At 48.0% G+C, this 144,179-nt stretch overlaps 1 protein-coding gene and 1 pseudogene across 2 annotated transcripts; both read left to right on the top strand.

Moving 5' to 3' along the window:
* The first annotated feature begins 50,067 nt into the window (after positions 1 to 50,067).
* LOC144150121 (uncharacterized) lies at positions 50,068 to 86,460 on the top strand. 2 transcript variants are annotated; one of them, XM_077681947.1, is made up of 5 exons: positions 50,068 to 50,415; positions 80,135 to 80,335; positions 80,836 to 80,967; positions 82,599 to 82,845; positions 83,847 to 86,460. In XM_077681947.1, the coding sequence occupies exons 2-5, from the start codon at positions 80,138 to 80,140 to the stop codon at positions 84,629 to 84,631; spliced, it is 1,362 nt and encodes a 453-aa protein (XP_077538073.1). In that variant the 5' UTR covers positions 50,068 to 50,415; positions 80,135 to 80,137; the 3' UTR covers positions 84,632 to 86,460. The 2 variants fall into 2 exon arrangements, with proteins under 2 accessions (XP_077538073.1, XP_077538072.1); XM_077681946.1 differs by lacking the exon at positions 50,068 to 50,415 and adding an exon at positions 68,976 to 69,090.
* Positions 86,461 to 115,018: 28,558 nt separating this feature from the next.
* Positions 115,019 to 143,474, top strand: LOC144148469 (uncharacterized; annotated as a pseudogene).
* Positions 143,475 to 144,179: the final 705 nt, after the last annotated feature.

Below are 144,179 nucleotides of genomic sequence, written 5' to 3'. Positions count from 1 at the left end.
GTGCGACGAGGCGAACCGGGCATGCTTCGGTGTTGACGAGGTTTAAGGGCAAGGTGGCTGACCATGACAGAAGGACCTGCATGAAGAATGACAGTTTGAAGGCCATGCTCGCAGCGGTAGCGTGCCCCAACTGGCTACGGAGAGAGGAGGGCTTTTGTAGTCGAGCAGATAAATCCGCCGCGCTGATTGTGGCGTGTGGTTGCCAGACCAGGTAGCGGGGTGAGTCCAGAATAGGCGGGAAGGGCAAGACGTTCTCGCGGGTTTCCGCGTTGACGGATACGAAAACGGGCCTTGTCGGCTGTGCGACGAGGCGAACCGGGCATGCTTCGGTGTTGACGAGGTTTAAGGGCAAGGTGGCTGACCATGACAGAAGGACCTGCATGAAGAATGACAGTTTGAAGGCCATGCTCGCAGCGGTAGCGTGCCCCAACTGGCTACGGAGAGAGGAGGGCTTTTGTAGTCGAGCAGATAAATCCGCCGCGCTGATTGTGGCGTGTGGTTGCCAGACCAGGTAACGGGGTGAGTCCAGAATAGGCGGGAAGGGCAAGACGTTCTCGCGGGTTTCCGCGTTGACGGATACGAAAACGGGCCTTGTCGGCTGTGCGACGAGGCGAACCGGGCATGCTTCGGTGTTGACGAGGTTTAAGGGCAAGGTGGCTGACCATGACAGAAGGACCTGCATGAAGAATGACAGTTTGAAGGCCATGCTCGCAGCGGTAGCGTGCCCCAACTGGCTACGGAGAGAGGAGGGCTTTTGTAGTCGAGCAGATAAATCCGCCGCGCTGATTGTGGCGTGTGGTTGCCAGACCAGGTAGCGGGGTGAGTCCAGAATAGGCGGGAAGGGCAAGACGTTCTCGCGGGTTTCCGCGTTGACGGATACGAAAACGGGCCTTGTCGGCTGTGCGACGAGGCGAACCGGGCATGCTTCGGTGTTGACGAGGTTTAAGGGCAAGGTGGCTGACCATGACAGAAGGACCTGCATGAAGAATGACAGTTTGAAGGCCATGCTCGCAGCGGTAGCGTGCCCCAACTGGCTACGGAGAGAGGAGGGCTTTTGTAGTCGAGCAGATAAATCCGCCGCGCTGATTGTGGCGTGTGGTTGCCAGACCAGGTAGCGGGGTGAGTCCAGAATAGGCGGGAAGGGCAAGACGTTCTCGCGGGTTTCCGCGTTGACGGATACGAAAACGGGCCTTGTCGGCTGTGCGACGAGGCGAACCGGGCATGCTTCGGTGTTGACGAGGTTTAAGGGCAAGGTGGCTGACCATGACAGAAGGACCTGCATGAAGAATGACAGTTTGAAGGCCATGCTCGCAGCGGTAGCGTGCCCCAACTGGCTACGGAGAGAGGAGGGCTTTTGTAGTCGAGCAGATAAATCCGCCGCGCTGATTGTGGCGTGTGGTTTCCAGACCAGGTAGCGGGGTGAGTCCAGAATAGGCGGGAAGGGCAAGACGTTCTCGCGGGTTTCCGCGTTGACGGATACGAAAACGGGCCTTGTCGGCTGTGCGACGAGGCGAACCGGGCATGCTTCGGTGTTGACGAGGTTTAAGGGCAAGGTGGCTGACCATGACAGAAGGACCTGCATGAAGAATGACAGTTTGAAGGCCATGCTCGCAGCGGTAGCGTGCCCCAACTGGCTACGGAGAGAGGAGGGCTTTTGTAGTCGAGCAGATAAATCCGCCGCGCTGATTGTGGCGTGTGGTTGCCAGACCAGGTAGCGGGGTGAGTCCAGAATAGGCGGGAAGGGCAAGACGTTCTCGCGGGTTTCCGCGTTGACGGATACGAAAACGGGCCTTGTCGGCTGTGCGACGAGGCGAACCGGGCATGCTTCGGTGTGGACGAGGTTTAAGGGCAAGGTGGCTGACCATGACAGAAGGACCTGCATGAAGAATGACAGTTTGAAGGCCATGCTCGCAGCGGTAGCGTGCCCCCCATATATATATATATATATATATATATATATATATATATATATATATATATATATATATATATATATATATATATATAAAACTGCGCTAATTTAACAGCGTGTGCTTATGATTCTAACGTAATTTTTCCTTCTGAAAACCACGGCCACACCCGGGCGAAGTCCACAGTGTTGAAATAATCTCAACATTGCTGTCTTATGGTACGTGAGTGAGCACCCACAGTGGGATCAATCTGGCAGATACGAAGATAGCAAGCTTAGCAGCGAGATAATTTTGTATATATACTTCTCCCAGTTCCCCTAGAGTCCTCCCTCTTACCGAAATAAAACCTTTCTCTCTCTCTCTCTCTCTCTCTCTCTCTCTCTCTCTCGGACATAGCCGCACAGCCTCATGTGATTAACAGCGCTAAAGCTTATCAATGACTGTAACAGCGGAAATCGTTGAGCCCGTTGCTGCATCTGAGCGTGCAGCAAACAACAAGACAGCGCTGTGTTTGTTTGTTACTTTGTTTGTTTGAGTACATAAAACGAAGTTTTCGCACACCATATGCATCAGGCGGCATACCACGTGCGACTGCAGCAAGCCGCCGCAAGCGTGTACTCAACCACGGTCGCATAATTAAAGCAGCGCGACAGCAGACACAGTGGCGACGCCCCCCTATGCAAACTCCGATAGCATCGCAGGGACGATTCAGACAGAAGCGCTTACATATTTTCGACCCGTCGAGAGTCGGACCTTCCGTCCAGCGGTCGAGCACCCGGTGGTCTGCAAACCACTCGTAATCCGCTTATCCTTGCAAGCGTTCGACATCAGTCAACAGCGGAGAAGCACGACAGTGCAGGTACAGACAAACGAACACCTTAGACCCATTGCAAGAGGAAACCTCCGCTCCACCCGTCGCAACTTCTTTTTTTCTGGTCAGGCGATCGGCAGAGTTCGCCTTCGATTGGTTAATTTGATTAGTTTAGAGATAGAGACGTTTATCGAATTTTGCAGAAATGAGCAGGTAAATCCACCACTGACGCCGTCATATTTGATGACAGCATTCAGAGTCTGCCTTTTTATCTGGAGAGTGTTTGGATAGCCAGGAAGAAAGGCTGAAAGGAATGATGTATACGAGACCACGTCGCGACAACTGTCATGAGACAGCGACGACTTTTCTTCGACAGCAGCGGAGGGTCAAACAGGGGCTGGGACGCGGGATGAATGCGCCGAAAAAGTAACCCTGTTTACAGCGAGACTCCCAGCAAGGATGTTGATTCGTTTCAAAGAAAAAGTATATCGAAAAGGCATACATTGGAGCAAGCCTGAGAACGACTGTGTTGCGTCGTCATCGAGCATGCTTTATGCTCTCCCCCCCCCCCCCCCGCCCATCCCCCCCCCCCCCACAAAAAAAGAAAACTTCTTCTTTTTTTGTTGTTGTTGTTTAAGCTAGTTTTGAGAGCTTCATGAATATGCCCCTCAGCGCAACACGACTCTCATGCACCTACGGATCGTAGATGTGCGGAGACAGTATATATGTCAGGGGTTCAGGAGCGCGTAGCTCGGTGCGGTGCCATTTATAATGCGCACACCGGAATCATGGCGAGTCCATTAGGCTGTTTTTTTTTAAATTAAGGAATACAGTTAGGGCTATGAAGGGGGATACATTTTAACCCAATCTTATTAGAGCGTAAATAATATTGATTGACTGTAGTGTTTAACGCGCCGACGCTACACAGGCGATGAGGCGCGCCGTAGTGAAGGGCTCCGGATTAATTTTGACCACCTGGGGTTCTTTAAAGTGCGCCCAAATGTCAGAAACACGGGCGTTTTTGCTTTTCGCTTCCATCCGAAAAGCGGCCACCGCGGCCGAGAATCGAACCCGCGTCTTTGTGCTCAGCAGCGCAACGCCATAGCCACTGAGCCACCTCGGCGGGTAGTGCAGAGGCGAATTAAACAGCGTCCACACTCCGCTACTTACGTTAGTGAAGGGGGTCTTTAAATGTCCAGTACAAGTACCACGATTCCGTTCCCCCATTTTACATCTCCCGTTATTGTGGATCGCAATAAAACTCATGTACAATTCACAGCATCGTGTGGGCAGATGAATGCAACGGCTTAACCCTTTTTCTTGTCATTGTTGCATGTGTTTCTGTTGCATACGATTCTACCTTCTCTGCTGAACACAGGAGTGTGTGAGAACATAAAATGGCGCTTACAAACGTTGGTTTCAGGGTTTTATTGTAGCACTTTTGAAATGTGACGACGCTTTTTGAACGTAAGCGCTTTTTGCGTATTTTAGGGGCTGGGGCTGTTGGCGTCTCCTGCTGTCATCGTCGTAATCGTCATTCGGCTCATGTAGTCATCGTACTAAAACACCAGAAAACTGCGGTTAAATAGCGAAGGAAACGCGAACAGCGAATGATCCAAGTCACGGTAAAAAGACAGATGTGACGGCGCAGCGACTCGACGCCCGAGCAGACGGAGACGATGAGGCAAATCTCGAAGGGAAAATCCAACCGGTAGTTTTCATCGATATCTCACGAGCATCGGCCACTCGTCAGTGCGATATTTCAACACTTAAAATTTGTTTATTTGCTCGTGCAGTACATAGGCGGGAACGGGGGAAAGAAGCTGCATTAGAGCAGCTTGACTGGCTCATCGGCCCCGTTGATCAGTAGCAGCAAGTGGCAACCTAAAAAAATTAGTACAGACAGTCGCAAGAAAATAACAAACTACATGAAAGATAGCCCCAGAATCCATTCTAGAGAACATTGTAGAGCCTTCTAACTATTCAGTCAAAGCATCAATCAATCAATCAATCAATCAATCAATCAATCAATCAATCAATCAATCAATCAATCAATCAATCAATCAATCAATCAATCAATCAATCAATCAATCAATCAATCAATCTTACGGCAAGGGAGAGCGAAACGGACTGGAATGAGCCTAAGTCCAGAAGCCGACCCCCCTACAACCGCTTTCTGCGCAGCGCTCTTTACGAACCTTTTCAAATTACTCATCGGTATAAGCGCTACCTGTAGTGATAATTCGCTGGACCATCGCTCGCGCGATAACGTTATAAAACTGCTCCATTCTCCTCTCTCCCCTCCTACGACTAAGACAGCAACAGCAAGAAATTATTTGCCGACTATGTGTGCAGCAACGACGTATTTGCAGCGATCACGAAATCAGTATCAGATCGAAAAGAAGTATAACAAGAACCTAACAAATCCCATGGGTACTCGAACGAGAATGCTAACATTACTTATGGTATTCCCCTGTGGATGGGTGAAATGATCGGCCTATTAGGCTCTAGAACATGTCTATACGGCAGTAAATGGTCTGTACGGTTGTGTTATTCTTTTTTTATTTTTGTTTGTTTTTTACATTCGTGTGTGTTAGTTAGACGACCTTTCAGTGATTCCGGCGAAGTGTTTTACGGCTCCGCTGACGCATGAGCCGTGGCAAATGCGAAGCGGCGGGAACGGGCATGGACTTTCTCAATGTCTCTGCAGCTGGTCACGATTGAACACTTGGGCGCATGTTTTGCCTTCCTTTCAGCGCGCTCGTCCGAAATTCCGGCGGTCAGACACACTGGTCCCCGAAAAGTGAGGCCTCGCTGCCCTTGAAGGAGAAACTGGCACTGTAGTTGCCGGTGCTCGATCACCTTTAATTAACGGCTGCCATCCGGCCGAGAGGGGCGAGTGGTCGCGCAGGTAGCCTCGTTAGAGGCCGCTCTCCCCACGCGAAGTGTGAAGTCACGGGTTATTGCGAGAGCACCGTCACTTTCTCGCACTCAGCCGCACTCTGCGCGCGGTCAATGCTGGGCGTTCTCTCCGCCCAACTATCCTCGCACTGTTCAGAGGGAGGGGCATTTATGTCTCGCGGCAGATACGTTTGTCGATTCGGCATGAAGAATCAGCGCGAAGAATCGTAGAATCCAAGACGGTGGCGAACTTATCGCGCGTGCATCGAAGCAATTGGCGCACCGAAAATAATGGCCGCAGTTACGTTCTTTCGGGAACGCCGAACGGCCGAACGTTCGCTTGCCGCATAGCCTGCCTTTCCGTTCACTGTCATGGCTTCGGTCGGTGCGATGATGTGGGCCGTTCTGGTGGTTTCTTTGTCCATACTCTTCTCCTGCGTTAAAATATATGCAAAGTCTTCTCGTATCCCTCAGTGCCCCGTAACTTGCAGTACCCTGTGGGTGATGCGAAGTGGCCCCTGACTTGTTCACGATATTACAAAATCACCCATAACATCAACACACGCATAAAAAATTGCCAACCTTTCATAAGAACAGTTGAAAGAAGCGTGAAAGCTAAAAGTCCGCCCAACCTTCGCTGAAAGTTTGTCCAATCGATCGCCAAACCCTCAAAGACTCAAATCGCAAACGAAGAACGAACGCATGCGACGATTTTTTGCGCACTAAGTAAACGCATCTACGAACGACCTACATGTGTATCGATACGTGATTTATGCGATAAAGCAATACTACTATTGTACTCCTTCTTCATAATCGATGCGTGCATTGCATTATCGTGAACCGTCCCTTTTTCGCCATTTTCAAGTAACCTTTTTCACACGATGGAAGCCCAGTTTCATGCACGCGCTGTGTGTCCAGAAATCTTACCACAGCTTTTCGGTCGACCAAGCGGTCTGTGGGAAAATGCGTTAGTTTTTTGAAAAGCACGCCATCGGTCCCACCAAGAAAGATTTCGCTTTAAAAATACGCTGCGTACCATGCTGCTGTTTAGTACATTACAGCGCTTTCAATAGTACCCCCCCACCCCCCTTTTCGTACCTTGTCGAGAGGCCGAATTGTCACTTGGAAAAATTCTTCCGTAAAAATAAGTGGATCAACAGTACCCGTTTTGTGGTGAAAGAAATCTAATAATGCGCACGAAAATTTGGTATTGATTCAGGTTGTCTATATTAACCTCGTGCGCTTCGCCAAGGCGTAAAGATTTCTGCTTTTTTTTGAAGTGAAGCTTTCTATCCCTTACTAATTCGTCCGTGATCGCCGAAACGCACTGCAGGAAAGCCAACGCGATGATGATGATGAAACTTCAACCCTAATGGATAACATGATTCGTGTCTACTGAGCATTCCTAAGGCCTCAAGAAAGAAAGTCAAACTCTCTTTCTAAAAAAAAAACATGGTTTAAAGCAAAGCTTTCTTCTATGCAAATTGAATGAAAGTCCAAAGCCAACGACCACGCAAAGAACCTAAGAAATGCTGAGTAACCTGAATCAATTCACTTAATAGAACCAAAGCATCGCATCGGATCGGGTCGCTCAGCATTTCTTGAGTTCGTTGCGAGGTCGTTGGCTTTGAATTTTGACTTCGATCCAATTAGCATGGAAGAAAGCTTCGCGTTCAACCATCTGTAACATTTTTTTTTTCGGGCTTAACTCCTCCTCTGAATTTTCAATAACTGCACGAATTTGAGCATACGGATCATTCGCCTTAAATCATTCCATCTGCGGAGCTTTAGGAATCAGATGCGACGATAATAAAATACACGACGTTCAAACAAGACGCCGCTGCTACGCTTGGTTCGTCACGGAGCCCGCAGTGACGTCACCCGTAAGCTGTTTTTATGCGACCCGCGTAAGAAGTTGGACGGTGTTGTGGACACGTAAAGATCGCGATGACATGGTTCATTCTACGCACGTACACAAGCCGTCGGAGTCGAACACGAACAAGCTAGCTGATCGACATAAACGTAAATAGTTCCGTGCCTTTTTCAAGCGCCATTTACATTGCCGCTATAAACATAGCAGGTAGCGTAAAATAAATCGGAATAAAATATCAATTTAAACGTGGGTTGGTACCTGGTAGCGGGCTTTTGTGTCCCTTTTGCTGATGGTGAGGCCCTTAGTCCAGGGCGCTTGTGCCGCCTGCTTGAAATTCTGTACAAGAGCACATTGTTCCTGCTCGATCTCGCTGGTCAACACCTGCTCCCACCGCGCTGTACAGGGATTGGATGTCAATTCCTAAACAAGAAGGGAACCGCCACGGCGAAGCGATGCTGTGATATATATCGAAGCGCAATTGTGCTAGAAGTATACCATATAATTGTACCATCTTCAAAGTGCCATCGATGCTAGAAGGTGTTGTCGCACTCGGCACCCACGTAACTATGTACGAATCGCGAATACTTGCCAGATATTATTAACGAATGAAGGAATGTTTTCGCAGGAATTGCAGGAACGTATTCGTTTTAGCGTGTTTTGTGGCGCTCGATTTTCAAACTGAGTCATGAACACTGTCGGTTGGTCTAATCTTTTCCGTCTTCTATAGCTTACCGTGCTTTTTCTTGCTAAAGCTATGGAGCCGCCATCAATTTGTAGTCCCTGTTTTAAAAATGCCGTAAAGACAAAACACTGCTTTCCACAGTTTTATGGTAACTCCCTCAGTTCCATTCCAGCACTGGAAGATGTTTTTTTAACGAAAAAAAAAACGGAAGAATTATAAAACATTTCAAAATGTCCCGCTGCAGTGACGTAACAAGGGCCAGCACTAAAAGCATTGTCATCAGCGTTTCAACTGCCCGTTAGCATTCGAGTGATACGATCAGACGGAACGGAGGCCGCGTTACGATCCCCCAGGGACATTTCTTGGCGCTGGCTAAGTAGGCCGGCCAATCGAACGAACAATATTCTGATATGTTGTAGAAAAACCACCGGGAAGTGGGTGTGGGGTCGCCAGTGCTTCGGTTGTTTTCTTTTAAGGGAACCTGCACCACTTTCGAATAGAACGCTTCCACTCGTTCCCTAGCGTCTGGAAGCACTGCGAAATCTATAGTTATGGCCACCACGTAGCGGCACTGCGCGATTTGCTCGTCGCAGCAGATACTCCTTCTGTTTTTGCTTCGTTTTTGTGGCTTTATTTTTAAAGTTGCTATCGAATGCGTTCATTGCTCCAACCGAAGAAAAACGGGCCAACAGCCGTTACAGGGCCTTAGTGACGTAATTCGAGCCGTCGAAGAACGTCAACACCGGAAAAGATAGAAAAATCTTTTGAGGGAGTTTTCAAGTTATCCTATGGGCATAGAGGAGTAATTTTAGGCTGAGGTATTTTGCGGCCCCCTAATTTGAGTACTGGTGTGTTGGGTGACTACGTTCTGCAAGTATTTACGATTTCAAAAATGGTTGAAGAAAGTGTTGCAGGGTCCCTTTAACATCTCGAATATTTACTCCAAGTTTAGGATACAATTGACATCACTGTTATTGGCGCAAAGCAGCCTTTATAACGAACGAAACGTATTTTTTTCTTCTTCACGGTGCATTTAAGCCCATAGAACGTGGCCAGTATCGATACGCTTCCTCTATGGAAAAACAACTGGTGATTTTTAGGTGAACTTTTCCCACTCTCGGAACCAAGGTGGCTCGGTAAACATCTTTCTCTCGTTCAACTCCAACGAAGTCTTAGCTTGTAATCGCCTCGAGGGATTTTTTGGGCAGCAATGCAGCCTTAGGAGCGGTGCCCGCATTTCACGGTCGGCTGGCAACGAGCAACAAAGCACGGAATAAGTCCACCCGCGTTATCATTTTTCTGATCAAGGTTTACGGGGCATCCGGCCGTGCCACGAATCGAAAATCAGTAAAGTCGAGCATCCTGTACGTTTAGGTGGAAAGGCCACTAGAGCGTGGTTTGTTGAACCCGACGGTACTCACACATCTCATTCATGCCCACGTTCTGCCCGGAAAAGAAGACGGAGAAATTCCCAGCCGTCGTATACACACGCGTCAACGGAAGACACGGCAGGAAAGACGCCCCACGTGTCGCCGGTGTCCGTAGTGCCCAGCCCCCGTCAAGATTCGAGTCACGAGGGGAAGGTCCCAGCTACTGGCGCCGAGCCCATCCTGCGCCAACAAATGAAAAGAAGCAAGGAACGCGTAAACATTGTTAGTTATCTAGTGCAGTGACTCGTGCATATAAACGAATTTACGAACCCACCACACACAAAAATAAAAAATCTGCATGAATTCAGATAATTGTCTACTGATCTGTAGCATTCTTACGCTGCTTGCCCTCCTTGCGAGTTCTTTAATGCCAGATTTGGCTATAAGTAGCCAGATACGTTGAGGTATATAGACCCTGAGCTCAGGATGAGGCTGCCAGAGGTACTTCCGCGCCCATTAAAGATGTTATACCCCCGACTTTGTTTCCGCGCCGCGCTAATGAAGTCATACCTTTTTCGGTTTGGTGCCACCAGAAACCCTTACTGCGACGACTGCGGATCGCCGGTAACCGTGGAGCACCTGCTGTTGGAATGCTCCGCATATATCCACGCAATGTGCAGTCTCGTGCGAGAACTAGAGCGCCTTAGCCCAGGACCAATTACCTTGGAAGTACTATACTTCTTGGTCCATGGCCATCTCCACCAGCTCAATGCAAAGTATTGCTGGCGTTGTCTGACTATCTGGACTATATTGACGTCATTGCCGTGATTTAGAGTTTCAGACTTTTTAAGCACACTGGTTACACAAACTGAACGTCATTTTTGTTATTTTTCTCTCTTATTTCATTTCTTCTCTTTCTTGCTCTTTTTTCTGCCCTGTAATCTGTCAGACATTTTCTGTCCTCATTTCCCCCTTCCTCCACCGAGTAGCATGTCGGGGTCGAAATTCCGGCAAACATCTCGGCTTTCTCTTTAAATAAAACGCCTTCTCTAGCTCTGTATGATTTTTAAAAGATTTCTTTTGTTACTTTTGGTTCCATTCCCAGCCGCGGCGGCCGCTTTTCTGATAGAGGCAAAAAGCGAAAACGTCCGTGTGTTCGAGATTTCGGTGCACGTTCAAGATCCCCAGGTGGCCAAAGTTAATCCAGAGCCCTCCACTATACGGCGCGCTTCATAGGCCAGGTGTTGCATGGGCGCGTTAAACCCCCCAAAATTAAAAATTGATATTATAACTTCCCAAATTACATCTTTTTCGCAAATGCAGGGCTTTACAGGGCTGGGGCTGTGAGGTACTCGCGAATAATTCTGCAGAACGAATTAAAAAGGGGCTCAAACTCTTGTTTAGTTGTAAATTTTTTAAGGCTTTTATTTCTTAGGCACAGCAAACAAACCCTGGGCGGCGCGGACGGATGCTTTCAGCGAGAAGTTTTGAACATCGAGTTCGGGCACAGCTGCCGCGTCAGCGACCGGAATTTGGTTAGGCGTGAATCTGGCTACCATGAGCTCCGTGCACAACGCTAAGCAGAAAGAGGTGGCCTTGCAAATTTTACGCGAAGCTTTCCCGTCCGTTGAGAATCACGAAGAGATGAAGGTGTGCAAGACGTGCCGAGGCTTGCTACTGAAAGGCAGTTTACCCCAGTTCAGTACCGAAAACGGCTTCGTGTACCCTTCTAAGTCCGCTTCTCTCCATGCCGAAACGAGGTCAAAGAGTGGATCGTCTCTCTGCTCACCCGTTCATGAGCATCCGCCGTCTGACCCCCGAACTGGTACAATACAGTATGACGTAGTGGCTGTAGCCCGGAGTGCAGTGATTGGCTGATGTGCCCGGACTGACAGCTCTCTTTATACTTCTCTCTCTCTCTCTCTCTCTCTCTCTCTCTCTCTCTCTCTCTCTCTCTACTTTATCCTATCACTCCCCCTCTACTTCCCTTCTCCTGCACTGGATTGTATGCAGGTGAGCTACCTGCCGAGCTCAAAATATCCCCAGTGCGTTTTCTTTCTTTTCATGTCCCGAAAAACAAAACCATATGCGGCCAAAGTAATCAACGTGCCCAGAGGATGGCAAACCGAAGAAGGCCGACTTCTCATGACTTTGCGGGCCTCCAGTATGACTAGCACGGATCTATGAAACCTGCCTTCCAAGCTGGTGCTGTCTGTGGGAAGACCCTAGGTGCTTACGACCGACATCGATGTGCTGGGTTGCTTGATCAATGGCTCGGTCGATTGCTCGAACTGCGAGTGGGGAGCCAGACGTCGACTTCCCGAAGCTGTCTGGATAAAGCCTGATAGGAGGAGTGTTCGAAGGGGATCAGTAGATGGTGCTGGGTGCGTACAGGAAGTAGGAAGTGGTGGGCTTGCACCCACAAGAGAACGGAGCCCGGGTTAAGCGAGAGCGTAACGCGGGTGGTCCTCACAACAAAATACTGTTTGTTCTAATTTTTGTGTTTAGATTAGTGAGGGAACAGAAGTTGGCAGTTCCGCACACGTACAGTGGGCCGCCTTCTCTGTTCCCTCGATTCTTCTTTTTGCTTCCCAACAGTACACGCGTATGTGTCTCGTGTTCCTCACGGACGACGACTTCGATGGTGAGCACGCGGAATAAAACACCAAGACGTTTGCTTCCACCCCACAGCGCGCTTACGCGTGCCGAACTCGTGCAATCGCCCCCCTCCCCTCCTCGATGAGGGCTCCACGCCGGGCAAGTGCTGGCCTCTCGCCGTCACCTTCGCTTCTTTCTTTGTGGCCCCGAATTCATGGGGGCAAATAAGTCTGGTGTTATTTGCAAGAAAGGAAAAAAATGGCTAACGCTTAGCTCAGGTAATATTGGATAAGCAAAGCATAAGCTTGGCTTAGTGTGGTTGAGTCTTACTTCCGCTTGGTTAACCTTTGATTGACGACCACGGCTCAAAGTAGTTCGATACCGTGCAACTATCACACAAGGAGGCCCGGCGAACGCGGCGTTCATTCACGGCGAACGCGCCGTTCCTCTTCGCCGGGCGCAAGGCGAGTCACGTAGCCCGAGACGACCCACCGGTGCATGCGTGGGACGCTGCGGGGGTGGTCGGCTGCCGACCAGCTGATCAGCCGCAACCGCCGCCGCTCATGGTTGAGCAGAACGACTGAAAACGGGGCCTTGTGCGCAGCGCCGAAAGCGGGCCCGCCAAATCACGCGATACGATTCGATGGGCGCGTCGCAGGTGGTGTCTGCGGTCAAAAGGTGAACTTGCGCATCCGCGGCGAAACCGCTGGACGAAAGTAGTAAAGCTTTGCTTTAAAATCAAAGCCAGCTTGCAGAATTGTGCAAGACTGATGTCACAGAAGAGCTATGTTCATCTCACTAATCTAAGCTCGACGAGCGCCATATAAGTCACTCAGAACCATTTACCCTGTCTGTTATATGACGCTCGTCAGCCGAATACCAAATCAAATGCAAAGTAAAGTACATAAACGCTTTATTCGTACAGTGCCCTCTTCAGTCTTCGTATACTTCATCGTCCGCCGCCGCAAAGTGTTCGTCGAGCGCCCCCTCGCTGTTGAAGCCCTGCTCTTCTTTTTCTTCTTCTTGGTATTCTGGGCGATTACATTCTCGCCTGGCAGCGCGGCGCGCTTCCTGATAAGCCACATCTACTTTGGTGTCCAGATCTTCTTTAGTCGCTCCATCCTCCATGTGCGCTACACAGAGTCGAAGAGAGTTCTGCCGCCGCCGCCGCTGCAGTTACGGGTTTTATGAGCGCAGGTGGTTGCCCCTAGTAACGCGGAGTGAGTGACGTCAGGAGCAGATGACAGTCGTTTTGTCGGCTACGCTGTTTGCTCAAACGCTGAGTGGCACGTGCGATCGGTATTTTTTTTTTCATCTTGCGAGCCACGCTCGCCGAAAATATCCTCCGCCCCATCCTTCCCTGTCCGTCGAAGAATCACGAATCTGGCGCAGACTACAAACTGGCACATACTATAACTCCACCATCCTCTCCCACATCTCCCCCTCACGCTTCGAGTACAACTGCCCGGACTGTCAAGTTCCAGCCACCACTGCCCACCTCGTCTTCCTGTGCCCTCAACACCCTGTTCCTCTCCCCTCCCCTACCCCCAAGCAGTGGGAATGCACGTTGACCAGCTCGGACCTGCAGGAGCAGCTCAGCCTGATCCAGCGGGCCACGCGAGCAGCGGCGGCGCGCGGCCTCCTGAACTGAGGACACCACCCACCGTTTTTTTTTTCTCAGTAAACGTTTTGCCTCCTCCTCCTCCTCCTGCGAGCCCCTCACGTGGTGCAAGCCCACGCGCAAGCCTGGAGGACGCCGGGCGCTCCTCACGAGACGCGCGCTCATGTGCGCTGGGCATTTTCTTTGTATTTTTTTCTGTTTATGGACAGTGCAACCAAGAACTTAAACAGCTCTGCTGTTAAAAAATATGGATTACCAGGCTCCCCTGGCCTCCACTAATTCCTGTCTTGCGCTAAGTTCTGACCAACATTGCGTGAGTTTATCGGGTCGCGTCGACCCAGAATCGCATGCGCTCGATCTCGAACTAGTGTAAAATGATATGCAGCTCTCAATCCATAATATAGGTATCTTGGAAAACAAGTATACTGACATTTGCCGCTAACACGTCCATATCGTTACGCCGAGTTTTATTTAGTTGTCACCATTAGTTTGTTTAAAGTGAAATTGTAAACGATACAATAGTCCAGTCCGCTGTCATTACATTGACATGCACGGATGTAGTGCGGTTACATCAAACGGCTGGAACTCTCATTTTATGGGAACTATCCGGAAACAAATTATGTGAGAATTAATTTGTAAGTGCAGTCTTAAGGAACTTATGATTGTGTGTCTTTATTCAATCAATAAAGTAACTCATGATGAAATACCCACAAATACAACTTCGCTGATCATCTATCGTCAGAGTAACGGAAGGGCTCTAAATTTTTGGTGTACTGTTTCAACAAAGAAACTTAAATTCCACTCAAAAATACTCATCGGAGGTTTCTTTACTCCCATGCCCTATGCTCGTCATCCTTTCGCCGGCCACTCGGAACTCCGTACTGAGAAACTGCAATCTGTATTACGGTAGCGTTGCGTAACCAGGTTGACACACAGGTGACACAGCAGTACAATATCGCCAGAGTAAGTCACGATGCTTACGCATTGGAAGCACGTAAACAGGCTTAAATGCCCCGACAATTTTTTTCGTCAGATATTTTGCGAAGGTTTATTATTCTTCTCCTAAAAAAACGCATTCTTTTTCTCGTGCGTTTTTGCCTGCGCAATTTTTTATTTCCTCGGAGTTTTCTGTCCGCCCTTCTTACATATATGAGAGTCATGAGAACGAGAATGATAATGAGAAACGCTACGTTATGTAATTAAAATGAAAGGCAAAAATTGCGTGTCTAACCTGGCAGGTGCTATTGCGGACTTCAAGCAAGAGGAAATACTTGCTAAAGAACATTATTTTATTGCAGCGCTACCCCGCTACATTAAGAGCAACCCTTACCGATTCTGGAAACACTTTCGGCCCGGCACAGGAACAACTTCATCTCTAAGTGATAGCGAAAGAACGAGTCAGGCAAATATGTCCAACAATTATTTTCAATCTGTTTTCACTGATGACAACCGTATCACTCCCACGTCAATACGGCTGTCGCAAAGCCAATTGAACCATTAGTTATAAGTGACGAGGGTATTTTTAACCTTCTTCTGAACTTATACCCCAAAAAAGCATGCGGTCCTGATGATATTGCCAAAAATTTTCTGTTACAATACGCGGAGTAGTGCCGTAAATACCTCGGCATTATATAGCGCAAATCTGTTCAAACTGCTAAACTGCCATCCGAATGGAAAGTAGCGAAGGTAATACCAATACGCAAAACCGAAGATACAGCTGTTCCCCCTAATTTCAGACCGATATCGCTCACCAGTCCGTCATGCAAGATACTCGAGCATATAATCCTAAAGCATTTAACTCTTTTTTTTTTTAGAAAATAACAACCTTCTGTCTCCCCACCAACACGGCTTTCGGAAAGTTTTATCAACTGTAACCCAGCTTACCGAGGTTGTTCACGATCTTGCCCTTTGTGTAAATAACTGTTCTCAAACAGATATAATACTGCTTCATTTATCGAAAGCATTCGATCGTGTCTGTCATAGCAAACTGATTTCAAAATTGGAAAACATAATTGGAGGTGGAGAGATTATGAATTGGGTGAAAGGCTTCGTCAGCGACACCCAAAAGTTGTGGTTTTCGAAAGCGCATTATCAGGGACCGCTTCTGTTAAGTCAGGTGTGCCCCAAGGCTCCGTCCTCGGGCCATTTGTAGTTCTTATTTATATCAACGACATTACAGCCAACATAGAATGCAAAATTAAGCTTTTCGCGGACGACTGCATTATTTACAAGGAGATTAGACATCGATGACCACAAGGCACTAGATTTTTCTTTAGAAAAGATTGCTCACTGGTGTGAAGAATGGCAAATGTCGATAAACTTAACAAGAACAGTCTGCATAATGGTGACAAGAAAAAAGATACCCTCACAGTTTCCTTACACAATAAACAACACACCTTTACAATGAGTTACGGGGATGAAATATCTCGATGTCACATTAACTTCCAATCTGAGATGGGAAGCGCACATAAACAATGTTACAGCAGCGGCTTTGCGTAAGCTGTTTTTCTTAAGAAGGCGTCTACCACTTTCACCGACACAAACGAGGCTCTTAACCTACACTACATTCGTCCGTTCAATTTTAGAGTGCGCCAACACGGTTTGGTTTCCTCAATCTGTCACTCATATCGCAAAGTTAGAACGGGTACAAAGGAAGGCCGTAAGGTTTATCCACAACAAGTACAAACGCACCGACTCGCCCACTAACTTTTTAGAATATTGTGGTCTTCCTACGCTAGCGACAAGAGCAAAACTGGCACGATTAAAATTGATACACAACCTCCTTCATAACTGCAGCCGCATCGATGCATCAAAGTACATCTCCCTAGCAGAATCCAGAGAACTAATACACAAACATGCATACACCATTACCGAATACACTTTTAACAACGATTGCTTCAAGCATTCATTTTCCCCTGTCAATAAGAGAATGGAATAGTTTAGATTCCTCGATTACCAGCATACAATAATTGTCAGAGTTCACCTCAAAAATCGAGGACATGCTCTGTAAATAATTTTCCAGTTTCTTATCTTATTCTCTTTTGATGAGCCCTATTGCCGTTTTCCAGGCGGTGATTTTTTGTGTATAAATGTTCCCGTACACTTGTGCGTACATGAATTTGTTTTTCCGGTTGTAATAACTGATTCTACATTACCGGAATGTATGTTTTTTGTGGTGCATTATTGCCGGTGCTCTTGTTTTTGCGTGCAACTAGCGTTGTATTGTCTGCTTGATAAGTAGAACTGTCTTATATGCCATCTGTAAGTATGTACCAACTGTTCATTTTTTGTATGTAATTAACGCCATTTTTGAAAATGTGCCTATTGAATTTTGGAAGGGCCTCGAGGCCTCTTAAGGCATTTCTGCCTCCAGCCTCTGTGTCCTGTTAGACATTGTCTGAAAAATATGCCGCTGTAAAAATGTGAAACTGTTAACGGTGACTGATGACTTTCTGCTTTGGTCTCGTATGAGACTGGCAGTATCGAACATAAATAAATAAATAAATAAATTTTATATTCCGTACGTTTCATGGCTAAGCTGCACCAATTTTCTTGGATTCGGTAGTAATTAAACCGTTGGAGTAGAATAAAAGATTATTAAGTATTAGCAATCGAACCTTCGCTGCACATGGTGGCAGAGCGTAAATCGTATACCTTTCCATCGTACCACGGAAATGGGAGATTATTGAGTGATGGAGTTCTTGCAAGCTTAGTAATAATGGTAGTAGAAAACGTTATCTCGCAGATAATACAATCTTCTGTGACGCTGGGTATTGGCAACGCGGCACTCTCAGCAGTCCTTTTTACTCGTTTGAGAACGAGTGAAAAGACCCTCGTTCTCAGAGCAATTCGGCGACCTTACAAAGCTTCCTTTCGTTTAACACCCCACACTAGGCGACGTTCGCACTAAAGGAGTCTGCAGCATGGTTCTGTTTTGTCTTTGTCCTTCGCTTTCAAACAAATCAGGGTCAGCCACGCCAAAATGCGCGTGGAAGAAGTAATCGTTTAGGGGGCAGAAAACGGCCCGACCGCGCTTAGCTAGAAACCATTACAACGCCATCGAAACGAATCACTTGGCGGCGTGCGGGCGGGAAAAAGTTGACCCGTTGAAAACACCGGAAAACGGACGTTATGAGGTGAAATTTCCGAAAACAACAGGAAGACGGCCCGAACCTCAACCTCCCTAGATCTTGCGCGAACTGGTTCGCGCTCTCAGTGTGGTGCTGTGTTCGCGTTCCCTCTACAACCCCCTCCCCCACCCCCCTTCTCAGTCTTGCCGACAGCGGGCCTCCCGTCGGTTTACGTACAGCCGTATTCGCCGTCTCTACGGCGCCGGTCGCCGGTTTTTCCTCAAAGCTGCTGGCGGAGCCGGGGTGCACCGGGGTGTAGGGCTAACTCATTTCCGCACAAAATCCGGCGTCAGTTGGCGGTGGGAAAATAAGAAAACGTAGCTTCCCCAGAATGTGACAGAAAGGTTCACACGCGAAAGAATGAAACGAAGAAAACGAAAATAAACGGCGACAAACCGCTGTCGTGAATGGGAGATTTGTCAGGTTTCCGGAGCCTGAGTAGCTTTTGAGTGGGTGCGGGATTGCCCCGGTAGCTTTTCTGCGTTGTTGACACTTTTATGCCGATCAGGCTCGCACCTGATTCACTTAGCGACGCGCATGGGGAGTTATGCATTTATGCGCCCCACTGTCAGCTTGACGGACGCGTTATCGACGTACGACCTGGCAAGGCGCGTCGCTTTTTCGATGTGTGCGTGTGTGTCGAATGAAACATGAAAATATAAATGACACATTACCCAACTATGATGAATCTACCGTACGCGGTAAAGTTGTATGAACCCAACTTGCCGCTTCTAAGTCCAGCGCTGTGAGAGCCGCTTTTAGTACAGCTATACTTTTCTTCCTTAAACGTAACGGTACCGGAAACATTATGTTCCGTTCTTTCTTTACATTTCCTCGACAACCTATAGATGCAGCACCGGCCCCATATTAAGACGTTCGTGTACATGACACACTTGTCAAGGTGACGCCGGAGCCCTGACTTTCACTAGTCTCACGATTTCAAATCACGTTTGTAATAATGCTGGGCGTCGACTAAAAATTTTATTTCGGTTAATCGGCAGACATTAATCGTTTAATTGATCGTTAAACCGCTTATTGGTGTTTACGGAAGTAATAAAAAGAATAAAACCAAATTTCAGGTTTGAAGTCTCTCTGTTGTTATCAAGGCATCAACCCGGAGGATATTCGAAATCTATGCATTCTCACATTTTAAGGTAATATGGTGTAAGAGCGTAGGTGTTCACAGTCTGCGCACGTAGCTCAACGGACACGTTTGTGGTACAGACGTGACGCGAACGCATGCTCAAGTGGCACTGTTTCTCGAAGCAGCGAGCAAAACGGGTTGTTGCTATGTAAGGCGATGCCTTCAAATAAGCTTGCGCAGAATTTTGGGGGGCTTGATATCTGGTCTGCTGGGCTTACGTGATTTGAACCAATTAACTAGTAAAAAATTTAATCGTGAACAATGCGTTATTTGATTAGTGTACCGACTATCAATCACCAACCCCTAGTTTGTAAACAACCGACGTGTACTCAGAGCTAATAAGACTTGCTGTCGCAAGAGAGAGAAGGAACGAAGAAAAAAAGGTACCACAAGTGTCGTTAACGCAAATCGCAGCCTATACCCCATCCATGGCTCAGTGGTCAAGGAAAACCGTGCAGTGGGTGGGACGTACAGGTGAAAGGTGGAAAACTACAAATAAGGGTGTTGACACTTTACCATGATAGGTACAATTGTAGTACCTTGTTTAGAGGATTAAGTTGTAAAAAAGTTAAGCATGCAGTTGACTTTCGTTAGTGTTACGGCATCAGTTACGTCGATTTTCTGATTGATTGGGCCAGATATTCGTGGTAAGAATTAAGAAGAATCAACAACAGCCGATTGCGCTACTTCACTGGCCGATAGTTTTACTGGCAACGCTTTGATTGCACATGCACATGCTTGATAACTCTTTTTTTTTCTGATGCGAACAAATAATAATGGGACTAAATGCCAAATATACGGTATTTTGCAAGTGCTTCTTATTAGGTTTGTTTTGGGGTGAATAACCTCTGCTCTGAACACCGGGTAAACAAACATCACCATCAGGCAACACTGAATTAACGAAGAGTGTACGCGTATCTGCGGGAGTATGAAGACATCCATCGTCATCTGCACTGCTACTCGGCGTTCTTTCTTACGCATTCCTTCGAAATCGAAATTATACTTGAATAAAATTTTGTGAACGCAAAGTAATATGACCGCTTCAGTTCGCGCTGTCAAATACTCTCTTCTGATTTGCGGTGTACGAGTTCATAATCGTGAAAGGCCCAGATGAGCAGAAGTACGAATCATAACCCACAACGAAGACGAACAAGACATATACGCATTCAATAAAATTTTAAAATCCCGCTGTGCCTTTAGAGCTTAAAATGGTTGTGTATTTCCTCACTCTGTATTGCCATAGTGCTGTCTCTGTATCAATGCTTTACCCAGAGTCTCCATTGCCTAGAGTCCTCGTAGGAGCAGAGGATGGAAAAGCTTTACTCGGTTTTAATGATTTGCACAGGTTGTCGCTGTCCTCCAGGGGCGGCCTCCTAAGTCAACCACTAGGTCGACTGTCGCCATCCTGAGCATCCGCTCAATCCACCGAAACTTGTCTTGTGGGCCTGATGTGGACACGGCTGACTGCCGATAAGACAAAGGGGGGTGGGGGATTGGTGGTTAATGCCCCGTACACACTCACACACTGTCCGGGGAAGAGTGAGCATATACAGGCCAAATCGTTGTGTGGGAAGAACAGATGTTTGTAGTGCAGGTTTGGAAGAGACTTCTTCTGAAGCTGGCGCCAGGCAGCGGTATCCGTTTTGTAGAGGGATTTCTGCCAAGGGGGAAGGGTGCTTCTCTCGCGTCCGTGTGAATAATTTGCATGTGTGATAGGATTTTCAGGTGGTAATGTTAACGTTCTTTCTACTGCACCATCTTCCAGATTTCTGACCTGAGTTGCAAGACATACAATCATGCATACGCTGACGACCCTCTAGACGCAACCATGACGTTGACACGATGTGATCGTGACCTCTGCTTACCCAAAGTCAGCGTTCCAAGAAACGACACCACCGAAGTTCAAAGATCTCTTTGGCTCTGGAACAGTACACACAACAAACTCGGCTAGCACGATCATGACCTCGAAAAGACATCAAAGCGGTTAACATAACCCCCTTGTTCTTCTCCCTTGGTTCCTCCGTCGGAAAGTGAAGGAAGAATAAGCCACCATGGAAACGCGGAGCAGCGAAGAGCGGGTGCGGAGCCTCTTTGAATCCTGTAAAGACGAGTGGATGGCAGCTCGAAAAACGATCACCCGCGTCGACCTCCTTGAAGAACATCGCGAGCAGGGCCGACGTGCGAGCTCGCTTTCAATTAGTTCGGCACCCATAGCGGGCCCCCCACCTCGACCGCCCCTCGAAGCACGCGCCTATTTTTTCGGAGGGGCCTCATAAATATGCGGCTTCGGAGGAGAGCCGTGGTAGGCCTCTGCGTCTCGGAAGCGACCGACGCTGACAGACTTCGATGCAAGCGAAGGGGCGGTGGACTGCGATTCCCTTTCTGTGGGTGCCAAAACTTGAAGCGAAGAACAAGCCGTGTCTGTCAAACCATGTCATGTTTGAACATGCGAGTATACCTGCCGTGACCCCTGAGGTGAGAGTGGCAACGATGCGGGTGCCGAACCTCCGGGCGCTGGTTTTTCCAGGAAACGAGTTTATTCGGGATCGTGGATTGGAAGGGCCGGTGCTAGCGAGGTTGGTGTACACTGCACTGCCGGTCCTAAAGCTACTCGGGATCAGTGTGGTCTGACCAACCGTTAGTGAACAGAGTGACGAAATCGCACCTGCGAAACGGATCTGTCTGGACTTCTGTGGGGCAGTAGCGCAGTTTTGAGTGCGAAAACAGTACTTAACCTTAGGGGACTTCAAGTAACACCCAACGTGTCGGCTGCGTTGCCCAAGACCACCTCACACTTCTTCTACCAGTCGGTTTTGACCTGCCCTGTTTTGAGACACGTCACTCTGACGCGCTTTACGTGCCATCTCGATTGGGCTGTGGCACCGCCTCACCACTCTGTGGCGAAATCAAATATGGTTTTCAACTTTGTGTTCGCGACATTGACCATCGCCCAGATGTGGTCGGTTTCGACAGTGGGACCTTTCCGTTCCACTTCACTTGTTCCCCTCAGCGTTCTCGTTTCCTCTGAGTGCATTGTTTGGGCTGTTCGGACTCTTATGAGAAGCGTTTTGGGTTCAGCAGCATCGATGTCAACACATCTGGCCGACCACTTCACCTATCAGCTGATCGGCTTCTTCTCATCAGAGAGCGCACTTGAAAAATCCTTCAACTTGTTCTATTCAGGATTGCCTGGATTCCTGCGCTTCGTAAACCATCTCCACGCAGGGCCGTCACTGACACTGTGATACCGTAACACCATAGGGATCAAACAATACTGTTGCCGCTATTTCTGTGTTTGTGTTCTGTAACCTTTACTTCAAACAAACACCAAACGTTCCCGTCAACAACGATGCGTGTGGATGAGAAGAACTGGCGTCTTAAGTCATGCACCCCAATAAGTCCACCCCGAAAGCAGATATCTTCCCCATCTGGAGTTTTGGATCACGACGCAATAACACCCCACGCGCCGCCCTGTCAACGGCTCTCTAAACTAGGTAACATTCAACGCTGCGCGAGAAAGAAAACCGCGGAAGGACCTCAGAGAAATGCCTTCGAAGGATGACGCTTCTCACACACGGAGGGGCTGTGCGCCTCCGGGTTTAGTTTTGGTCAAAGGCGATTCGACCATATGGAGTACAATGTGATACCAAAACATAATCAATAGATAATCGCAAAATTTTTGATACGTAGGAAACCTTTTATTTGGAGGTTTGGACACTCCCTATTTTATTTGCTTGTTTTATTGACAGGTTGTTTTTTCTAATTCGCTTTTCTCAATCAATCAATCAATCAATCAATCAATCAATCAATCAATCAATCAATCAATCAATCAATCAATCAATCAATCAATCAATCAATCAATCAATCAATCAATCAATCAATCAATCTATCTATCTATCTATCAACCTTCAAGACTATACAAACGGATTAATTAATCAATTAAATTAATGATTAAAGAGTAATTAGTTGTTTAATTAATATTCTATCTATCTGTCTATCTAATCAATCTATACAGGTTTGAAGGACACCTGCTATATCTATCCAGGGCTTCTGGACATACGATTTGCAGCATCCATGCGTCGGTGAGATGGGGCGGTGCTAACGTCAACGCAAACAAACGAAATAACATTAAACGGGCAAATTGTCTGTATCGTTACCGCGGAAACAATTTTCCGAGATCCCGCCACGCACTATATATACAAAGAGCCCAATGCATTCGAGTCTTGACTAACGCTTAGTATTTGTTATGTAAAGTGTGCGCATTGGAGCGCTTAGATACAACTAAGCAATTTAGGTTTTCTGCATTGTTTTCTGCGGTATAATCAAAGGGAAGCTTAGTTTTGGGCTCAAATAGAAAAGCACTTCTCCGAGCCGTGAGGATATTTACCGGGACACAATGTCCGAGGCACGGATATGTTTTCATCCTACCACGGATGTAATATGTCGAATGCACTGCGACAACAAAATCAAAACGAGGCTGAGTGGTACGGACAATGCCTCGTTTGATAGTAGGGATTTCTTGCGTATTTGCACAGACAGAATCATCCGGATGAGTGTAACATTGACTTAACATTGACACACAATCATCCATGTAGCTATGCAAACGGAAGGACGAAATTTGCACGTGGAAGGCCACAAAAGGGTATCCTGCTTGGGAGGTCAGGCAAAAAAGGGCAACCTGGAGAGAAATTCGGCTACCGCACTGATGACGCGGTTCGGAGACTTTTTTTTTGTGTGTGAAAGATTGCCCTATACGGCATAAGAAAATATTTTCAGATGTACGACACTGCACCCGTAGCGCGCAAAAATTCAAGAAGAGACCGGTGCTGGGGCCCCCATATCCAGCGCTTTAGGTGAGGGGGTCTGCCAGGATGGAGCCCTGTGCCTCGGAGGTGTTGCGTTCGGGCGTCTCTAAGGCCTGGGCAAGTCCAGAGCCAATGTTCAACGTCAGCTTCTGACGCAGGAAACACACAAAAGGGGCAAGTGTCCGCAAACGGCGAGTGATAGCGGGCAGGCCAAGCGTGTGTAACTGCTGGGGATAACACCACCCCAACCCGAAGCTTCCGCAGCACGACCTCCTCCCAACGAACGAGCCCACTGGGGAGGTCAGTTCCACGAGGTGGAAGTAAAGCACTCGTGGCGCGACGGAGGGTTTTCTTTTCCACCGGAAGTTCTTCTATGCATACAGAAAGAAGTGGTAGTGGCCGTGGGACGCGGTTCAGAGACGACATGGACAAACGCATGGTGCTGAGCTTACGCCTTCGCGCACGTCCAATGCCACAGTATAGTTTTTAAGTGGAATGTCTCTCACCTCGAAGAGCGAGAGGGAGTGAGAGCGTAGCAAAGTGCTTGGCTCGTACAATCATTAGAGCCACCAAAGAGCCCAATACCTTCGAGTCTTGACTAACGCTTAGTATTTGTTATGTAAAGTGTGCGCATTGGAGCGTTTAGATACAACTAAGCAGTTTAGGTTCTTTTGCATTGCTGTCTGCGGTATAATCGAAGGGACGCTTAGTTTTGGGCTCAAATCGAAAAGCACTTCTCCGAGCCATGAGGATATTTACCGGGACACAATGTCCGATGCACGGCTACCGCACTGATGACGTGGTTCGGAGACTTTTTTTGTGTGTGTGTTTGCGAAAGATTGCCCTACGGCATAAGAAAATATTCTCATATGTACAACACTGCACCCGTAGCGCGCAAAAATTCAAGAAGAGACCGGTGCTGGGGCTCCCATATCCAGCGCTTGAGATCTCAGGGTCTGCCAGGATGGAGCCCTGTGCCTCGGAGGTGTTGCGTTCGGGCGTCTTCAAGGCCTGGGCAAGTCCAGAGCAAATGTTCAACGTCAGCTTCTGACGCTGGAAGCGGTGACACCACCACCACCAGCATTAGAAAACTACATGTATGGAACACAAAACAGTGCTGATAATGGTTATGAGTTAGACATAGTTCACGATAAGCAGACACAGAAAGATAATAGCTGTTATTAAATATACGCCTGGGCCCGCGTAATGCCCACACTTCAGACCTCTAATGACATCTTCAAGCCACTCCATATGCCACCAATTCCCATTGCTGGCATTGTTGCGGTGATAAATCTTTTGTTGGGTGCGTTTGGGTATTGTCATGCAGTTCTATGGGATCCGATCTTGGTCTCGTAGGAATTACATGTAGGTATGCAGAAGTTGAGGTGACGGGGATCCTCATATTTTGTGCAATCTAGCCGGAGTATCAGGTCTTAGCTTGTCCTATTAACGCTAACTTGGTGTCCTGTGCGTGTGTCGGAGGGCTGAGAAATTTCTCTCCTTCTCTTCAATCATCCTTGAGTTTAGGTGCTGTCGGGCCACATGAGAGTGTCTGGTCGGGGTTAACATGCGGCCGGGCTGCAGCCTCTGGGGCAAGTTGATTCACTTTTTCATTGCCTGTTACTCCTTCCTGCCAAGGTATCCTGTAGAATGTTACAATTGAATTGGTGAAGTTATTTAGTTATTCCTTTCCGCTGCTATGCTTGTCGTAAGATGGCAAGTTGGCCTAGTTGGTGCAGGTTCATATTCATGGTGAAAAACAGCGCAAGAAACACAGGGATAAAAAGAAGAGGGGACGACGCACAGCGCTGAATCTGAATGGTTGTCGTATTTCTCTGTTGAAGAGTTGGAGAAAAACATTTTCGGAGTCAGTGTGTATGTAGCAGTGCATGGTGGAGCTGGATGTGTGTGCAATAGCAGTGGCGATAACCATGCATCAAGCCAAGACCGTTGCCAAATGAGGGGAGTATTGTTTCTATTCCAATTTTCTCCTGAGGTTGGCGTGTACTATTTCTGACGCTTTATCTGTTACTGCAGCGTCTGTGTGTACGTAGCTGCTGAATTGGTCCCCAACTGTTCGTTTGGGAAAAATTATCTCGCTCAGATTCTGCGGTGCAGTGATAGAGCACGTGTCCTAGTATAGGCTCAACTCTTAGCAAAATATCGGTGTATGGGTGGAAATGGGTCATGTGTAGCCATTCTCGGAATGGGACCCAAGAAAGCTATTGATAGTGTGCCACATGACGCAATGCTAGGAAAAAATGAGGAATACTGGTTGTGGGAAGCTGAGAAGGGGGGGGGGGGGGGCATGTGGACATTGCATCTGGAGGAGAAAATCAAATCACAGTTACAACACTCAGAACAGGGCATCCCGCAGGGCTTAGTACTTTCACCCACGCTTTTTAAGCTTGCAATGTTTAGGATACATAGAGACACGGACCAATGCAAATATCAGACACGTGATAGGCGCACACACTCTTGGTTAGAAGAGGCTGACTAGGTGACATACAGGTAACTTTACAGCACGCAGTCGATCACGCCAGTAAGGCAGCAAGAGAGACCGGACTAAAATGGTCACCAGAAATGTCGGTGCTTCTCTAGATACATAACTTAACATTGAATCCTCCGGAAATTGTCATCAAGAAGGAAAACATCTCCATACCGCTCAAAAAGGTTCGCCGAGGTATTTCGACTCCTCATTCAAAGTGATTGCGGAGGCCCTGCTACTACCTCTCATTGTATAAGTCGATATGGTGAACTAATCCTGAAGATGACGGACAGAAAAGTGATCAGACAAAAGGGTCCCAAGCAACGAGATTTCTAACGACTACGAGATGCACTTTTAATTTCAAGAATAAAAGACCGTGCACCGCACACCACCCTCACCAACACACAGGAAGGGAGCATCAAAGCTCTGGCAAAAAAGGAACCATCGATTGCGCTCGGAATTCGGGTTAATGCAAGCACCACGGCGGCTCTTGACACAGGGATGCGGAACAATCTGAGGAAATAGTAGATGTCCGTACGTACAGGCAGCACTCAGACTAAAAACTACAATCCGGGCTCTACAAGTGCAGCAAACCCTTGCTAGAACTAAACCGCTTTATTCGATATTTCGCTTTGTTCGTGGTGTTCAGTGGTCCCCATTTAAGTGTACACAAAGTACATCACACTACTTTTTGACGAAATATCGCGTATAACAAAGCTTGTTTCTTGTCCCGAGGACTTCGTTATAAGGAGTGTTTCTGTACGCCCCTGTATACGGTACGCACCACACGCAGTCAGGAATGGGTCCTAAGACAGCCACGACTCATGTACCCAACATAATAACGCCAACGTCCGCCGCAGTAGCTGGAACAGCTCCCTGGCTTCGGCAAAGACGGTGGCATCAAGGCGGCGGCAGGCAGGGGCGATGCGTCACGCTTTGACCGCACAGCAACTAAAGCGAGCATGTCACCAGCGGCCAGGCGATTCATCACTCATAAGGCGCTCCTCCGCCTCGTCGCAACCGCGAGAACAAGATCGACGACGAGCAGTCAGCGCATATACTGACTCACACGCGCTTCCAAGATACCCGAAAAAAAGAAAATGAAACAAACATACTGAAAAAGTCGCAATATCAGCGAAAGTTTGCGTATATCACAACACCTGTTGGGCGGCCACTTGCGTTGAGGGGGGTCGAACGGCTACAACGCTTGCAAGAGTGCTGAAGAGTCGGCCGCCGAGAGGGTGGTAATTATAGCGTACGCTGCGTACGCCGCAACAGAATCCGACAAGGGCTATCCGTAAGACGGTTGCGCCAATGAAAGGCGGACGTTCTCTTCGCTGATGTTGTGCGGTTCGTGGTCTCGGGAGAGAGAGAGAGAGAGAGAGAGAGAGAGAGAGAGAGAGAGAGAGAGAGAGAGAGAGAGAGAGAGAGAGAGAGAGAGAGAGAGAGAGAGAGAGCATGCGTGTTTTTGTGTGTGTGTGTGTGTCTGTGTGGGCACAAACACACACACACACGCAAACACAATATATATATATATATATATATATATATATATATATATATATATATATATATATATATATATATATATATATATATATATATATATATATTAGAAAATCGTAGACGCACGATTAAAAACAAAAACAGTGGTGTACTGACGTTTCGACTGGAGGACCAGTCTTCATCCTCGAGAAGTTTCTTCTACTGCTTATATATATCTGCAGTGCTCGTCCTGCAGGGACCACAACTTTGGTCTGCGAGAGCGGAGAGTCGACGATGATCTGTCTAGCGCGTGCGCCAGTTTTCTTGCCCAACAAGGATCGCGGCGGCGCGTTTCAATCAACCCAGGCGCGCAGGGAGCAGTCGATCCTTCAGGTGCACGCGGCGTCTTCAGTGCGGCGGGGCTTTGAGTGAAGGAGGAACGTCCAGGCGCCTCGGGGGGAGTGACGAAATGCCTACTTCTTTCGAAGAATCCACTCGCCCAGACTGCGAGCCATTCTAACGATGTGCAGTTTCTCTCCCGCAATCCGTTCTCTGTAGGCATTCCCTTCACGCTGCCCCTTGTATAGATGGACGAACAGAAATTAATCGAAGTGCGTTGCAGCAGTCGGGCGAAGACGGGTTTTGGCCCCTTTCTAAACTGCCGAGTATAAAAACAATAACAAAAATTCACTGCCCAGAGAGAGGACACCTGCCAATCAAAATGTGAGAAAACAGAGAGGGAGGGAGGTGACCGGTGTTCAGCCTTTGCTCTGATCTAAAAGGAGTTCCCCCCCTCCAGTCCTAAAGCGTTCTTTGCGAAGTGACGTCACTTTATGTTGTGCGCAATCCCGGGCCATGATGAGGAACGCCCCTCTTTTCCCGCCGACGCAGTTCCATGTTTTGAACCGGATGACGACGGCAGCTTCGAGCGGTAAACAATTGAATCAAAGAGCGCCGCTCTTTCGGTGTCATTATAGGATGCTTCGTAAAAAACCAGGCGCCGCGGAGGTGACTGATTACTTGGCACAGGAGTCGGAAGATGGTCCGAGGAAACGGGGTCAGTACAGTCGAACACGGATATATCGAACTCCAAAGGGATCGCGAAATAGTTCGATATATTAAAAATTTGATACAAAAAATATGGGCTCTGAGGCCTCACCTGTGGCGGACGGCCACTTACCGATCGGCGCATTCAAGAATGACAACTAATTCTGCACTAACGACGCAACAGGATGCTTTATTTGCGTGAAAAGAAATCGCTGATCTTGGCCTGCTTCTTCGTCCTGTACATGGAATTAAAGACGCTGGTCTCGATATTCTCGAGGCTATCCAGGTGTGACAGCCCAGTTCCTCCCATGTCGTCGCAACTACGCAGAATCAAGCTGAACGCAGCCGCCAGTTCACCGGCGGAGTACGATCGTGTAGCCGCATCCTCGTCCGGACGATCTTCGCCACTCGAGCTATCAGCCTGGGTTCCTGCAACCGCAGCTAGGATATCCTCGGCACCGACGCTCGTAACAGCATAAACATTGCTGTAAGCGTTCACGAAGTCGCCGGCACACAGTCCGGCTGGAACAGCAGCCGGGAAAAGGGACGACAGCTCGCGCAACGTGTCGACCATGCCCTATTCGTCGTCGTCGCCGTCTTCGCAAGCTTCCGAATGTTCGGCCGTCACAAAGCCTGCCTTCCGGAAGCAGTTGGCCACGCTCTGCTCTACGCTATTCCAGGCACCCGTCATCATGTGTATGGCCCCCAGCTGGTCAACTTTAAGCTCGGTGCCCACGCGGAGGTTCATCAAAAGCCTTTCGAGGAGTCGCCTCCTGTACCCAACCTTGAACGACGCTCGAGCGGCTGCAGCCTGGCTGTTGTGTTCGGAGGCAGAAACTTGAGCTCGATGTTGTCGAGCTCCAAGATGGTTTGGTTGGCCGAGCAGTTATCCATGAGAAGGCAAGCGTGACGCTCCGACGCCCCCGCTTCTGTCCCTGTTGGGTTTCGGCGAAGGCACTAAGCCACCGCGGAAATCGGGGGTGCAGCGACCGCCGAAGAGCACCTTCCAGCTCGTGCGGTGTTCAATATACCCAATGTCGGGAAAAATACCGTTCGATATAAACGTACGAATTCCTATACTTTTACACAGAATTTTCAAGGGGGTAATTCATGAGTTCGATATAGACAATAATTCGATATACCCGTGTTCGATATATCCGTGTTCGACTGTATACGTCACATTTTACTCGCCAAGTTTTCTTTTTCGAGCAGCAAATAGGCCGGATGGAAAGTATTTGATTTTCGGCACGTTTACCGAGCGGGTACCCTGGAGTCTAGACAGGAAGAAAATAGACGAAGAAAAAAAAACTGGTTGATTCCTCTGTAATAGGAATCGGTAAAACCCGAAAGTGAAATGATGTGCAGCGAAATCTGCAGCTAAGCATTATTTGTTGGTCGGCGGCTGTCTTGTGGGTGTGCTTGGCGAGCGACGTCACGCTGGCGGGTCACTTCGGCAAAGGTGTACTGGCGTCATTTCCGTGACGGATGTGACGTCAGTGAAATCTTCGGGTATCGCGGCATAAAACAGTTTCCTGTTAAAATATAAAACGGACAACCCTAAGTGTAACGTACTGATGATGATGATGATTTCTATTGGTTTCCCCTTTGTATCGGGGTGATGACATGTCATCTTACCAAAAAGGACTAATATACATATGTTTTACACTTTTGGTTTAATACTAGCGCTGCTTAGGGCAGGCACAAAAAGCTTATTAGGCACAAAATACTTTTTTTTTCTGTTACAGGTGGTAACTGTCCTAGGCAATATTCCCCTCTCTGCTTTTCGTCCACCAGCATTCTAATCTTCTTTTCGTCCCCTCGACAGCCTTGAAGGTAACTTCCTCTGTGATACCCTTAAATCCTAGGGCTTCTGAAAGCCAAATATTCCCTTCATGTAGATTTGGATGGATACCCTCACATTCTAACACGATGTGCCGCATAGTTTCTGTTTCTTTTCCGCAGACCACGCATACCCCATCATTTTGTGAATACTTCCCCACAAAACTCTTAGTTCGCAGGCAACCTGCTCTAGCCTCAAAAAGCAAAGCACTGCCCTGGAAATTATCGTAGAAATTTTCCTTTCTGATGTTCATCTTCTCAGCCCTGTACATGTCTAACGACGTTTTAGCTTCCATTTTTTCCCTCCATTTATTCGTTTCAATCTGCCTTGCCTCTTTTTTGGTTACCTTGGCTGTTTTGGATTCCCCACTGTTCTTTCCGTATTTCATCGTTAGCCTTCTAGTCTTTCTTAACCACTGCGTGTCCACGCTTTTCAAGTATAGGTACCTAAAAACCTTAGTTGCCCACCTTCGTTGATCCATTGCCCTCAACCTCATCTCAAAGCATATTTTACTCTGAGCTTCTCTAACTTCAAACGACGCCCAGCCCATATCTCCCTGAACTGCTTCGTTAGTTGTTTTTCCATGCGCGCCTAAGGCCAAACGTCCTACCGTTCTCTGGTTTACTTCAAGGCCTGATAGAACGTCTGATTTTAAGCAGAGTACAGCATTCGCAAACGTGAGACCCGGAACCATTACTCCTTTCCACATTCCTCTTACTACTTCATATTTGTTATACCCCCCCAGAGCTCTATGCTTCATTATAGCTGCGTTTCGCTTTCCCTTAACCTTAAGTTGCTCCTCGTGAGTACTTAAGTAGTTATCCCCTTCGTTTATCCACACTCCCAAATATTTATATTCCTTCACTCTAGTTAATTCGCCTTGCTGGATAGACACTACGTCGGTGGTAGCGTCATTGAAAACCATTATTCCTGATTTTTCTGCACTGAAATTTAATCCGAGGTCAGTGGCTTCCTGGCCGCAAATATTTATTAGCCGCTGCATATCGGTTTAGTTATCAGCTAAAAGAACAATGTCGTCTGCGTATAACATTCCCGGAATATGCTGTTGTACCACTTCCCATTGCAGCATATGGGTTAGGCTAAACCCTACTTGACTTTCTTCCATTTTCTTTTCCAACCCTGCCATGTAAAGCATGAACAGTATTGGGCTCAAAGGGCATCCCTGTTTCAGTCCCCGATGGATGTTGACCTGCTGGGCGCATTTCTGTCCTTCCCAAGTAAGGTGCACTCTATTGTCTTTATAGATTGCTATAAGGAACTGTACTAACTCGTCATCTAATCCCTGGAGTTTCAGCATCCTCCACAGCCGTTCTCTGTTTACGTTGTCATATGCCCCTTTAATGTCCAAGAACGTAATCCATAGTGGTCTATTCTGTGCTTTCGCAATTTCAATGCACTGCATTATCACGAACAGATTGTCATCCAGTCGCCTATCTTGTCTAAATCCATTCTGCAGTTCCCCAAGTATTTCATTTTCTTCCATCCATGCTTGAATTTCTGATTTTATCGCCTGCATTACGAATCTATACACCACTGACGTTACTGTGAGTGGTCTGTATGAATCAATACTGGCTTTGTCTCCTCTGCCTTTATATATTAAATTCATCCTACTTTCTAACCAGTCCTCTGGTATTTGTTTGGTTTCTATCACCTTATCTATTGCCCTCATAAACGAATCCTTACTTTTAGGTCCAAGTAGGTTTATCAGTTGCATTGGTATTCCGTCCGGGCCCACTGCTGTCTGGGGGGAAACCTTTTGCTCTGCTTTTTTCCAATCAAGGTTGCTCAAACTTATTTCCCTTTCCGCAGTCTTTTGTGGCGCTGATGTTATCGGTGCAGGTTTCCCTACCACTATTGTCCTAAACTTCTCACTAATCACTCGATGAATATGCGCCAACGCGTGCTCTCCTTCTTAATGTTCCCCCTCTTCATCAATCAGGAATTTTTGATGGTTATCGTTTTTTGAGCTTAGTGATTTTACATGGTTCCAAAACTTCTTGGATGCGTTTTTGTCCTTTTTCCGTATTTCTGCCATCCATTGTTCGCTTTTCTGCTTGATCTTTGTTTGCACCATTTTCTGCACTTCTAGTTTTTTCTCACGGTAGACCTCCCACTTCTCTTTCACTACCTCCGGTTCCATACCAGTTGTTTTTGCTTCTCTATGTTCTCTCGACGCCTTTCTTCGCTGGTCAATAGCCTCTTTTATTTCCTTATTCCACCAGCTTCTCGGCTTTCTCTTCCCTTTCCATCGGTTTCGTTCCTTTGCTTCATTCATCTTACCCTTTATGAATGCAATCATTTCGTCGTAATCCCAATTTTTGCCTGGGTATTTATTCATTTCATCTTCCAATTTATCAGCGATGATCTTTAACTGCTCATTATTCAAATTATTTGCTCCTATTGTACCTATTTCTGCATTTTTCCGGGTTGCGCCTCCAAAGTGCAAGCTAAATCGCTTGTGGTCGCTTCCTAAGCTGTCTGTTCCATTTTCATCTATCCTCATTTCCCGCAGCCTTCCGTATACTGTCTCGGATACTAAACTGTAGTCTATGCTAGACTGTCTGTTACCGCTTTCCCACGTTATTTGTCCATCACACTTGCTTTCCGTGTTTACTATTACAAGCCGGTTTTCCTGGCATAGATCTATCACTAGAGAACCGTTGTGGTCTGTGTATCCATCCAAACCTTCTATATGGGCATTCATATCTCCAACTATGATTATTTCGCCCGAATCTTTGAACTCGTTTATATATCTTCTCAAACAGTTTACCATTTCCTCATTTTCCTCCCTAGCACTACTTCCGGTCCACAGATACACCACTCCTAACCATGTATTTTCCCCCTCTATGGTGCCTCTTACCCATAGATGCTCTTTACAACTTTCATGCACTCTCTGTCAGTCGGTCCCTTGTTTAATAAGCATGCCAACCCCTCCCCCTTTCTTCATTCCTGTGGTCCTGTTGCAACCTTCCCAGACATAATTGTCTATGATAGGTGGGGCTTCTAGGTCCCGGAGGTGAGTCTCGGCTAAAGCGTACACGTCTATTCCTTCCCGTTCAAGTTGCTTTTGAATTTCCACCCACTTATCTGGCTTTCTGCCTCCCTGCATATTTATGTAGCTGATTAAATATTTATTGCATTTGTTTTTCCCTTTCCGCTTACGGGGTCTGTTTTTGTCTTTTAGTACTCTTTAGTACTAAAGGTTGCTTCCCCGCAAGAAGACCCTGTGTGCAGGGGTGCACCCTTTACAGGCGGCTTGCTTCGTTGTGTCCCTTACGTGACGGATATGACGTCAACGAAATCTTTGTGAGCCCCGGAATAAACACTTTCGTGTTAAAATGTTGCGTATCCGCTTGCTTTGCTGTAAATGTCGTTGAAACACCTCAGGGCTCGGTATTAGGGCCTTAATTATTTTTAGTTTACGCCAACGATATTGTCAAGGAGTTGTCGTGTACAGTGCTCCTGTACACAGGTGTCTGCGTAGTGTACACTAATATTGAAAGCGTGCATGATATTGCTTCCCTGCAGCGTGACCTGGATACGGTTCAAGTTGATCTGGGAAGTGGCGCATGTCATTGAATATCTCCAAATGTACAAAATCCGGAACTTTGTCGATGGGAACTGAGTTTAAGTAATAGGGAGAATGTCGCAAAGTAAATTTGCGCCCAAAACTGTTTTTAGCGCGATTTTACATTGATACATTCTCGATAATACTTAAAATCAGATCCCATCAATAATGTTTAAGATTTTAAGTACCTTGGTGCGTAATTTACGGAAGCAAATTTACGGTGGAGGAAACACGTTCAATTTTTACCAAACAAAGCGTCCCGGACATTAAATATTCTCAGGAGAAATTTCCGTGGAGTGCCAGCAAACGTAAAAGAGCACTTGTATGCTTCTTACGTGCGACCTATTCTAGATTACGCCTGTGCGGTTTGGTATCCGCATATGGCTACACTATCGGGTGCCCTTGAATGCGGGCAGAACCTAGCGGTCCGTCTTGCCACCAATGGCAGAGTCCTTCTGCGTATGGTTATGACTGTGACCACAGTGTTTCGGCTATGCAAGAGTCCTTCGGATGGGCACCGTGAGAAAGAAGGCACCTGTGCGACAAACTCGAACTGTTTTATCGTTTATATTTTTATAAAAGTCGAATCGATAAGAGTTTGTACCTTCCCGCACCATACTTCGTATCGTGCGCCATACTTTGCTCTGACCACAACTGCAATTAATTTTCGTGAATTTAGCTATCATAAAAATGTTTGTCACAGCTCGCTTTTTTATATATTACTTCTGTTTGGAATAAGTTGCCGAATCGCATTTTTGAATGTACAACCGATGCAGCGTTTAGTATAGTGCTTTCAAATATCCCTCAAACCGGTTATCCGGCTAAACCGGCTCGTAGCGACTCCAGCCTTCAAAGCCGGTTATCCAAATATCCGGATTTTCAGCCACAGATAATCAGTGTATCCGGATTCGCTAGCCGGTTAACCAGATGTTCTATTATTCGAACGGCTGGGTGTGCAGTATATTCTGCAATGGAGCAGCCACGGTAAGGAAATCGGCTTTAAAAGCGATTCCGAAACGGTGACGCCATAAAATTGACGCCAAAAAACCTCCTCCGGTTAGCAAAACTATCTTTTGTACATAAAAGAGAAATCTGGGCATCCGAATATTCGAATACAAAACCGATTAACAGGGTACGCTAACCGATCACTCCGGTTATCAGGTTATCCGGCTTTCATAGTCGAATAATCGGTAAAACGAATAACTGGGTTTGCCGCAAAACCAGTTTGTTGTCGCCCCACTACCGTTTAGTGCGTTCATTCGCGATGTGACCTGATTTCTGTTTATGCCTGCTGAATTGATTTTTTATGCCCTTGTACTTCTTTGTTTGTACCCCCACCCTCCCCGCAAAAATGGCTTATGGCGCAGCAGGTTTTCTGAACGAACAATTAAATAAATATATGTCTTCTGTCGCCCCTCCCAAGTGACACCCCTCTCTCCCACCTTCTCTCTTCTGGCTCATGCCATAATGAATGCAATGGAGGTAGCTATTGAATTCAATTCTCCCGCGTTCGCGCTGCTCGCCAGCCGTATGTAGTGACGTTGCTATTTCTGCTGTTCATGGCGACACATTCTGTGTTTGAGTTTGCTTTGATCTCTCCTATCCTGGACACCGTTTTTATTGCGTTGTTTTTTTTAGTTATCGTAAAAACCAATCTAATATGTATCCCTAATTAAGAGCACGGCTCTGTTATGTGTAGTTATATCTCGTCTCTGTTGCGCCTGGGGTTTCCCAGGCGATGAATGATGTGGGCATCTAATTTTTAAAGGATTTTTTTCTGTATATACTGAGCATTCAAGGACTCTCTAACCTGCCGTATGCATGTGTGTTTGAATTGAGTAGTTGAATTGAGGCAGGCAGACAGACGAAGTTTTCCCTTTTAGGCGGTCCAGGAATGACTCTCGTATTCGAAAGAGCTAAGCACGCGTGCCGACGGCCAAACTCTTCTTCTCTAAACTTGTGTAGAGAAGAGGAGTGTTTTCTAAACCCACAGCGAAGATTCTCTAAACCTTCGCTGTGGCACAACGTTCACTGTGACAGTGATGCCGATGAAATCGAAGAGGCAGTGCAAAGAAAAAGAAAAGGAGCGCCTCAAATACCAAATCAGCAGATAAAACAAAGGCGGCACAAGTTTTCAGTGAGCCGAACATGTCAGCGATATACATGCCCTTCTTTCCGCGCCAAGCCCACTGACCCCGAGACCTGGCGCCTCCAAAGCCCCTCGAACCTCGCTTGCATACAGGAGCATATATACTACCCGTTCAAAGATAAAAACGCCGCAGTTTCTCACTCGAGTCGCTCAGTTCGGCATGCAAGCTTCAAACGCTCGACACAGGTTGCGCGCATCGGGACCTGATTTGTGAAAGCGATAACCCCGTCTTAAAGATGGTGCGAGCTATGCTCACATAAATAAGTCGATGGAGAGCCGACGACGTTAACACAAATATAAAAAAAAGAATACGGGGGACATCTTTAAGTGTCGCGTTTATGCTTGAAGGGTGGCGAAGCCTTTCTCGAATGAATGATACGGTCGCCTTTCGCTTTGACGCGTAGTGCGCGCCAAAGACGCCAAGGCAGCGTTCGGCCCATTTGGTATTCTCCGAGCGCTCCGAGACAGAACGGAACCGGCTTGATAAAGAGAAGAGGCTGGAGGTTTGAAAAGGAAAGACTCATGCGACGGGGTAATACGTGCTCGCCGGAGGAATCGGGTAGCGGCCGTATTCGTGTACGCACTGTTTACTCGCCACGGTGAAATTTGAGATGATTCACGGGTTGATTCGTCACGTGCGTGATATAAGGTGAGACGTGCCTGTTTGCGAATGCCCGACTTTCCGTTTCTCTGAAAGGGAAAACGATAGTGTGATCACGGAGGAATGTCTGGGAGATTCGACGGCATAGTTTTAATTGCGGTTTAACATTTATCAAGCACGCTTATAGAATTTTTGGATTCACCACAGAAGCATTTCGGGTAGTTGGTAGTTTCGCGGGTAGAGGTTCCGTAAATATAAAGAAACGTTGACAGCGGCTGCAGCTAAAAAACGTAACGTAATGCTTCCCAGACTAGCTGCGTCTTTTTCGGGATTATCAGGTTTGTCTTCAGGATCTCAATGATTTCAATATATTACGCTGAAATTAGAGAGAAATGGAGAGAGAGAGGGAGAACAGCGTGAAACAGTAATTTCACTTGCTTCATAATGGAATGAATGAATTGCGTTCGCTTCAAGTTAAAAGGTTTAGATTTAGATATAGGAACTGCTTTAAAAAATTCTACTGTTTTATTTTTTTTATTTTATTCAGAATACCCCTAAGGGCCCTCTCACAGGAGGGTATTACATAGGAGGGGGGGGGGGGCTATAACACATACCGGTACATGAAAATGGTTAATAAGAGCAGAAAACACGCAAACTGAAAAACTATACTACTAAATAAATTGGAGTAAAATATAGGGTCAATATCCCTATCCCTTCTTCACTACCCCTTCTTAAAGACAGCTGAGAGAAACGCGAAAGCTTTCTCACATGTAAAGAGCGTCAAACGTGCTCCTAAGCTTCGCTGAATGTCGGACCAATACATTGTCAAACCCTCAAAAACCCAAATCGCAAACGAAGAACGAACCCATGCGATGATTTTTCGCGCACTAAGTGAACAAACCTATACGAACGATCTAAATGTATACCGATACGTGTTTTATGAGGTGAAGGTATACTACTGTAGTCGATTGATACAAGTACTGTTTCATCTAGCACCGTTCCTCTTTCGCGATTTTCAGGTTTTGACACTATGGAAGACCGTTTCATGCTCGAGCCGTGTGTAATGGAGATATCTATTGGAGCTTTTCGGTCGCCCAACCGGTCTATGAGAAATACATTAGTTTTTTTTTGACAGGACGTTGTCGGTCCCACTAAGAAAGCTTTCGCTTTAAAAGTTATACCGCATGATGATCTGCTGCAGCCATTTTCGATGCTGGGTGCAGTAGTTTTGTCCGACACGAATTTACACGAACCGTTGCGTTGTCGTGGAAACTTTTCTTTGCGCTAAACACGCCCTGTACCACAGTCTAATGCTGCCTGTAGAGACACAGCCACTCGGTCCTGTACTCACCAATCTTCTCAGGCTTGCGAAGAAAAGTAGACGTTTAGTTAAAGGAGCCATGAAGACAAAATACAAGTTGGGTGTATTAGAAAGACTGCTTAGTCCCGATAACAATGATATCTGCAATAATCCGTAATTGGGATTGGCAGTATGTGTAAATAAATAATAAATAAATACCAATATCATCGCAGTCTTCGAAAAAATAACGGAGATATGAAAGAAAACGTGTGAAGCAGTGGCGACTCCCTAGCTAATTTCCTGCAACTTTCTATGACGTCACGGAAGTTTGTTTGTGCGATTGGCGCCCGCTTAACTGACCTGTCGCGACGACGCATGACTGGACGTCTGTAATGGGGCCTCTAGTTCCATTTGACCGCATCACTTGAATGCTAACGCGCAGTTAACGCACTGAAAATTATGTGTTATTCTTGGGCCGTATGACGTCATTCTTGCTCATAACACGTCACTGTGGCACAAAATTTGAAAGTTTTTAAATCTTGCTTTTTTTTCGTTAAAAAAACAGCTTTTGTGGCTGTAATGGGGCTGAGTGAGATGCTGAATCCTAGTTCTTTCAAATTAAACGAAGTTGTACTTTGTCTTCATGGCTCCTTCAAACATTAACATTTGGCAGGACTGTGTTTCGGCGTCAGCAGTAGGCTTCCCAGCAACCGGCGTTCCTCTTGGTGGGAGGTTGTTTTCACAGGCAACAATCACACCTGCAGCGACGTAGCGTACACTCGATACTTACGTAATATCTCTGGGTTCAATAAAATCTGTAGCCCCGCTCCCTTTCCCCCTCTATTGTGTTCTTTAGTGATCTGTAAGGAACGCCAATTTTCGAAGAAGCTCGGAGGAGGAAGCACGCATACCCGCCTCTCTTCCAACTCCGAAATAGTGGTGAGGATTGGCAGATGCACTGAAATCTTTTAGGAGATATGATTCTGGTTCTTTACGGGAATGTTTGCTAGTATAATACGGTAATAGATACTCGTTGAAACCGAAATTGTCAACATTCAAGTAGGCGCTCGCACACAAGCACACGCACGCACGCACGCACGCACACACACACACGCTCGCACACGCACATGCACACATGCACACACGCACAAGGGGTGAGAGAGAATGCAAACAGGAACGCAGAAGGCAAGGACATTCAGAGAGAGATCACTAACCCTTCTACATCGAAGCATGTTCTCTTGGTTTTGTTCATTACGTAACATTGAAGCTAGTAAAAAGAGAAAAGCCGCAAGAAGAACGAAAAAGAACAACAGTGAAAGAATTGGCGCAGTGTAAAAGGTAACTGTCATTTCGCGAAAACCACACAACGCCATTACAGTGCCAAGTAATTTATTTCGGATGCATAGATCCGCACACCTGGGAATGCACTTCGTCTTGGCTTATCGACTGCACTTCTACAGTGTATTCGCCCCGGAGAGTATTTAAACAACGCTCGGCGTCAAAGACACGGAGTGCGAAAGACACATCACGCTGCCCCACGAAAAGAATACCTGGAAAGAATGCCTATACAACAAACGACCCGCCACGCTCTCGAAGCAGCCATTTAAATCTCCCACGCAAACGCGACGCTGGGGCGACATGCCAAGTCGGCTGGGTGTGCGCGAGAAAGCTGTTCCTGACTCATAAAAAGGTTATCGGCTCTGTTGTTTATGTAACCACTCGCTGTGTTCCGCGCATAACTTTGGGAAGATGTTACGGGTGCAGCGACCACATGCGCTCGTGAGGAGGGTCGGACTATTCCTTCGAAACGACCGTGCGCGCAAGCACGCATGGAGGGACAATGTCACGCGGCGACGGAATTCCGCACCGTGGGAAAGTTGACCTGCAGTGTGTCAAACTACACGCCGTGGGGTTCGTGCAAAAACCAATGCCACATAGGAATATTGCGGAGACCTTCATTATTAAAGGTGATAGCTAATCTTTCTTGGGCTACCTGCACGCGGAAATGTCTCTCTCTCTCTCTCTCTCTCTCTCTCTCTCTCTCTCTCTCTCTCTCTCTCTCTCTCTCTCTCTCTCTCTCTCTCTCTCTCTCTCTCTCTCTCTCTCTCTCTCTCTCTCTCTCTCTCTCTAGATTCAGCCACCCTACCGAAAATAGGTGAAGTAAGGCTTGAACGCACAGTATGGTATAAACGCAAGACGATTCCAAACAAATAAAACTCCTGCCGCTGTTCATACATGGTCACATTATTCAGAGCAAAGGAGACCTCAGTCATATTTACGACAAAAAGTCAGTAATAATTATTTTTTATTTTAAGATAAATAATTTTTAATCAAAAATGCAGGTTGCACTTCTTTTAACTCCTAGGAATAAAAAAAGAAAGCTAAGATAAAAGCAAAAACTCAAACAAAATATGTTGACTTTCGCTGATTTTATTATACAGGGTGATCAAAGTTAAGTCGACAGGTTTTTTATAAATTAGCCGCTGAGTTGTACGAGAAGAACACCTCTGCTGTAAGGTTACGTACCCAGGGGGACACAGATTGAGGTGGTAAATATTGATGTCGGTGGCTTAATTAACTAAAATTGCATAATTAACTTTTTAGTGACTGCAGAAAACCAACATGTTTATATTGAAAAGTTGGGCGCAATCGTGTTTCTACACAGTTTCATTTGGCAGAATTTTTCTAGCGCATCTGTAATTCGAGATATCGAATTGCGAAATTTAATTGCCGTTTGCGTGATTACGCATGCAAGGCGGTGGCAGCCGGCGCAAAGCTCCTCCCTTTCGTGACGTACCTGCTGCGTACGAAGTTTAGTTTGACAACGGGGTGGAGGCATAGGCAAAAGCGATAAGTGGCACACTTATTGCTTTTATCGTCTTGGCTTTTGAAGTCAAAGAACAGCAGTGTGGTGTGACATGCGCAGTGACCTTTACCGGGTTACAGCTGGGAGCGGAAGATAATTTTACGGCACATTTTCAGTGCGGTTTGAAACCGCTGTGGGAAATTATCTTGTCAGAGTGTTAGCTTCTTGACCGTGGCCTGATGCTTTATTAGCGCTGCCCGTCGAACGACAATCAAGAAAAGCGTTGAGACCCGCTATGTTGCAATGGCTGCTTCCACCGGCACAAGGTATTCAACAGAAACAAAAGTTGACGTGGTACTTGCAATGGCCAAGACGGATGGAAACGCCCTGTTAGCGGTGCGGCTGTACGGGGCTCGGTACCCACACCGTCCACTTCCGTCTAGGTCAACGTTTATAACCACGTTCCGGCGATTTTGCACAACAGGCTCTGTCCACCGTCAGCGTCAGAAGAGTGACACCGTCATCAATGAAGATTTCGAAATTGATGTTCTCGCGTGTGTAACGTCTATGCCAGAAATCAGCATCCGACAGATTGCCAACGAGTCAGGACGCAGCTTGGGAACAGTCGCAAGAGTGCTAAAAAAGCATGGGTTGCATCCGTACCATGTTTGCCTTCACCAGGACCTAAGTGAGGCAGACTTCGAAAGGACTTCTGCAATTGGGGCCTCATCAAAATTGAAGAAGAGAGTGACTTCCTACAAAGAGTAATGTGGACAGACGAGGCTCGCTTTTGCCGGAATGGCACCGTAAATGTTCACAACGCCCATTATTGGTCACAACAGAACCCACACTGGCTGCGACAACACAAGCACCAAGTTCGCTGGAGTGTGAATGTGTGGTGTGGCATACTAGGAGACAGGATTATTGGACCCTACTTTTTTGAGGGCAACCTCGACAGCAAAAAGTACGCCCAAGAAATTCTTAGTATTGTCGTCGACAACTTTGCCTGCGATCTTTCCTTAAATGACTTGCGAAAGGTATGGTTCCAGCATGACGGAGCTCCACCGCATTTCTCCACCTCTGCAAAAAGATGGTTGGACCGCCATTTTTCAGGACAGTGGATTGGGCGCGGAGGAGCGATGTTTTGGCCACCAAGATCCCCTGACCTTTCTCCGCTCGACTTTTTTCTTTGGGGCTACGTGAAAGATCAAGTGTTCGCAACGGAGCCAATTGACATCAACGATATGAAGAACAGGATAACATCTGCCTGTGCGAGCATCCGACCAGAAGTACTGCGCAGAGTTACCCAGTCAGTGCGAGAGCGGTTTATGTTTTGCATTGCTGTCGAAGGGAAGCACTTCGAACATTATTTAAAGCACTAATACATTAATAGGTTTCCATAAAGACCCGGCAGTGGTGGGTGAGAACAACGACTTTTAAATAGTGCTACACCAATATTAGCTGGCCACTTCGATGACGCGAATGGTTGATCGGCAAAAAACTACGACGTAATTTTGTCTCGGGCTGTCAGCTGGACTCATTAGCGCTGGAACAACTACTGTAAATAGCTCATGTAAATAGTTTATTGCTCACCCGCCTCTTCATTCTTGTCCCAATGCCACAGCAAAGAATTCATTAGCGTAGGCAATACCTTTGTTGATTTCAATAAAGATTTCAATGTTGAGAATTGAACACTGAATTTATTTTGCCTATCCCAAGTTAGCGATGTGACCGCTCATCTAGATACCATCACGCATGCGCAAAGCCTCCTCCTTCTCCCCCACACCGCCTTCAGCGCTGGATCCCTTATCTCGGTATTGCAGTTGCTACCATCAAGACATGCCGATCGGTTCCGTGTTTTGATAGCGGTTCGAAGAACTGCAGCTTGCGATTACGCAAGCGGTGTCAGTTATCACATTTGCCTATGCCTCCACCCCGTCGTCAAACTAAACTTCGTACGCAGCAGGTACGTCACGAAAGGGAGGAGCTTTGCGCCGGCTGCCACCGCCTTGCATGCGTAATCACGCAAACAGCAATTAAATTTCGCAATTCGATATCTCGAATTACAGATGCGCTAGAAAAATTCTGCCAAATGAAACTGTGTAGAAACACCATTGCGCCCAACTTTTCAATATAAACATGTCTGTTTACTGCAGTCACTAAAAAGTTAATTATGCAATTTTAGTTAATTAAGCCACCGACATCAATATTTATCACGTCATTCTGTGTCCCCCTGGGCGCGTAGCCTTACAGCAGAGGTGGTCTTCACGTACAACTAAGCATCTAATTTTAAAAAAACCTGTCGACTTAACTTTGATCACCCTGTATATTCGTGTAGCATTTTCTGTCCAGATTTGCTGCAATATATTTTTATTTTTTTTCTGGCTTGACGCATTATCTGCGAGAACCACGAATGTCGTCGAGCGGAACCCGACGTTGGATTTAATTACGGAAAGTTGAGGTGACGTATTTACTTAACTCCCAGTGACCGCCCTCCAACTGTAGCGCTGCATCGGTAGGCGCTGCAAATATAACGGCAAATACGATTTTGCAACGATATATTTCGCGCAAGATTTTACAGATATTTGTGTCTGCGAAGGTGGAATTCGCGGCAAGGTGCGTTAGGTCCGCCGAAGCCGCCGAGAACATACGCCCCGAGCCCCTCTTGTAATACCCCGATGGTGGGTCGCGCTCACATCGAGGAAAACGGACCATTGCGGATCACCTAAAGCATACCTTTGTGTACAAAACTTGTTGAGCTAGTTGGTTTATGGCCGTAGCAGATAGACGAATAAAGCGCTAAGCGGACGATAACGAAGGTAGACCCGAAAGACATGGCGCCTGTTTATGTCTTTCGTGTCTTCCTTCGTCTTCATCCGTTTAGAACCCTATTCGTCTATCTGCTACTGCCTTTGTATAGTTTCGGCCCATGAGGCTCGCATGGCGATTCGTCGCGCTCTCTCAGGTCCCAATAACAAATAATGTCGTACACCCGATTGCCGCGCATGTCTTTTTTTTTTTTTTGCCTTCTACATTTTAGTAACGACGCACTTCCCAGCCTACCATGGAAGTCAACGGCAGAAACCGAAACTTCATGTAACGCATTCGAAGGCGTTCAATGGCAAGAGCGCCGCTAGCGACATCTATTCCTGGAAAGCCTAACGGCTCGCTGTAAACCTGCCCGACACCTACTACTCTTCACCGAATGTTTTCAGCGCAGCACGTTTACTGTGAGTGTCATCCATAGCCTGCCTCTCCATCCCAGCTCCCGCATCCCTTCGGGGGGTGACTGCCTGGCTCCGGGTCAGGGCGTGGACGTCAAGTCGATCCAAGAACTTCTGGAAGCCCACAGCATGACGGCCTCTGGGGGATCTACGGACCGGCCGACTCCAAGCGAAACGGCTGCGAGACGATCACGCGGACTAGAATTGCTTAAATAGATTCGTGTCAGACACTTGGCCATTACCTAATAGGGAAGAATATCGCTCGATGACTAGACAACTGCGCTGATGAAATATGCCGATATTTTAGCCGTTAATACCGTCCCGACCGAAGAACACACCGGACACCACAATGCGGACTATTTAAAGATGCAGCCACCGCCATCCGACGACTGCTGACCCCGCAGCCCCCTTCGTCACGCCAACTGCCCCTTTCAATGCCCCGTCCCGTGCGATTCCTGTCTTTCTACCGTAACCCTGTACCTTCAACCCGCCGCGGTGGCTCAGCGGCTGAGGCGTTGTGCTGCTGAGCCCAAGGACGCGGGTTTGATTCCCGGCCGTTGCGGCCGCTTTTCTGATGGAGGCAAACGCCAAGAACGCCCGTGTGTACGAAATTTCGGCGCATGTTAAAGATCCCCAGATGGTCAAAATTAATGCGGAGCCCTCCACTACAGCGTGCCTCTTCGCCTGCGTTGCGTCGACGCGTTAAACCCCACAATAAATCAACCAATCCCTGTACCTTCAGGTATGAGGGTGCCAACAAACAACGCCTTCAATCCCACTCCTGCATATCGTACGAGCAGTGGATGGCTTTCCGGACCAGCCTGGGCCCCGGTATCCATCAAGATCTGGCGATAAGGCCCCAGACAACAGCCATAACCAGAGTATCCCGCTATAAGGGCGGCGTCCACCGGGCGGGTGCCTTAACACTTGCACCTGATCCTTGCTAAATATTCATCAGTCAATTATGCCTCACCCTTGTCGTGTGCTCGGTATGACATTTGATATTTACTGTGTTACCATAACTATATAAAGGCTGTCCCAACTATTACGCAGAAGATAAAAAAAAGAGCTGTGGAGCCAATGCAAGAAAACCTGGTGCATAATGTTTCCATGTACAGTAGAGTAGCCGCCAGTAATTGTTTCACTGTTGACATTTAATTAGGTAAATGTAATTAATTATCTAACTCAAGAACTACTATCCTAATCATTAAAGTACAATGGGGCATTGTAGGTACCAACTAGAGGCATCTAAGTGCGGTACTTCCAGCGACGAAATAATTACTCATTTTTTCTTACTCATAAAAAAACCCTGCGAAATATGAAAAATACCCTGTCACGGCGCTAAGAAAGCAGGGCGCAGATAAGCTGAAGCAGCGGCATGCTTCGCCTGTCACATGCCCGAAGAGACAGTGCATTTACCTTGATAAAGCATGAAAGGAGAAGCAGCAACAAGTTTAGCGACTTAGCAGCGATTGCTCTTCTTTCTGCTTTATTTCTTTCCTTTGTTTCATTCTAGCTAACTCAGAGGCAGCCTGCTTGGGGCTTGCTTTATGATTCGGGTGGGAGCACCGTCACGTGGTGTTGTAGCGTGAGATACACTGGCCGAGGTTGAACAGTTTCGCGTGGCTCCTGGAGAGCCGTGCGGCGCAAGCGCGGCACGTGGCGGCCCAGTCCCCTTGATGATCATGCGAGTGGTGGCTGGGTGTGGAACCGATGGCTCGTGCGTCGTAGCAACACCGGCGTGCGCCTGTGGAATCAGCTTAGTTCTGGGGCGATTGGTGACGCTGCGCCGGAGGCGCTTGATAAGCATATATGTGCCACATCATCCGTATACCATGTGTGTGTGTCATTGAAGCAGCCGTAAGCATGATAATCAGGTTAATCCTGGACAACCAGAAGAGCTAAGAATAACCAGCTCAACCTTAACTCACGCTACGTATATCCTGGCATAGCCGAGCTAAGCCACTGCTATTTTTTTTTCATATTTCGCTGGGTTTCCTTATCAGTCGTAAAATATTAGTACGCAATTAGTACCTCGCTGAAAATACCGCAGTTAGAGGTCCCTCGTGGGTACCTACGAGAGCCTCATTGATACTTAATTGATTGGGAGGGTACTTCTCGGGTTTGATAATTACAATTGCCAAATTAAATATAATTAACGAACTAATTACTGGTAAGTACTCCGCTGTAGTGGAGACATCACGCGCTAGGTTTTCTTGTATCGACGCCATTGCTCTTTTTTAAAACCTTTGTGCATGATAGCTGGGACACCTTGTCTAAGGAGGAAGATCAGAATAAGTATTATTGAAATTCAGTGCTCATCCAGTACCTGCGCATCTGGTTTGGCTCATTAAACCTCACGTGCGTGCGTAGTAAGGGCGCTGCCACCATTTAATGAAGAAACGCCCGCGGCGATATAGGCGGCATTACGCACATCCGGGGGGTTTTCGTCGCTCGTTCTGGTTTTATTATTGCGAAAACATTAGTTAGCCAGGCCGGACGAAGATTTGATTTGATTGTTGGGTTTAACGCGCCGACGCAACGCAGGCGGTGAGGCGGGCCGTAGTGGAGGGCTCCGGATTAATTTTGACCACCTGGGGATTTTTATCGTGCGCCGAAATCTCGTACACACGGGCGTTTTTGCTTTTCGCCTCCATCAAAAAAAGCGGCCGCCGCGGCCGGGAAACGAACCCGCGACGGACGAAGATCCGACGTCACAGGTCCCCACATGGCACACAATATGACTGGCGGCTCAATGAATAAAATTACTCCCACCTCCCCTCGCGGGAACCCCTGTGTAGATGCGACGCATAGGGTGTTCCGTTGTTGTTTCCGTTAGGTTGATTCTCCCATCGCGTGAAACGTGCCGTGAACCGCCTGCCGCGGCTATGACGCAACGTGGCGCGGCTATGACGCAACGCAATCCAACACAATCCACTTTAATCCAATCCAATTTAAATCCAATCCAATCCAAGCCAAGCCAAGCCAAGCCAAGCCAAGCCAATCCAATCCAATCCAATCCAATGCCCCTCGCGAGAGAGTGTTCGCTATCGGAGAGGAGAGGGGGTGAGCGGCGGAGAGCGCAGCTCGCGCGGCGAGGAGAATGGGGGAGGAATGTGGACGGACAACGACAACGACGTATGGAGGACAAGGCGAGTGAATGAGATGCCATCGCATCTAAAAACGGGGTAATTGAGCTTAAAAGAGACAGAATCAAAGCCCGTTTCTTCAAAGAAAGGTGGTTAAAATGCGAGGCTTTCTGCCGTGCAACCTGAGTCAATGTCAAAGTCCAAAATCCAAGCTACTTCCACCGTATTGGAGTGGCGCAATCGGATAGATGTCGCCTTCACAACTCGAGGGACCCAGCTTCGATTTTTGCCTTCTTTCATCACCATCATCGTTTTGTGAAGCGCGTCGTGTAATTTGGCTTTCCTGAAGTACGTTTTGCACAACGAAAAACGCTATCAGTTAGGTATAGAAAGCTTCGCTTTAATGTCGAAAATTTAACTCTTGGTGGGGCGTTCCAAATGCGAGTTAAAACCCCAACACCACCGGAGATGCGCGACTCCAGCTGACTGAATGAAGGTGGACTTAGCGAATGCGTTGTGGCCTCCGACCTGGAAACTTGTTTGGGAGGCATATACTAAGGCCTAAATGAGTAATTTCGGCATGATGACTATAGAAGTAGCGATTAGGCGAGCAGCTAAGTACGTTTCCGCTAATTGTACTCTTTGCTTGGAGATATGAGCGGGGGTACGTGTCGAGTCATTTCCACCAAGAAGAACAAAGCACGCGAAAGAAAAGGGGTAATAATAATAATGAGGTGACACGATAAGAAGTTGAGCACTGATAGTTTCGCAATTTCTGCATCATAAGGGGTGCTTAGGGGCCCTTGTGATTTTTCGTCATAAACGATAGCCAACAAGCAGCCGTGAGGTATGAGTGACTGACCGAGGAGATATAGCGCAAATATCTAATCACGATTTCTTGATTTTTCAAGCGAAGCTTATATTGGCTGACTTGCGCCGTCGGTGGTGGCGTACGCCGAAACACCTTGCCGTAAGGCCAACTTTATCCACGTGCTTTAATGGCGATGATGAAGATGATGATGACGACGACGACGATGATGATGCTCTTGAAGTGTTTGGCACATACCCAGTCGGGGGGATTGGCTAGGGATAAAGTGTTGACTGTTGAAGGTTGTCGATTGTTTGAGCTCGCCGTTTGCAATGGGTACCAATTAGCTTCGTCGCTCGCATCACGCCCCATCGCAGGAGCTGTCGTTCGCCCTCGTTAGGGCAGTTCACCTTCTAGCGAACATGGGTAGGCCGCCCGCAGTTCGCTCCGCGGAAGTGCGGAAAGCCATTGACGAACGTAAACGCTCTTCAATGGATAGCATTATTATGTAGCATTACCCCGAAGACCGAAGTTGGAGAAATGTGGCTTTAATGTTCAAATGATCATTTGTTTCGCTTTGAAGGGCGCGCGGCGGCTGGTTTTTGTTGGTACGGCATGCGCTACACTTGACAGCACCATCTTCAAACGAGTAGCGGAAGCTTGGCTGCCAAGCCGGGATGAAATTGACTTTTACGGTGAAACGACATCCTACAGACTTTTTGCCATCCGGTCACACGTATGCCTATAACTGCACGCTTTTTTAACATATCCCGGGGATTTCACCCTCCCAAAAGCAGCGGCAGTCTATTCCGTCGATAAATTCCCTCGTCTGCCTACTTTCTCCCGGGAAAAACCCTTTCGTTCAAAACAGGATGAAGATTTGAGACTAAAGGGTGAAAACCAGAGCTAACTAAGTATTAATGAAAAAAAAGGATAGGCTACAGGGTTCACACACACATAAAAAAGAAAGTAAACGAGTATTGATTGTTAACACATCGTACGGAAGTAGGTCGAGAAATGAGCGAAGTAAAGGGAATCGGTAATTTGATAGAAAAAAAAAACAATAACAGAAAACTGAAATCTGTAGTCTTTCCGTGTTGCAACACCTGCCCCATACAACACGCTCCTTCCTTGGAAAGGCGGTGGTCGACCGGGGATGTAAACAAGACCAAAACTTTCACGGAATACCGTAAAACAACAAAAACACACACGCAAAAAACGACCGAGACTTCGAATGTCCGAGCCTGAAAACGCACAGTCGAAGGTGGGTCATCAAGCGGAAAGGAACAAGAGGACCGGAAAAAGCCGCGAACGAAATGAAAAGTAACAGGAATAGCACCAACTTCGCACGCGTGTGTGCACATACACACAGACAGACACGTATCACTCGCGTACGCACAAACCGCGAGCTGGGCTGGACCTGCCGAGAGGGAAATTGCTGTTATGTAAGGGCCCCGCTCTTACCCACCGGAGAAAGGTTTCCCCGGCTTTCGCCCGAAAGAAGCCGGGTTCACACACACACGCAGGTCCCTACTCTTTCTCTCATCCTGTCGAGGAGGACGAAATCCACCCTCCCTACCTCCACCGTTTTCTCTTTCGATGGTGTCCTGCTACGGTTTCGGCTATGCTCCGGTGCTCTGCCGCTACCCTCTCCTCTCATATCTCTCTCCCTACCTCCCAGACTTCTCTCGTGGAAAGAAGAGCGATGAGCAGGAGAGAAGGAGAGAGAGGGGGAGAGTGCGGAAGGGTGAAGCATCGCTTCTCCGGACGCGGGAGAGGCGGCCGCATAAAAGAGCCGCGCGCAGTAGTGGCAAAATGCAGACAACTGTTCCGACCACCGTCGTCCAAGCTGAATCAGGCGGGAGACAACAACGCAACGTCGGTGATTGCTTCGAGGTCGCTGTTTGAATTCCGTCGGCGGAGCGAGACTGTGGGGGCGAGGGAGCCTTATAGCGGCAGTCGATAACTTCGGAGAGCGGCCCTGCGATCGGTGTATTGTAGTAACGGTCCTGATTGACGGTAGAGGTCGGCTTCGGCGCTTTTGTGACAAGAAAGCCGGTGTGTTTTCATCTTTGGACACCTGCCAACCCCTGGAGAAGGCTTCGTTCGTCGGTGTCAAGATTTGGTTCCCTAATTTAAACAAGGTAAGTCCTTCTTGCGCATCACCGGTTTGCCCCCCTCGCCTTCCCCCCTTTTTTTTGCGAATGAGTTGAGGTACTCAAAATGACCTCATTGATTTGATTGATTGTAGGGTCTAACGTGCCGACGCAACGCAGGCGATGAGGCGCGCCGTAGTGGAGGGCTCCGGATTAATTTTGACCACCTGGGGATCTTTAACGTGTGCCGAAATGTCGTACACACGGGCATTTGCTTTTCGCCTCCATCAGAAAAGCGGCCGCCGCGGCCGGGAATCGAACCCGCGACCTCGTGCTCAGCAGCGCAACGCCTTAGCCACTGAGCCACCGCGGCGGGTCTCAAAATGACCTGAAGATTGGTGAAACGTTGCCGCACAGTCATGTTTATGTTATCATCCTTCGCAATGATTTGGACGCGTTAACTGTAAAATCATCCCGCACCAGAATGTCTCGAGGTCATCCCAGCCCCTATGCTGTAAGGCTACGAATATGCGAATATTACTCCAGCAGTGAAGCCATGACCTGGGCCGTAATCAGCACGGCAGTGGATTGCTCAGAGATCATTTGGGGCAAGTTTCTAAATTAGTATACGTTCTGGGGTTGTGGGCTCGGTTAGCGCACACTTGAAAATCCCTTGTGTCGTTTTATGTAATCCTAAAACCTCGCTGACATGAAGGCGCAGTTGTCGTGGAGCCCAAATTCGGAAATCTGTGGGCTAAATATTGCTTTTTGTTGCTTCTGCACTGAGCCTTGCGAACGCTGCTAAACCGAGAAGAAGTTGACAAAAAGGCGTCTCTTTGGGCGTGCATGTAGTAAGAGTAATGCACGGGAAAATATGTAAACATTCAGCGTACCTGTGCTTCCTTAGAGTTAAATTACCATTAATAATAAATATTACTACCTGAATTTACCAACATATTCACCAGCTAAACGCGGTAATAGTTTCGCTCACTGGTAACTTTACTTTGCTACTTTAATCGCAGCCTAAGTGTACTTCCTGCGGGGTGTATTCGGCAAAGACAAGCCTTAATGACTAGTATTATGACAAATAAATTGGCGTAGACTTGATGTACAGCTCACACCTCTCCTGTGAAATTGATGACATGGGTTTGGACGGGCATCAGTGTTGTGGGAGGACTGTGAGTGGGAAGAGATCGGTGTCTTGCGGATGCTATCCATTACTTTTGTGTGGGTGAGAAGTTCGATATGGCCGAAGATCACAACTAGTTTACAGACACCGTATCCCGGAGCAGCAATTTCATTTCTTGGCCGAGAAAGCAGAGCTACAACATGTCCAGTTGGCAGGCTGGCACAACTATACGCATGCGGGAAACAGCCCCGACCATGCCCAGCTCAGGTGAAGTTTTAAGGAATGAGAAATCCCGGGCCACCTCCACTAGCGCGAAACCTGGGGAGGGGCGAAGCATGCAGTGTATAAATGTATTCTTGCCGCCTCGGTGTTTTTGCCAACGGAGATGAAACCGTTGGGGGGTACAGGTATACAGCTTTGCTGTAAAAGTCTCTTGTCTTTGAAGCACGAAGCTGTCTAGCACGAGGCGTAAGCGAGTATACCGGTGTTTTTTTATGCGCGTTACGAAGCGCTAGAGCGCGAGGCGTAAACGACTGTCCCGGTATGTTTTTAGTACGCGTTTCGTTCTAGAGCGAGGCGTAAACGACTTTTCCGGTGTTTAGTACCGTGACTACATAAAATGAACGACGGTTACGACGACCACGACAGGAGACGCCAACAGCCCCAGCCCCTAAGGGCTTCGCCCCGAAAAGGAGGTGCAAATAAGTTAACGTTCGTATACGGACGGACAGTATTTACCTGTTTTCTCGCTGGTGTTTGGGATTCTTTAAACTGGTTGATTTTCATTTCATTGGGACGCATTTTCGTAGATTAGATTTATAATTTCGCCCTCTTACCATTTTTAAGGACAGCTAAACGCCTGGATGTGCAGTCTCGGGACAGAAATGGGCTTCGTTATAAACAAAACTTCGTTGAAAGCGGAGATAATTGGTCTTTAATGCACTGCAGTGGGAGCCACCAAACACTTCGAATAACGCGGTTTCGAACAACGCGATTTGGTTATAACGACGACTTACTGCATATCTATCCCTTAAAAGACAGATAAAGAAATTGTATTCGTAGTTGAACGACACAGCTTTGGCATGAAGGCTAGTATAAACCTTTTTTTTTTTTTCGTTTAGCCTCGACCCCAGCAAATTTTCTTGCTTGTAGTCCGTTGCACACACGAGGAGGAGGAACGCTCTCATTTTCCTTAGTTCGTAGTTGCGCATGCGCAGCATAAGCAGAGCGCGGTAAACAAGCACGCATGCTCCGCGAAATGTTATGGAGTCGGCTGCTTAAGATAAGGCGGTCAGAATATCGGCTAGAGACTACGTAGCGCCACTGCTAAAAGGTGGCAGCGATAAACAAGCAATGGAAAGAAACGGTGAATAGGCAAATGCTACGCTTGCGTCTAAATTAAAAGGCTAAACGGGCAGACCCGACAAACGTGGTATATATATACACACAGTGCGCGTATTCGTTGCGCCGTGTGGCGCACGTGGTGACTCGGTGAAGCGGAACGGTAGCGTGGTGACTCGGCTCCATTCAGGCGAAGCTCGCAATTGCGGTCGCGTCGTACTACGCGCTCGCGAGACACACGTCTCCGTCGACGGCGACGTTACTGCCGCTCGCTGGTATCCCGTTGCTCTCATTATAATTCCGCGCGTTCGTTTCCTCGGGGCAATGACGCGGTGTCTGAGCGACTCGCGTTCGTGTATGTATCTGCACACTCAGCCCTTGGCAAGGATACCGAATACGCTTACACACGCCGCTTTAAACGAAGCTGAAAGGCAGGCTATCCGTATCGGTCCCTCTGACCGTGATTAGTCACGGTCAAGACGTTTCGTATTGCCGCCGCGTAAGTGCGGTTCGTCATACGATTACCTCCGTTAGTGCTGTGCGCATGAACGTACAAACGCGCGTACGCTTCTAGCGTAGAGATACGCGATAAACGCAGGTCTGCTTCCGGTGGTCCTTGGTGCGCGGTAAAAATTAGTGCGCTTAGTCAGGTGTGAACGCGTCACCGGTAATGTTGTTGTTATCGTCCCTTTTAGGCCTCTAGGCGAAAAGGCTCGAATTTGCGGATGAAGCTAATGAGCGTTAAACATGGTCTTCGGCTGCGATTATGTAAAACTTTTCATGAGCGGCATGACGCCGGGGCGCCTGGGGTAACCGAAATGCGCATTGTCCTTGCCGCACATTTGCAAAGATTACGTTCGCGCTTCCATGGGTAATTAGAATGACTGCTGAATGCTAAGAAGGGAATATTTTTGTGGACTTGCGGTGTCAGAAGGCAGACGTACTCACTGGAGCTTCAGGCAACAGAAGTGTAGGCTCAAAAGGTATCGTCGTAAGCACGTCGGTGAGTTGAAACTTCGTACGCTGTTCAAAATGCCGTATTCTGGTAAAACAATGAAGCGCGTTGTTGGACGAGTTGGTCCGTACTGAAAAAAAGGCTTAGCGTAATTAAAGCATGGATGGTGTCGAGACGGGACAGGCGCTACTATCAGCGGAATTTATCTCAAAGACTGAAGGCATTTATACATACAACAGACATACACAAAAAAATTGTCTATTTTACTGTATTGACATCCTCTCCAGAAAAGTAGCAGGTATCTTCTAGGTATCTTCTAAGTATATTTCTAGAGTTATTTCCGCAGGTTCCAAACCTGAGACCGCGGGAAGTCCCATAACTGAAGGTCATCAAACCATCTTATGTATTGCGATCCCTTTTTTTCTAATTGTTTTTTGCATTACTCATGCACAACGACCTCACGTCAGCCTTTAGAAGGAAGTCCCCAAGGAGGACACTTTGTAACAAAGTTTCAAAGTGGATACAAAAACAGAAATGCCCAAGAAATCTGGCCGAGTGCCAGGGAGCGGCTTTGGAGACGATCCCCGGAAGGCATTCTCGGGTAACTCAAAAACAAAATCGCGGAAAGGCCTAGCTGTTTCAGCGTCCGCACGCGCCCCATTTACAGATTTATCGATCCGATATACTGACACCGACGAGCTCGCGCTGCCGGTTTTGGCAAAAGGGGAATTTATTTCTCCCTTTTAGCGTCTTCAAGCCACGACAGAAGTGACGGCCTAATTGGGTCATTAAGAAAGGCGTTGCCCTTTAATAACAAAGTGCTTTCCGAACACGTATATATGCTGTGCGGGCATCCCCGCACAGAAGGCGTTTTTTCCCACGCCTGAGGAGAGTCATGGGACACACGATATCTATAATTAGTGAAGGAGATGAATGCACTCGGGAAATATCCGAGCTAATTCAGTCAACAATCGCGATTTTTCAAGTGACTCCCGCGACACCACGGTGGGTTTAACCGCAGTCTCAAATACAAAAAAGTCAATTCTCATACTGCTAACACCTCAGACTGCTAAGAAGTCAGACTGCTAACACCTAGCAGTCTGACGCTATATTACCGTTATAGAGTTAATTAAACGGTTAAGTTACGTGCTCGTGGAGGAACAACAGACGCGGTTTACCTCCGCTAAAGTTATCATCACACCTGCAGCCGGATTATACTCTAAGGTACTCTGCATAAATAAAAAATAGGAACGACAGAAAATTAAGTGTTCCTCCTAACGGCTTAGTATGCGCGGAACCACACACGATCTTGCGATAAACGTACGCTAAAATATATGCCGGCCCTAATTCACTGGCGTAATGATATCCCAGTCTCGTATTAAAGGCAGCTGTTAAGAAACTTTTATGTGCGAAACCCATCGATATGCCTTCCCTTTTTTTGTTTGTCTTTTCTTGTCTTTTTTTCTACTTTTATAAAAGCCACACATTTTTACAGGTTCAATCAGAGAAAGCCAGATAATACAACAATTTAACTTCCATCATCACCTTAGGTTGCTGATGTTATAGGGGCGAGCAATCGACGCAGTATCGCGCATCACGCTCTATTATAGCCACTTCTGTGTTCACAGCAAGGCTGACACACCTAAGCGCCAGAAAAGAAATATATTAGAGGGGGGAGGTAGCCGGCACATGTGACTACAACTTGGCAGTGCGGGCCCCCGCTACGAGTATAATTACACGATCCTTGAAAAATCCAATGTGAGTTGTGAAGTGACAGCCTAGACGATGATGATGGTTATGATGTTAAGTGCTTGCGAGCCAATGCACGTTCGAGCGAATGACTAGAGCATATACAATGGCAAAAGCAAGAGGAGGCACGACGGCGGGTGGCGGAGCGTTACCTGACCGACCCTCAACAGACAAGAAAAAGTGACCGAATGACAGCTTCGCGAGACCCGCTTCCTCGCTTCTTCATTAGAAGAAGCGCTGATGACTCGTCGTGTCCTCGACGCGGAAGTCCACAGGGGTCGACCGTGTTCTGCGTTCGCCATCTCGATAGATCCGGGGGGCTTGCGCGTGCGCAGCTTTGACGACTGCCGGGTCACACGACCTCCGCAGCATGCGGCACATCGGAAGCAAGCAAGCGCACAGAGGCAGGAAACCACGTCCTCTATACAAGAAGGGCGCCGCTGTCCGCACCTGTCTCGGGCGTCACGACGACGCTGAGCGCGGGAAAAAGAAGACGCCGGCGAACGACGACGTTACAAACGAAACAAGCAAGTGGTACAACGTAGCGGTTGCTTTAGTATCCGACCGGCTGTGCTAGGAGGCCACCGGAAGGCCGCCGGAGACGTTTTGTCGGCACGCGCGCGCTTGAACTTGGCAATGAAAGAGGAGCGACGGAAGCGAGGAGCGTCGTTGCCGTTCGTTCCGCGCACCACTGACTCCGTTCAAATTTGCCGCGGTAGAAAAGAGGGCGACGAGAAAAATAGCTGGAGGGAATGCGTCGTGACGCGAAGCAGGGTCAAGGCAACCGGGGGCCGTTAGCCCCCCACGCTTCTTTCTGCCTCTCGTGCGCGGCCGCTGTTGCACGACTGGAACATAAAATTAAAAAGCGGTAGACCAGTATTCGCCGCGCGTTATTGTTACGCCGGGCGCTTTATTACAGTCATTACGAGACAAGCACCCCCTCACGCTACTCGCATATACCTACCGCTTCCTCTTCGAAAACCCCGGTCTCTTCCTACCCTTTTTACTGCAAGTTGTTCTCCGCTGTTAAAAAGAACGAGAGAGAAAAAAAAAAGTGAGTTTAGAACGGCAGCATCGACTGAACCGGTCCTTGCTCGCAGGCGCTAACGTTTTCACACCTCTTCTTCGGCAGACGGTCGAGTTGGCTTCGAGTGTATTCGTCCGCCGAGCACCGTGCGAAAGATAGATTCCTCAATCACACACGCGGAAGTGATCTTGACCACCCTCTCTCCACTCTTCCTCGGCTGAGCGACGCCACTTTCAGCTCTGACCGGCGTCCGGTCGCTCCACGGCTGAGTGTGACGCTTACGCAACGGAGCGGCTGAGTGCCACCCGTCACGCGATGCGTGGCTTCTGGCGCCGGCGTTGCGCACAAACGGGCTGTTGCGCGCTCTGGAGAGTAAACGAAACAAAGGTAAAAAAATTCAATCCAATCCAATCCAGCGTCGTTCCGCCTATATAGATGAAGCTGCGAAGTGCACAGACAGACGCGTAGACAACAATGCGCGAAAGAAAGTAGTTTCGAGTGGAGCGTCGTCTGCTTCGCTTTCATGGGAGCAGACGATTTGAGCGTGGAGGCCGCGGCGGAACACGCTACATCGGCGCGTCGTCCTCATACTATATTGGCTGATTTTTCTGCGGCCATTTTCCACATTGGCTGATGCCGCTCCGTAGCTTTGCTACCGTCGCACGGATACAGGACTTACGCGTAACCGGCAATTTTGCGAATCGCAGACGTCGCACGATGTTTACGCCGTCGCAAAGCGAAGTCGCGGCCGATCACTCTTGTTCCGATGCCATCGCAAACCAGTTAACCAATCATGGCTGAACAGTCGGCTGACGTAGCGCACTAACCGGAAACCAAATGTTTGCTACTTCCGGCATTGCAAATTGTGGCCTGCCACCGCCGGCGAGGTGACCTGCTATGCGGCTTCGGTTAAGTTTGGTTTTGGGCAGCGGGGTAACCACATATTCGATCGAATCTCTGAGTAGCGAGTGATTCTTCAATGCGCAGAAACCTGTGGCATTTTAGAAGGAAGATACGTTTGTAAGAATGATGATAGGGGAGAGAAGGTAGACTAACTTCCCAGCTTTCCATACTTCGGTATTTATAGTCTGTAGCTATCGTCATTCTACGGCCTAACCTACTTCGATATCTACAGCTTTTCAACCAACTCCTGAAGACGCCTTTGAAGTTTTGTTTTGCGGAAAGGAATACATGCAAACGGAGATTCGGGATCGAAGGTTGTTGCTGGGTGCGTCAGCCATGCATTACAGCAGACTCAGGGGAGCAAGACTTCGAAATACCACGCCTTGAAGACCGACAGGATGTGACTACATTGTACTAGAATAGAACACTGTAGAACACTGTAGGTGTGACATGGAATGTTTAAAGTGCCAACGTCCCTACTTTGAGGAGTGGCTGGTATATAAAACCTCCCTACGCGGAATGATGGTACACAGGTTCTGCTGCTTTGAGCTAATCCCATCGAATGTCGCATGCTCAATAAGACTTCGTACTTTCGTGGCAGCGCTAAAATAAAAAGCACTGCGTGCCCAACTTCCAACGCCTGCGTTACCCTTCGCACAATAAGCATGTCCAGCATGTAAAACCACAGATCCAATCTTTATTGTAAAGTATTGAGCCATTATCTGCAATAAATTTTGATATTAACTTTTTAATGATTGATTTACAAACGCACGTTTACGTCCGAAAAATAAAGGAAGTAATAACAAAAGGTACGTATCTGAATAACAATTCTTTGTTTGGCTTGTGGTTGGAGTGCATACCTGCTCCACGAATTAGGGCCATCTATATTACATTAGCGTTCCACATCATATCGCGCGCGTGTCGCCACTTGTGAAATATGACCCATATTTGGAGGAGTTCAGCCTGGTTTTCTCGTCGGATAGCATGGCGTTGTACAACAGCGTACGGGCGTCAACACTTCCCTACGCCCGTCACCCTGAACTTGACTGCAGGCGCGGGCCGATCGAAGAATGTAAACAAGCCGACAGAAGTCAGGTCAAGAGGGACCCTCCTTCCCCTCGACGCCAATCGGGTGGGAAGGTAGCAAACGAAAAAAAGAGAGGAGATGAAACCGGTTGTATACGCGATCACACGGAACCGAAGAATACACATTACGATCGGGGGTTCTTATCACGCGAGACGGTTTCGCCTATTCGCGAGACCCTCGAGGAAGCCTGCGATGTGTGGGGAACTGTGGGCGGGCCGAGGTTCGGTGGAAACATTCCGTTACAGCGCGGGACGGCCGTATAAATGAGGCGCGATAACGTGCCCGACGAAACGAGGGCTTCCGTCGCCGAGTAGCGGGTAGAAATCCTAATTGAGACAACGTTGGAGAGGGCTATCTGCTTTGCTCGCGCCGTTTGTAGAACGTCTGTGTTGGATAATGCATCCAAAATAAACACCACTGGGGATACTGCTCACTTGATAATAAAAAAAAAAGAGAGACTAAACAGCATAGTGATGCAAATATACAGGTTTTCCAAATCCAGAAAACGTTAGAGGGTGTGTAGCAGTTCCGAATCACTTTTAAGTTATCGAGTAGAAGCCAAAATGAAGTGTTAAAACGGCGTGGTTATATATTTTGTTATTTTCTGTTATTTACTGAAAGAAAAAAGTTAGAGCCTTGCCTGCTGTGATGGAAAGCCAAGTATTGATATACGACTACTACGAGTAATGTATGGTGACTTACTATATTGATAGAATAAAAACACACACGGATAACGTCCTTAGAATTAATTCCAGAGTAATCCTCGTATAATTTGTTCTGGGGAGGTTTGGTTAAAGTAATTACAACCGTTTTCTGTAATCGTACTCCCTCCGCAAATGACCATGTACTGATAGCAGACGGGTAGGCTGTCATGTTCAGTGAGTACTAACCGATTATGAAAACTAAAAAAAACTCGGCGAAGTTATCGAGCGGTCTTATGGGCCAATTACAGTATGAATTTTTTCAAGATGCCTACGTTAGACTGAGAGCTACATAGCATTTTACACTGTAGCTCTGGAGACCAAAATTGCTAATCTAGAAGTATACACGGCTCTGTCGACAGGCGCAGCTGTTGGACGGAACCACGCCACAAACAGCTTCGCTTTAAAAAAAGTGGGGGAGAGGGAGTGATAGAGAGCGCGCGGTCACGTGACGAGTTCCTTTGTGCGAACAAGTAAACAACGAGAAACCGCGAGATGTCTCTCACACGAGGCGCGGAGAATGAGCGTGCAAGGGACTACTTCCTCTCTCGTACGGAAAGGGGCGCTGAGGCCAAGTTATGGGGGCCGAGGTCGTGCTGCTTATTGTTTTTATGCTTTAATTCGTTTCGTGCGAGGCGGTAATGGAAGGAGAGGAGAGCCAGGCAGAGGCGTCGGGAGCTCTATTTGCGTCGCTCTTAACCGCGGGTGGCAGAGGCGCCGGTGTCGTGCAGATCCGGCGGTTATAGAGGCTGCTACTTCGTCCACTGACCTGATTCGCACAATCAAAAGATAACCCCTTTTATGAATTGATTCATGCCAGGTACTCAGGATCGATGAGGTTCGCCTCGGAACTGAACAGGTAAAGTAACGATGAGCAAACTTTCGGGCCGAGACACTCGTCCTGCGCCAGAGACAATGAGAGAGGAGGAAAGAATCCATCGGAAGAGGGTGAGGGTGTGTTGGTGGAGAAGGAACGACCTACACGCCAGGGCAAGGAACACACGCGACAGGGCGCCTGTAGAGAGAACGGACAGAAAACCCGATGGGGAGAACACTTGGAGCAACGGGTGATGGCGGGGAGTGGCGTGCGCTTGTCGTGAGCCGAAACTTCGCTCTCTCGTAAGATACACGTACAGCAGCGTCTTCGTCCGAAGCACCCACAATGGCCCTGTGACGACTCCTAAGCTGTCGGAAACCAGTCTTTGTTGGGAAACCGCCACTGAACGCCGCAGCCACTGGTCCTGCGTCAGCCGCATCATTGCGTGAAAGTAGTCCGTGAGTTGTGCGCGGCGGCGATGTGAAGTCGGAGCCGTTGTGGATGTGATGAGGAGGTGCGTCCGCGACACACGACGTCACTGCCATGTGAGTCCTTTGTGGTGGAGTTGAACCGTGAAAATACGTTCGTAATAATTACTACCAGCATTGCTATCGTTATAAAAGCGCACTTCGCTCATCAAGTGGTCGTGTTTCTCCTGCTGTGGTCGATATCAAGCAATGATGCTCAATGCAGCGTACTCACTACCGCAGGGCAGGGGATGTAATAGCTTGTGTTTGCATCAGACAGCGGAAGAATTTGTTTAGAAAAATAATTTTCAGTTTCCTCGTGCCGCTATCTACAAGCTATCTATAGTAACTCTTCGCTGATTAAAATAAGCTAAACAAAAGCAAATGCAAGAATTTGGATTTCAATGACTCGATGATTAGGACCAGAATCGTTTCTTTATTAGGAATATCCATTGTTTTTTTCTTTATTATTAGACCTCTCGTTATTATTAGGCCATATCATGTCTGTTTAATTTCGCACAAAAAAGTTTTGAGGAGCGAAATGGTCATCCTGCTCCAGATTTTGAACGGAGACGCACACATCAACACTTTACCCGAGTATTTTCTAGGCAAACAAGTTATGCAACCAGCCCTTACTGCACACTGTAAGGCACAAAAGTAACACACACATACGCTGCGCGTCTGCGTTCTTACTCCCGTGTGTATCTCTTCATCTGCAATCGTGCTCATGACCGAAGGGCCCAGAATGCTGCCCTTATTGATAGCCTCAGTACAAGACACATCCTCTCAGCAGTCGTCAAGGAAATCAAACTCCGCTACTAAGAACCAAATCCTCCTTCTCCACCGACCCAGTGCGAGGGCGTCTTCGCGACACGAGGACGCGATCGGGTTTTCGTTGAAATCTCCCGCGACGTTCGCCGCCACCGGGCCATTAGTTATGGCCGCCGTCGGCCGAGCGTCTCTCGCGCGCGGCGCGCCCAACAGGCTTGAGAAAAAGAAAGGAGAGAGATTACCAGCGTGATTTAAGATGAGAGACACAAAGTCGTCCACCAGGCCAGTGTATTCACGCATGCCGACGGGGTCTTCCGACGACGAGAACAAGGAGGCTACAACGAGGTGACGACCGGTGCCGAGTCGGTCGCGGTAGTCGCGCCCCCTCGCGGTCGGTCGCCACCGCAAGCGGGCACTGCCACGCCTTTCTCGCCGTCCTCATGAGCGCTGTCGGTCGTCCCATAACTCATGCAAGCGTTGGGCTCGCAGCGTGGCGCCCGACTCCCCGCGTTGAAGCGAGGAAGCCGCGGCGAAGCCTTTCGTTTGTACTGTGCCGCCTGAGATGGAAGGGAAGTGGCGAATTCGTTCTTTTTTTCTTTTTTTTTGTATACAACGGAATGTGATGTATATGCCCGGCCCCGAGCGAAATTTTATCCGCTGGAAACCGCGCGGCATTTCCAATGCCATCAGCGTCATCGTGAAGAGGTAGGGTAGGTCCCCATCCTCAAAGGTTAACTTCTGAGAGCAAAGTTACCACTTGTTCTCAGACAGATGGAAGTCCCGTTTGTTTGGCATTACCAGGATAAGATTGGCTACCCAGCAGGACATCGAACTGAGTTATACAAAAAAGAAACGTTAATGTGGTTTGTTGCGATGCCTTACTTAGGTCAATCGAGGCTAAGAAATGACGAGTTGTGGCAGCAAAACTTCCGGTTCTGGGTTATGATTCGAGTTTAGCGCTGCGACGTAACACCTGGGAAGGGTATTGATTTATCCCTTGCTCGGCGAGTCTCGCGCGCACGAGTGTTTTTTGCATTTCACGTGAAATGGCCCTCGTGCGATGCTTTAACCACTAAACCAATGGGATGATGGAGCGAATAGTGTGTGCCCTTTACTTATTGAAAACAAAATAGAATTTTGCAGATACAGAGGTGGCAAAACCAAGAAAAACAAGCCGAGCAAAGTCGTATTAGGGGAAGGGGGACACCGTGTCAAGGTACAGGACATTCCGCGGTAGTAGGGCGTTTTAATGTAGTAGGTTTTTGTGCGTATTCTGCCTACATCGGGAAGAGGGGGTGAGTGAGGGGGAGGAAGGCTGGGCGCATGGAATCCTTTGTAGGTTTAGTATAGCTACATGTGAAGGTCTCTTTCTTGATCGCAACTCCCCCCTCTGTCTTTGCTGCTGATTGCGAACAAGCTGAATGCTTCCGCACCCCATATTTACACGGTAGTTTTAACACGCCCGAATAAGGCAGGCTGCCTTCAAGAACATTTTCTTTGCCTACAACTACGAGTAGCTAGGAACATTAATTGCCTTTTTTTCCCGGTATAGTACATGAAGACTTCTGAACGAAATAACTAATGTGCGTTGTAACATTCGACAGAAGGCCACTGCCCTTAAACTAAGCGGTTTCGCTTTTCCGACTGAGACCAGATCACGCGACACGCTCCAAGGGACCGCGCATCCGTTCACGCGGATAATCGCATGCCAGAAGTGTTGTTCCCCTAAACTGAAAAAAGAAAGAAAACACCTTTGTGGTCGACAAAGAAAATGCGATACAAGTGAAAGAAACAAATTCACGGTCACAAGAAAAATAAAATGAGACAGAATATTTCCAGTCTTCGCTACTTCAACAGTATGGGCACTTTGTATCGGTTGCTGGTCGTTGACTGCTGAAGTGGATCGAGAACAGGTAATTTAGGGAGAAATAAAAATTAAAAAATGACCGCCCGTAAGCGAATGACCTTTGCCTTGAATTCAAGAGCGAAATTCATTGCGTGCACAGCGACGATCCATCAACGGCAGGCAAATGGCGACGACAAATTTCCGGACGTTCAACCCTCTCAGAGCATCCGTTGTCCAGGCCTTTTAAACCCTTCCTTTCGAGTGGGCGGTGAAGAAGCTCGCCTCTAAAGGCGAAACTATACCCACACGCGCGCCCAATTTACGATCACCTCGACGAATGCTAATTTATTAGGAGCGCCGGGCAGTTAATGACCTCTAATAAACCGTTCGTGACGTCGGCGGTGGTCCGCCAGCGTGGCGCTATCGGCGAGACTTTTCACCGGCACTGCTCGCGCTTTGCGCGTCCTCGCACCGCACACGCACTGCACCCACCTTCCACGTCAAAATGCCTGAAGATTGCGCAAAGCGCAGAAACTGCGAAGTCACGAGAATAGCCTTATCTGGTTACCAATTACCTAAAAGGCGTCACAGAGACTTAAAGCGGTCAACGACCCGATAAAACAGCCTTAAGTACCGGTAGTAGGCAGGCCTTCCTATCTTCAAATGTTATTACACTGCCGCCTTCGGCGGCGGCCACTACAAGGGGCGTGGTCCGGCGCACGCGTCACATAAATAAGGTTCCTCCCGCGCCTCAATAGCGTGAGGGTTTTAGTAAGTTGGACGACACTGAGAGCGCATTCAACAACAATCTTACAGACGCTCGACCCGGAATGAGCTTCCGAAGAAGTTTAGAGTATACACCCTCACAAGTCTAGCCCCTCCTTTACAGCAATCACGCTAAGCCTTAAAGATAAACCAGGAAGGAAAGGGGCGTTGCGTGATACCTGGCTTCGATAGCAGGTATAAAATGCCGACGGAAAAAAAAAAGAGACATTCGCCAGCAGCAGCAGCAACGGAACATTAGCCGCGGTAGTTTTCGCCTACCAGTCAGCCGGGGAGAAGCCGCCGTTTTTCCGCTGTGTAAAGACTACGGAGGAGAAGCCAGCGGGGCCATTGCCGCCCGGGGAAGCCGTCAGCTTCGTGCGTATACATACATCGGAGCGTGCGTTTGTTGTTGCTTGCCAGGCTCGTATATTACGGGTGCGTGTGAGGGGAGGGGCGCGAGAAAGGAAGAGCCGGGGTTCACGATCGCCGAATGAGTTCGTTCACACAGGACGCCCCATTCATCAGCTGCTGTGCTCGTCGATAGACGGAGAGAGAAGGAGAGGAGCCCCACGGTTATGAAGCAGAAGGGGAGAGCGCCGATTGCGCGCTGCGGGCACGGAAAATCGCCCTTCGAACCCAAAGGTGTCCAAATTAAAAACAAACCAAAAAGAAAGGTAAGAGGCGAACACCCAAGGGGCCGTTAAGTTATGGCAGGCAGTTATGGCAGGCCTGTGATTTCATACGGGAGGGGTTGTACAGATATAAAGCTTTACGAAGGCGGAAAAGGCTTTCCTCTGTGCCCACCATACGGGCGTGGTCTTCATCGCGTGCGTATACCGGAAGCTTCCGGAATGCGTGAGACGTGACGTGCGATTTGCGGTTTGTGAGCCGCTAGGTAGTCGACGGAGCCGTTTATTTTAGTTTTCAATCTCTTATCGAGTGATGGAAAGTGATTGCTGGAACGTCGCGCTTCGAACGGGATTCGTCCGCTCTCCATATCTTGGAACGCCGTATAGTTTCGGAATCCACGTGCGTGGCAATCGGCATTTCAAATAATGCTTAACGCTCTGCTTGTGGCCTACGTAGTTGACGGCTGGAGATGAACAATAGTGCGCCACTCAACAGTGCTGTCTTCTCTCCTGCAACCAGAGGCTTTTCTTGGCTACACTAGTGCAGCAGCGCAGCGCCATATGCCCTGGCCCCGTTACACTAACATTACACTCACAGTGGCCAGCGCAGGCAAAGAATAGCTCCGCTGCTTGCCATGAGGATCGGCAGGTCATTCCGCTTTCTATTAACGTAAGCAGCCGAATAACCCCCATCTGCCTCTTATGAGGAGCGAGATCGTGGTTCTGCTCTCACTCCTCAATGAGCTATGACGTCATCACCAAACTGTAATGACGACGGTGTGTCATGACGAATACGTGCGCGAAGGCACAAAAATTTTGCTCTTGGAGGAAGACGTGTACGTCACACGGTACGGTTAAACGAAGGAAGTGAAATAAGGAATTCGTTCGGACTGCAAAGGAAGGAATTACATTCTAGAGAAGGGACGGCTCGTAAAAGAATATGGCTTTTCCCGCCAATCTCCTGGGCGGTGTCGTTTTACGATGTCCACTCAAGGAGAGAGGGATAGAATAGCAAAATTTCTGGGGGCAAAGACAAACACGCATAATGCGTTAACTACACTCATGACTTCACGCCAGTCATAATCTCGGAGCAAAAGGAATATTTCAGGCTAGTTTTTTTTTTTTTTTTTTTCGTCCTCTTACCGGCGTCGCTGGAGATTTCGCCTTATTCCCACTCCGAACGATATGACGGAAGAGCGTAATCAGCGGAAGGAGGAAGATAAGACAATGGAAAGAATTTACGGCATTTACACATGGAATCGAGGCGACAAAGCACGGGAACATGTCTCCAAAGAATGCCCAATCTCTCTGTGAGAGAAAAAAGAAGAGAAAAGAAGAAACAAGGTTGGAGTGCCCCAGAAAATGTCAGCGAAACACAAGTTGTGGCATAGAAGACAGGCACTTGTTGTGTTTGCGTTTACTTAATAGCCTCAAGGCTTAGTAGAAATTAAGCGAGTCCGATCTATATTCAGGAAACTAGATTAGTACCCCGGATAAAATCCAACAAAGAACGGTAGGCAGCAGCATGGAGCCACCTATGGGAATGGGCGTCTTGCCGCAAATTTAAGAGTACGCTACAACCTCAAATGTACTCTGGGTGCGTTATCACCGGTAAAGATAGATAACTTTATAACGCGATTGGGAGATTGGTTCATTCGGTGGTAGCGGTGGATACGGGATAAAGGAAAGTGGGACCTACACGCCCCAATAGTTATCGCTGCAGCAGAAAGGCAGCGTAACTCACGGCGCCTAACAGTATCGGCCACACCAGACAATTAACAATTTCAGACTTCCTTTGGACTGACATTGAAACGGCCTTCACTGAGTATAGTCCAGTAAAGGCCTTTCTTCGTTTGATGGTGTTAGTCCGTGCGTTCCCCTCCCTCCCTCCCTCCCTCCCTCTCTCTCTCTATCTCTCTCTCTCTCTCTCGCTCTCTCGCTCTCTCGCCCCCCCCCCTCTCTCTCTCTCTCTCTCTCTCTCTCTCTCTTATATGTCCCCTTTTCTCACTTTTTCACCCCCTCTCTCACTCTTTAGCTCGAAAGCAACAGTATGATGTACAGTCGTCCACAGGCTTAGCTGGAACATCACATTCTACTTTAGCATGGCATAGCTCGAACATTGGGACTTAAAACAGTTCAAACCAGTGCGGAGGACTTATGTTTCACTTTAACTTCAGAAAAATGCGAAAGTTGCAACTGAACTACATCGCGTTATTAAAATGAAAGAGGGTAAGTGCGGACAGCGTTGCTTCAGCGAAGATGGTGGACGACTGTACCAACAAAATCCAAAGGGAACTCTCGCGCACCACTGCGGGAATGCTAGGAGAACGTTAGGTCGCCGTCATCCCCGCGCAAGATAAGCTTACGAAGCCGAATGTGTACTAAAAAATTACGCGGCGAACATTATGATAGGGCAAGCAAGCGTATATTGCTTCGCCCCCGACAAAGAACAAAGTGAAGCCGCTCTTTTGCCGTTCATTTCCACCGCTCGGTCGTAAAGCGGACCGCCGTTACGCGCACGTATGCGGGGGCGTCACCACGACGACGCGGTGATATGGTCGCACGTCCGCTAGCCCAGCCTGTCAGGATGTGCGCCGTGCAACGACGCACCTGCGGAACGTCATACGGGTTTGCCGAAGCCAGAGCCATCGAAGCGCTGCCTGTAGGGGCGCCACTGAAATCCCCCTAGCGGCCCGTTTCGAAAGCATACGCGGAAGTCGCCGGCCCGCTCACCACTGTCGCCGTTGCTTTTGAGGCACGTTCGCGACCGATATTCTCCGTTTGTATGAGTTGGAAATACATATTTATGTGGAGCAATCACTCTGTTCGCAAATGTGGTGTATTTACGAGAGTATAAATGCTTCTGACGCGATCTTACCGTGGCACATTTTGTCCGCGTAAGCGCCAGGTGTGTGTCACAGCCCGGCGTCGCGAAACCAGCCCTATGCATGGAGCTGATTGTAATTCCACTGCCCTGAAATTTACTAACAGTGCCACCGTAAGCAGCGTTCGTTCAGATGCTCATGCTACGGCTATACACTACGATGTAAATCGGTTTCGTGTGGTTTCATAATCTAGCGGAGCACTCACCTGACAGCCCGCCAGTTACGCTTCATATCTCGGATATTGATTACTACCCTGAACAAGCCTATGTGGCATATATTTCACGGACATTCTACGCAATAAGTACGATGGATAACGCAAAATTACATCCGGGAGTCAGCACAAATAATTTACGGCTGGGTCATCTTGTCGCGAGGTGAGCTTTCCCAAACAGTCATAAGTTACATATATCCACCGCTTATACCGAGGCCGTGACTAAACGCTTTTTCGAAACACCATCAAATGACACAGGGAGCCTGCAGAATTTAGCCCAAAAGTGAAATCAGAGAGCCTTATCAGATACCACACTCTTCCAACGACACTTTTAATCGCTTGTAAACTTCCGTACTGTATACTTCAAAAAATGTGTCCGCCGAGTGATCAGCTGTTCGTTAAAGTCGAAAAACAAAATAAAGGTGAACGCTCAGCTTGTGTGTGATTACTAAAACGGTCATTCCTTGATTTCGCTCCGCATTTGTACACAACGACAGTTAAGCGCCCCCCTCCTCCACCTCCCTGTCTTGCAAAATATAAGTGAATTTCACATCTAGCTGGTCCAGTGAGTTCAACCTTGCTTAAGGTAAGACGAACGTCTCTAGGATTTCCGAAGCTGCACTGTTTTTTTTCTCATTCCCTCACGAGCTATTACATTGCTTCCGGACTTGGCAGACCATTTATTTTTCCCAGGTTTCATTAACTCTCCTTGGTCCATGCTATCAGGCGGGAGTGGGCCCATATTTAACGACCCACAGATTTGGAATATACTTAACATTATCGCGTGGCTTCTATTTCTATAAGGGCACAAGCTATAGTCAGGTATTAGGTAATAACCTCCCCGAATGATATTTTTCTACGACGTATATATTCAAAGCAAGGCCGAATTCGTTGTCCGCACTGCAAAACAATACCAACCTGTTACTGTGCCAATATTAGGACTAAACGAGGCGTCAATAGAATTCACTTGCCCCTGAGATATTCGGAGGTGACAGTGGTGATATGCCGCTGCGGTCGCCGACGGCCGTAAGGGCGGCGAAGAAGCGCGCAGTACCGCGTCCTCGCGTAGCTCTTGTTGTCGTTAGAGCGCTCTAATCAGGACGCAGCTGTTTTTTAAAGTTTCCTAAACGTACTATTTGCTTACAGACATCACCATAGCAAGATGTTCAGGGCGCGGAAAGGCAGAAAGAATCGAAAGAGAACTAAAACATTGCATGAGCCGCTATCAGCTGCGCAGCGGACATCCCGTAAGCGCCGCGGAGAAGCGGAGGCAGGCGGCGCAGCGATCACGACGCTCGAGGCGTATATCTTGCGACGCTGCCTGGTAGCGGCATTGTTTTCGGCGGCAGCGTGCCGGTACATAAATCCGCGTGCTCGCTTCTCAGCGTTGCCTGGTTGTGTTTGGCGCCCAACGTGGAGTTAGACATGCCGACTTCGGAGGTGAGCTGTGCCCTTGTTGTAATTTTTTTTTTCGTTTCCCCACACCATCCCTGCTCTCTGAACAGTGAGCTTATGGGTCCTCCTCGTCGTTATTCAAATGACTTGGCAGCCGACGATGTCTGCACCTTCTTTTTACGCTTTTCTACAATTTTTAAGCGTTGACCTTGTTGAAAGTCAGCGATATCGGTGTAACGTTCTTCTTCGTCCTTCGTGTGTCTGCGCTGTAAACATTTGACATGAACCAACAAGCTCGACTGGTTCTTAGTGAGTATACATTTTAGATTGTGTTGGGGGGGAACATTAAAATCTTAAAATTCGTTACGCCGTACATGCTTCATGCTCGTTCTTCAGAAAAGTAGAAATAAGAAAAAGGAACGGGCTAGTAAAAAGTACGGAGACGGCATGGTAATATTTTGAAGAGAACAGAAATCCCGTTTTCTTTTTTTTTTTTCTCGTATCTCTTCTATTTTACCGCTTCTATCGCGTTTCTTGAATCGACTGTTTGCGTGTAAAGCCTTTCGAACTGAAAGAGTTAAGCCAAATGGTTTAACTTGGATATTCCAAGTTATTGTTAGATATATAAGAGTATATACTAGATATTCTGCTTCGTAAACTATTCCGAATATCTATTGCGTCTTCAAGGTGTCGTCATTTCATATCTGTAGAAAAAATTAATTTGTATAAAATAATGTCCTGTCAAACGCTTCGAAGAAGCGTGATACGCCGTACATCCAAGGCTTGTAAAATTGCAGTTTCCGTAATTGGGGATCATATTAGAGACCGGCGTTGCGATCTACAAGCCTTATACGAAACGCCATGCCATCCACATGCTTCATAGGCCACGCCATTATGCTCACGCACTGTCTCTCATACAACATCGTCGTTGCACTAGCGTCTTTCGTGTATCCTATTTCTGATCATATTTCATCATATTTTCCGCCTAAGTATACAAGGGTAGTTCGGGTGCCCGGACGCATGTATCTATAGCCTTTCCATCCTTTACCGGTAATCAGCAAGGTATGGAAAACCCTTTTAGACACGAGTTTGGTTACATGCTCTGAATGCTAAAACATTGTGGCTTCCTTTGGCAATGACTGTGAGTGCAGCTGAGTTTGGTGCTTTTATTTTATTTAGTATTACACAAACGCAGTCGCGTTCACCTTACGCCGCTGCTTCTCCCAAAACCAGACGGTTCTCGGGGGTTGGGGTGCACCTGTCCGCCTCACGTGCCGTCGCGTGCTCTCCCCACGCTCTACGCTCCGCGCAGCTTTTTGGTACCACCAGCTGCGGACAGTATACAACAACGCAGGATTTTGTAGCCTGAGCTACACTGGCCGAGGTTGAGCAGTTTCGCGTGGCTCCTAGAGAGCCGTGCTGCGCATGCGCGAGGAGCAGTGACGTCACATGGCGCACAGAACGTTGCTCGCTGCCCGGCGTCTCTCACACACCCCACGCGCCCAGCGCCTTCGCCACCTCTGTTACGCACGTGGCGGCCCGGTCCACTTGATGTTCATGCGAGGGGTGGCCGGGTGTGGAACCGATGGCTCGTGCGTCGCAGCAACACCGGCGTGCGCCTGTGGAACCAGTTTATCTCTGAGGCGATTGGTGACGCTGCGCCGGAGCCGCTTGATAAATACACGTGTCCCCTAGCGGGTACCGTGTGTGGGTAACTGAAGCAGCAGTAAGTATGATAATCAAGCTAATCCGAGACAACCAGGAAATCTAAGAATAACCAGCTGAACCTTAGCTCACGCTACGTATATCCTGGCATAGCCGAGCTAAGCCACTGCTATTTTTTTTTCGACTCATGAGACATATAGGGCGCACGTTCCTCGAGCCAAGCTCTTAAATCACATCGGGGCGTTTCCTCAATAGAGCGGAGGCGCCGTCGGCTAATGACGCCTAATTCGCACACTATGCCGGAACGCGCAACACGGGTAGCTTTTTGCAGTAATAATATGGCCAGCTTTTGCAGAAATCATAAAATAAAATGTGTCAAAAAGAGAGAAAAAAGGAAAAAAAAGAAAGAAAAATAAACCTGTCAAAAAGAAAGAAAGAAGGAAAGAGGGGGGTTAAAGCTGCAGGGCTTAGAAGCTGCAAGGGACAAGATTCCACGGCGCACACTTTGATCGATGAGAGTTGGCGAGTCAATGCACTGCTTATAACAGAGCTGTCCGTTCACAAAGCGCACCACAATCCCGGCTTTGTCGGATGATCACGGCCAGAGCCAAGCAACCCGAAGCCGGCCTGCCGGAGTGCATACATCTGCATTATATCCCCTCCTTCTTAGGGTCACTGGCTGTGGGCACAAGCGGTTATGCTGTACACTGGCCACCATAGCGCTCACATATATATCGATTAATTCGGTGTATCCCGTCAGACGGCGCACCCTAATCCAGATCATTTGTTACGTGCTTAAATCAGTCATGGATTAAAACTCTCAGAAGCAACCCGCAGCAGTTTTTGAGACACTTTCGCTACGTGCACACGGTTATGGGTTGTGAATTTTTAGTTTATCGGAAAAACGAAGCGTTTTTGTGAGGAATGCGGCGAAGAGGATTGTAAATTGGAAGAACTACTTTTAAAGACAAAGCTAGCTAAAACAAGCAAGACAAAATACGATAAGGTGAGCTTTTCAGCCGATACGCTAACTTTAATATCAGAGTACCGACCTGGGTTATGAGCCCCCTGTAAGGGTATGAGCGGAGTACTTCAGTGAAGGACTCTAGTATGAGGTACGATACAGGAGAGAGCTAAGACTGCTTGTGAATTTTTAACGTCAATCAATCAATCACGACACACGGTGGTGTTTCTCCTTCTAGCCTCCGCAAGAAAAAAAAACATGGCTGTTGTGTTGTGGCCATCTCCCCTAACGTGAAACTTGGGGAGGAGAGAAGCATGCAGTGTATAAGTGTATTCTTTGCGCCTTGGCGTTTGTGCCCACGGAGACGAAACCATTGGGGGGTAGAGGTATTCAGCTTTGCTGTAAAAGTATTCTGTCTTTGAAGCGCGAAGCTCTCTTGCGCGCGGCGTAAACGAGTGACCCGGTGTTTTAGTACCGTGACTGCATGATACGACGATTACGACGACGACGACAGGAGATGCCAAAAGCCCCTTACTCCTAAGGGGCTTCGCCCCTAAAACAGCCCTCGCGGAGGAGAGTCGAACCCTCGACTCCGCGTTCAGTAGTGCAACGCTTAATTAAGCTATAGGCTGAGCCACAGCGTCGGGTTCGCCTGGAGTTCACTGCACGTAAGGCACGTGGTGGAAACTAAACAGCATTGAAATAAAATGTACAAGATCGCGCAGACTTTGATTCCGCAATTTGACCATTGCCAGATTCTCCGCATATAGCGGTGCGAGTTCTATTTCTACTTTAGAGGACTGGTGAACTAATCAGCAGACACCCATGCTGACGACCGTGCATCAAAGTTCGCGCGCTCTACGGCCCCGCCGACACCGAAGGCCGGTGACCGCTAATCATATTTACGCACAAACCGAAGCGTTTCTTTCCTCAATAGATTACAACTAACTACAACCGGCTGTATAGACAGACAGCACAGACAACGCAAGACATACACAACACCTTGTAGTATATGCCTAAAAACAATAGAAGCAAGATATCAGTTCACCAGTCCCCGTGCCATTATCGCAAGAGAACGGGTCTTTCATCGTAACTGCATACAGATAGTTTGACGCGGGGGTCAGTGCGCTGGCCATTTTCCTCATTCAATGAAGCGCTTTTCCCGTGACCATTCGGACATATCTTAGTAAGCCTTCGTGTTACGACCTCACTTCGTTTAGTTGGACCTTTAAGACCGGCGAGCTCTCATAGTCGTATTGTCGTATGGCTAAAAAAATCGCTTCCCCCTTAAATAAGGATGACTAGAGGAGGCTGGGGCAGTCCAAGAAGGGCATGAAACATACACGCTGTTTGCAATTTGTGATTTAGTTTACCTGATATAATTTAATTAACTGAATGACATTTGCCCGGGCTAGAGTTTATTATAGCGGATATACATAGAAACGACGCAATCACGAAAAGTAAACAAAACTAGGCGTAATGTCACATTCGTCTAAACGGTTATTAGCCACGTAATTTGCTTCGAGATAGTTTGAATAAAACAAGAGTGACAGCTGCCTTCTATAACCACCTGTATAGACGTCCATATATTGACAGCATACTAATGTTTACAACTTCACTGGGAACTAACTAATTACGGCAAGTGATTGAAGCTACCCTCATGAAAATGGACGTTGAGTTTTAATAGACCCCCTATTGTGTTTCTATTGAGTCAATAAAAAGTCAAATAAAGCTCATCGTTTATAGACTGTGATCGTTAAAAAGTCAACAAACTTTGTATTGCAAAACCTCAACCAACATTTTATTGCCTTCAAGACATTGAGTTTTAATACACTTCATATTGCGTTTTCATAGAGTGAACCAAATCTCCCATCTTAAAAATACGGCCAATATAAAATCAATAAACTTTTTATTGCAAAAATGCAACAGGAATTTTATTGCCTTCACTATATTGAGTTTTAACGAACTTCGTATTGCCTTTCTAGAAAGTCGTTTGAACTCCGAATGTGTGGACTGTGGTCATTAGACAGGCAATAAACTTTTTATAATGAACACGCAGCAAGAATCTTATTACCTTCATTATGTTGAGTTTCAATAGACTCTGTATTGCGTTTCTATAGCCTACCCACGGAGGTCTGGTAGCTTGTCGGAGCATATATGTGGGGTGCTATAGCGCCGCCTGCCCCGCCTCATCAATCGAGATCGCGCGATGGACGTCCCGTCACTTCGTCTTGGGAGCACTTGGGAGTGGTGGCGCCTGGGATGGCGGACATCACCGACGGAGAGATCGAGCCCCTGCAAAGCTCCTCTGCTAAAACTTGCCAGAAAACCTGACTCACAGGCAACAGGATATTACGACTACACTCAATAAGAATATTATAGAAAGGTAATAGAGATAAATTTAATAAAAACTCATCAGACATTCTGTTCAGACCTAGCTCATATGCAACAGGTTGTGATGACTGGGCACAATAAGAATTTTATAGAAATCTAATTCAGATAAATTTAATAGAAACCCGACAGAAACTGTATTCAAAGCTGACTCAAACGCAACAGGTTGATACGACCATGCTCAATAATAATTTTAAGAAAGCTAATCCTGGCAAATTTAACAAAAACTCATCAAAAAGTCTATTCAAACTTACACGCAGCACGATGTTACGACTATACTTAATAGGAATTTTATAAAAAATTAATTGCCACAAATTTAATAAAAACCCGTCAGAAACTGTATTCAAACCTGATTTCCACGCGACGGGCTGTTGCTACTGTACTCAGTAAGAATTGCATAGAAAACCTATTGAATATATTTTATAAAAAACCCATAAGAAACTCATAAGAAACTATATTCAGAACCGATAAGGCCTACTGACTTGGCTCTATAGACTTTTAATTGAAACGCGGTGGCCAATTTGTAATGGAAACTCAATAGAAATATTCTATAGAATGTTGACAAAATGTTTATAGGATTCTTTTGAGCAATGCCTATAACAAGTTTATTAAATCTCGGTAAACATTTTCATGAGGGTAGGCGTAATGACACAGTCGTCCCAGCGGCCAAATTCAATATGCTTTTTTTTTTTTCAGGGTATCTGAATTAGATATTGACAGCTGCAGCGCATGGGGCAGAAAGTTGGCTTTGCTGCGAGATGAAATTTTGTCGGCGCGACTTTTCTCTACTCACCATGTCGACGCACGCAGTTTCGGTCAAAACCCAGCCAATAACAGTTCCGCTCTAAAGAAAAAAAAGCCATCCGTAAACTAATCCGACCGACATTCCTATCAGAGTGTCGTTGAGTATACAAACTGTCTATGCGCCCCTCACGAGAGGTCTGTATCCCTGCTGAGCGCAACCTTTGGACTGATTGATTGATTGATTGATTGATTGATTGATTGATTGATTGATTGATTGATTGATTGATTGATTGATTGATTGATTGATTGATTGATTGATTGATTGGCTTTATTAAGAAGGCACAAGGTCATGCTGTGGAAAAGGTGGGGAGGGGGAGTATAAAAGGGTGGAACAGCAAATGTATAATTGAAAAGTCACATTCAGTTCTTGTATACTGCGCTTGAATCGATAAATACACGTACACTAAGGACGCTATAGCTGTTGTAAGCCACTGCGGCAGCAATCAGGACGAAAAGGGGTGTCTACGACGACGAAGGCAAGGAGGAAGTGGTGGGGCTGGGTTTACGCGTTATAACGTCCTGTAGCATACATATGCGAGCGTCGTTGTCAATGCTCAACAACTCGGACATGGATTCGGACTGAGACCTGTTTCTCACGGGCCTTTTAGCTCTGTAGCACGCCGAAAACAACATGGTGGGCGAGGAAGCGACTGAACACGTACACGTGCTTGCTAGCTCTTCCTAAAGTTAGGAAAGAATGACGGGAAGTGAAGGGGGGGGGGGGGGTCATGACGTGGTCGCAAAAACAAAGGGGAAACGGAAGGAATGACAACGCAACCATCGGGTAAAACAGACAGCGACAAGTCCGGACAGTGAAAAGCGCGCGAACAATGCACAAGTCGTCTCTGTAAGTTTTGTTGTGGGAACCGCGTGTTTTACTTTTCTTTTATTTCTGTTCGCTGTTGCACAACGCAGCACGGCACGTCCGTGGGGGCTTTCCGCGCGCCCATTGTGGCCAAAGCGTCGCTTGTATTTGGTTACAACACCGACCGCTGTGGCGGCTGGCGACGTCCGTCAAATATGCTGGCGAGGAGGGTGAGATGTAGTTCAAGATAGGCTTTGAGAGGAGCGCCTCTTCCAAAATAGAAACCCACGCAGACAGCAAAAAAGTAGAGTACCGAAAATAAGTTGGCTTAGAATCTGAAAATGCAAGTCGGGTTGGAAATAAAAGTTGGCCCCGAAACGAGCGTTATGTGCACAGAGACGACGGGAAAGGTCCGAAGATGGTACAAGAGTACAGGCATACGGAATGACGAAACAATGAATCACAGCTAATTGGTTCATACTGCCTCTTTTAAATTGCCTGAAGTGTTGAGATGAGAAAGTGAAAGATGCTCGTAGAAGGACGGCGACGTGTTTCGATGCGCGTTCGCGTTTTTCCCGCCAAGTTTAGCCGGTCTTTTGAGGAAGCGAGGCCACCCGGTATATTCATGGCGTTGATACTGTATACACGGATTACAGTGGAGGAAGGTCACCCATATGTACAACAAACTCACACTGTCGCTTTCATTCGTTTCTACGATGCATCATTTTTCTGACACCACGTAATGGCGTAAACAGCAGCGGCAGAACAGCGCCTGCAGTGCATGGCGTGGCTCCGCCGACGTCCTGATGCAGATCTGGCAACCATGCGTCATGCTAATAACTCCACCCGAAAACATTAGCGACAGAAAATAAAAAAAAAAAGAGGAAAGCACGTACGGCCAACAACCTGACCAGATTCGGCAGTTCGCCACACCTCGATTTGATTATTGTAAATAAGTGGCACGACTGTCATTTCCGCCGGTTATTAATCTCGTCGAGTCGCCGCACACGTGGACAGTCAGAACGAGGAAGCCAGGCGAAGTGCGAAAGCCACCCAGCGAGTCATTTAACTAGACGCGCAGGCGGAAGGTCTTTGACGTTCGCGTAATGTAGAGTCACTTCGAGTCCCACACGAAGACTACAGTCCTGGTATGCGTCATGTCGATTCACGCTCATTTTCAAATGTCATTTGTTTTCCGTCTGTTAAGCACGCGGATGCGGGCCTACAGATGAGGAAGATAAACACGAACCCACCGCAAGACGTTGATCCCCTGGCGGTCATGACTCGCCCCACGGCCCCGTCTACGAGCATTCCTACTGCAGACAGCGCCGCGAGCGGTGCCGACTCCAGGTTCAAGTTCGGCGCCATCTACGGCGGGCGTGTCAAGGAAGAGCCAGCAGGCGGACGCGGAAGAGAAAGGAAATGACCGTGGTGGCAATCATCATCATCATTCTCCTCAAATAATCGCGTCTCGCTGGCCGCATGTGGACGCACTTACGCAAATACAGCGACCACTTACGGCGACCGCCACGCCCACGGGCGGCGTACGTACGCAATGCACACCACCGCGCGCGGGTCATAATTCAAAGCGAGGTACGACGTAATGGCCGGTCATTTCCACTCCTCCTCTCACCTAATTACGAACGCGCGCCCGTGGCCCCTCGTCCCCCCACCCTTGCCGTCGCTTTCGACGCGGAATAATAACAACAATAATAGGGAAAATAGCTCAATGCTCCTTCAGCTGCCTGCGATGTTACGTTGCTCGTTATAGTCGTATACACGCGTTCGCGCTGATGCTTCTCGATTTCGGCCAATCGGAAGGTCGCAGATGTGTGCCCCGGGGTGGTTCGAGCTGGTCGAGGGCCTGGTTTAGCCCGCAGTACGTGATGTAGTTATCCACACTGACGGCTGCCACTCAATAGGCCGCAGGCGCAGAGTGAAAGGGGGGCACTGCAGTGAGCCTTTGGTACTTTTTTTGGCAATGGGAATCCGAACAAGTCCAGGTAACAGGTATATATATATACATATATATATGTATATAGATATATACATATACATATATATATATATATATATATATATATATATATATATATATATATATATATATATATATATATATATATATATATATATATATATATATATATATATATATATATATATATATATATATATATATATATAGAGAGAGAGAGAGGGGCGGGTTGTTCAAGGAGACCACATTTACTAGACCGCTGACTCCGACCCGAGGAGAAAAAAAGCGCACGATGATGATGATTATACACGGGTGATAATGACGATGGGCGGCTGGCTATGAGTGATCAGGGAGCGTATACCCCTTGGTGACCACATTGGGTATGTTATTAATGATGCCATGTTCACACGAGAATATTCCGAAAGCACATCCCTGATGCCCACAATATATATTGTACCGGTTGACAGGACTATACGCTTTACTATGCTCGAGCTCGCGCGCCCTCCTCACCCCCTCCTTCCGCTCTTTGCTGCTTTTATATCGTCTTCCTGGGCGATTGCGTTCGGCTTTTGCTTCCGATTGTCGCCTTCACAATATATATATATATATATATATATATATATATATATATATATATATATATATATATATATATATATATATATATATATATATATATATATATATATATATATATATATATATATATATATATATATATATATATAGTCTGAAAAGATAAACACTCACACAGAGCGCGAAAAACATAAGGTTAGTAGAGACAAGAGACAGAGACAAACGAGAAATACGTAGAAAATAAAAATAAGTTTACTGACGTTTCAGGGAGAGGACTCCCTTTCTTATATATATATATATATATATATATATATGTATATATATAGCGAGGGAGAGTCAATGATCTATCTACAGGAACGCCTTAAGCAAAGTCACAATTGCGTGGAAAGCGACAATAAAACTTCCGTGCTGCGCGCCGCCCTAATAGTGACGAATTAGAAGAATCTCGCACATCGGCGAAGGAATTGGGGGTCGAGATTACTCGATGATCTCAGCAAGCGGAGAAGGGGTTATCTAGGCGACGCTCGACCGGTTCTGAGGCTCCATCCTTCCCTGGGCACGCCGATTGATGGTCGGTTATAATAATTGCCATCGAACCGAGCCCGATTACTTCCCGTAGTACCGCTATGGCGCGCGGAGTTCATCGGCTTCCCGATGTGTCCGTGCGCTGTTTCATGGCACGCAAGCTGTCGATAAAGCGGGCATACAGCCGCTGTTGAAGCTCCGTCGTCAGGCCGGCTAATCCGTTTCATCCGATGGCACGTCCGGCCAGAGAGCTCGTAATACTTATACGTCTCGAGCCGCGCTCTCGTGTGCGGTTGTTGTGAAACGTTATACAAACGGAAGTAAACTTCACAGAGCCAGGCCCACAAGGCGGCGCTTTCTCTTCGTGTTTCGTGCGTTTTTCAAAGCGAAGGCGCTGGTCAATTATCTCGATGTGGAACCACAGAACGCGTTGCGTCGCCAATAGCGAACAAAACCAGTACCGAAGTTTTCATTTATCGCAACATATAATCTACGCCTGGCTCCAAACGCAAATGTTTGCTTATCGCGCTTATTTATGTTGGTCGTGATGTATTGCCGGAAAATGTACGCTAATGATTGTACACACGGTAAACCGTAATTGTAACGAAACCGCTTACTTAGGGAGGTCGGTGGTTTATTAGAACTAGTTCGTGATACCAACTGCTGTGCGTAGAGAGAAAACATTCCCCTTTTAACGAAGTATTGCTCATAACGAAGCCAATTTCCTGTTCCGGGGACGTCGTTGCAACGAGATTAGATCGTGGTGTTTAACGAGCTGACGCTACACCTATAGGCTATGAGGCGCACCGTAGCGGAGTAGAGCTCCGGAGTAATTTCGACCCCCCGGAATCATTAGCGTGCGTCGAAATCTCGACACACAGCATTTTCGCTTTTCGCCTCCATATGAAAAGCAGCCGCCGCAGCCGGGTTCGAACCCGCGTCCTTGGGCTCAGCAGCACAACGCGCCATAGGCGGTGAGCCACCGCTGCGGCTGTCGTTATAACGAAGGTTTCCTGTATGCAAGTCGCGCAGCATCGTCATCGTGGTCGTCATCACAACTCGATCCCCAGCAACGCGCATGCGATCGCAATACTAATGTTTATTAAGAGAGGACGGAGCAGTCCCCTTCCTCGCGAGATACTGTGCCGGGCGGGGTTAGATCCCCGTCCTAATCCACACTGACGTGTCGCTGAACCAAAAATTACGATCCCTAGCCAAAGAGAGGTGAATCAGTGAAGTGTAAGCCACCCCTCACGCTTGTGAGGAGCGGATAACGGAGGAATGTACGCGTGTTTGCGGACATCAACGTCAAACGCCGCGCATCAACAATATTACATGCACTGTACTGACGAGGTCTGCTTCCCCCTCTCTCCCGTTGCAGAACATGGAGCGGTGTTCGTCGTGGCGATGCAGCCTTCCGGCACTGGCCGTCCTGGCACTGGCCAGCCTCGCCTGGCTCGCGGGCCCAGCAGAGGGACACGGCCGGCTCATGGAACCACCATCTCGCTCTTCCATGTGGAGGTTCGGCTTCAAGACTCCTCCGAACTACAATGACAACGAGCTCTTCTGCGGCGGTTACTCGGTGGGCGCAGTTTTTGTTGGAGGTTTTTAAAATCTCAGGCCGCATGCTCCCCTACCTCCTCAACCCCTTGCCCCCCCTTCAACTACAGTCCTCCTGCCCAGATAAAGCAATCTCTACCTCTCGCCCTCCCTCCCTTCCTTTAGTTTTTACGCCTGATGGGTTTATAAAGTTTTCATCCTGTATAAATGGCTCTAGCAAGCCATACTCATCTTGATTGTCGATCTACGTACAAATCTTCTAACATGAAACTACCCCTCAGAAACGTGTGGTACCCTCTTATAGTCTTTATTTCCCAACTCCAAGCTCGGGCGGGCGTCTGTTCCATGAATTGAAGAGGAGGGGACAAAGTATGCAGGCCTATGAGAATCTGTATGATGTAGTGAAAAATATGGTTCCATACCCGTTTCACCGATATTCTAAACTGACCACAGAGGTTGAGTGTGTCAGCTCGCCGCGTTCAAGCATCGCTGGCTAACTGCGTTCCCGCTCCTTGTCCTCAGGTCCACTGGCAGAAAAATAAGGGCAAGTGCGGCGTCTGCGGTGACCCCTGGCACCAGCCCCAGCCGCGTAACAACGAAGCCGGCGGCAAATACGCCAAAGGCATCATCGTGCGCCGCTACAAGAGAGGATCGGTACGTTCATTCCCTGACCTTTTCAGCTTTGATTTAATCTCTCTCTCTCTCTCTCTCTCTCTCTCTCTCTCTCTCTCTCTCTCTCTCTCTCTCTCTCTCTCTCTCTCTCTCTCTCTCTCTCTCTCTCTCTCTCTCCTATCTCCCCCCTCCCTCTTTCTCTCTGTCCCCTCTCTCTCCCTCTTTCTACCCGATACGTCTTGACTAGTAGCTACACCTTCTGCGGATACACCAATCTAGAGGCTACAGCTTCAACGCCTATACCTTCTAGATACACAGTATAGAGGTACACCTTCTAGAGGATACACCGTTTGGCTAACAAAGATTGCCCACGGTGGAATCGTATGGGTGTCAGCACGGTGTCACACATCGCATGATTCTGTCGCAGTAATGAAATGGAAGCGCAACAGCTCGCGACTTTCTCACAAAATATTAGGAATCGTAGAGAAAAAACTTTCCACAAGCCAACACCTTCCAGGCAATAAATCAAGTCCCTTTCTTAAGAGAAAGATTGATTGATTGATTGATTGATTGATTGATTGTGGGGTTTAACGCGCCGACGAAACGCAGGCGGTGAGGCGCGCCGTAGTGGGGGGCTCCGGATTAATTTTAGCCACCCGGGGATCTTTAACGTGTGCCGAAATCTCGTACACACGGGCGTTTTTGCTTTTCGCCTCCATCTAAAAGCGGCTGCCGTGGCCGGGAATCGAACCCGCGTCCTCGTGCTCAGCAGCGCAGTTAAGAGAAAGATGGTTTAAACGCAAAGCTTTCTTCCGTGAAACCTGATTCAAAGTCTTAAGTCCAAAATCCGAACTGCTTCGACCGTGTCAGAGTGACGCAATCGGATAGACGTCGGCTTCGTAACACGAGGGACCCAGGCTCTACTCCGACCACAGGAAGGGTTTTTTTTTTCTTGAGGCACTCGATGTGCCTTCGCTTATCATCATCATCATTTTGGGAACTCAGGCAGGACGGGCGCCATAGAGACAACATAGAAAGCTTCGCTTGAAAAAGCAACTTGGGTTTTTTTCGCCTGCAGTGCCTCAACTCGGCCACATATTGGCGAAACGTTAGTTCTATAACTTGACAAAATTAGAGCACGAATAACTAAAATCCCACCGAAAGCTAATGATGATAGGAGTAACACTCAGGGACAGGAAACGATCGCTTCCTGGACCAGGAAGTGAACTCGACTTGGTGATATCATAGTTCAAGTAAAGAAAAAGAAACGCACTTGGGCTGGCCATGTAGTGAGGCGAACCGACAACCGGTGGACAATTAGAGTAACAGAGTGGATACCGAGACACGGGTATAGAATAAGGGGAAGGCCAATTACTCGATGGAGTGTTGAAATGAGAAAATTCGGGGGCAAAAAAATGGACTCGACCAGCCCAGGACAGAAGCTGTTGGAGGTCATTGGGAGAGGCCTTCGTCCTGCAGTCGACCTGTGTGGCTGTTGACGATGATTATGAATGCCAGCATTCACTGCGTTGTGAGGTCACGTTTTTGTGCGCGAGTGCACGCATCGCGCAATCCGCCAACTTGATGCGCGAGTGAGAGTTCGAATGAGCGGTAGCAGGGGACGGGACTTCCGTCGTCGAGGCGCTCCCTCATCCGTTTCCCGTGGCGCGCAGGTGATGAAAGCCGGCGTGCAGCTGACTGCCAACCACAGGGGCTTCTTCGAGTTCCGGCTGTGCCCAGTGAACGACCCCAAGGTGGCCGCCACCGAGGAGTGCATGGCCAAGCACCCTCTGGCCATGGCCGACGACGGAAGCACGCGATACATGATCGACGGCCGCAAGAGGGACTTCGACCTGAAGCTCAAGCTGCCCGACGACATGACCTGCAGCCAGTGCGTCCTCCAGTGGACCTACACCGCAGGTGCGTACGGCTCGTCGTTTATAGTTTTTAAAAATTACCATCCCTCAGTAAAGAAACTAGAGAGAAGCGCGAAAGCTAAAAGTGCGTCAAACCTTCGCTGAAAGTGCGTCCGACCGACCGTCAGAGCGCCAAATCGCGAAGTAAGCACGTACCCACGCCACCATATATCTTGCGCACTCAGTAAACGCATCTTCGAGCGATCTAAATGAATACCGATACGTGGTAACTATGATATACAGGTATACCGTTGCACTCCTTCTTCATAATCGATGCATATGTATTGTTTTATCTAGAAGCGTTCCCTTTTCGTGATTTTCGAGTATCCCTTTTGACGCAATGGAAGCCCGGTTTCACGCACGCGCCGTGGGTCAGGCAGAGATTGTATCGGAGCTTGTCGGTCGACCTACCGGTCTATCGGGAAATGTATTAGTTTGTTGACAGGACGCCACCGGTCCCACGAAGAAAGATTTCACTTTAAAAACGTGTGATAGGCGACCAGATCTTTATTAAAATGGCAAAAAAGACGTTTTAGGCTTCGATACGGGAGCCTTATTCCCTCACAAAAGGTTTATTAAAATGCTAAAAATACACGTTTCAGCAACCACACACTCGTTCAACGACTTGTTCACCGACTTGTTCACCTTATCACTGCATAAGCCTTCCGTACGAAAGCTGAAACGTCTCTTTTACCTCTTTGGCAAACCTTTGGTCCGCGATCACACGCTTTTAACCATGAATATTCTGCCTGGCCGGACGAGATTTCGTCAAACCTTTAACTTTATGGCTTTTGGTTGGTCATCTTGGTGTTTTATTGTCCACCGACCGCTTGATGAGAACTTATCTTTGCGACAAGTGCTTCGATGTTCACCGAAAAAGCATCCTCAGACTACAAGTGGATATTCTGCGCCAGCCGTTTATTGTAATATTTAGAGAGTGGGTCCGAAGCTGAAGCTTTTTTTATTTGAAGCCATCCACTTGAACACTGTTTCTTATCTGCGCAGGTAACAACTGGGGCCGCTGTGACAACGGGTCCAGCGGCGTCGGCTGCGGACCTCAGGAGACCTTCCGCGGCTGCGCCGACATCGCCATAATGGACAACCTGAAAGAAGGAGACGGTGGCGACGGCGGCTTCGACGTCGGTGCCGGTGACATTCCCGCTGTGACGCGCCCACCGAAGCGCCCGGTGACTCCTCAGACGCCCTGGTGGGGTAAGGGCGGTCCCAAGGCACCAGTACCTCCCAAGAAGCAGCCCCCGCACGGCGGCTACCCCTGGAAGACGTCGCCCACCCGCAGGCCGTACCACGAAATCGAAGGCCACACCAACCACCCCATCAAGCCGGTCGCTCAGCCAAAGCCAGTTTACCCAGCTGCCAAGCCTGAAGTCGACAACGGATCTGAAGACGGCGGCTATGACCAGGAAGGGCACGGCGGACACGGCGGACACGGAGGACACGGCGGACATGATGGACACGGCGGTGACGATGCGGCTTCTGAGGGCTACACCAAAAGGGTGCCGTTTGAGAAGACAACCACGGAGTATCCATCGACCATGTATCCCAGGAGGTACTCACCGAAGCACGGGTACACGTCGCCGCCCAAGGACACCAAGAACAAGCCTCCGTTTTCCAAAGGAGGGGGATATCCTCACAAGCCCAATGTGCCCAAGGAAGTCGTGGGGGGATGCAAGGGCGTCGGCCTGTGGAAGAGGGTGCCGGGCCTGGACAAGTGGTGTTGGGACAACTGCAACCGGGGATACTGCCCGGCGTCTCACTGCGCCTGCCACTAAAGACTCGGGCAGCATTGCGGAGTGTTTAAATTCTAGAGTTTTTTTTTCTTTTTTAAGTTTAAATTGTTAAAAGATGATTTTCTTCCCGCAGCCCACCCTCCCACCCGCCGCTCTTCTGCGCAACGTTTCTGCAGCGCTCGACTGCCGGACGACGTCGACTTTACTCGTTGTTTTTTGGTGTGCTGACGTCGGGCCGGTGATGGGCCCTGGACTCCCATTCTTCATACCGTGACTGTCTATTTTCCTGCTTCGTGTTTTCACTACTTCTATTTATGCCTAGGACATTCACGCGATGAACTTCTGCCGTTCTTTTTTGGTCACGGGATGCAAGTTTCAACTTGTGGGTGAATGCCTAGGCTGTATTTATTTCATCCGCGTCTACATGAGTTCGAACATGATGAGCTGAAATGTCGGTGGTACACGCAGGCACCCGGGTCTTCGCATTTAAGGTTTGGGAGTCCTAGTTTCTAGGGCGTGGTCATAAACTAAGATGGTTCTAAATGCCATTTGGTTCTTTGGCATTACTGTCGACGGGAGCAGGAAACTCATGCGAGCTCGTCCCTGGTCCATACATCTTCTGAATCACAGTTGGAATCTGAGCCGTGATTGGTACCTTGAGATGTTTGGGAAGCTGTTAAGGTTCGCGACAAGTTATATAGAGTGTATACCGACGCACAGGCGGCCACCACAACATGGATTGGGCTATTTGTGGTTTATCTGGCTCCGACATATTGCAAGTGAATCTCCAGCACCTGCTCCATATTCTGCTCCGCAACACAGTTCAGCTTAGTCAATGAGCGCTCGCAGCTTTATCTCCAAACTTTATCTCCATCGGCGTCAGTGGCGTAACAATAATCAGTGCGCAGACAGAGATAAAGGTGGAAGCGATCGATAAACTGAATCGATTTACATTGTCGCAGGCCCGACAGCATTTCAAGCTAGTTATAAACACAAACAGTTTTGTACTCGGACAGACAGACGGCGAGGGATTCTAATAGGCGTAGTAGCCACAGAAGTATAGTGATGCAGAAAAAAATAACAAGAATTACGGCTGCGTTTTTACTTTTTAAGCTACGCAGAACATGAAAAATGCCGAAAGTGACGCATAAAATAATTCAGAACATCAAAATGCCGAAATTGACACGAAAAATAATTGTCCTACCAACTACCACGTCACCAACGCAAGTGACGTCACCAGTGGCGTCATAAATAGTGCTGTAATAGTTTTCGAATAGTGTCTTACTTCACTATTAAAACGAACTTAAACTACTCCCTACCAGCTAATACGGACCGAATCTAAGAATTATAGGTGTACCAGACGTATACGAATGCCTTCAGAATCCGCCGATAGGACACAAATCAATGTTACCAATTTTCAAGTGGCAAGGCCCTGCCACTCACTGTGCGAGCAGGCCTTGCACTGATGTGCCAAGTTGTGCCAGCGCGTTTTACAGTGTGCGATGACCGACACGTCTGATATTGTGAACAAAGTGTACATGCCGCTCCTATATTTAATTTCATCGTGTGCATGCCTCACATCTATAGCATCATCAGCGCGCTATATGTATTGGCAACGGTCACACGAATAGTCTATCCCAAAGTGAATCATACGCTTCCTGCAAGGTGCTTTCGCCTTGTGGCTCACTCATCGCTACATCTCTTCCCTGTCGCCGACCGGTGTGTTTATGTGTGTGGGATTGTGCCGTATGTCTATTATAAGTTATACTATATACGCCGAGGTTTTTGTTATTGTTGTTGATGTTTTTTTCTTCTCGGTTCACTGAGCCGACGTGTGATATGACATTGAAATAAAAGTCACACACGCTGTATTCGTTCCTTGTCAGTTTCTCTTACGCTTACCAGAGTGGTGCGAAATGAAGCCACTGGTTCCACATGCAACAAGCTCATCATGGGCAAGAGCGTTGTGATCGTTAGCTTCGCTGCGAGCCCTTCGGCTGCACCCGAGTCTTCACGATTTTGATGCATAAGTATTAAACACCTGTCTCTATCAAAGCGCTCGAACATCTTCGTACCATATTCCCCCGTGTAGAAAACTTGTCTAGGGAACTGTCTAGGGAACCGAATGGGAACCTTAAAACTTGTCTAGGGAACCGTAAATAATTCCGTAAGCCTAAACTGTTACAACTTTGATTGGAGGGACGAGGAGGAATGCCTTTAATGATGAAGAGAAGTCAGCCTGGCAGCGGGCTTGGCTTCCTACTCCACATGAACATGAGATGTGCGAAAGTGAAGGGAAACGAAGGCACAAAAACTCATACAGACACTACAAAAGCAAATAAGCACACAAACTGACAAACGCAGGATCCCGCACAGAGTGCACAAACAGAAGTTAATTTAAGGCAGACATTCACAGAGTTTCGTTCAGGTCGGAGTCATGGAGAAATGACACGAAGGCCCGTGTACACCGTGTTGCCGCGGCAGTTGAGTGCCATGGACCAATGGCGTGGCAAAGCTTCAATGGTGCATCAGCACGCAGTCCCAAAGTTTTCTTCGACTACAGGGAACGGGTGCTTAACATTGGGGGATCTGGCCCCCACCCCGTCGGTATGATTTTTTGATTAATGTTTTAGATTTCCATGTCCCTGCAATGTTTTAAGGCGCATTCCTTTTACAAGGCCGCGGCAAATAAGCTTTACTCAATCAAGTAAATGACTCTGCCAAGGAGGAATAACGCAGCACAGGCCATTTGCCCCTATTGAGGCAGGAAGTGCCCTTGGCACTTCGTGCCTCAACAGCCCAAAGAATGTCACATACCACGTGATCCATGCACTATGTAGTATGTTTTTAGCGTCTGATCACCTCACCCAATAAAATATTCACAGCCATTGCACTCGGTGAAGGTGGATGACCAGCAGGAGCTGCTTGTCGGTCATTGGTTGGCCCCAACCAACCTCCTAAACCGGACCGTCGTCTCGGGGAAGCGTTCAGCGGCATTGCGGGTAGGCTTCACTGACCGACAGACAGTGTGGCAAAGCCAGCTTGCAAAGACCACCTAACACCGATCTTTTTCAAGTTGTCTTCACTTCTAAATACCAATGCATTGATGGGAAGACACTTTTCAAGGGTAATGTACGCCATCTTACATCGAAATATGAAGCGCCGCAGGCGAGCAGGTGGTCGAGGGGAGAACGACTTTTTTCGTTCTGCGGACGCAAAAAAAGAAAATCAGGGGAGTTATTCTACTTACCGCGAGATCAGCCTGTGGGTGGTGACAGTGTCTCGTTGCTAGTGTAAATGCTCCGTTGAGCGGTCGCGTGCATAGAGTTTCTTAGTAAGTAGACTAGAGAGGAAACTGCGCCTGGTAATCCATGTCGTCGTGGGGGCTTTTGGCTTGCACTTGGCATGACAATTGGATTCTTAAGCGGTTTTGGGGGATTTGCTTTCTTCACTATGCATTAACACGTCATCGAGCTACGAAGCCTCCCAGTTCTCTGAGAGCCCTGTTCTCTGGGAGCCGTAGCGGGTAGTGCGTGATAGTATGTACACCCAAGAACAAAAGTTTACGGACCACGAAAGCTGCAGTTTTGGGTTACTTCTCTGCCGCACGGCAGCCCGGGGTACTATATGCGGTATTTTTCATTACTTCAATAACTATACGAAATCTCACATGTACACGGCAGTTTGTCGGGCTGCTACCGGAAGAGAAATAACCGAAAATTGCCATTTTCATGGTCCGTAAACTTTTGATCGTGGCTGTGCCTGACGTTGGCCATGCCGGAATCGAAGGAGTGTATGACTGAGCGGATGATATTCCGCCACAAAGTTTGTACCTGACGAAAAACAAAAACAAATTGTACTTCGACGAAGACAAGATACAACAGATACGGGCGCCGGTACCCGTCCTATCTTGTCATCGTCCACGGGCTCTGTTCTAGACTGCGCAAATTGCCGGCAAATCTGGAAATTTGCCGGAAGTCTTTTCTTATTGGCTTTGAGTTTTGGTCACGTGCTTCCGGTTGACAAAGCGGTTGTGTGTGCTGTCGTCATTTTTACGTTTCATGACGTTTACGGGCACCAGTTCCAGAGTTTGCCGTATTTCCCTTTACTGAAAGCGCATAATTCTTGGTCGGTAAATAAAAAACTAGACTAAATGCACCAGGCATTACAACGTAAGCCTTTCTTTGATATTCTACAACAATACTGCTTGTAATACACACCCTCTCTGTGATTGGATGAGAAAGCGTGATGTAATTTAAACAGTTGGTGCGAACGATTACGTCACACATCGGCAACTTCAGCCGGCGTAAAAGTGACGTAATGTTACGTAACAGCTTCAAAATGGCGGCTGTTTTTGTCGCAAAATACAAGCAAAATAGGGCAAAAAATTGCCCCGGCTTTTGGCGCCGCGAAATGTCCGAGAATTTGCAGCAGGCGCAGTTTCGCATGACGTACGGTTTAAAGCATGTTTTCTACCGAAAGAATTAATAGTTTCGACTGTTTCCCAGTCAGCGATCAGGGAGCATACAAATAACGTGCCGTAGTTTGCTTTTATGTTTGGCAATAAGATAAAAATTACTTGTTTGGCGTAACCGCAACATAAGAAGGCAGTACAAGTCTCCCCATGACAAAGAGAACCCAATGTATGGTATTTGTCCACGCACCTCCTAGTAAGCTGCTGGGTCACATGATCGAACTCAAGAGAAAAATAGCAAAGAACAATGGCTCGTTTGTTCATTACAGCGTAGATTGAAGTCGATCTTGACGAATGAGTGAATCGGCGACATCGGTGCGCTCCGCGGTTATCAGGCGTAGCGCTTTGCTGCTCTTATGTGTCACACAAGCCATGGTCCCCGCCGTCTTTTTCTGTGATCACGCCATAAACTTGTAACAATGCAGCACACGATAGGGTGGCGGCGTGGGAAGGTGATAACGCAACAAAGCTTGCATTGAAGCATTGAGCCCAACTATGTTACTAAAAGCGATTGAAAGAAATAAATAGATACGGTAAAAAAAAATGTGTAATGTTCTTTAGCTCGACATGCGCCTTTCGCTCACTTTTGGATCAACGTTACTCGATCGCCTTGTGGTGTTGACGCCAATTTTCACCTGCAGAAATGTGTTTTTCTAGTCAGCCTCAGCTACCGTCTTAATTTTTATAGTACATGCCAAGTGTTTTTATGTCTTTCTTGCGCAATATTTGATACCTTGATTGCGATCTTTATTAGGGAATCGTCAAATTACACTGCATGTCGTCATAGCTATAGGTGCAGCACGTCACCGATTGCTTACGTCGTGCTAGCGAAAAAAAAAAAAACAAAAAAAAAACAAAACAGGGGCGAACTGTCGGCAATTTGTGCAGTCGAGAATAGGGCCCGACGGGTGTTTAACGCCACGTTTTCTTTTTTCTTCAACTATAAACCAACTCGCTCAGAAGCAAGTTTTTTTAAACTGTAGCTGACGGTCGGGTCACCGGCTCACCACGAAGACGACGTTTTCATAGGCACGCTCAAGAAACTTTCCAAACTTTTCAAACAACTTAATATTTGAAATAATGGTAAAATTAATAAAATGAGAGTCTTTAATGAGTTTTTCCCCAAATGTTAACATTGTTCGTAACTACCACCTTGGCCTGCAGAATAGCAGGCACAACCGTGCCGGCAGAAATGCGCTTTACTTCCTTTTTCCTTAGTTTTAAAAGTCTGTTTTATTTTCCACTAACATAATTGCACACTATTCTTCGCGTTTTTGTGGCACTTTGTTTAAATTTGCGGTCACTAAAACGTTTCAATCCAAGTCAGTGATGAAATTAAGGTGAGTGGATGGTGTAATGGCGGCCCATTACTACACAAACGGCCTTGATGGGAGCCGAATAGACGCTAGCGCCAGATTCCTCTCTGGCGTATACATTGTAAGAAACTCTATATGGTAGCGTGTAAGTGCAACCTGTGGTTGTGCGCGTCGTGTATGTTTCGCGAATCATGTGCGCATAAAAGCCGTGGACAAGAGTGGTATGATGTACTTCGGTTGCTCAACGTTCGATGTATTGCATAGACGCGGCAATAAGCTTACATTAGTACGATAAAAAGCGGTGACCTGCCGGGAAACCCTGAGTGGTCGAAATAGCGTCACAGTATACCTGCACACCGTGGCATGCAGCAAGCGATTTCCCGACGGTGACCTCAAACAATGAAGAGAAACAAAGATAGGGAGAGATAAGGAATACGTAATCTCAAGGAATTTGGTTGATAAAGGCAATTTAAGTCGCTTGGTTTGTTAATAAACTGTAATAACACCGTTAGGCGGGCTAGTTGGTACTCAGAATTCATGCTGAATTTTTGCGCAGCGTAAGACAAGGACAGATACAACAAGGGACACGAAGACCAGCGCTGGTCTTTGTGTCCCTTGTTGTATCTGTCCTTGTCTTACGCTGCGCAAAAATTCAGCATGGTTTGTTAACTTGCCGCTAATTGCCTTTGTGGGTGGCCTTGAAAAGCTGACCGCACCACTCCACTGCTCCCACATTCATTACAGGGGCTGGCGATGTTTTGTTGCATTCGGAAGGCCAAGCAAAATTTCTCAAACCGACACAAATGTCGCACAGTGCCATTGGCCACTGTCAAAAACAGTAGTGTTTTTTTTTTTTTGAAAAGGTGCACAGAGACCTCCCCGAGCACTGGCTTTTTGGAATGTGTAAAGTACGCCTCCGCAAATTTCTGGACTTTGGGCGGAATTATTTTTATGTTTGCTTTATATCTGCAAAACGACACATGCTCATTCTTTACAATGTCGTGGCAAATGTACGTCTGTGTACAGGTACCGTTGTTTCACTTGAACGTTTCCGCGCAGTTACTGTTGTCCTTGAATAACAACCACACCCCTTTCAACAAAACACCATGGGCCGTTGCCAACGGGGAACACGATCGAACTCATCAACAGAAAAATTGTACAGGATCTAAACAGTTATAACAGTTTCACGTGTGAAGCAATGACTATGGCGACGATGTTTCCGGAAACTAAAGGAGCTCGTTATCTCGTAACGGTCGCTGATTGCTACTTTCCTCGATATAATCCGCAAAAAGAGGTCACCAGTCCATTGCTTCCTTCCAGACGAGCAGTGATATTCGTTTTTCACCGAGCGCAACCTGAACGAGTAGCCGACGGGAAAGCGGCATCTACACTAGGAGTAGTTCGTCATCCTGCCTCCAGGGGCCAACTGTCTTCGATCTCGGGGCGAATAAAAGCTCCCCTCTAAAAATTAGCACTGGCATAGCTCGGCTATGCCAGGATATACGAAGCGTGAGCTAAGGTTCAGCTGGTTATTCTTAGCTTTCCTGGTTGTCTAGGATTGGCTTGATTATCATGCTTACTGCTGCCTCGATGACACACACACGGTGTACGCATTTGAGCACGAGGTCGCGGGTTCGATTCCCGGCCGCGGCGGCCGCTTTTCTGATGGAGGCAAAAAGCAAAAACGCCCGTGTGTACGAGATTTCGGCGCACGATAAAGATCCCCAGGTGGTCAAAATTAATCCGGAGCCCTCCACTACGGCGCGCCTCATCGCCTGCGTTGCGTCGGCGCGTTAAACCCCACAATCAATCAATCAATCACGGTGTACGCATTATGTGACACATGCATATTGAACTGAATACTGAACAATCAAAGGTTTTATAGCCATCACTCAAGGCCCTAAGAAAACGAGGGAATTGTAAACGGCCACCGTCTCTCGAAAAGCCTGTTCTGATTGGCTCTCACTTTCGCTATAAAGGTTGAAAGCCAATGACGAAAATGTCTTTGTGACACCATTATAGAATGGCGGCGCTCAGAAAAAATTAAAACCGGCCGGGGCGGCCATTTTTCTGATGGAGGAGAAGAGCGAAAACGCCCGTGTGTTCGAGGTTTCGGCGCACGTTAACGATCCCCTGCAGGTGGTCAAAATTAATCCTGAGCCCTCCAGTACGACGCGCCTCAACGCCTGAGTCGCGCCGGCGCGTTAAACCTCACAATCAAATATAAAGATTATAGGTAGAACTTCCGCAAAATTTGCATTATTGCTGAAATGCAACGTGTTATACGGTTTGCCATTTTTCGTATTTTTTATATTTTTGTTATTTATTATTTTTCAAGATTTAGTTCCACCAATTATCTACATTTCCCATATTATAACGACTACAGTTGGAATTTCCTCAAATCTGCATTATTGCGAAAATGCAGGGCGTTACAGAGTTCACCATTTTCCGGAACTATTTTATATTTTTCTTAATATTTAGTTTTTTAAAACTGCGTTCGACCAATTATCTCCCTTGACGCTATTATAACGATTAAAGGGGGAAACTTTCGCGAAATCTGCATTATTGTGGCAAATGCCATGAGTTATAGGTTTTGACATTTTCCGTAATTTTGTAATATTCCGTGTTATTTTTTAGTTTTTCAACATTTCGTTCGACCAATAATCTCCATTTACGTTATTATAACGATTACATTTGGTACTTTCCCGAAATCTGCTTTATTGTGGAAATGCAGGGCGTTACCCGGTCGGTCAGTTTTCGTAATTATTTTACATTTTTCTTGCTATTTTAGTTTTTCAAAATTTCTTTCGACCAATTACCTCCATTTACGCTATTCTAACGATTACAGGTGGAACTTTCGCGAAATCTGCATTCTTGTGGAAATGCAAGGCGTCACACGTTTCGCCATTTTCCGTATTTTTGTATTTTTTTATTTTTTAGTTTCTCAAAATTTCCTGCGACCAGTTATCTTTATTTACGCCATTATAGCGATTACAGGTAGAACTTCCGTGATATCTTCATTTTTGTGGAAATGCAGGGCGTTACACGGTCCTGGCTGTGGAGGTACTCGGCAAAGAATGCTACGCATTAACAATCAAATCAAGAAAAAGTAAAAAGAAATATTTAACACTCCAAAAACAGCGCAGAGATAAGGGCGGAAAATGGGGCAAACCGGAGCGGTGACGAACAATTGTCGAACGATTCACCAGAAGAGAATAAATAGACGGAAAACACACAGTACCCAAGTAATCGTCCGTTCAGGAAAATGTCAACATTCCAGATATACAATGGAAGCCTATATCGGTAAGAAGAGCAACCAAACGGAGAGGGTCAAGGCTGCAATCTCTTGCAAGGCTCACTCAACTGGCTAGATATGCGATCTTCCGTTCTAGAAGTGCAATCGATGGCGTGCTCACAGGTTGCTCCCCCCGATTGCCAATCACCGATCCCTGCAATATTTCCCGACCCGAAGCGTCTGAATGGCGTTTCAAAATGCGTGTTTCTTTCAGCTTTGAGTGGCAATCGGTTTTCTCACCTTTCTTGAAATGTATTGCAAGATTACTGACCGTTTATGCGCGCAAGTGTACGGATGTTCCCGAAGACACTGCGTAAACTCGATCGTATGGAATCAAGGATTTTATACACAACACAGTCCGTATAATTCTGATGCTGGTTCCCATGCTTTTTTCCCACATATGGCTCCTGGGCCCCGGTTGCTATTAGCCTTGGCGCACAGAGGCCAGTTTGTTGTGCGCTGAAAAAACAGTCCGCACGCCTGCCTTATCGCCGATCTTCTTCCAAAGGTGTAATACCCTATGACGTTTAGGCGGCCCTTTGATTTTAAGGGCGAAGTGCGAGCTAGGGACCGGGGCTGTTGGCGTCTCCTGTCGTCGTCTTCGTCGCAACTGTCGTTCGTCTCATGTAGTCACGGTACTAAAACATCGGGTAACTCGTTACTCCTCACGCTAGAACGTAACGCGTACAATAAACACACCGGCACACTCGTTTACGCCTCGTGCTAGAGAGCTTCGTGCTTCAAAGACAAGATACTTTTACGACAAAGCTGTATACCCTTACCCCCCCCCCCCCAACGGATTCACCTCCGTGGGCAAAAAACGCCCAGGCACCAAGAACACACTTATACACTGCACGATTCGCCCCTCCCCAGGTTTCACGTTAGTGGATATATGTGTTCTTGCGACCGTTTTGTTGCCATGTTAGCGTTGACCCCTTTCAGGAAGTTTCTTCAGCGCCAAGAGACACAAGGAGTCATGTCCGTTTAGGGTCATAGTCACTGAAAGGTACGTAGCAAAATGAATTTGGGTGATTCCTCCAATCTTCTCTCTCAAGATTGCTGACGGAAGACCCTTTTTGTGTTAGGTACCTCAGAGCTATCTCAGGCTTTCTCGGGACACAACCGTAAGTTATTCTTAGTGGCTTATCGGTGTACTTTAAAAACATGCATTACTCCCTTCCTGGCGCCTTGGTCTTGGAGGCTGTGAGTGAGGCAATCGACTCTTTTGGGAGCATCAGGTTCCAAAATGAATGCGACATCAGCACGGAAAAATTCCTAGAAGGATTATCATTTTACTTACACTCCAATTTTGTTGCTCACAATGACAAACTGCACATCCACAAAAAGGGGTGTGTGCGTTCACTGCTCCTGTGCTCGGAGACTTGCTACTGACTGCCTTCGACAGGCGTTTGCAATCCGCCCTTCAGAATTTGGCCATCGTGAGGGCCTTTCGTTACGTCGATGATTTTCTGGTGTTCGAAGTTTTGTCGACAGTTTTGACGACGTTCAAATTGACAAGTCAGAGAACACAAGGCGGGAAGTTGAGGTTCCGCATCGACTTTCGGCGTGCGCCACGTGTGTTGGGAATGCACTCCAAGAACGCAAAAAAGGTCTACCACCGTTGAAATCAGCCCACTCGAAAAGTGCGAAACGTGGCATTGCTGTTGCAGCTATACAGAACTCGCAATAAGATCTTGCCCGCAGGCGATGACACAGAGCTTAGATAGCCAAATCAACAGACTTCGAGAGGCAGGATATCCTGCTCCTTTGTTGTGCAGCTCCGCAGAAAAAACGTCAGCGCTAACATAGCAACAAAGCAGCAAAAAAAAAGATATCCAATGCCCGCCTAGACGTCATCAACGTTACTTATTATAGTAACGTTGGACGTCATATCCTGCATTCTTGCGGTATCACACCTTTTGAAGAGACCGGCGATAAGGCTGGCGTGCGGGGCGTTATTTCAGCACCCACCAAACTGGCGTCTTTTTGCGCCAAGGCAAATAGCAACCAGGGCCCAGGAGCAATATGTGGGAAAAGGCATGAGAACCAGCATGTGAATTATGCGGACTGTGTTATGTATAAAATTCCCCATTCCACGCTGTCGAGGTTACGTAGGCCAGAATGGTGGATGCGTAAATGAGTGCATTTAGTAACACACGCAGACTATGCGTGCAGAAACGGGAATTAATCGTGCAATACTTGCAAGAAATGTGAGGAAGACGATTGGCGCCCAGTGCTCAAGGAAGGACGAATTTTGAAACGCTATCGAGACGCTCGCTCCCGGGAAATATCGCAGGCCTTAGTGATTGGAATTCGGGGTGAACAAGGCGGAAGCGCGCCATCGACTGCACTTCTAGAACGAGAGGTCGCATATCTAGCCATTGAGTCAACCTGGTATTGCATAGCAGCCTTGACCCTCTCCGTTTGGTTGGTTTTGTCACTGATATAAGCTTCCATTGTAGGCATCTCGAGTGTTATCTTATCCTTCAGCGGACGCATGCTTGAGTCCTATGTTCTTTTTATGTTCTTCCGTGCATTTAATGTGTTGTTATAAATAGTTCCCCAGTTGTTCGTCAGAGTTCTTGGATCGAGCGGCCATACAGTCTCGCCCTATAACCAAGCGTTCACGTGAGGGGCTGCCAGCCTGGAGAATCTGCAAAACACTCGCAAGCAGTCGGCCATCAATTAGTAGCTCCACGAGTTCGCTTTCGCCTTCTGGCTGCTATACTCGGTTACAACTTAAGAACGGCAACGATGATGATGATGATGATTGCTATTGGCTTCCCCTTTGTAGCGGGGTGATGACATGTCATCTTACCAAAAAGGACTAATATGCCCATGTTTTACACTTTTGGTTTAATACTAGCGCTGCTTAGGGCAGGCACAAAAGGCTTATTAGACACAAAATAGTTTTTTTTTTCTATTACAGGTGGTAACTGTCCTAGGCAATATTCCCCTCTCTGCTTTTCATCCACCAGCATTTTAATCTTCTTTTCGTCCCCTCGACAGCCTTGAAGTTAACTTCCTCTCTGATACCCTTAAATCCTAGGGCTTCTGGAAGCTCAATATTCCCTTCATGTAGATTTGGATGGATACCCTCACATTCTAACACTATGTGCCGCATAGTTTCTGTTTCTTTTCCGTAGACCACGCATACCTTATCATTTTGTGAATACTTCCCCACAGAACTCTTAGTTCGGAGGCAACCTGCATGCCCTAGCCTCAAAAAGCAAAGAACTGCCCTGGGAATTGTCGTAGAAATTTTCCTTTCTGACGTTCAATTTCTCAGCCCTGTACATCTCTAACGACGTTTAAGCTTCCATTTTTTCCCTCCATTTATTCGTTTCAATCTGCCTTGTCTCTTTTTTGGTTACCTTGGCGGTTTGGATTCTCCACTGTTCTTTCCCTATTTTAATCGTTAGCCTTCTAGTCTTTCTTAACGACTGCGTGTCCACGCTCTTCAAGTATAGGTACCTAAAAGCTGAGCTGCCCACCTTCGTTGATCCATTGTTCTCAACCTCGTCTCAAAGCATATTTTACTCTGTTGCTGCTGTGCCTGATCAACACAGCCGGATGTTACTCCGCGGAGCGCAAGTAGTGCGTTACTGGGAATGTTTTGAACATGACACGAGCCATTTCCTTGATTTCTTGGACTTAATATGCTGATAAACGATTGCAGCGGCGGCAAAAAAAGAACTACGTGACAAAAGGCAGAGGACATCCCGCATTCACCGCAATCTCCTTTCAAAATGCGCGCGCTTGTTGACATCTGAATCCGTCGCTAAGGCGGAGTGATACCGCACATGAGCTATTGCCGTTCTTAACTAGTTCCTGAGTATAGTGCGGTGTACTGAGTTTGAGCGGCTATAATCAGGACCGGTCGCTTTTTTTCTCCGAGATATGCCATGGCTGGCGCAGGGTTTACCGGCCCATTTACTATTTCAACCTTGCGAATAAGAAGTATAATGCCGCCACACAATGGCTCCTAGACCGGTGGTTCTCGGCAACGAATGTGCCGGAGACATCTTCTGACCTTGCAAAAGGGATGGACGACCCCAGAATATAGTACTACTGATCTGTGTCATAGTGCCACGCAATTTAGACATACAGCTAAAGCCGTCCACGTATAATCAATGCCATCTTTTTGCGCTGACTTTTATGCTGATGTATGCGATATTATCAAACGATTTGCTCTTGCGGTACCTAATCGACCAAACAATTTTCTTTCCTTTTGTGTGTTTGGCTTTTCTGCATGGCTGGCGTGTTATGCGAAGACCGATGTTAAAAGACATGCAAGACGGAGAAACAAATAAGCGTAGGTGTCATGAAACAAAGCCACATTTTTACGCAGGAGTCATGCAGCAAAGCCACGGTGAAAAAAAAAATATTAATCGTAGGGGTCTTGCGACGAAGCCACATTTTCATGCAGGTGTCATGCCGCGAAGCCAGGGTGAAAAAAAAAATCTTAGGGGTCTTGCGGCGAAGCCACATTTTCATGCAGGTGTCATGCCGCGAAGCCACGGTGAAAAAAAAATCGTAGGGGTCTTGCGCCGAAGCCACATTTTCATGCAGGTGTCATGCCGCGAAGCCACGATGAAAAAAAATCGTAGGGGTCTTGCGGCGAAGCCACATTTTCATGCAGGTGTCATGCCGCGAAGCCACGGTGAAAAAAAAACATCCTAGGGGTCTTGCGGCGAAGCCACATTTTCATGCAGGTGTCATGCCGCGAAGCCAGGGTGAAAAAAAAAATCTTAGGGGTCTTGCGGCGAAGCCACATTTTCATGCAGGTGTCATGCCGCGAAGCCACGGTGAAAAAAAAATCGTAGGGGTCTTGCGGCGAAGCCACATTTTCATGCAGGTGTCATGCCGCGAAGCCATGATGAAAAAAAATCGTAGGGGTCTTGCGGCGAAGCCACATTTTCATGCAGGTGTCATGCCGCGAAGCCACGGTGAAAAAAAAAACATCCTAGGGGTCTTGCGGCGAAGCCACATTTTCATGCAGGTGTCATGCCGCGAAGCCACGGTGAAAAAAAAATCGTAGGGGTCTTCCGGCGAAGCCACATTTTCATGCAGGTGTCATGCCGCGAAGCCACGATGAAAAAAAATCGTAGGGGTCTTGCGGCGAAGCCACATTTTCATGCAGGTGTCATGCCGCGAAGCCACGGTGAAAAAAAAAACATCCTAGGGGTCTTGCGGCGAAGCCACATTTTCATGCAGGTGTCATGCCGCAAAGCCACGGTGAAAAAAAAATCGTAGGGGTCTTGCGGCGAAGCCACATTTTCATGCAGGTGTCATGCCGCGAAGCCAGGGTGAAAAAAAAAATCTTAGGGGTCTTGCGGCGAAGCCACATTTTCATGCAGGTGTCATGCCGCGAAGCCAGGGTGAAAAAAAAAATCTTAGGGGTCTTGCGGCGAAGCCACATTTTCATGCAGGTGTCATGCCGCGAAGCCACGGTGAAAAAAAAATCGTAGGGGTCTTGCGGCGAAGCCACATTTTCATGCAGGTGTCATGCCGCGAAGCCACGGTGAAAAAAAAACATCCTAGGGGTCTTGCGGCGAAGCCACATTTTCATGCAGGTGTCATGCCGCGAAGCCACGGTGAAAAAAAAATGGTAGGGGTCTTGCGGCGAAGCCACATTTTCATGCAGGTGTCATGCCGCGAAGCCAGGTTGAAAAAAAAAAAATCTTAGGGGTCTTGCGGCGAAGCCACATTTTCATGCAGGTGTCATGCCGCGAAGCCAGGTTGAAAAAAAAAATCTTAGGGGTCTTGCGGCGAAGCCACATTTTCATGTAGGTGTCATGCCGCGAAGCCAGGTTGAAAAAAAAAATCTTAGGGGTCTTGCGGCGAAGCCACATTTTCATGCAGGTGTCATGCCGCGAAGCCAGGTTGAAAAAAAAAATCGTAGGGGTCTTGCGGCGAAGCCACATTTTCATGCAGGTGTCATGCCGCGAAGCCAGGGTGAAAAAAAAAATCTTAGGGGTCTTGCGGCGAAGCCACATTTTCATGCAGGTGTCATGCCGCGAAGCCACGGTGAAAAAAAAATCGTAGGGGTCTTGCGGCGAAGCCACATTTTCATGCAGGTGTCATGCCGCGAAGCCACGATGAAAAAAAATCGTAGGGGTCTTGCGGCGAAGCCACATTTTCATGCAGGTGTCATGCCGCGAAGCCACGATGAAAAAAAATCGTAGGGGTCTTGCGGCGAAGCCACATTTTCATGCAGGTGTCATGCCGCGAAGCCACGGTGAAAAAAAAACATCCTAGGGGTCTTGCGGCGAAGCCACATTTACATGCAGGTGTCATGCCGCGAAGCCACGGTGAAAAAAAAATCGTAGGGGTCTTCCGGCGAAGCCACATTTTCATGCAGGTGTCATGCCGCGAAGCCACGATGAAAAAAAATCGTAGGGGTCTTGCGGCGAAGCCACATTTTCATGCAGGTGTCATGCCGCGAAGCCACGGTGAAAAAAAAACATCCTAGGGGTCTTGCGGCGAAGCCACATTTTCATGCAGGTGTCATGCCGCAAAGCCACGGTGAAAAAAAAATCGTAGGGGTCTTGCGGCGAAGCCACATTTTCATGCAGGTGTCATGCCGCGAAGCCAGGGTGAAAAAAAAAATCTTAGGGGTCTTGCGGCGAAGCCACATTTTCATGCAGGTGTCATGCCGCGAAGCCAGGGTGAAAAAAAAAATCTTAGGGGTCTTGCGGCGAAGCCACATTTTCATGCAGGTGTCATGCCGCGAAGCCACGGTGAAAAAAAAATCGTAGGGGTCTTGCGGCGAAGCCACATTTTCATGCAGGTGTCATGCCGCGAAGCCAGGTTGAAAAAAAAAATCTTAGGGGTCTTGCGGCGAAGCCACATTTTCATGCAGGTGTCATGCCGCGAAGCCAGGTTGAAAAAAAAATCTTAGGGGTCTTGCGGCGAAGCCACATTTTCATGCAGGTGTCATGCCGCGAAGCCAGGTTGAAAAAAAAAATCGTAGGGGTCTTGCGGCGAAGCCACATTTTCATGCAGGTGTCATGCCGCGAAGCCAGGGTGAAAAAAAAAATCTTAGGGGTCTTGCGGCGAAGCCACATTTTCATGCAGGTGTCATGCCGCGAAGCCAGGTTGAAAAAAAAAATCTTAGGGGTCTTGCGGCGAAGCCACATTTTCATGCAGGTGTCATGCCGCGAAGCCAGGTTGAAAAAAAAATCTTAGGGGTCTTGCGGCGAAGCCACATTTTCATGCAGGTGTCATGCCGCGAAGCCACGATGAAAAAAAATCGTAGGGGTCTTGCGGCGAAGCCACATTTTCATGCAGGTGTCATGCCGCGAAGCCAGGGTGAAAAAAAAATATCTTAGGGGTCTTGCGGCGAAGCCACATTTTCATGCAGGTGTCATGCCGCGAAGCCAGGTTGAAAAAAAAAATCTTAGGGGTCTTGCGGCGAAGCCACATTTTCATGCAGGTGTCATGCCGCGAAGCCAGGTTGAAAAAAAAAATCTTAGGGGTCTTGCGGCGAAGCCACATTTTCATGCAGGTGTCATGCCGCGAAGCCAGGGTGAAAAAAAAAATCTTAGGGGTCTTGCGGCGAAGCCACATTTTCATGCAGGTGTCATGCCGCAAAGCCAGGTTGAAAAAAAAAATCTTAGGGGTCTTGCGGCGAAGCCACATTTTCATGCAGGTGTCATGCCGCGAAGCCAGGGTGAAAAAAAAAATCTTAGGGGTCTTGCGGCGAAGCCACATTTTCATGCAGGTGTCATGCCGCGAAGCCAGGTTGAAAAAAAAAATCTTAGGGGTCTTGCGGCGAAGCCACATTTTCATGCAGGTGTCATGCCGCGAAGCCAGGTTGAAAAAAAAATCGTAGGGGTCTTGCGGCGAAGCCACATTTTCATGCAGGTGTCATGCCGCGAAGCCAGGGTGAAAAAAAAAATCTTAGGGGTCTTGCGGCGAAGCCACATTTTCATGCAAGTGTCATGCCGCGAAGCCAGGTTGAAAAAAAAATCTTAGGGGTCTTGCGGCGAAGCCACATTTTCATGCAGGTGTCATGCCGCGAAGCCAGGTTGAAAAAAAAAATCTTAGGGGTCTTGCGGCGAAGCCACATTTTCATGCAGGTGTCATGCCGCGAAGCCACGATGAAAAAAAATCGTAGGGGTCTTGCGGCGAAGCCACATTTTCATGCAGGTGTCATGCCGCGAAGCCAGGGTGAAAAAAAAATCTTAGGGGTCTTGCGGCGAAGCCACATTTTCATGCAGGTGTCATGCCGCGAAGCCAGGTTGAAAAAAAAAATCTTAGGGGTCTTGCGGCGAAGCCACATTTTCATGCAGGTGTCATGGCGCGAAGCCAGGGTGAAAAAAAAAATCGTAGGGGTCTTGCGGCGAAGCCACATTTTCATGCAGGTGTCATGCCGCGAAGCCAGGTTGAAAAAAAAAATCTTAGGGGTCTTGCGGCGAAGCCACATTTTCATGCAGGTGTCATGCCGCGAAGCCACGGTGAAAAAAAAATCGTAGGGGTCTTGCGGCGAAGCCACATTTTCATGCAGGTGTCATGCCGCGAAGCCACGATGAAAAAAAATCGTAGGGGTCTTGCGGCGAAGCCACATTTTCATGCAGGTGTCATGCCGCGAAGCCACGGTGAAAAAAAAAACATCCTAGGGGTCTTGCGGCGAAGCCACATTTTCATGCAGGTGTCATGCCGCGAAGCCACGATGAAAAAAAATCGTAGGGGTCTTGCGGCGAAGCCACATTTTCATGCAGGTGTCATGCCGCGAAGCCACGGTGAAAAAAAAAACATCCTAGGGGTCTTGCGGCGAAGCCACATTTTCATGCAGGTGTCATGCCGCGAAGCCACGATGAAAAAAAATCGTAGGGGTCTTGCGGCGAAGCCACATTTTCATGCAGGTGTCATGCCGCGAAGCCACGGTGAAAAAAAAACATCCTAGGGGTCTTGCGGCGAAGCCACATTTTCATGCAGGTGTCATGCCGCGAAGCCACGATGAAAAAAAATCGTAGGGGTCTTGCGGCGAAGCCACATTTTCATGCAGGTGTCATGCCGCGAAGCCACGGTGAAAAAAAAACATCCTAGGGGTCTTGCGGCGAAGCCACATTTTCATGCAGGTGTCATGCCGCGAAGCCACGATGAAAAAAAATCATAGGGGTCTTGCGGCGAAGCCACATTTTCATGCAGGTGTCATGCCGCGAAGCCACGATGAAAAAAAATCGTAGGGGTCTTGCGGCGAAGCCACATTTTCATGCAGGTGTCATGCCGCGAAGCCACGGTGAAAAAAAAACATCCTAGGGGTCTTGCGGCGAAGCCACATTTTCATGCAGGTGTCATGCCGCGAAGCCAGGGTGAAAAGAAATCGTAGGGGTCTTGCGGCGAAGCCACATTTTCATGCAGGTGTCATGCCGCGAAGCCAGGGTGAAAAGAAATCGTAGGGGTCTTGCGGCGAAGCCACATTTTCATGCAGGTGTCATGCCACGAAACCAGGGTGAAAAAAAATGGTAGGGGTCTTGCGGCGAAGCCACATTTTCTTGCAGGTGTCATGCCGCGAAGCCATGGTGAAAAAAAATCGTAGGGGTCTTGCGGCGAAGCCACATTTTCATGCAGATGTCATGCCGCGAAGCCACGATGAAAAACAAATTGCAGGAGTCTTGCGGCGAAGCCACATTTTCATGCAGGTGTCATGCCGCGAAGCCACGGTGAAAAAAAAAATCGTAGGGGTCTTGCGGCGAAGCCACATTTTCATGCAGGTGTCATGCCGCGAAGCCACGGTGAAAAAAAAATTGTAGGGGTCTTGCGGCGAAGCCACACTTTCATGCAGGTGTCATGCCGCGAAGCCACGGTGAAAAAAAATCGTAGGGGACTTGCGGCGAAGCCACATTTTCATGCAGGTGTCATGCCGCAAAGCCACGGGGAAAACAAAATCGTAGGGGTCTTGCGGCGAAGCCACATTTTCATGCAGGTGTCATGCCGCGAAGCCACGGTGAAAAAAAAATTGTAGGGGTCTTGCGGCGAAGCCACACTTTCATGCAGGTGTCATGCCGCGAAGCCACGGTGAAAAAAAATCGTAGGGGACTTGCGGCGAAGCCACATTTTTATGCAGGAGTCATGCCGCGAAGCCACGGTGAAAAAAAAAATCGTAGGGGTCTTGCGGCGAAGCCACATTTTCATGCAGATGTCATGCCGCGACGCCAGGGTGAAAAAAATCGTAGGGGTCTTGCGGCGAAGCAACATTTTCATGCAGGTGTCATGCCGCGAAGCCAGGGTGAAAAAAATGGTAGGGGTCTTGCGGCGAAGCCACATTTTCATGCAGGTGTCATGCCGCGAAGCCAGGGTGAAAAAAAATCGTAGGGGTCTTGCGGCGAAGCCACATTTTTATGCAGGTGTCATGTTGCGAAGCCAGGGTGAAAAAAATGTAGGGGTCTTGTGGCCAAGCCACATTTTCATGCAGGTGTCATGCCGCGAAGCCACGGTGAAAAAAAATCGTAGGGGTCTTGCGGCAAAGCCACATTTTCATGCAGGTGTCATGCCGCGAAGCCACGGTGAAAAAAAAATCGTACGGGTTTTGCGGCGAAGCCACATTTTCATGCAGGTGTCGTGCCGCGAAGCCAGGGTGAAAAAAAATCGTAGGGGTCTTGCGGCGAAGCCACATGTTCATGCAGCTGCCATGCCGCGAAGGCAGGGTGAAAAAAAAATGGTAGGGTCTTGCGGCGAAGCCACATTTTCATGCAGGTGTCATGCCGCGAAGCCAGGATGAAAAAAAAGGTAGGGGTCTTGCGGCGAAGCCACATTTTCATGCAGGTGTCATGCCGCGAAGCCAGGGTGAAAAAAAAATCGTAGGGGTCTTGCGGCGAAGCCACATTTTCATGCAGGTGTCATGCCGCGAAGCCAGGGTGAAAAAAATTGTAGGGGTCTTGCGGCGAAGCCACATTTTCATGCAGGTGTCATGCCCCGAAGCCACGGTGAAAAAAAATCGTAGGGGTCTTGCGGCGAAGCCACATTTTCACGCAGGTGTCATGCCGCGAAGCCAGGGTGAAAAAAAAATCGTAGGGGTCTTGCGGCGAAGCCACATTTTCATGCAGGTGTCATGCCGCGAAGCCAGGGTGAAAAAAATTGTAGGGGTCTTGCGGCGAAGCCACATTTTCATGCAGGTGTCATGCCCCGAAGCCACGGTGAAAAAAAATCGTAGGGGTCTTGCGGCGAAGCCACATTTTCACGCAGGTGTCATGCCGCGAAGCCACGGTGAAAAAAAAAACGTAGGGGTCTTGCGGCGAAGCCACATTTTCATGCAGGTGTCATGCCGCGAAGCCAGGGTGAAAAAAAATCGTAGGGGTCTTGCGGCGAAGCCACATTTTCATGCAGGTGTCATGCCGCGAAGCCAGGTTGAAAAAAATCGTAGGGGTCTTGCGGGGAAGCCACATGTTCATGCAGGGATCATGCCGCGAAGCAACGGTGAAAAAAAATTCGTAGGGGTCTTGCGGCGAAGCCACATTTTCATGGAGGTGTCATGCCGCGAAGCCAGGGTGAAAAAAAAATCGTAGGGGTCTTGCGGCGAAGCCACATTTTCATGCAGGTGGCATGCCGCGAAGCCACGGTGAAAAAAAATCGTAGGGGTCTTGCGGCGAAGCCACATTTTCATGCAGGTGTCATGCCGCGAAGCCAGGGTGAAAAAAAATTGTAGGGGTCTTGCGGCGAAGCCACATTTTCATGCAGGTGTCATGCCGCGAAGCCATGGGGAAAAAAATCGTAGGGGTCTTGCGGCGAAGCCACATTTTCATGCAGGTGTCATGCCGCGAAGCCACGGTGAAAAAAAATCGTAGGGGTCTTGCGGCGAAGCCACATTTTCATGCAGGTGTCATGCCGCGAAGCCAGGGTGAAAACATATCGTAGGGGTCTTGCGGCAAAGCCACATTTTCATGCAGGTGTCATGCCGCGAAGCCAGGGTGAGAAAAAAAATCGTAGGGGTCTTGCGGCGAAGCCACATTTTCATGCAGGTGTCATGCCGCGAAGCCACGGTGAAAAAAAATCGTAGGGGTCTTGCGGCGAAGCCACATTTTCATGCAGGTGTCATGCCGCGAAGCCAGGGTGAAAAAAAATCATAGGGGACTTGCGGCGAAGCCACATTTTCATGCAGGTGTCATGCCGCGAAGCCACGGTGAAAAAAAATCGTAGGGATCTTGCGGCGAAGCCACATTTTCAAGCAGGTGTCATGCCGCGAAGCCAGGGTGAAAAAAAATCGTAGGGGTCTTACGGCGAAGCCACATTTTTATGCAGGTGTCATGCCGCGAAGCCACGGTGAAAAAAATCGTAGGGGTCTTGCGGCGAAGCCACATTTTCATGCAGGTGTCATGCCGCGAAGCCAGGGTGAAAACATATCGTAGGGGTCTTGCGGCAAAGCCACATTTTCATGCAGGTGTCATGCCGCGAAGCCAGGGTGAGAAAAAAAATCGTAGGGGTCTTGCGGCGAAGCCACATTTTCATGCAGGTGTCATGCCGCGAAGCCACGGTGAAAAAAAATCGTAGGGGTCTTGCGGCGAAGCCACATTTTCATGCAGGTGTCATGCCGCGAAGCCAGGGTGAAAAAAAATCATAGGGGACTTGCGGCGAAGCCACATTTTCATGCAGGTGTCATGCCGCGAAGCCACGGTGAAAAAAAATCGTAGGGATCTTGCGGCGAAGCCACATTTTCAAGCAGGTGTCATGCCGCGAAGCCAGGGTGAAAAAAAATCGTAGGGGTCTTACGGCGAAGCCACATTTTTATGCAGGTGTCATGCCGCGAAGCCACGGTGAAAAAAATCGTAGGGGTCTTGCGGCGAAGCCACATTTTCATGCAGGTGTCATGCCGCGAAGCCAGGGTGAAAAAAAATCGTAGGGGTCTTGCGGCAAAGCCACATTTTCATGCAGGTGTCATGCCGCGAAGCCAGGGTGAAAACATATCGTAGGGGTCTTGCGGCAAAGCCACATTTTCATGCAGGTGTCATGCCGCGAAGCCAGGGTGTAAAAAAAATTGTAGGGGTCTTGCGGCGAAGCCACATTTTCATGCAGGTGTCATGCCGTGAAGCCAGGGTGAAAAAAAAACGCTGTGTCTAAAGGTACGTCGGACGTACCCGCAAAATTTTTTAAAGATACGTCGGACGTACCCGCAATATTTCTTAAAGATACGTCGGACGTACCCACAAATTTCTTAAAGATACGTCGGACGTACCCGCAAAATTTCTTAAAGATACGTCGGACGTGCCCGCAAGATTTCTTAAAGATACGTTGGACATACAGGGCCCCGAGTGGCTCTAAAGCAGCGTTGCTCGAAACAAGCGTGGTTATCTCGAACCATCAATGGCAAAACCATCACGCGTTTGCTGTATATAAGCCAAAAATCTAACCATGCCTAATCTGACAAAGAATGCATTTTTTTCCTTCGTGTTCTTTAGTTGGACCTTATTTGAAGGGGTGGTTAGAGCCTTCGCTGAGGTCAGAGGTCGAATGTGGACCACTACGGGTTCTCGCAAGAAGGAAACAAAATCATGTGCGACCCGAGTATCTTTCTTTTTTTCTTCCTCATATGTTTCTGTGTAAAGCCCTAACCACATGGACGCGAAATCACTCGTCGCGCGAGCGTCGGCGTCGTTCGGCGTCAACGCGCGGGCCCACAGGAGACCGGCGAAGTTGCGCGCCAGTCGCTGCGTCGGCGGGCGTTGCTGGACACGTATGCCACCCTGTTGAAGTCGTTAATGAGCAGTTATTGTCGCTTCTTAAACTGCAATTATCAAGATTTTAGCTTTAGCAAAAAAAATCACTTGGCGTCTTTATTTATTGCTAAGTATGTTGGCGGGCAAATATTGAAATGTTGCGAAATGTATCTCGAGCCATCACGGTCAAATCAGAACAAAATAAGATAGAATGATAAACGAAGACGAACCTCGCACAACTGCTTTAGTTGCTTCTTGATTTAACCTTCATGTTGTGTACCTACTGCACGTTCATGAATTCAAATTGTAAGCAAAACAAATTTCAGCGCTGCCTTGATACTGAGGTTACTGTCGAACGTCATTTGTAGGTTGACAGGCAGGGTACTCTGGCACCCTGTCTGTACCCTGTAAAAAAAACTGATCAAACCCTTGCTGCAAAAAAACGTCTTTGCTAGGATTCGAACCACCGACTTTCAAAACAGAAGCCGAGCTCTCAACTGCTCGACCACGGGAGGAGAGGAGGAGGTTGAAGAATTCGGTGTACTAACTGAGGCTGCCCACGAATAGTGTCGGGTGTGCTTTCTTTTGGTCGTATTTGAGAGATTTGAGCAGTGGTAACGCTTGCTTCTTGCGCACCGATCTTGGAGCCGAGGACAATAATGCTAGTGCTACAAGCAATGTAACCACAGCTCCCTTATTTGAGTAAAAAAAAGCTATCGCACATCCCCGGTCTCCCCTGCGCAAGCCACGGGAGCTACGAATTGAATGGAATGCACCAGAATTCTGGCGTTGATAACAGACCTTGCTGACAAACCACATTATGCTAATACTGGATGCGATGTAACCAGAGCTCCCTCATTTAACTCACACAAAGCTATCGCAGATCCCCGATCTCCCCGATGAAAGCCGAACAAGCCACAAATGGATGAGCGCTTGCGAACAGAAATAGCTAGCGATTTGTCTCAAGGAAACCGATTACCGTAATTTAAAAAGAAATTGATTGTTTTTTGCTGAAAGGAACGACCCCAAACCACGCGAAGACGGACGCTGCCGCTCGCTTTCCGATGCTCTCTCGCGCTACGTCGACGCCGATATCTGGCGAGCGTAGACATCGGCGTCGCTCGAGTTTCAGCTCGCGTCGCCATGCATTTCTGGCGACGCGAAGTCGACGCGAGAAAACGCTGAACGTACGCTGCATGTTTGGGCCGAGTGAAACCGAATACACCGACGTACTTAAAAAAGTTTCGCGTATACGTCTGAAGTATCTTTAAAAAATTTTGAGGGTACATCCGACGTATCTTTAAGAAATCTTGCGGGTACGTCCGACGTATCTTTAAGAAATGCTGCGGGTACGTCCGACGTACCTTTAGACACAGCGAAAACAAATCGTAGGGGTCTTGCGACAAAGCCACATTTTCATGCAGGTGTCATGCCGCGAAGCGAGGGTGAAAAAAAATCATAGGGGTCTTGCGGCGAAGCCACATTTTCATGCAAGTGTCATGCCGCGAAGCCACGGTGAAAAAAAAATCATAGGGGTCTTGCGGCGAAGCCACATTTTCATGCAGGTGTCATGCTGCGAAGCCACGGTGAAAAAAAAATCGTAGGGGTCTTGCGGCGAAGCCACATTTTCATGCAGGTGTCATGCCGCATAGCCAGGGTGAAAAAAAATCGTAGGGGTCTTGCGGCGAAGCCACATTTTCATGCAGGTGTCATGCCGCGAAGCCACGGTGAAAAAAAAAATCGTAGGGGTCTTGCGGCGAAGCCACATTTTCATGCAGGTGTCATGCCGCGAAGCCAGGGTGAAAAAAAATCATAGGGGTCTTGCGGCGAAGCCACATTTTCATGCAGGTGTCATGCCGCGAAGCCACGGAGGAGGCGGAGGAGAACCTTTATTTTCAGAGGGAGCATGGATGCCCTGTTGGGGAACACGAGGGATACGAAGGAAGGGAGGGTAAAATAATAAAAAAACACTGTTCAAGGTTCAATCACTTGAAATGGTGGAGAGCATTTTAAAGTCTATGGTTCCGTGAAGATATATATAGTTCGCAGATTTCGTGAAGAGATAGGTGCTACGTTTATGACAGGAGTCGGTCCAGGTTATCACACCAACTTGTAGAGACCACTCACTAGTCAGTGAGTATTCAATAATTTTCTCTAGCACTGAGGGGTCCTATCGAAGGCGTTGCAGATATGCTTCTTCATTTGCGGGTGTGGGAACCGAGGTCCAATAGTGGCTCGCGACCGGCAGTGAAGTGTGCGCAGTGCCATATCTGATGATATAGGTTAGGGATGCACGTCTCGTCACAGTACGGGCAGCCATGGAGGCAAAAAATAAGCGTAGGTGTCATGCGGCGAAGCGACATTTTTGCGGAGGCAGCGAGGATTGGCAAAAAGGTGAAATGAATAGGGAGGGGGCTAGAGAGTTTGAGGAACGCTTCACTGACCGTTGAAAGGCCCTAACGGGCTCCCATGAACCCCTGTCTTTGATTAATAAAATAGGTGTCTATAAAGACTTGTCCCCTTTACCTGGTTGTTTGGGTGAGAGCACGAGTACACGTTCTCACCAGGTTTTGTCACGCTGATGGAGGGGCTTAGGAACGGTGGCTTCACGTTATTTATGTTAATATACGGCGTGTGATAATTGCCCATGGTACGCGCTGAGTTCAAGTTTTTTTACGATTACGTAGTCGTTTGAGCAATCCAACGCCACACAAATTGTTTCGGCCCTGTTTTAGTAAAACACGAGGTACGGCCGTTTATCTAACCATGCTGCTACCGCATAGAAGCCGATATATTGAGAACAGAATGGAATTCCGAATTGTTTGCGACTCCACAGTGACCTACATAATGATGAAAAGTAAATGAAACTTGGCGGGATGATAGAATTGTCGTTTCGACAAATCGTCATGTAATTTCTATAGAGCGGTTTTGAATAAAACTTGAGTTACAGCCACTTTCTGTAACTATCCGCCCCAGGAGGAGCGCCAATGCATTGACAGCAGATAGGAATTCAGTATCATTTTCAACTCTATGGTGAAGTACGACCAGTAAATGAAACTGGGTGTAATGATGGCGTCGCCTTGGGGGTTAGGGAAGGTGAAAGGGAAATCTGTTCACCTTACGAATAAGGTGGTGATGGATGAAGTGGCACGGACGATCAGCCTCGCCATATTTTTTTGTTTTGTTTTGATGTGGGGGAACGGGACCTCTAAACCGAGAGATATGATCGGTAAAAAATTAGAGCGGGACTCAACAAGGACAACAGGAAGACGACAACCCCAAGCGCTCACTCCCAACTAGTTTTATTATACATATAAAACTTCAGCGGAGCATGCGCACAAGAACACGGGGCGAAAAGGCGAATGCGCACACGGCGAAAAGAAGCAGGCTAAACGTTTTGTGCCCTGCGACGTGGGAGCGGTGTACGAGATACCGCTTTCATGCGAGGAGGCCTATATCGGCCAGACGGACAGATGTGTCAATGATAAGGCACGCAAGCACAATTCGTCACTAGACAAAAATACTGGCGCGCATTTATCAGAGCACTGTGATCAGCGCAGGCCATTCAGTCACTTGCCGCACAAATGCAGACATTTATTAGGAAAGATTACTATCCTAGGCAGACAGAAAATGCAATGGCCGGGGGCTTTTTGAAGCCTTTAATATCAAGAGGAAAGGGGACCAGTGCGTCAGGGACACATCGGTGCCACTTCGTGCCAGTGAATATGATTTTTTGGAAGCTGCTCTCTCATTGCAGCGATCTCACCAGTGCTTTCGCGGTGTTCTTGCGCACATGCTTCGGTGAAGTTTTGTATAATATATATTAGACAATGCCTCCAATAAAACAGGTCGCGGGTTTGATTCCCGGCTGCGGCGGCCGCTTTTCTGATGGAGGCGAAAAGCAAAAACGCCCGTGCGTGACAGATTTCGGCGCACGTTAAAGATCCCCAGGTGGTCAAAATTAATCCGGAGCCCTCCACTACGGCGCGCCTCATCGGCTGCGTTGCGTCGCGCGTTAAACCCTACAATCAAATATATCCTCCAATAAAACCAGTTGCGAGTGAGCGCTTGTCTTTGTCCTCTTTATGTTGTCCTTGTTGAGTCGCGCTCTAATTTTTTACCAAATATACATCAACTTGCCCAACACTGTGTTCTACCAGAGATATGAAATTTTGTCACGTCTGGTTCAGCGTGCCTTGCTAAGGACGCGACGTCCGAACGCGGATATAGGGGGCATGCCCTGACCGGCTCCGTCCACCCTCCGTACCGCTGGCAGGATTTGTGCATAAAATACCCGAGAACTCAAACACCCTGCTGTTAAAATAAAATTTATGATAAACCACATATTAGGGCGCAGCGACTAGTGGTAACAGCGCTGCCCTAAAAATAAAAAAATTACCCAAATAGTTTCCAAGTAAACCGGGCATTCCACACACTGCACCATAAATGTCTGGGGTGGGGAACAAGATACGACAAAACCCAACCCTCAGCAAGTTCGCATGTGTTCAAAGAAAAAGTTCAGAAATTATACTGAACCACGTAAGGAACTTAAAAATTCACCCGCATTTCCCCGAAGGGGAGCATGGGGAAGTGCGAATGCACGGGTGATGCTATGAGGGGGAGTTATGTTGAACTGTGTTGGCATTCGCCCGTTAGTTGCATTTAACACCCCCGCGTGATCAAGTGGGGATTCACACATCCCGTTAGTCGTTCTCTGGAAATCTTGATGAATTAAAGTGTATGTTCGAGGAGATCACACACACACGCAAGTAAAGTGAAACGACAGTATTCTTTATTCAGCACTTGTTGGTGTTGTCGTTGTAGTTGACGGTCATTATGACCGCCTTGTGGTCACTGAAATGTACGGTCAAGAGTTGTTGCAAGACCGCGCGTATCAGACAGTTCCTCGCAAAGGCCAGGTCGATGTAGCTGCCGTTGATGGTGGTGGGAGCATCTAGCGGTAGGCACGTCATAGAGTGGTTGGCGAGCATGTATTCCATCAACCACTCGCCGCCCTTTCGCACGTCCACGTTAAAGTCCCCAACAACCACGACCGGGTCCGAGGGCTTTACGCGCCTGGCCACACTCTCCATCGCCGCGTCCACGTATTCGACGACGTCGTCGCGCGAGATGTTTGGCGCGAGGTAGAGGGTGACGACCACGATTCCGTCGCCCGAGTACGCGTCGGTGTAGACGGCACTGTACGGCGACTCGTCCCTGACCGGCGAGGTGGACACGGCGTGCGACACGAGGTTCGCGTAGACGTGACCGACGAGGTAGACGCCGCAGTACTCGCCCCGACTTCCGCTCCTGGCGAAGCAGCAGTCGTCGATGGCGTCGGTGGCCTGGGGGCAGGCTCGGGGCGGGGCGGCGGGCGCGGTGGCGCGCTGGAGGACTAGGCCAATCGCCCTAAGTGGGTATGTGCTAAAGAAATTAGGAACTCTTCTTGGCCAATCGCCCTAAGTGGGTATGTGGTGCGGATGGACGGACGGCGGTGGACGCGTGATTCAGGGTCGCTTAAGAAGTGCATTCGCACTTAAAAAATTACTACAGAGATGGTCAAGGTCTTGTCTTTGACCCCATGCGAAGCGGGTTGACCGGCGTAAAAAAAACAAACACCATCTTCCCGTGGGGAACCCTGATGAGGATGCGAAGCATCGTGGCGGTTCCGTGTGGTTCCATTGTGTTGCCGTTATGTTGAGTGATCTGGTTTTTACTAGCGCCAGAGGGAATTCCGCGTCCGGGTCCACACCGGTGGCAAAGGCACGCAAAGTGCTGTTGTGTTACGGTGAGTAGGCGGTGGTTCTCGAGGCGCCGAAACTCGTCCATCATGTTCTTGTCGATGTTGTCTCTGTGGTAGAATCGGTAGTCTCCGTCAGCTTTGGTGAGGTAAAGGTTGTTGACATTGGTGCACCGGCTGAGAGCAATGTACACGCCCTCCTCTTCGCAGCTTTGTCTTCTCGTTCTTCTTCTTCTTCGGCGGTTCCCCCACGGGAAGATGACGACGGTGGTTGAACGCGAACCTATCTCGTGATGGATTCTTTGGTTGGCCAATCCCTAGGGGCATCCTGCCACAATCAGCATCAGAGGCGCTGCGGACGGGGCTGGTTGAGCTGCAAGGCGCGTGGCGCTTCCCGCCACAGCTCTCCCACGGGAAATTCAGCATCCCCCTCTAAAGTTGTTAGTTCGTCGTTTCCGTTGACGTTCAGCTTCGCGTGCCTTCGTTGTATCAGTAGCTTCTTGACGTAGTTTGAATGAGTCAAGGATATAAGGCGCGTTCGTAGCACTTGCTCCTGTCCCGGATTTGTAGCGTGGTGGGAAGAGCACCGCGTACCTCCCGTTGCGGCCAGAGAGTCATGGGATCGAAACCGGGCGCTGCTAACTATTTCTTTTTTTTTTATAGTGTAGTATCGCGGAGCTGTGGGTGTAAGGAGGAGAGTTGCCCATGCGCAGTGAGCGTGTGGACGGCGCCGCCATCAACGACGCAGGACAAGGCGAGCCTAAGAAATGCTCCGCATTAAAAAAAAAAAGAGGCATCTTCGCATACAGCAGCCAGCTCGCGCTCGAAGTGACTCATTAGAATTGACCTTACACGCCACAGCAGTGGAAACATCCCCCGTTGTGGTCGGGCTCTAAGACACGCAGCAGCACTATTTCGTCACAATAGAAAGGAACCAGAGCCCATCATAAAGTTCACCAACACGTAATTTAAACGTGTACTCATTCGAAGTGTCAGACCACCCGCCGCGGGGGCTCAGTGGCTAAGGCGTTCTGCTGCTGAGCACGAGGACGCGGGTTCGATTCCCGGCTGCGGAGGCCGCTTTTGTGATGGAGGCGAAAAGCAAGCACGCCCGTGTGTACGAGATTTCGGCGCACGTGAAAGATCCCCACGTGGCCAAAATTTATCCGGAGCCTTCCACTAAGGCGCGCCTCATCGCCTGCGTTGCGTCGGCGCGTTAAACCCCACTATCAATCAATCAATCAATCAATCAATCAATCAATCAATCAATCAATCAATCAATCAATCAATCAATCAATCAATCAATCAATCAATCAATCAATCGGAGTGTCAGACCAAACAACCAGCTCAACAAGTCCAAAACGTTGCCGCTACACGTACGGCACTGGAACAAGGCATGTTCTAAGGTTTCACTGGGACCGCGGTGCGCACACCGTGCGGAAAACACAATGCCGAATCTCGCCAGACGGCCACACTTCGGGTGAACTTCCCAGCCACGCAACCACCCAAAATCCCGAGGAAGAGGAGGAATAAACGTCCCTATGGAGCAGTTCTCCTTGGGAAAGAGTCCTTATTCGAGGATTCCTTGGGGCATTCAGGCTTCTTGGGCTCTCTTAGTCTTTACCAGCCAGAGCTGGTCTTATGGGTCCGAGCGGGACAGTGCTATCTCCAAGTGTTTAGGTGATAAGAAGGGGATGGGATGTAGATTGGGGTTTTTATCACAACCACATATAATATGGTAAAGCGTGCCCCGAGCCTCGCAAAAGCGGCATTGCGAGGAGTACAGGGAATACGAGCCGGAATGTTGGCTCTAGGAGAAGGTTTGTTGTTATGCCGCGAAGGTGGCGTTCTTGCTGTTTTGTGAAGTTTTTATGTGGAGCAGGGTACTTTGTTCTATTCAGGCGGTATTGCTGCGTGATTTCTTTGAAGGACAAAAGGGGGAAGACATGCCTCTGCTCGCCGAACTCCTGACTAGCCCGGTCTGTCAGATCTCGGGCATGCTGCTGGGCAGCTTCGTCGCCGTGTACGTCGGCGTGGGCTGGAGCCCGAAAAAGATCAGCCGGAATGGCCGTCGAAGTCAGCTGATGCCAATGAACGCCGCATGGTCTTGCTATCTGTTGATTGCCTAATTGACTTATTGCTATCCCCGCAGTATTATACCCGCAGCGGGAAGTCACAACCCAACACTATCTTTTCAAAACGGGGCTCCTCACAACGACTCGTCCACATTAGTCGGCGGTACATTTGACTATAGCCCGAATACCGACAAGAAAACTTTTACTTTTACCAAAGCTTGAGCTTTCTTGTATTCCTGTTATCTGTGCACGCAATATTTAGCTCAAATTTTATGTAAAGATTTTGGTAGGGTTTTGAAAAGGCGAACTTTATTGCGGAAATATTGAACGCGTACGCGCGCGCCGCGTGGCGAGGAGGGGTTGGTGAAGACGAGACACCCGTAGTTTCTGTTTTCAGAAAAGAAATAAATGGCACATCAACTCTGCTTTTTTTTTAAAGCTTTAAGTAGAAGACACTGACTGCGTGGTTCAGTTTCATCTTAAATGTTTGATTGCTTTTCGCAGTACGAGTGACGGGTGTGTCAAGTAGAAGCCCTGGTCAAGTGGTCTTCACTGAGGCCCGTGAGACCGCTGGTTATCAATCACGCCTGGCTGCCCTGAAAACACCCGGGCATCCAAATTCATCCGTCACGTTTCGCCGTCTTCGCAGTTCGCTTCGCAACCTTCGACAACGTTGCTTTTTTTCTTGCAGTTCCTTGCATATTAAAGCTGCGGGACGTTTGGGATGGGAGGGCAGTCACTGGCAGTGACGTCTGCAGCACACGTACCGTGCGCTCACGGACTGGTTGTCAGTGGGCTTGGCTTCTTAAATAAACCCCGTATTAAAGGTACAGTAAGCGTCATTTTGCGGGTCGTATTGTGCCCTGGGGAAGCAGGAGTACAGAGGGACGTGCTGTGGCATTTCTACACTTTTTAAGTGACCCGCAGACCCACGAACCGAAAAATACATGCACTTGCACGCCTACGCCGCGTCCTTTCAAAGTAACGCCGTCGCTTTAAAGCATTCGGCCTAGATGACGTAATTGAAGTAGCCCAGCTGTTTGAAGCAGAGTTACTTTCCAATGTGCTTGCCGAACTCCCCTTCGGCTCCATCAGTCCTTGACTCTGGCTCCATGCATCAAATCCAAAAGCACCCGCCGTTTCGTGTCTGTATCGTGGTGCCATCGACCGGCAGAAGCGCACAAGTAGAGTTTTGTCAAGCTCGCCGTTTCGCCGCTGTACGGCGACAGTAGTGATGTTGCTGCGGCTGGCTAGAGGATATCGTCAGTTGGTTCAGCGTACTCCAGAGTTGTTAAGCAGCTCGGAATTATTCGTGATCAGGTACAGTCACTGTCGTAAATTTTGACTGGAGGGGTGAAGTTTGGGAAGAAAGTCAGTGGTTTACCTACACCGTGCAATCGAGCACCAGTGTAATTTTCATTTCCCGCATCTCGCCGTCGGGCTGCCAAACCTCGCCGTCGCAGTTCATTGCGTGTACGTACGCCGTCCGCCGGGGCGGATTATCCATGGTTCAAAGGGTTCAAATGAACCGCACCGCCCCTCCCCCCCGACGGCTGGAAAAAAATGGAACACTTCGTAGTTTGGCTCAAGAAAGTTCAAGCTTCCTGCTGATGTTCCCTGAGTGTAAAAGAGGTCACCTATTGAAAAAGCCATCCTTCGAAAAATCTTTTCGTTGCATAATGGGCGGCATAATCCGAAAGTCAGCTCACAGTTTTCCAGTCTGAGGTAAAAACATTTCATACGCCCAAAAACCATGCATCGCGCAGTGAAACGGAGCGAATCCAGCTGAAACGCAGGACCGGCCTGACAGGGATTTGTTGAAGGGTCAACGTGTAAGATCTCAATAAACTGCCCCAGAAGACGGCAGGAAAACATCTGCAGAAACGTAGATACCTTTCTTTCTTTTCTTGAAAGATGAATGAAATGACAAGCCATGGTAATGCATGCACACGCTCCATTTCAAGGTTGAATTCCTGCAAAACGCATAACTAACCTATTTTCTAGACTGTGTTAAAATAGAAAAGTTTTGTAAAAATGTAAATTTATTCCGCAATTCAATAGCGGAAAAGGCATGCGCATTATGAATGTGCTTCCTGCTCATATAAAAATGGATACTGCCGGCAAAAAGGTAAGTTTAAAAATGAAAGATCTGCGCATGAATGAAAATATGTATGGTTGTTTATTTGAGTGTTATTAAAAACATTTGTGTGAAAGTTGGGCATCGATCTAGTTTCCCCTTTTCTAACAAATTTACCTCCCCGCATGATGAAATAATTTTATTAATCAATTATGTAAATAATTTGTTTTGCTCCGTTGGCCTATACGGTATACATAATATCACAGTTTGTACGGAAACGCTGCTTAGGAGAGCTGAAATTTTTGTTGCTGTATGAGAGAACAAATAGCAAGACGATTGGTAGCCTATTTATTGTAATAATTCACGAACAGTTTCTGAAAAAAAAAATGGCCGCGTATCTGCTCCTTTTGTTGAAAATGTCGAAAAACGACGATAGTCTTTGTCGACATTTTCGAAGTAAATGCCTCCCTTTGCTTTCCCGCTCACCTCTTATGCTGTTCCTCTTCCGTCGCGCTCCTCCCAAGGTAAACACACTAAAGGTTTGCTCAAGTAAATTTAAATTTACCGCGACCCACTGCTACAGGCCGGGTTTCTCGATGCCAGCGCTGCACTCTGGTGGAGACACGCGTGAATCGAGGCGCCAAACTTCAACGTTTATAGAACCACGTTGCCCTACTCCACGTGCGTTCTAAGCATAAAGTGAAACCTATCTAGTGGAACCTCACGTTGCTGTTGCCGTGTGATTTCTCAAATGCCGGCAGGAGCGCGGGCGATGGTTTTCTGCAGTAGATGTAGTATATCATTTGCTATCACAAAAAAACAAGCATTCGTGAATTGTTTAATAAAAGAGCATTGAAAATATCACTTATGTATTGATTTGCTTCCTTAACTTTGGATAATGTCCTGTTCTTGTTCAACAATGTTGACAAGTATCAACATGACACCGGACTTAGACGTTTAGATTTGGGCGTGAGTATATGACTTTTCCGCAGGTATTGTTTTGTTCTGGCCAGGGGGCTGAATCGAGTCACAGACAGACATACAGACAGACAGACATACGGACAGAACAAATAATCTTGGTTTAAGTAGCCGAAGAATGACTATCGTCCTTAAAAGGTCCACCTGTCTACTGCGGCAGTAATGCTCACACGCAGGCATCCAAAGAGTGCGTTGCCGATATAGTGAAGCAGACAGAAGACGCGATTTTTCATGAATGCGCTTCCTGACTTTCAAAGGAAGATGTTGTCTATTCAAACCAAGGTAAAGTGTGCTAAAGGCTAAGACGAATGGAAGAAATACATAGGACACTTACACTGCACTTCCAAATGTCGTATTTATGTCTTCATCTCGTCTTAACTTCTGGTGCTGTTTGCCCTTATTTCAGTATGAACCAACCTGCCCAACGAATCTTAGTGCTGTCTTTGTCTATTGGTTTCTTGGTGTAATTTAATTCCCATGACAATCTCTCCACGTGGTCTGCGAGAAAGTAGACGCCTAGGCGCTGTTCATAAGCACTCCGCGGAGTATCTTCGAGTAAATACGGTACGTGTCCGTTGTAGCGAAATTTATAAAAAGCGGCAAATCTCAAGAATGCCGACAGGGTGAGGCGGGAGGGGGAAGGGAAGGACTTCCCTTGCTTACTGAACCGGGCTCTCAGCGCTGTTAATTAGTACGGCACTGGCCGTCCGGGTCAATCAAAGTTTTGCATTCATTGCCGTTGCGTTTGCAGTGACGATAGATTTCTTTCCTGCAAGGTATTTGTCAGTGTAGTGGGGAAATTTTGTTTGTCGTGAGTTGTCTGCGTATGTAGCCTGATATATACACGAGAACTGAATTCTTAGCATTTTTATACCCCTAAACGTGCCCGTCTAACCTGGAATCTCGAAGAGGGAAAACAAGAGTTTTGTCTTTGGTATTGCGCTGCTTCACTCATTGTGTTCATATTGTTTGATCCCAGCGCAGAATGTACTAATTGCCTTCGTTTATTAAATCGTCAAGTAGATTCAATGCACTGAGCTTTTATTTAAAGCCCATTGCAGCGCACATATTGTCGATTAGGAATATTTTTATGTTTGAAAAAATTCCAGCGATTGGTATCTAAGAAACAACAACAGAGCTGTGGGAACAGTGCAAACACGTAATGCTGAAACCGAAACACGCGCGGCCGCTGATATTAACTGCTTTCTGACTCGTAAAATCTTGTTTTGAAGCGAATCAAAACTACCCTTCGGTGAACTGTCCGTAGAGGCGTCAGCAAGGGGACATTAACAGCAGCTATGCGCCAAACCAGAGTCTTTCAATGTATTGAAAGACTCTGGCCAAACCAAACGTAGCACGTCGCAAATGTTTCTGACTTACCATGAGCTTTTAGTGCTAATCGGCTGACTGTTTTCGTGTTCACTTAAATTGCAGCCCTGACACGAAGTACAGTACGGCATTCGAAAATGTGAGCGGCGGCACCGTTACCCCTTTCTAAGCTTTTCGTACTATTTTTACGCTTAATTTTGGGTATTCGACTTACCCCGTCTCCCGCCTCGCGCCTGTCCCGCGTTCTAAATTCGAGATTTTATGCGAAAGGTCGATACCCACGCGGCCTGTGTGCGGCTCACATCCCGCCACCTCCTGGGAAAGGCGGGAACGAGGAGCGCCGTCTGTTCTTCATACGCGTCACAGGTGGCGCGAACGGCTGTAAAGTTGGCGCCGTCCTTCCGCCGCCTGTCGCACACCGGTTTCAACAGCAGCAAACTATTGTGATTACTCCTCACGTGGCGGCGCCGACACGCGCGAAGTTTCAGTCTGTGTTATAGGCGCAAAAGACAGGAAGTGGAACAACATATCCCGGGACTGATACATGTAGATGACATAGTACTACTAGCAGATAGCGAACAGTGTCTGCAACAGCTCACAAATATATGCTGGGAAGATGCCACTGAACTGGGGTTAGGGTTTAGCACAGCAAAGTCGGGAGTTCTGGCTTTTAATAACGGCGCCCGTAACGAAGCGGGATTCGTTCAACAAGGAACAATACCGTGGGTAACGAAATAAAAATATTTGCGTATATGGATAAACATAGGTCAGGCGTATCTGAAATCTCATGAGGAGCATTTTAGAATGAAAGGCAAAAGAAACGCCTCTATCATGAAGCACAGAGCCCTATGGGGATATAACAAATATGTAGTAGCGAGAGGAATCTGGAAAGGTGTAACGGCACAGGCACTCACCTTTTCAAACAGAGTAGTGTGTGTTAAATAAGAGATTCAATCACGGCTAGATGTAAATCAAAGGGCGGTAGGTCGATTGGTATTAGGAACATAGAGTGAAACAACAAATGAGGCAGTGGAGGGAGACATGGCATGGGCCTCCTTCGAAGTGAGAGAAGCACAGAGCAAAATATGTTTTGATGAACGACTTAAAAATATTTATGATCAGGGATGGGCGGCCAGAGTGTTAAGGTATTTTTACATGAAAAGCGTGGACACACAGCGGATAAAAAGAACCTGGAAGGCTTACAAAGTAAATGAACACTGGATGTGTAGGGGAAGCGACCAAGGCAATAAAAAGTAGTAAAGCGAAATGATCAGAGGGAGGCATAAACTGGGAAAAAGGAATGGTCGCGAAGAAAGCCTTAGATATCTACGGAATCGGGAAGCGGGAGATTACGAGGGAAAAGTTCTTTGATAATACCAAAGGGAGTGAATTTCTTTTGGAGGGCAAGGACGGGTTGCTTGCGAACAGAAACGCTTATCAGCGACCCGCTACAGGAAGAACTGTGCGCAGGTTGCGGCAGGAAGCCAGAAACCACGCGACATATTGTAACGTAGTCAAAGGTATCCGTCCATTCCTCAGTGAGGAAGACATCCAGCTTCCAGACGTTGAGGTTAACGCAAAAGTGAATTGGACAGCAGTAGAGGTTAGTAAAAGGTTAGAATGTTGGTGGCAAAAAAGCAGAGATGAATCCCGGAAGAAATGCGAACTTAGAAGTCAGACTATCACAAGAATTCCATAAAGCTTTTTTACTATTTTGGCGATGGTGATTGTACAGTGGCTTTACGACTAAGGTCCCTGTGCAACGCCACCCCGTTACAAAGGAGAAGCCGCTAAACATCATCATCAACGTGTCTGCACCAGGGCGACGTGCAGGACTGCCTCACTATCAAAAACATAAGCATCGAAGACGCGGACACCGGAGTCATTCTCCTGGCAGTACGGCTAGAAGAAAAGAATAGCCGGGGACTGAGCAGCATTTCAGACTCTAAGCGAGCAATTACGAACGTCACGGCCCGGAGAATCCCGAGGCAGTTAAGACACATTCTTCCCACGAAGATGACAAAGTCGCACAATGTCAACTGGTGTCCAGGCCACGAGGGGCTGGAGTGTAATGAGGCGGCAAACAGGGCTGCGAGAGACCTAACGTACCGCACCCTAAACGACCATTCATACCCGTCCTCCCCTCAGGAACGATACGGTGAACAGCTTGCCAAACTCACACAGAGCAGGCCGACTTTCCCATCTCCTCACAAGGAGATGGGAAGCTCAGCACTCACGATTCGCAGACACTACGACGAATTCAAACGAATACCTTTACTCACAAGCTACACTTATCACTGATGTTTTTTTTTTAAACTGACATAAACACTGCAAGCATTGCAAAAAAAAAAACAAAAAATGTCCACGCTTTTCCACGCGCTCTGGGAGGGCCGTACATGATCCCAGACGACAAACACCAACCCGTCTACCCTACTAGAGACATGAGAGGCACCCCCGGCCAGCTCAACGTTAAAGGACCAGGTAAACTTGGTCCGAAGAGCAAGGCACGGTGCTGCTGAATCTGGAGTCTTGGACATGGGGGCCCACCTACAAGTCTCCCTCTCAGGGACGTAGCCAGAGGGGGGGTTTGGGGGTTAGAACCCCCTCGGAAATTTTTTCCAGGCAGCCCTCCCTTCCGATAACCCATACCCCCTCCAAAAAACATTTCTGGCTACGGCCCTGCTCCCTCTAATTGGTTTAACCTCTCCCCTCTCTATATTTTCTTAAATAAAATTTTCTACTTCTAATATGTCAGCGCCGTGTGACGAGAGAAGTTCAGAAGAACAGAATGAGAATTGCAGCATTTAGCGAGGGGTGCAACTGAGGTGCTTGCAGATAGAGAACTAAAGTTGAAGAAAAACTAAACTGGACAGAAGCCAACAAAAATGGCCCTGCTAATAGGAAAAACGGGTCGGATGACATTCCTGTACGGCTGGTGAACGTGCTGGACCCAAAAAGCAAAACAGAACTGATTCGAACAATCTAATAACTTATAAATACTAAGCATGTACCGGCTGATTGGCGTAAGAGCTGGATGAAGCTGACCTGCGCGTGTGTGTGCGTGCGTGTGTGCGTGCGTTGGCGTGCACCTGCAGAAATAATGGAAACCAAGTAGCAGTAGCTCCTCTCCGTATTGCCTTTTTATACTCCATGCTGGCATTTTTATAAGGAGAGAAAAGCATTAATGAAAAATGGGTGTGTCATTCCTAAGTCTTTATGATTAGGTTTACACCTACGAATATCAGATGAGGTTGAAACCACGATTTCTCTGTAGATGAAGCGGTTATGACTCCGTGCCCTATATACGAGCACAGTGCCTCCGCGTTTGAACCGACCACGTAATTGCTGGTATCGTGCTCAATTGCTAACATTTTGCTCAATAAGTCTCCATACTGGTGAGAAGCCAGGTATGAAACCACCAGGCGCCTGTACGCGCAGCAGGTTATTTAAAACTCAAGCTACATTTTTTGCGCCTTTTAGAGCATGTCGGCATACTTTCATGCAATGACAACGTAAAGTGATGTGATACAATTACTTTCGAGCGTTCGGCAAGGTTACAAAAACTGTTTTACCATCTCCTTACAAATGATTAACGGGAATCGTAATGCCTTCTGCCAAAGCCGACAACCAAGAATGCCTGGAATTTGTCTTCGTGCTGCGTTTTCGCTGTCGTCGGTTATTAGCAGCTGGCTGTTCTCTTTATTCGAAGGGTTGCTCGACACTTAGCTCCGACTCTGCGCTCCGCACAGTACCGGCTTCGCAAGGAGTGGAGCAGCGCCGGCAATAGAGAGTTTTAGCATAGCGTGCTCCGTCCGCTAACGCTACGGCGGCGGGTAGCGGGGCGCGACTGGGGAGAGCAAATTCGTCACGGTGGGGTGGATTAGTTCCGCGCGGCCTGCCTTCGCCATGCCCGCTCTTTCCCTCCGCTGAGGGCAACCTCCTCGTACTCCCCGCGCGCGCATGCGCAGTCCGGTCCCGCTACCCGCTAACCTTAGCGTAGCGTACGGGAGCCGCTATGCTAAAGCTCTCTAATGTTTCTTCCGCAGCGTTATCAAACACTGTATTTTAAATTACGCCTTGAGCTTGTGCATGCCATTTTAATTCTTTTTTTATGATAAAGAGTAACGCAAAACCGAAATATGGTGCGGACAAGCATCAGACGTCCACTGAGCGCAAGGAAACAGCAGGGAGAGCGAGCCCGAGTGGAGCAGACGACAAATGCGAGAATCACTAAGCCGACCTCACGGAGACGCGTTCGCAGCGCCGCCCGTGATCGCGCTCACCGCCAATAGGGTTTAGCTAGCAGTCATTTCATGGAATAAATGGGTTAAACTGAACAACGCTGCAACAAATGGGATTTTAGTATTAGTACAGTAGACTCGAAATATTTCAGACTCGGTGGGACCTCAGGGCTTTGTTTGAATGATCAGAAGTACTGTAGATATTACTCGCCACAACATATCAATTTCTGCTGTCATGAAAAATTCAATCCACACGCGGTTTTTGGCGCACGCGGTTTCGCTTTGGCGCGTGTACCGTAATTTCGCGCGTGCGACCCACCCCTGCATATAATCCGCACCCCCACTTTCACACTTTCAGCCCACCGGAAAAGAAAAAAGAAATCCTCGCGTATTGACCGCACATTTGATACAGGAAAGGCTGCACCAAAGTTACTGCTCAAGCAACAACACATCGCACACTATGTAGACAGAAAAAGCGCATATTTAGCAGGTAGAATACCCTGACTGCAAGGAGAAAGTCACAATTCACTGATACAATTCAGTTGTTACAGTGCGCGTGTTCTTGTTACTTTCCCTTGTTTTTTTATGTTTTGAGCAATCACTGCCATGGAAGGCTTAGTCAATGTTACTGCGTAGGAGCTCCACGGTACAACGCGCGTTGCCGTGAAGCTGCACTAAAGGAAAAACCCTGCGTATTATCCGCGCCCCTACTTTGCCACTGAAATTTTCGCATTTTAGGTGCGGGTTATACGCGTAAAATCGGCTTTACTAGTGACCGTCAGTGATATAAGAATGTAAATGGACAGCTAGAAGCGGCAAATGCAGAAGATATTTTCCTGCAAGGAGAAGCAAAAAGCATGAAATAACCGTATTCACGCAGTGGAACAGTTTGAATTAAGTGACATTGATTACATTGAAAACATAGCAGGGCAACCAAAATTTTGAAATTTGTTTAAATTAACCGGAAGTTTGAATTATCCGAGTTTGAATTTTTGCTAGTCTGTTGGGGTTTACGTGGCACCGGCCGCAGGAAGCTATCGCCTTAATTTCGGCGTCATTTGCAGAGAATCAAGCATTACGCGGCCCTCTTTCTGCCGCGATTCAGTGCGAAATTTAGGACTTACGTGTGACTGCAATCTTAACTTGGAGCATATCGGACCGCGTACCTGCTCGATGCAAGCGCAAAGCACTGGGAGTGAATGCAGTCCGAATCACGGTTTCCTCACAACATGTCTAAACACTGCCACCAGCCCGGAGCATTCATCAAAAACAACATTAAATACCCATTTCTCCAAATCTTTGCTGACATATCAGCAGCCATCGATGCAGGTGACTATGCGTTTTATAATCTATGTGGGCGCAAACATCCGTCGCACACGGAAGTATCGCTTTCGTATGCGGAAAACGTGATTCTGAAAGCGCGAAAATGGGTCCGGAACAAACCCCGCAACGTTTGTTGTCGTGTACTTTTAATAAAAAGTTGCCCCTAAAACCCCCTCTAAATAACCCTACCCCCCTTTTTTGTTATCTATTTTTAATAAACAGTTGCAAGTTTTCGCCACGTCATAGTCCTGTTGGGGTACCGTTTGTCTGACGTAACGCAGTTCAATATGTATTATGATAAGCGCCTCCAGAGAAAAAATTACGCCCACCTCCCATCGCGGGAACCCTGGTGTGATGCGACGCTGACGGGGGTTCAAGCGCATGCGCAGAGCAACCGTTGACCGAAAGGCTGCCGGAGAGTGGCACACCGTTTATATGCGCAGTGCGCCCGAATGAGAGGAGACCGCGGAGAGAGAGAGTACTGCACATGCGCAGCACCGCGCGCCGCGCCGCCCACCGGCGGAGTGAGAGCGCGCTGGGCCGCACAGCCGCAGATGTTGAGAGAGTGTGTTCGCTCTCACCTGGGCACGCGCCGGCGCCAGTGCTATATTCCAGGCACTATACTAGTGCGTCTGCCGCGGCTATGACGCAACACAATCCACTTTAATCCAATCCAAATCCAATCCAATTCAAGTCAAGCCAAGCCAAGCCAAGCCAATCGAATCCAATCCAATGCCCCTCGCGCGAGAGTGTTCGCTATCGGAGAGGAGAGAGGGAGAGTGGAAAGGCTGCGGACAACAACGGACGCACGCAGGAAGGACAGGGCCGCCGACAAGAGATGCTCTCAGCGTCGCATCTAAAAAAAACACTTCCCCTAACCGGAACCGAACCGAAAATGAAATGGGCAAGCAATGCCATCTTCAAACAAGATTGGAACGCGAACGAGCGATTGGTTTGGGCAAAATCAATTTTTGAGGTGTGGTGACAGCGCTGAAATACCGTTTATACGCAGAAAACGTTTAATATCGATACTGACTGGAGAAAACACGCACGCTTATCGGGTTGCACCGGATAAGTTTTCTGCGTACACAGGACCGCCGTATTTTCATTTCGCCAAGACATATAAAGCTTCGCTTTAAAACACATTCCTAAAGCCCGGGCTTCGGAGGGCCAATTGGCCGCAAGATGGTAGTTAAAACTCTGAGCCCTAGTCTTTGAAAGCGCGCACTCTTGGCTGCGCGGGAGCTGAAGCCAAAGTACAATAATAAAGAAGGGCTTCACTTCTGACTCCTCCGACAAAAAAAAAAAAAAAAAAAAAAGCTTTGTGCCAGGCTTCCCTCCTACTCCGTGCAATCGTACGAGTACCGTGGAACATCCGGTTAAACGTGCGCTAACATGATTTACCGAAAGTACTCCTCTGCAGCCTGTTCTCTTTTGTTGCGGCCCAAACGAGACCCACGCATAGTCCGTAGTCAGCTCGGCCGCAACCCCGTTAAGCCCTACAGCGACTGAGAGCACCTCGTGTGGGAGCAGTCAACCGTTACGTTTCAAGATCCAGGAGCCCCCAGTCACCACCGACATAAGAGAAAGCCTTAAATATGCATGATGGACGAGGCAATAGAACGTTACCACGCATTTCTCTGCGATAGCGTCCGTATGATCGCGGGGCATGAAAAAAAAACCCTAAGGGTGATCAGGCGATCAAGACAATACGAAAATGAGCTCAGAGATGACAATCTTCCGAGGAGCCTTCCATTCCCGTTTCTCGATGGGGATGCTTTGCGATGGTCGCAGTGAGCGCGCTTCTAGGGAACCCGGACCCGCGCCCAACCCGTTTTGCCCCTGTTTTCTACCCCATATCCTATTTTCCACCGAAGTCGGTAATGCCAAACTTGATTTGGTTTCCTATCTCGTTACAAAGTGGCACAATCTTCAAAATTTGATGCTGCGCGGACCGAAGTCACAATTTCTGCTAAGCTGCTCATTCCAGGCGATGTCCAGGAATCGGTTCAGAAAACACCTCTTTATTTTCGGAGGTGAACCCAGTGTGAGTGGCCGTTTGGCAAGCTTGGCGAGTCGGTAGCGATCCGTGCTACAATTCGTCGCCAAAAAAAAACAAGAATAACAACGAAAAGCCCGACCACGGAAAGGACACAAACAATTAACTGTAAAAGAAGAGGTGACACGGTCCTGTTAGCGCGTATTGCTTAAACGAAAAAAAAAAAACGCAAAATGCAGGGCCAAGGAAGGCTAGACACTCGCAGTGCTGACTGTCAACTAAAAGCTTAGTTACAATAGAGGCGTTTTATACACGTTTACTGGATAACACGTTTGAAAATGATAGAACTAGTGATTAGGAATATATATATACTTAATCTCTTTTTCCATTAAATCCAACGAAGGGCAGGTGACGCAAACTTTTCCGTTTTGGTGTATTGCTAACGCTTCAAGTGTTCCTCGCGTGCGATGCTCGAGGTATCGCCCTAAAATGACGAATAATTGTTTGAAAACCGTGTTAAAATTGAGATGATTACTATTTGGAAATAACATTTTTCTTGTATTTTGTCATTACGGGCCTTTTATATCAATTTGTTAGTTTCCTAAAATGGGAAGCCGACTGAATTGTATGCAGTATATGCTCTTTATCTCAAATGAAAGGGCATCAGTTGAAACACCGTGAAGCGAAGCGTTTTTCTTGATGGACCTTAGAACGTTTCAAAGCGGATTTTTTAGATCTGCTGAAGAAGTGACATCTGGGCTAGTTGGTATTGCATTTGGAGCATCTTGATGGCAGCGCACTGACACATGGACACAAAGAAAAGAGGCGACAAACCACAGCCCTGACTCACAACTGATATTTTTATTAGAACAGACAGATTTGAATACCACAACCTAAACCCATTTGACCCCACATCGTACATATGTAACAATCCATCGTGTTATTTCCAAAACGTGACGGGCACGAACAAACTGTGTGGATGAAGCCGCGTGTTTTATCTTTGCGCTAGAGAGCAATATAAAAATAAAACACGCGCCTTCATCCACACAGTGTGTTCGTGCCTGTCACGTTTTGGAAATAACACGATGGATTGTTACATATGTACGATGTGGGGTCAAATGGGTTTAGGTTGTGGTATTCAAATCTGTCTGTTCTAATAAAAATATCAGTTGTGAGTCAGGGTTGTGGTTTGTCGTCTCTTTTCTTTGTGTCCATGTGTCAGTGCGCTGCCATCAAGATTCTACAAATTTTTTAGGTCTACCATGCTTAAGTATGCTGCCAAAATGAACGCTAACAGCCACAACAGTAACCACAACGAATGCTAACAACCTTTAAATGTACGTGGGATAAAAAAATTGGCCGCGTATCTGCTCCTTTCGTTGCAAATGCCGTCAAAAGACGATAGTCTTTATCGGCTTTTGCGAAGTAAATGCCTCCCTTCGCTTTCCCGCTCACCTCTCATGTTGTTCCTCTTGCGTCGCGCTCCTCCCAAGGTAAAGACGCCAAAGGTTTGCTTAAATCATTTTAAATTTCCCGCGTTCCACTGCTCCAAACCGGGTGTCTCGATGCGAACGCTGCCGTACGGCGAAGACGCGCGTTAATCGAGGCGCCCTACTTCAACGTTTATAGAACCGCGTTTCCCTACTCCACGTGCGTTGCAAGCAGAACGTGGAACCTATCTAGTGGAACCTTGCGTAACTGTTGCCGGTTGAGTTCTTAAAATGGCGCCAGAAGCTATAGTGGCGCGGGCGACAGCAGGCGACGGCGGAGTGAATTCTTTTTCTGCAGTTGATGAAGTATTTATATTGGGCAAAAGTCAAGGATGTTTGATTTTTTATAAAGGAACACTGCAAATATCACTACTGTATTGATTTGTTGTCTCATATTTGCGTAATGTCCTGTTCTTCTTCAACAATGTTGACAAGTATGAACATTACACCGGACACAGACGGGTAGATTTAGCTGTGACTATATAAGACTATTGCGCAGGCATTGTTTGGCTTTGGCCGGGTGGCTGAATCGAGTCACAGACAGACAGACGGACAGACAGACAGACAGACATACAGACAGACCAAAATTTCTGGGTTTAAGTAGCCCAAGAAAGGCTATCGTATTTAAAACAGGTATTTACAGTCTTGGGCCCATTTAAAACAGGGGTGGTATTCTCGTAATTGTCCCTTTTGAAAACGTCCCTTTTGTGTCACTTTCATCGTGACGTACTTCCGGTTAAGCAGTAAGCGTTGGCAGTAGGTTTGTTGCGTTTGCGTTACGTCACTTCCGGTTGTTTGCTTTTAGCCAATCAGGGCTCGCCAAAAGGGACACTTTTGAAAGGGACTCAAAAGGGACAAAACTCGAGAATACCGCCCCAGGTGCAGTCTTTACTATTCCTTTATGCGGTTTTTGAATCGCGCACTGAAACTGAAACGGGGCTGCTTGCATACGAATGCCAGTGTCACGTTTAAACACCTCATGGCGCCACCTCTCAAATTTCAGAAAGTTTAGTGCGAAATGAAAATTATCTCCACCAATTTATTCAGAAATTCCTTGTCATTACAGCACTATATAAATGAGCTTGAGGGCGTGAATTTCACATAAAGTGGCTGCCTGTACCTTTACACTAACCCTTGAGTCGAATTCGCGCTTAATCGTGACTGCAGTATACCTCAGCGACAGTAGGCCGCTAACTTCCATCGCCTCCGTCTCTACCTCTATTGTAAACACAGCCGAAAAAAAAAAAAGCCAGAGGAAAAGTTAATTAGGCGCCGGTCGCTCCTTCCTTAAAGCCGACCTCCCCGCGGGACGCCCCCACTCTCATCACATCCCCACTTGCGCATCCCGCTGGTCGCTTTCCCCGCGTTGCCTGCGTGCGCTACGGAGGAGAAAGCCCTCGAGCAATGCAGCCAAGCGCGCGCTGCTGGTCTGCCAGGGGATGTCGAGGCCCCTAATTACAGCCAATTAGAGTAGTGGCGTAGGGTGCTCCCGCTTCGCGTGGGAGCACGTACCTTTCCCTTTTATTGTACTCTCTTCAGCGGCGGAACAATAGAATGGTTTGCGGCGCTGCCCGTGCAGAATCGACGTCCGAAGTTTGTCGTGTCTGTTCTCGCATATGAAAGCGAGGCATGGTTAATTTGAGAAGCATTCAAACAGTGGCGGTCATTAGGCATAAGGTGAAACGATAAAGCACGAACAGTTAAGCCTATCTACATAACAATTGCCGAGCGTTATTCATATGACCTCCAGCACTGCTTATATAAATGCAACGTACAATCATAGAAAAATGAAATGCGAACAGGGAAATATGAAGACGACAAGAAAAATTCAATATTACCGTTCGTGGAGGTCCAATAATGGAGCGTAATTGGTATATTTGGAAGGCCACATTTCCCAACTTTTCTACTGTAACAAGCCACGCATCAATTTGGCTTGCGTGGTAAAAAATAGCACAATATGTGTGGTGTGGTTCATATTTTCGTCATTGCGTTTCATTTGTCCATGACTGTACATATTACTCCATTGGTTTCTATACCGCCGACGTGCAGCTTGCTCCAGTTTAGATAAGGGCAATTCGCGCTCTATAGTCATATAGGTTCTATCATAGAGTTTCATACAAATAACGTTTAGTGTATGAAACTCTATGGGTTCTGTTGAATGTCCGTTTAAGTTAACGTATACATTTCGCAAATAAATTTCGTTACGTGGTTTGTTTGAACACTAGGCGCATTTAGTCGTCTTCATGCTCGCTTGCTATTTGCGCTTATTTTTTATTTATGCTCCGTGCTTTCCTAAAAGTGTAAATTTAAAATAGGTGGAGCGGTTCACTGGCCGGCGTCACGCAGAAACTAACTCGGGGATTTCGTAGTGGAGACGAACGATCAATTTTGTTCAGTCACATCGCGCGATTCTCATGAAAGCATGCCACAAAAACATGCATCCTGGGTAAAACAGGCCTCAAGTAGACGGAACGGCATTTCCAGTTACATGGGCGCAGACCTAATTGCGCTGCAATTTGCCGTTACAAGCGCAGAGAACATAACCTTCTTGATTCGTAAATGCACTTATTTTTGCTGTACTAAAGCTGCTAAAGCTCTAATCAAGTTGTCCGTATGTTAAGAAAGAGTCTCTGGCCTTTGCTAGAGGTAAATATTGCCTAACAGAGTAAATAATTATGCTTTCGCAGATTTAAAGTAGTAGCTGGTTTACAGCCAGGCCTTTTAAATTCGAAAATTGTAGTTGCTGTTTTTGAATCGCATATTCATATGAAACTGTAGCTAGTTTAATATTATAAAATGGCGATCTATGGATATGTCTTCATTGTTTATTTATTAATTTTATGCCTCGATTCTGTTAAAAATAAGTATATTTTTGAAAGCTCACCTAACGGTATTCGGTCCAGTCCGGTTCCGCTGAGATAGACGGAGATACAGACCCAAATTTTCGCGTTTAGCTGTCCCAAGAAAAAAAAAATACGGCGAGTGTCAATGCGCACAGGCTTTGTGGCGGGCGACGTTCGCGAAAATTTGCAACAGTTGGTTGATGACGTCATCCCCTTCCACCCACGGCTCACCCACTTGCATTCACCCTTGGCACAACCAAGTACAGGTATTAAAACGCCTCCCAAAAATTGTACCCGAAATTTAAACAAAACGTTCATCGCCCACAAAAACAGGGATGGTACTAAATTTCGATTCGTAGAAATATAAAAGTTTTCTTGCAAAATTATTTGTTAGTGTTAATCACGCCCCCGGTGCATGCGTACGGGTTGTTGTGGGTGCGACCTGTTCAAGTTTGGGGTCGAAGTTGTGCATTGGTCACCCCTTTGCACGTAGGGGAACAGGCCGAGGGCGACTGCCCGCGTGGTGGCCGGGTGACAGACCCTTATGATGGTGTTCCCCAGAAATAACATGTAGAGCGTGACGGATCCCGTATGACTGGATCCAAAAGTCATGTTCTCGCTGAAGAGCCAAAGGTAGACACCGTCTATGACCCTGCTTCTTGATAAAGCTAGAGGGTACTGGCAAAGAATCAGTTCTCTCGAATGAAACTATACTTAACTATGGCTGGAGAACGGTAACGGAAGTTGCCACTGCGCCTCATCAGCAATAAACGGTCCAGGGCGCGAGTGTATACAGTGTGTTGCCACGGTAATTGGCACACTAAAAATTTTTCCTCAGCGAACCGCCACTCTGTTCGCGCTCAAACTTCACACTAAGGTCGCATGTTGTGGTCTATTATGTTTGACACCGGGAACTACGACGGTACTTACCTGTTTATCCTGAAAAAAAATAAAAACGATTTTAGCCTATGGGAAAATGGCGGCGATTTGAACGTGCGATCCCGAAAACCGGGTTTTCTGATCGTCTGTTACCTCTTTTCTAGGTGCATTTTCGGATCGTCTGCTGCACCATTTGGCTCCGTACGTGAATCCAAAACATGCGTTTCACTCTGCAGGGGGGTCCGTCGTTCCAACATCAACTTGCGCTGGCTCGCACATACAAATCAGCCGCAATTTTCCCATAGGCGAAAATCGTTTTTATTTATTTTCAGGATAAACAGGTAAGTCCCGTCGTTGCTCCCGGTATCAAACAAAATAGACCACAAATTGCGACCTTCGTGGCAAGTTTGAGCGCGAACAGAGCGGCGGTTCGCTCAGGAAAATTTTAAATGCAGAGCATTTCAGTAACTCACGATGTCACCCGCGTTGACGTCCGTCGTATAGTCCGCATCGTCGTTTTCCGCACCCCTCCCTACACTATATAAAAAAAAATTAAAGCCGTTCCACTCAACGTGAAAGCTGTCGTAAATGCAGAGCAGTGATTTGCCATAACGGCCTGTGGCACCGTTATCCGCTTACTGCTATACCCATCACGCTCTTCGCCTCCCTGTCTCACTTCTCTCTTGATGAATTGAACGGAGGTTTGTACAAAGCAGTTCAAATTTCCCGCCTTCGCAGTGCTCGCGCGCCCCCTGCCTGGAACGAACAGCGCGAGCGGTTCTCGCACGTGCTGGCACCTTACTGCGCAGTCCACAACGCGTTGTTTTTGGCGGTCCCATCTCCCCGCGAGGGGGACTCGAGTAAATGCGTCGCATAGGGGGTGGGTGTATTGCGTTAACGTTTAGTGTTTGGGGGGTTGGTGGTAGTGAATGCGTTGTATCAGCAGCTTCTTGACGTAGATTGAATGAGTCAAGGATATAAGGCGCGTTCGTAGCCTCCCATTCTGTGTCGGCTTTGTGGCGCAGTGGGTAGAGCACCATGTACATTGCGTTCCGCCCGCAGGGTCGAGGGATCGAAACCAGGCGCCGGATAGTATTTTTTTTTTATATAGTGTAGGGGGAGGGGTGCGGACAACGACGGTGCGGACCACGACGGACGTCAACGCGGGTGACATCGTGAGTTACTGAAATGCTCTGCATTTAAAATACTATCCGGCGCCTGGTTTCGATCCCTCGACCCTGCGGGCGGAACGCAATGTACATGGTGCTCTACTGTGATATGTGCACTGATGACGACGACGAAACGGACCCACTACTCGAGTATGCGGAGGTACTGGGCTGGTACCGGTACGGTCGCCGAACCATGCCCCCGCCCCACCCGGGACTGACACGCGAACAGGCGGTGCTATACAGACAACTTCAAACTAGATCCGTGCTCACGCCGGCGCTTGCGCGTTACGTGTGCCCGGAGGTGTTCGAAAGTGAAGTGTGCAGTGTGTGCAAAAGGGCTAAAGCAACTTTGACCCACATTCTCTGGGACTGTGACCTACATCCGGAAGAAGCGGTCGCCTCTCCCGGGCGACTGCCGGAAGACATAGCTCGTGCAGTGTTTTCGCAGGACTTGACAGAACAATTGCAGGCCGTCCAGCGGCTCGAGGTGGCTCTTGCCCGACAAACGCGTGGGGCTGAGCCGGCTGGAGACCGGGGGTATAAACCCCACAGGTCGACAGCGGGCCGGCCTAGCGGGAGTCGGGGAGGCAACACCCCGAAGACGCCTTAACTACGTCGGGTGGCGGGCGACACTGCGTGGTCCTCCCCGCTACTTCCGCCGGACATTCTCAATAAAGTTTACTTCTCTCTCTCTCTCTGTACCCACTTCGCCACAAAGCCGACACAGAATGGGAGGCTACGAACGCGCCTTATATCCTTGACTCATTCAAACTACGTCAAGAAGCTGCTGATACAACGCATTCACTACCACCAATTCCCCAAACACTAAACGTTAACGCAATACACCCACCCCCTATGCGACGCATTTACTCGAGTCCCCCTCGTGGGGAGATGGGACCGCCAAAAACAACGCGTTGTGGACTGCGCAGTAAGGTGCCGGCACGTGCGAGAACCGCTCGCGCTGTTCGTTCCAGGCAGGGGGCGCGCGAGCACTGCGAAGGCGGGAAATTTGAACTGCTTTGTACAAACATCCGTTCAATTCATCAAGAGAGAAGTGAGACAGGGAGGCGAAGAGCGTGATGGGTAGAAGCAGTAAGCGGATAACGGTGCCACAGGCCGTTATGGCGAATCACTGCTCTGCATTTACGACAGCTTTCACGTTGAGTGGAACGGCTTTAATTTTTTTTAAAGTGTTCCAATTATCGTCGCAATGCCCTGTACATTCCGGCTCGTCGCTTTGCCGGAGTGATACAATACTGCTGTTATTAACTTGTACCGACTATAGTTCTGCGATAAAATGACCAGAATAGCAGAGCTGTGGTGGGAAGAAGGCGCATTCAGGCCATCCGTTGCTCAGATCTCGCATTGCGTAGGCCTAGCGCACACACGCACGGGAGAAACGAAACGCAAACCCCTCGACGTGAACGCGAGGGCCGACCGAGCGCTGCCCCACGTATAATATACACACGGGCCATCTCCGCTCTAGCACCGTGCAAACAGCCCACCGAGCATGGAGGCGGTGGAAGCGCGCGCGAGAACAAACAAGCGGTGCTTGGGAGGAGCACGTAGGCGAAAATTGCGATCCGCTACCATCTGTGTTTAATTTAACCAACAGGCGTATACTTTAACACTCATACCACGGGCGCCCTAATTGCAGTGAAAAAATAAAACAGCGCAGCGTAGTTGTTACACTGTGATACGAGCTAAGCGCTTTGTAAACAGCAAGCTCTTTTTTTTATTTTATTTTGTGTAATAAGCCGACGCCAGGACGATGCGAAAAGTCAATTGTTCGAATGCGTGTCTGTGGCGTCCTTTCGCGATCTGGCTTCGGCAGCGCGTCTTTCCGCGCCTGTGTTGTCGCCGTGTTGCTCTGCAAAAGTAGGGAAGAAGGTGGGGCGGGGGTAGAAGTAAACAAACGCGTAAACAAACAAGCAGAGAAACAAAATACGACGGATAAACAACTAAAGCGTAAGCCATTGCTGGTAAATTGCAGCTTGCAAGAAAACGGTAAAAACGCAGAATGCGACGAATTTGATATAATTATATGGTGCGGTTTAGTGGCTTATGTACTGTCACACATAGCTTCTACTGGTATGCAGCAATGGAACCTACCAGTGGCTTGCATACCAACAAGAAGCCTACGGAGCCGCCTAACTAGTGCATAGTTCGTTCTGCTTTTGACTGCAGCTCCTGTGCCAGCCTGGAGGAGTATATATATCTGGGGGAATAACGTTGAGCTGGCGACACTTGTGGACGTACGTACGTGCGTAATTACGTAGGGACGGAGTTTAAATTCTTCTGAAAAGGCACGCCTCGAATCGGCAGCAACAAAAATGGCTTCGTGATATTGTAAAAGGTTTCGCCCTAACTTTGGTAGTTAGCTACGGTTATGCTACCACAGTTTCCACATAAACCTCCCACTTACCCCCCCCCCCCTCCTTTTCTTGAAGAATTGGCCTTGGCAAACCTTGCAATCCGTACGTAGTGATGTTTGCTGACCTTGCTTATTTTTCAGAACGATATGTATCCGGGGATCCAGTAAACAACAAAAAAATCGCAACAAAGTTTTGAGAATTGTCTGCTAAAGCGCCAGCATTCTTTTCAGCGGCTCGCTTATACACCGAGCCATTTTAAAGCTAGCTTCACAATTACACAGAGTTGCATAGCTACAAAGACATTTGGGGGGGGGGGGGGGGGTATTGTAAGCAGTCTTGCATCGAGGTGTTGCACACAAATGAGATGCTAGCGCATTTTATCATGTTTTCAGGCGAAGCTTGTACGGCTAGCGTGCCATATATTTTTCTCGTCTGCGAATAAAATCTCCCGAGGCTTTGAAGTGCGAGACGTTCCATAACACGGAGCGTTGGAAAATGAACGTCCCGGGGTGTGCGCTATCAGTACGCGGCCACCACGAAGGCAGACGCCGTTCAAAACATGACTTTAACTTCAATCTTGTACGTCTCATCGCTTGGATATGCTGCTTGAGCACGTCGGTTAATAATAAGCAGCACTTTCAAGATTCAAACACTGCTTTGGGCGATCTCTGCGTCTCATCACTTGTATATACAATTGGAGTGGATTAGTGTTAATTAGTAGTCACCATTTTCGAGATCCAAACATTGATTTGGACAACCTCACGCATCTCACCACTTGGATATGCATTTGGAATGGATTAATGATCATTAATAGCCACCATTTTGAAGATCAGGAGCCAAAAGAAATGTGTGTGCGAGTGCGTATGTGCCTTTGATGACCGCCGTCAACACTTGTTGGTAAGAGTGCGCGAAGCTCCCATTCGGGTCTTCCGCTCCGCGTTTACACCTCTCTATATGCGGCCTTCATTGCACGACGTACATTTTCACTCCCTGCGTCTCCTCGGCGCATGCGCGTGGTGCACTTCCGCCACAGGCCTCCGCGACATGCAAGGGCTCAAAGTCGCATTCCTTGAAAACAACGAATGGGCATGAGGCATCGCAGTGCGCCCTCTTAGCCTCTCGGATGTTTGCACTACCGCATAGCCCCGTTCCCGAGCTCAGTGAGTTCTCTTTCCGTAGCGCACAAAGCGGGTGAGACAGGCAGCCCACACGCTTCGCAGCGTGAACGATTCTTTGAACCGGGGCGTGATTCCTTCCCCTCAAGCGTCGGTGGTCCCGTCAACGGCCCTTGCCCTGATTGACAGCTCGGTTACCCCGGAGGGCGCGCCGAAGCAACAACTCCTAGATAGCGAAGCATCTTCAACACTGTCATAATGTCGAGAACGATCACGCTTTCTATCGTTCGTTTCGGTGCAGCTAGAAAAATTTCTGTGCAATACGGCGGGGCTAATCGTGTATTACACGAAGCAATGTGTATAGGTGCGATGCTAAGGCATTTCGTTTGTCTGGAAGGTGTTTAGCCGAGCTCGGTGCTCGCCGGAATTCAACTTGCGAAGCGCGAGCAGCCAGCCGCGTCGGCAAACACACGTGATGAACTACGACGACAGTTTTGTAGAGTCTGACTCTCATAATTGCAAAAACACGTCATGTATATATTGGAGCCGATGTTTCCCCTCGCGAGTAACAATTCCCGTAGTCCTATACTTTGAATTTTTATTTTTTTCCACCCGCCACCTACACACGAGCTATTGTGGCGTGACGGAATGAAGGACAGCAGATTAATTTCGACCCACACAGGAATCTTTTGCATGCTCTGTCGTCTTGTACCTGTGGGCATTTTCGTTTTTCGACTGCGTCAGGAAATCAACCGCCGCGGCTGGAAGCGAGCCCGCTTGAGTACACGGGGCGATTAAAAGAAATACGAACAACAAAACGCACAGCCTCCGACGTATATTGTACCCTTTGGCCGTGAGTTCTGTAAACTGCACAAATACGCCGTTCCTGCTGTTATCTTGGGAGTGTAGCCTACTTTTGGGGGAAGTGCTGGATCAAGAAGCGACGCCGGCAATTTATTTTGAAGCGCCTCTTGGTCAGGTTCTTAGCCCTACTTTGTTCGTATTTCTTTACACCTCGTACCCCCCCCCCCCTCCCGTAGCTAGCTGAGCCACACAAGCCACTTACATTCTTGTGTGCCTGTTTTAAGTTAAATCCGTCCGTTATTTACTTGCGTGGAAGAAGTTCGAAGACACAAAAGAAAGAGTGAAGCGTATGGTTTTTAGGGTTCCCATATACTAGGAGGCCTGATAAAAATCTTCAGCATTAGTTTACAGACACAACCAACCCCACCGAAAATTTATCAAACCAAGTTGCAGATATGTACAAAGCTAAAATAGGTGTTAGATGCGAAGCAGCTTACAACAAATACTTCACTCCCACACCAAAACGAAGGTAAACGCAGCGCGCTGAAACTTAAAAAAAACTAAATTTTGTATGAAATTTTGCGAATGCAATATATTTTAAACCCGAGTTATAATCTTGATATATCAGTAACGCGTATCTCTCTAGCTCCTTAGTAGGACGAGCGCGATCATGTCGCACAAACGAGCGTGGAACCTGCTCCACAACGGCATAGATTAAGATCTAAGATTAACATCTTTGCGTCGAAAATCTCCTGACTACAACCTGCTGCCCTGCCTTCCAAAGACCTCGTGACCGGCAGCCCGACCCAACGAAATGTGCACCTCCAGAAGCTTCTACACTCCTGTCAGTTCTTCGATTCGCCGTCCCTTCTTCGAAGCTGAGCAACCGGGGAGCCGCCAAAGGAGTCCTCCTGCCTCGCGTTGTTCCCAAACAGAGTCAGGTGAGTCGGCAACGCCATCTCACAGTCGGACTGCTTGCATTGCGGGGAGTGGAACAGGGAGTGTGTGTATGCAGAACACACCTCGCACGCTTAGGCAAACAGAGCTGCTGCAGCCCCGAGACGGACAACCGCTCCGGTCACTCAGTCAGCGAGCTCGCTGGCCGACCAGCCACACGCAGATACCAGAGAGCCGATGGAGCGCGGTTTCATCCTCCCTGCTGTCCTATTCACAATATCCAGGCATTACCCAACACCGGCTGTAGGTAAGAACAGAGCTACAACCTGGCTTAAAGGAGCCATGAAGAGAAAACACAAGTTTGGTTCATTCAAAAGATTGTCTCGTTAGAATCATACTGACACCACTTTTAACGTAAACTTCGCTCAAATAAGCTACATAATTAGGAAAAACGGGAATGGTCATGCGACCCACCAGCTCATTTCCCGCAACAGAACCTGTGATGTCACATGGGCTAAGCTCTGCGATTGGCGGAGGCTGGCAGAAGCAGACGCAAATTAGGTAGAGCTTACAAACTAGACGAACGAGCGATTTGCGCTTAAATTTAGGGCACATTCTTTACAAAGCAATAGGAATGATGGGACAAACAGTGGAAGTTACGAAAGCACATGTAAACATAGAAGTACTGATGCGTTCTGCTGTTCGTACTGCGCACAGCATGCTTTGGTTTAGCTGCACAGCACTATGGGGCTTGGGGTTGTCTCAGACGACACTGGCCGATTGACGCAAGCAACGGTGTCTTACGTGACCCCATTTGTCGAGCGAGCACTGTTTCAGGGAACGAATATTTTCTCCCAGAGCAAAAACAAGCCAGGTTTAAATGCGGGCAAAAACAAACCAAACGCTTGCCACGGTATTGTGGCGCCATCTAGGTTACGGAACGTAAAGAAACGCGGGAACAAACCAACACCGCTACAGGGTGGAGACAACCTTTGAACGGTCCCGCGCCGCCGCAATTGGGCCAACGGGCTCAACGCGTTATTCTTTTCGTTTCCCACGAGACCTAGCAACGCGAAACAGACAATATGGTTCAAACTTCTTCAGTAAACCGCGTTGCGGCGATAATTTTAGCGCGGTTTTGACACAATGACTTGCTTCGGCGGCGAGCGAGCAACCGAACACGGCGGCGCCAGCGTTACGTGTCTCTACCCTGTACGGCGGATGCGTGAATGAAGGTACTCTAGGCTGCAGAGCGGTCGGTTCCCGTGATGTCACTTGGGATCACGAAAACGCACGATTGAGCGGGAAAATCAAAATTTTAACCTAAATTGTTTAATTTCTCAGTGAATAAAGCACCGTTTGTATACGGACAAGCGCTGGGGGCACTATAAAACACGAAATCTTTCGAATAAAACCAACTTGCATTTTCTCTTCATGGCTCCTTTAACAAAATTTATTGCTGAGCTAGTTGGTACATACAGTAATCCCGCGTTATAACGAAATCTCTTTACTCGAAATATCGCTTTATTCGAAATTTCTTTTTGTCCCAACCCAAACCCATGCATTTTAGGCTGCATTACTCGAAGCGCAGGAAGAGCTTTACACGCTTAGATCGAAGTGGCGGGCAGAGGCGCCGCCGAGCGGCGGCGACCCAGCAGCGAGTCAGGCTGTCAACATGGCGGGTAAGCGCAAGCTGGTGTTTCCCCGGCGATTTTCTCGAGCCGGTCATGCTCGATTACCGCCATCCGACTTTCCTAGGCATTGGACAATGGGGTGGTCGCGATGGTGCACTAACACGGGCGCTCGAACTGCAGACTTTGCAGTGTCGTTAACAACAGGGCACCGAAAAACTCTTGTTTTTGCAAACTTCAAGGCTGCACAACTCGAGAACTAATTGCGCAGTAATCATGCAAAGCGTCTAGTGGAAAACCGCTAAGTATTCATGATTGCGCTCTGCAACCACAATGCACGGTTCACCGTTTTTCGAGCTCAACAAAAGCAGCCTCACACTCGAGCAACGGCATTTGCGGCGCTTTCCAGCGCGAAGCTCTCGTAGTGTTCCGTGACTGGCAAAGAGGTGGAATTTCTGGCCAATAGGTAGAAGGTGACTTCCAGACATTTGCGTTGGCTGACGCTGCGGCTCCCGTGGTCCTGTTGAGCAACACCGAAATAACTACTCATTACCGCCTCTCTCGCCTCAAATACCCACCGGCCCACCCCTCACTGACGTACACGGAAGAACGACTATGGAGGCTCGCACAGACCGAATCCCTTCCCAATAGGGCCCTCCTCTATCACATGCACCCCTCAGTTTATCCATCTCCCTTTTGCCCACTATGCGGAGACAAGGCCACGGTGCAACATCACATGTGGGCCTGTCCATATGATCCCCTCCCTCAAATCAATTCCTCGGAGCTCTGGGAGGCAGCGCTGAGCTGCTCTGACCCGGAGAGACAGAAGATCATCATAGCCCGGGCTACGAAGGTCGCCGCACAGCTCCGGCTGCCGGCCACCTCCCTCGCTTCTCTCTCTCTCTCTCTCTCTCTCTCTCTCTCTCTCTCTCTCTCTCTCTCTCTCTCTCTCTCTCTCTCTCTCTCTCTCTCTCTCTCTCTCTCTCTCTCTCTCTCTCTCTCTCTCATGGTCGCCCAGGGACGGACGCGGAGGTAATTGACACTGTTGTTGGTGGCCCCGGCGAGGACGAAGAGCCAGCGGTAGGAGATTCAGGTGAAGTGCCAACTGTATATAGTAAAGATTCGGGAGTATCTACGCCTACTGCGAAATAAAGTTGGATGCATGTGCGGCGACTACAGGTTCATGCAATGCCCGGTCAAATTGGAGCAGGGATTGCTCGCACCTGGCAAGAACTTGACACGGCCAAAGCTCACAGCCTTTTTTCCGCCTGAATAAATTTTTGTTTCGCTGAACACACTGTGTTTTGATTCCTCGCAGTTGTGGCGCAATTAAAGCTCAAATTGTTCAGCTTTTCTCGAGTGGTTGCTTATATCGAAATAACTCCTAAAAAGAAATTTTTCGCCGTCCTGCTGACTTCGTTATGACGAGGGATTACAGCTTATAAAAGAAGAAAACATGCCGCAAACCAGACGTGGACCAAGAAGACAAGGTACGACAGATACAGGCGCCTGTAATACAGATACAGACGCCTGTATCTGTCGTACCTCGTCTTCTTCGTTTACGTCTGGTTTGCGCCGCGTTACCATATATGCGGACGACCTGACGCTGTGGGTGAACAGGGGTAGCGACGGCCAAATTGAAAGCACACTTCAGAAGGCCATAGATGCAATAGAAAAATATATTGAGCCGATCGGGTTGAAATGCTCGGCAGAAAAATCAGAGGCTCTTTTTCTACCATCTCCAAGGAGGAAAAGGAACAGTCCCCCTTCCAAGAGCTACGACATTGCTTTACGAGTGAATGGAAATGCCATTCCGTCCGTAGACAGTATTAGAGTCCTAGGGCTGCGCATACAAACAAATGGCAGAAACACTGAAACTATCAGGAGACTTGAAGCGAGTACCAGCCAGACGGGCCTGTTACTTAAGCGCATTTCTAACAAGCATGTGGGAATGAGGGAGGCCAATCTCTTGAGATTGGTTCAGGCTGTCGTCATAAGTCGTGTACTGTTCGTTGCACCCTATCTCAAACTTTGTAAAACAGAGAAAGATGAAATTGAAATCATACTCAGGAAAGGGATCAAAACCGCACTAGGTCTTCCTCCGAACACCCCGACGGTAAAGCTTCTAAGACTAGGTGTGTCAAATACTCTGGATGAGTTCATAGAAGCCGCCACGGTGTCTCAGCATCAAAGACTTTTGACAAGTAAAAGTGGAAGGAACATCATGGTGCGCCTGGGATTCGAACCGTCTCAGTGTTCCAAGCACACTGATATCGTACCTAGACCAACTAGGAATGGACTCATGATTATACCGCTGCCTAAAAACATGCACCCGGTATTTCACAAAGGCAGACGAAAAAATAGGGCTATCGCCTTGCAGGCCAAATTTGAAGGGAGGTCTGATGTGCTGTGCCCGGACGCTGCCGAATACGACAATAACAAGACCGCACACACAGCGGTAGTAGCTCGTGAGAGTGGAGACCCGGTCTCGTGCTGCACCGTCAAAAACACAAATGCAACTGAGGCAGAAGAAGTTACTATTGCTCTAGCAATAGCACAAACCGGTACAAGGGTGGTTGTTAGTGACTCTAAGGCAGCCATTAGGAATTATGATATGGGTAGGGTCTCTGCTGCAGCCGCCAAAATTCTCAGAGAAGGTCAAGTATCACCAGATCAAATTTCCCTGATATGGTGCCCGGCCCACCAGGGAGGGGGAACGAGAAGGCGCATGCGACCGCCCGAGGCCTCAATTACCGGTCAATCGCAGCTGACTCACCGCCTCCACGCGAGGAACCCCTTCCTTCACGTGACGAACTAAGGACGTTCCAAGAAATAATTTCTCATTATAAGCTCGGTCGCAAGACCTATCCAGCGGCGGATAAACAGCTCAGCAAAAAAGAGGAAGTTATGTGGAGGAAATTGTAAACCGGGGTGTTTCCGAACCCTCAACTATACAGCAAATGGCATCCGGAAGTCTTTACTCCTAAGTGCACTCACTGCAATAGCATTGCGGACCTAGTCCACATGGTCTGGACATGCCCTTTCCATAAGGACCCGAACAGAAATGTGGAATCCTGGGAGATCTTATTACTCAACCATAAAGCAAAAGAGCAACGCAAAGTCATCGGTCTGGCCCTGACCACCGCCGAATTCCAAGGGATTCCGGCCGAAGGTTAGGGGGTGAACGGGGGTCTAGGCTAATGTCCTCTCCCTCGTCATTTTAGACGGGTGCAAATAAAAGTTAATTCTCTCTCGCTCCGCATATGTGAGTGACTCAGTTTACAAAAAAAAAATCTTGCACCCCTCTGTTTAACGACGACGATGGTAGAACGCGAAGTTTTTCTGTGATGAACTCTCTGGTTGGCCGATCCCACACTGCGAGTATGTCCCATCCTGCCGGTACACTGCACGCCTTTTCTACAATGCCCACAACAACTCTCGGCTGGGCACTCCGCAGGCCTAACCTTTGGGTCTGGTGTGTACGGCACGAATCGGCGCCTGCTGCTTGGTGTTCGCTTCGACAATGTCGAAATGGAGCGATGGGATAGGGGCCGGCTTCATAGCGCGAGAGACCCAGGTTAGATTCCGGCCTCGGGAAGCGTTTCTTTCTTTCCCTTCAACCACGATCAGTCATCATCATCATCAGGGAAAGTTGGCTTTCCTGCAGGGCGTATTGGCGCACAACGGCATCAGTGAGGACACTAAAAGCTTCGCCTTAAAAAGAGTGGAGAAGCATTTATTCCTTCACAGTCCCGAAATAAGCCGGTGGGCGTCAGAAGGTCTTGTGGTCTAGGTTGTTGATGAGTGACGGCTTCCCCGCATTCCGGCTCATCGTACGCCTCACGTGTCGTTCATCTGTACGCACGCATTGAGGACTCGGTC

This window comes from Haemaphysalis longicornis, unplaced genomic scaffold (assembly GCF_048455015.1).
Source record: "Haemaphysalis longicornis isolate Haplotype H1 unplaced genomic scaffold, Haemaphysalis longicornis Haplotype H1 scaffold_8, whole genome shotgun sequence".
In the NCBI taxonomy this organism is placed as follows: domain Eukaryota; kingdom Metazoa; phylum Arthropoda; class Arachnida; order Ixodida; family Ixodidae; genus Haemaphysalis; species Haemaphysalis longicornis.
Note: the sequence above shows the minus strand (reverse complement) of the source record. Positions and strands in the feature narration are given on the sequence as shown.

Bases quoted from the DNA above. Each gene is read 5' to 3' on its own strand.
- LOC144150121 (XM_077681946.1), top strand. The intron at 80,336-80,835 runs GTGGGCGCAGTT...CCTTGTCCTCAG, and splicing joins TCTTCTGCGGCGGTTACTCG to GTCCACTGGCAGAAAAATAA. The intron at 82,846-83,846 runs GTGCGTACGGCT...TTATCTGCGCAG, and splicing joins CCAGTGGACCTACACCGCAG to GTAACAACTGGGGCCGCTGT.